General features: G+C 43.5%; 1 protein-coding gene across 1 annotated transcript; it reads left to right on the forward strand.

Annotated features, from left to right (window-relative positions):
• The first annotated feature begins 57,600 nt into the window (after positions 1-57,600).
• LOC147897882 (MADS-box transcription factor 23-like) lies at positions 57,601-120,535 on the forward strand. The gene is made up of 8 exons (XM_087380500.1): positions 57,601-57,723; positions 58,154-58,350; positions 110,188-110,266; positions 118,293-118,345; positions 118,630-118,729; positions 118,933-118,974; positions 120,003-120,130; positions 120,421-120,535. The coding sequence occupies exons 2-8, from the start codon at positions 58,169-58,171 to the stop codon at positions 120,515-120,517; spliced, it is 681 nt and encodes a 226-aa protein (XP_087236626.1). The 5' UTR covers positions 57,601-57,723; positions 58,154-58,168; the 3' UTR covers positions 120,518-120,535.
• The last annotated feature ends 23,644 nt before the right edge of the window (positions 120,536-144,179 follow it).

The following is a 144,179-nucleotide window of genomic DNA, read 5'->3' on the forward strand; positions in this document are numbered from 1 at the left end:
GAGGTGGACTCTGAAATCGAAGAAGAGTTCGCAAGTCGGCTTCTCAGGTACATCAAGACCTATCACAAAGTACCAGATCCAGCCATGAGGGCCACTATACACTTCTTTATAGACTTCTAATCAATTTCATATGGACAGAGGAGTGCCAACACTCCTATGAAAAATTGAAGAAATCCCTTGTCTCATCCCCAATCCTTAAGACACCCTAGTGGGATGTGATCTTTCATGTTCACATAGATGCATCGGCATTTGCTCTAGGATGTGTGCTGGCACAATCGGCAGAGAACAACTTGGATTATCCAATCACATTTGGTAGATATCAACTGAATGAAGCAGAGGTGAATTACACTACCACGGAACGTGAAGGATTGCCCATGGTGTATGCAGTGCGCAAGCTTCCTCATTATCTTTTGGCCAACAAATTTGTGTTTTTTGCGAACTATCAAGCCTTGCTTTATTTAGTAAACAAGCCATGCGCGATAGGATGCATCACGAGGTGGATGCTCTCCTGGAATTTGATTTCACTGTTGCAGTGCGAAAGGGTCACAACATGTTCTTGCAGACCATTCATCAGGAGTACCCAATGGAGAACCCCCCACAGGAGTCGATGATGATCTTCCTATTGCCCCTCTTTTTCAGTAGGACTTAGTTCTAGAATGGGCAAGGGAAATCAGTCATTTTCTCGCTAGCATGACTACCAGAAGATTGGCCAATCAACAAGGAAAAGGTGCACAAACTTCTAAAGGATGCCTCCCCACATCAGCCGGTCAACTTTATAAACAAGGAAAGGACGACATTTTGCAGAGGTGTGTCAGAGAAAACGAGTTCGTGGATGTGATTGAACAAGCTCATTTAGGAATTGTAGGAGGACATTTCATAGCCGAAACCACAGCATGCTAGGTGCTGCAGTCCGGACTTTGGTGGCCAATGCTTTTTATGGATGCCACCGAGTTTGTGAAGGGATGTGATGAGTGCCAAAGATCTATGATTCCACAATAGAAGGATCGCATGCCCTTGACAATGGTTATGGCAAATCAACCCTTTGAAAAATGGGGCATTGATTTTGTCGAACCTATCAGCCCTGTCGGCAAAATATACATAGCCACGCTATATCATTGTAGCGACAGACTACTGCACTAAATGGGCAGAGGGGAGGGCCTCAAGGAAAGCAGATGCTCGTTCCACATCGAAGTTTTTATATGAGCAAGTGTTTTCCAAATTTGGGTGTCCTTTAGTTATCGTTAGTAATCGTGGATCACATTTCATTAATGAAGTGATAGACACCTTACTAGCGGAAATCCTTGTGATACATCAAAAATCGACACCTTACTCTCTTAGGATTGTAGTTAGGGAAAGACTACTAGGAAATTCCCTTGCCTAACCCTTAATAGAGTTGGAGAAGTTAGATGAAGCGCATCTAAGGTCAGTACACAACATGATTATTGAAAAAATTTTATATCTATGAATCCACATACTTGTTCAAATTAGAATCTAGAGGGATGTCTGAAGGTACTAGGTAAAGCAATCACACGCTGGGGTTCACAGGCATTACCTATTGTCCCACATTTAAAAGGTTTTGTTCTTACATATCTTTTGTGTGGATGGATGCAGGTAAGTGGACCCTGACCTGGGAGCTTCAACTACCTGACAGATTCAACATTTACATTGGCTATACTTATACACAAACTTTGTAAACTCTATATGAAGAAGTTTATTCCAATTTATTCAGAGCTTTGAGTGCCGTGTCTTCAAAGGGGTCCTATTATTCAAACACACACACACCAAAACCCCGTTGACTCTTTGTCGGGTCAACCATGTGCCTCGTTGTCTCGTTGAACCTTTTTTGGTTGTGCAGGAAAGCTAGAATAAGTTTCAGGCACAACTTGGCATTTCCTCTTTCTGCTTCGAGATTGTAACATTTATGGCCCAACTCAACCTTTCATTAATCAACCAATTCTTGAGAGGTTACCAGGCATTGGACTGATGAGTGGCTGAGTTAACAATTATTCTAATAGCCAGGTTTGGCTCATCCTTTCATCAATCAACCAATTCCTAAAAGGATTACTGGGAAGTGTCTCTGTGAGTGCTTCATGTGGCATAACATACTCAAGTACCCTAGAGGTAAACTTGGGACTTGTTTTGAACATGTACTTGACATAGGTAAATAAAGTGTTAAGTTACCTTGTGTTATTGATATAATTATGACTAATTTCATTATGCATTACAATTGAAAACATTTATGACAAACCTTTTGGCAAACAATTATAAGAGGCTAATCATGTCACTAATCAACCAATTTTTTAGAGGATATTGGGAGTTGTCCCAACGAGTAGATCCGGTACTTTATAAACACTTGGAAACATTTATGGAACATCTTTGGATGCAAAAATTTATCCTTTGCTTTCTCCTTTCTGGTGAGGGGCATGACACCACATGTTGGGTGTCCTACCCCCATCATGTGGTGTCCCCTCAGGTGAGGGTGGGTACACACACACTTTATTCATTTGGCACTTCTCCCTTACACACATACATACACATACTCACTCTCACACACACTCTCACACACACATCACACACATGAACATCACACAAACACACACACATAGTCTCTCTCTCTCTCTCTCTCTCTCTCTCTCTCTCTCTCTCTCTCTCTTTGTGGACTTACTCTTTTTTATGCTTGTTGGACAAATTCTCTTTTTTTTTTGCTTGTCCCTTGTAACACACTCCCGCTATACATAAGTATGTAATTTGCTTACTTTAGTACTAGTTGGGATCCCTAATGTATAAAAACTAGCATTTCCACATTTAAACACATTGGGACCCCCTCTCCCTTCCCCCTTCTGGTTATGTCTTGACTTTATAATCCTAACACTCATTGCAGTAGCTACAAAAGCACTATGTCTACCACCCATATAAGTAGTTTTATACTTTGTAAAAATGGTTGTGATTCCTTACTTTGTATATCTTCCTATATCCAAGCAATAAGAGACCTAGAACCCCCTTTTTTTAGCCATATAGCTACCAAACCTACATTGTATTTCTCTATGCCTAATTCCACACGACCTACATACCTATAATTAGCTCATTGCTAGGTCATCGCCATGCTCCATCCTTCATACACTTACCACCAATCTTATCATCTCTCCTTAACATCTCCCACCACACAAATAATGCTCCTTTGCTGGCCTCAAAGATTCGGTTATTCATTTACCTGAAGCTCCCTTTTTTGGCTGGCGATGCTCCTCCATGTCATGTATTCTTCTTTTGGTGAAGAGCTCTCGGGAAAACCGACCTGCTACCTCTCCTTCAACACTCTTGCGCGACGGCCAACACCCATGTGCTGTTTCAAAGACAAGGATTGCCTTATCTGTTTTGCGTGCCTTATGATGGTTGGCTAGTGATCATGGCTTCCCACACCAATCTGTGCACTTCTATTGCCTTACTCTTGCTCCTTGTACACCAAGGCTCGTCGACCACGCTCTCTGCTCAGGTAGCATCCCTTGCCTGCATCCACCTCCTCTATGCTGGAAATCTTCTCAAGTTCTTGATGCGCCCCTCCCTTCCCACTTTGGTCATTTGGTTCTTTCTACAGTCTCTATACGATTATGGCCGCAGGTTCCTTCGTAACGTATCATCTTTTCATTCATGTTGGTGGCCCTTGGTTTTTCTTCTTTTCCACCTCTGTCGTGTGCCTTAGGATTGCATTGTCGTTCTTCTCTTCTTGTGCTCTCACGTATCGATGCATTTTTCAGACTTCTGTCTCGTTTGCCGTCTGTGCATTCTGCACTGGCTTGTTCCTCTTCCTTCTGTCAACCTCCCTCTTCTTTGGTTGTTTGTCTTTGTGTTATGCAGTCTGCGTGCTCCATTTTTGGTGGCGTGGTTGAGTTGTGCACTCTGCCTTTGTTTCGAGCTATCTGTTCTTGCTTGGCGACTGGTTGTGGTTAGTTTTGTGTGCTTCGGTCTGTGTTTGTTGACGTGAGTCTGGCTGTCTTCGTTACCTTACCTAAAAACTCCTCACATATGACTTCGATAGCTTTGTGGTGCCTCTTTGCCGTTGAAAACTGCATGGACAAATTTCGGGGTATATTGATGTATAGTGACGTTGATTTGGCGAGAATGATCAACTCTACTCCACATTACAGTGTTCAACTATATCACAAAACTTATTCTATGGCCTTTGGCATTTGTGGGGTAATATTGAGTGCATAGCCCCTTGCTTTCTACCTGCGTCAAGTTCGTTAGCTAGGTTGCATGATGATTTCCCGTACTTACTTTTCTTACTATCCTTACTTGCTACTCTCGTCTCGGCAATGGACTGAAAAACCTTACTCAAGCATTACTTTGTCTTTCTCTGGCATCAGATTCTCTGTTCTATTTGACTTGTATAGCCTCATTTATTGTTTCTAGTTGTACTTCTATTTCTGCACGACCTTAGTATAATCCCCCTTACTCTCTATCACCACAACCTTCTTCAATACAATGGCCTCCCAAGTAATCACAGACTACTATGTCTATAGGTCCTTCATCTGGACCAAAGCTATACTTATGTGGTGGCCAATGGTCGGAATCATAGCTACAGGACATCTAAGAACTCGTTATACATGTACTATTGGTGGTTGCATTGTGCATGACTAATTTTAAGTTTTAACTTATGTTTCTATGACCGCATTTGACACAAAAGTATTTTGCTCAGTCAGCTATGACGATATAGTCATGGGGCTTAGTACCTTATGCAATGTAAATCAATGATTTTTCTAACCCCCTTTTTTTCCAAAAGCCTCATGCACATGCTCCTTAATAATTTGTCTTATACTTATTAGCACTCAAAGCTTGTTATTGCTAACATTTACTTTTTGCTATTTAGGGCTTAACTTAAATATCTGAAGGTCTCTATAAGCAAACCCTTTACATTTTTTCTATATTTAACACTATCCTTTATTGTTTTATAGGAAGTTTTCTTTTTGTCTTTATTATACGAGTAATACAATCTCTTTCCTAAAGTAATGCTTTATCTATATGATCAATATTTGTGTAAGTTCGTCACTTGTACTCTGTATTTCCATTTGCATTTTATTGTAATTGGTGGACTAACCCCCTCCTTCTTGGTGATTAATTTGGTGTCATGATTTTTTGGTTGGGACTACCCCCCACTATATGTAGGGGAAAATTATTCTAACACAAAAGGGTGAGGTGTAACCCCCTCTTACATGGATGAGGACTACCCTCCATGATGTTGTCATTTTATATCTATGAATCCACATACTTGTTCAAATTAGAATATGGAGGGATGTCTGAAGATACTGGGTAAAGCAATAACACACTAGGGTTCACAGGCATTACCTATTGTCCCACATTTAAAAGGTTTTGTTCTTACATATCTTTTGTGTGGATGGATGCAGGTAAGTGGACCTTGACCTGGGAGCTTCAGCTACCTCATGGATTCAACATTTACATTGGCTATACTTATACGCAAACTTTGTAAACTCTATATGAAGAAGTTTGTTCCAATTTATTCAGAGCTTTAAGTGCCGTGTTTTCAAAAGGGTTTTATTATTCACACACACACACACACACACACACACACACACACACACACACACACACATATCTTCTCCAAGGCCACAATTACCTTATACACACACACACGTGGTCCTATGGAAGTTGAATGTGATTAATTTTTTTACTTTTTAAACTTGAGTGTAGATACATTTTTTATACACTTCTTAGCATGGCTAGGATGCAGAAGTATTACCTGGTATTACCATTGTACCATGGTATTGCTAGAGTAATCATTTATGCTTAATGTCTTGGTTCTAAGCCTTGGCTACATGGACCCTCCTACCAAGGATCTCTGCTTCAATGGCAAAGGCTATAAGCTACTCGGCCTATGCATTTTCACTTTCTAAAAATTGTTTTAGGAAAAGAATGGTCTCTATAGTATTGTAAGTATATATAAGAGCACCCATATTTAAATCACTTTTTATTTACTTTTTGCCATTAGGCACATTATCTCATATAGTTTCATTTCTTTTCTAATTTGAAAAATAGGCTCAAAATTACGTTGGATTCTCTTGGGTGCATACCTAGAAGGACTAGTATCCTACAAGTAAGGGATGGTTTGGGTGACTTATTCCACAATCCTCCTTCAAAGATTTAAAATAGGGAAGGCTAATAAGAGCTCATTTATGGTTCTCTTTTAAATCCCAAGCAAAAATATAGAAGGTAATGTTAGTAGTTGTTATTAAGATTATGAGAAATCATTTAACACCGTGGGGAAGTTAAGGTTACAAGTGTGAGTAACAAAGTGCGGTCAAGGCATGTGTGTGTGTGCCTTTGGGGGGGAAAAGGTGGTTATCGGGCTACCAAACAAGGTGTAGATGCCTTGTAATATAAGGGCTTACTTAGAGGGGTAAATTTAATACCGTGAAGGTGTGATTTCCATAAAAACATGCTATGGTATTGGTGGATGAGTGTGTGCTTTGTAATGGGTTTAATATTATAAGATAGCAATTGGAAAAAGTTTTCCCTATGAAGGGTTCCCAAGACAAAGAGAAAAATAGGGGTGAGTGTTTGTTGTCCCGACAGCGGTGGAGTAGGATTATTAGTGTGTGTAAATGTATTAATATGGTAGTGTGTGTGCGTGCACATTTGTGTGTGCGTGTGCATGTGCATGTGCGCACACATGCACGTGCGTGTGCATGTGCACATGTGTGCGTGTGTATGCGCTCATGCCCGAGGAGACACCACATGATGGGAACAGGGCACCCATCAGGTCCTGTCCAGCCCCTCACCAAAAGTAGTAAGTAGTGAGTAAATGTTTGTAAAATTAAGTGTTTCCAAGTGGTAGTTGCACTTACAATTTTAAAGTTGCAAACAAATGAATCTCGATAATAGTTGGAGTTACCATAACTATCTTTGAACAATCAGTCATGGAGCACTGCGATTGTGTAGTTATGACATTCCTAAGCATGATGAACCTATCGTTCATGTAATCCAAGACTAACGGGGTTTTGGTGTGTGTGTTTGAATAAAAATACCCCTTAAAAGCATGGGATCTGAAGCTAAAAGTAGATTGGAATAACTTCTTTCAAATTATGTTTAAAAATATTGAGTACAGGTAAGGTAAATGATAATGTCGAATCCGTTATGTAGCACCAGCTTCGAGGTCAAGGTCCCCTCACTTGCCACCATCCAAACAAAACTAGGTGTTAGAACATCATAGTTTTATTTAGGTAGATAGGTAATGCATGTTTACCTTGTTATCGGTTTACCAAAGAGCAAGCCAACTCTCTAGATTCAAAATCATAAGTTTTCAGTAAACTAAATGCACAATGTTTTGTGGTTAAGAAACAAGGGGGGTAATCCTCATCCCATGTTTAGGCCTATTCATGAGGGTGGTAGTCCACATCCCTTGTTAAGAAAACTCAAGTATTTATTTAAGTAGAGTTTTTTTATATTGTAAATCAATTCATGGGGTAGTCCATGACCATGTGTGAGTGTTACAAAAAATGGGGGGTTTTCCACATTCATTGGAGCAACATTTTTTAAAGATGAATGGCCAGGTAGTCCACACCCAAGGAAGAACATTTGTTCTTGCATCAGGGGGGTATTTCTCTCCCTAGGATTAATTCATTTATCACACATAGACCCAAGGGGGGTATTCCTCACCCTTGACTGGAAGCTCATCGATAAAAAATTATATTAAATTAAGCCCCCCTGGAGGAGAAGGGAGAGAGATTATAGATTATTTAGAGATTCGTATTTTCAAAACCTCAATTGTCAAATTCAAGAACAAGACTCCTAGTAGTGACTTCTAATTCACATTGATGATCTCCTCCCTAGCAGTGCTAAAGCAACTTGGAGCATGTGCATGTTAGATATGCTTAATGCCCCACCCTCATTAGGTACGACCAGTGGTCCATGGTGCTCAAATTTGAAAGGCCCCCATTATGAGGAGAAGCCATGTGTGAGCCTAGCCATTAGTTGGATCTTGACTTGCATGTTAGATGAGGTCTACCTTGTGATCGTTGATGGTAGATAGGTGACCTATGTGGGCCTAGCCTATGGGTTAGGTAGGGCAGGTAAGTTGGTAGCAACTCGCAGTACATTGCATCGAGTTGAGGATTGGGAGATTTATGAGGGGTCCATTTGGGGGTCACCCATGGCCGTGAGAGACAAAAGTAATATTCTCAAAATATTCCCTACTCGGCTAAGGGAATCTTCTCGTATATTTCCCTATCGTCTAGGTGGTGGTCAGTTCCTACCGACTACCACCCTCGTGGGCTATAAAAAGGTGACCCTCCCAGTCCATTATCTTCCAATCATCCAGTCAAAGATCTTCTAGTAAGATTGAGCCGTTCACCTTGTAACTACCTAGATTGCCATCTAAGCTCCACTGTGGGAGCACGCGGGTTGGTAGAACCATCATCTATACTACTTGGGTATTGAAAGAATTTTTTTTCTTCTTTGATTTGCTATGTATTGTATTCCTATTCAGATTCAGATCACTGCTCCATGTAATTTTACATGGTATCAAACCTCAGGAAGCTCTAAGGATCGAGGAGTAGAACCAATAAAGACACACTTTTGTGCTTTAGGGTCCAACTTTGTTCTCTTCTCATCTGAACATATGCAATGCATCCAAAAACTTTCATGTGTGAAATATCAGGCTTCTTGAACTTCTCTTTAGGGGTCACTCCATGCAATGCTGCAGTGGGGTTATGTTTATAATATAAACAGCAGTTGCTACTGCTTCAGCCCAAAAAAGATTGGGTACATTTGTCTCATTTATCATGGCACATGCTATTTTTGCAATGTGCATATTTTTCCTTTTTGCAACCACATTCTGTTGCGGGGTAGATTTGCATGAGTAATTTCTCTGAATTCCCTGCTTTCTTAGGTAATCGCTGAATTCATTTGAAAAATACTCCCCCCCTCCATCTAATCTCAGGCATTTTATATGCATCCCCTTGTCCTTCTCAACCATTGCTTTGAAGGAACAAAAGTTAGTGAACACTTTACTCTTCTGTTTCATAAAATAAACCCACACTTTCCTTGTGTGGTCATCAATAAAACTAACATAATAATTACATGCTCCAATAGATGGTGTTTTGGTAGTCCATACATCAGAATGAATCACCTCTAGGGGTCTCTTACTTATTTTTGCATTGTGTGAAAATGCTTGCCTTGCCTGTTTTCCCAATTGGCAAGCCTCACATACTTTATGCATGTTGTTTGCTTTAAACTTTGGCAATCCTACCACAATATTCTCGACCTGCATTGCTTTCAGCTATTGTATATTAATATGGACAATGCATTTATATCGGATATCAATGTCTACTACAACTCCCGTGCCATGTGAAAACATTGTAACACTTATTTTAGGCATCCCTGCATCCAACATAAACATTATGCCATTTTTGTTGCCTTTTGCAACCAATCATTCTTCATGTCTTCAACAAAACAACCATAAGAATTAAACCTTACTTTTAGAAACCAAATTCTTGTTTGGGACATGAAGTTCATCACCCAAGTACTTCATCTTGTCACCTTGCATGGATGATGGCACTTTCCCAATATGCGCAATAGGATGCGCAGTATCGTCCCCTGTCTCCACATAACCTGGTCTGTCCAGGTTTTTCATCTCTCTAAACCACTCAACATGGCTAGTCGTGGGGAGCCTCAAGTTGACATACCAAACATCATTGGAACTACCAACATCTTCCATAATCATAGAACTCATCATATGTTGCATAACAAATAAGGACTCATTTCTATCATCATCATGTCTACTAGATGATGCGTAGTTGCCTTGCTGTAGCTTTCTATTTTTTATGTCATTATGCCTTGTGTAGCAGTCTTTCAGCATATGACATATTTCCCACAGTAATAGCATTCTATGTTGCTATTTGTCTATTGATTCCTTTGCATTCTGCCTCGGCCTCTTTGGCTCCCCTTGCCTCTAGATTCACCTCCATAATTTTAACTATCTTGTGCTTTTTGTTGGCTCTGATTTCCATATCATCCACCAGATCGATCACTTCTACCTCTTTCTCTACCGCCACTACCTGCATCTGAGAAGAAGACAGTCTCTTTTGAACTTCTTGAGTTTGAACTACCTCCATTTCTTTGCTCCACTAATCAGGAGAGCAATCAATTCTTGAAAATCATGAAATTTCTCATGAACTCTGATAGATGTATGAAACTGGCCATAATCCTTCTCAAGGCCATTTAAGGTCAAGGACACTAGGTCCTCATCTTCCACTAGTGATCCAATAGAAGCAAGCGAATTTGCAAGCTTCGCGTATACTATCCAAGATCGACAGATAGCACTCGAAAAACCGCAGAGAGAAGCAGGTTAAAGAGATAAAAGCTCCTATGAAAGTCATGCAAAAGTGAAAGAAGTCAATTTGGCAGATGATGGACAAGACCCTCAACTAGTCTACATTGCCACTGACTTAAGAGAAAAAAATGTTGTAGAGTTGATAGCTCTCCAGGACTTCTTCACATGGAAGTATACAGACATGAAGGGAGTTCCCCCAAAAGTGGTCAATCACACCATACCCTTCATTGAGAATGTATGACATGCCCAGCAATGTCCTTATGCTTTCATGTGGTAGTCATTGATATTCAAGTTCCCCCTTTGCACATTATGCAACTCCTTCTTGAACTGCATCTTTTTCGCATGCGTATTCATGCTATACATTCTTGTCAACATATCCCATGCATCCTTAGGCATTGTAACATCATGAATATGCACAATCATAGAGTCTGAAATACTAACAGATAGCCAGTACATAACCTTTCTGGATTTCTCATGCTAGGTCTTAAATTCTTGCAATTGTTGCATAGTGGGGACTTCAGGAAGATTAGGTTCTTGTTCAGCCTTCCCATGAGGAAGTTTGTCATCCTAAATTTTCCTTCTTGGTAGTTGTTTTTGTCCAACTTTTCATTCACAATCTATGAAAGAGTATCAAATGCCATTTCTCAAGTTCTTGCAAAAAATGAACTACAACAAAACCACAGCTTCCACCTCACAAGGACAAATTGCACAATTTTTACAAACGCAGACTTCCACCATACAGAAGGGCAAAAAACATAGTTCTGCAACTGATAGTAGTATCCAACATCCTAGAAGTCACACTAAGTGACATTTTTGCATTAATAGGCATGCAACACAGGTCTTCACCTTCTAGTATCTCTGTGTCAAGGCATACACACAATCTTTTGCCATTGTTTCATGCGACATGACAAAATCTTGCATACACAATCCGAAATGGCCACTTCCTCTGAGTGCCAATAGAAATGTTGCAATGCAAAAATGGACCCCAAAATGGCTCCATATCGCAATTTTTTGTGACAAAAGCTGCTATGTAGTTGGTTTTGCTCATATTAATGCTCCCATGCTTCACACCAGATAATGCACCGTTCACTCATGGCTATGTATCTATATAGATATGCTCCCTAGAGTCCAAATGAAAGGAGGCACATATCCTCTTACCAGGGTATCGCGACCTCTACTTGTTGCTTGAGCTCCTCACCATGAACCAACCTCTAATACAATGTTAATAATGTGGGAGAGAGAGAAGAGTCTCACTTGCAGCTTGCTTCATCACACAAAAAAGAGGGGAGATACACAAGAGGTGGAGGCTGAAAGTATCTTCTCTTCTTACTTGACAAAAGCCACAACATGCACACATGTGCAAAAGATATGTGAACACTATGTATGTAGAAGTGTTCTACTAACCCTAACACACATGGTTCATAACTGAACCCAAACCACACATAAGCCGGCATGATAACTATGCCACTGACTCTAGTACACAAACATAGCTGTCATACAATTGTTATTCACTGGCGATGTACCAACCATATCTAGCACAACTATGCCAGTGCCATAAATGCATAACGGTCACCCGTGCATCTCGAGAGTACAAACATGTGTTGATCTTAATATCTCAACACAGCTCGTCTTAAGCACTACTGCTAGACTCCTCCTTATACGGCTTCATTATACCATTCTTCTCATCTGGAGCTTTCTTCCTACACTTGTTCTAAATGTGGCCGCCTTTGTGCAATAGGAGCACTTTATTTTCTTATTGTTCTTATCTTTTGAAGAAGATGGGCTACCAGAGTCCTTACCCTTACCCTCATTCCAACCTGTAGAAAAACTTGAATCTTCTCCATGCCTTGCCTTCTAGTGCATCTCCTCCTCTAGAAGCATGGCATAACATCCTCAAAAGTGAGTGGAGGTATTCTTACTTGCATATTCAATGACTTGACAAAGTTGTCATATTTTGAGGGAAGAATACAAATGCACCTACCTGTTAGATCTTCACTGGTGACTGTGATTCCATTTATAGACACTTGATCATGCAAGTTCTTCACCCTTGGATGAATAGCTCCACTGCTTCAAACTCAAACAGGTGCTCCGATGCAAGCTAGTTCTCAAGATTTTGGATCCTCAATTGATTGGTGGTCTCATATTGATTTTTCTAGGACCGTCCATGCCTTAGCCATTGTAGAGACATGCTGAATCAAAGTCACCATAGAATTGCTGACATTGGTAACAATGGAACACATCGTATCTCTTCTCGTCCATGCCAAGACCTTAAGCGCTATAGGATCTATCATCAATGTTGGATTAGTAGGATCCATTCTTTCCATTGGCATCGCTTGCAGCTCTAGCCGTCGTCTCCCATAGCCCATACAAGCTCAAGATAGCCTTCATATTAAACTTCTAGAGGGTGTAGTTGGTTTTTCTAGCTTTCCATCTTTGCCAAACGGTGGTGGTCGCACTCTTTCAGGTTGGCCATCTCTTCAAGTCTACTTGCAAATAGAAAAGAAGGTTTTCCACCCGTTTGGAGCTTGCACACGACTCCAGATTCTGCCTCTACAACAACAATTATCAATTAAACAACAATATTTATTTTGATTTTTTGGTTGAGGTATGTAGCTTGAGGCTCTTCAATGTGCATGTGAATGCTTTTGTGACGGATTGGATATGATGGTAAAGCATGATAATCCCAAGTTTTATAGAGTTGGGCCCTTATCTTTGCTTCCATAAAAAGCATCTTAGATCATTGCTTTCTTCAATTCTTTTCATAATTCCTTTTAGCAATTTTGTCTATATCTCCTCAAATGTTGTGTTATAGCTTAAGACTCACTTAAGAAAATAGTCATGGTATTGTAACTTATGTACTATAATTTTCCATTTCCAATAATGTCTTGCTAAGACTAAGTTCACATTTGCATGGTCTTGCGTGGATATGATGGTGGAGATGCAAAGGTTTCATGATGGAGGTTCCTGATAAAAAAGTGCATGTGCCCACCTATAAGGGAGTTGGATCCAATGGGACATGCCATAAGTTTATATACTGCCATCAAATGAGCATGCATGTCGAACCAAGGACTTCGGACCACATGCAAGATGGTGGGTCTCTATGCATGTTTCATACTGGCTGGTGCTAGAGTAGCCCCATTGCTAACCATGTGCCTGGCTTATCCTACACTTCACCATTAAACGGAATCCTTGTCAAGGGACTCCAAACTTGTATGACTCCACTTAGTAGCATATGCCTTCCACTCATTGGGTTTTGACCTAGGCCTTTTACAGAGTTGTGAAGAGTATGGCGCTGTAAAATTACATGGTGCAGCGGACAAAATATGAGCAAAAATAGGGTACACAACAAATCAGAGAATTAAAAAAATTCTTTCAATGCCCAAGTAGTACAAATGATGGCTTTGCCTACTGTGTGCTCCCATAATGGAGCTTAGATGGCGATCTAGACAGATACAAGGTGAAGGGATCGAACTTGCTGAAAGATCTCTGACTAGATGATTGGACGATAATGGACAAGGAGGATCACCTTTTTATAGCTCATGAGGCTGGTAGTCCACCACCTACTCGGTGGGAACCAACTAGTCGAGATGGGAATATACGAGAAGATTCCCTTAGTCGATGGGCAAGGAGATTGTTTTTTAAATATTCATTTTTTCTCCGACGGCCAAGGGCCGCTTTTGCGGCCCCTGGGACCCCCAATTGGGGCCCCTCATAAATCTCCCAATCCTCAACTTGATGCAATGTTCCTTGAGTTGTTACGAGCTTACCTACCCTACCTAACCCATAGGCTAGGCCCACACAAGTTACCTATCTACCATCAATGGTTACAAGATAGACCTCATTTGACATGAAAGTGAGGATCCAACTAATGGACGGGCTCACACATGGCTTCTCCTCATAATGGGGGGTCCAATGCCGAGTCTCTTGAGATGAGCTTGAAGTTGATCCTTCCCAAGTGTCTTGGTGAAGATGTCTACTCCATTTTATGTTGCATAGTAGACCAATTCCACTATCCCATCCTCGATCAAGTCGTGCACACAGTGATATTGAATCTCTATATGTTGGTGCACACATGGAACACTAGATTTTCGGCAATGGCCATGCAACTTTGGTTGTCACATCTTAGCACAATTTCCTCTTCCTCTTGCACGCCCATGTGCCATAAGATCCTCCTTAGTCACACTGCTTCACATGTAGCAAAAAAGTTGCCTTATACTCAGCCTCAGTAGAAGAAAATGTCACAGTTGGTTGTTTCTTGCTAGTCCAAGAGAAGATACCCGAACCCAAAGAGAAACTATATCCAAAATTCGATTTTTTGGAATCAACATCTCCAACCCAATCTAAGACATAATGTGCAACCAAAGAGGTTCCCAAACTGTAAGTGATGCCATAATCAAGAGTGCCCTTCAAGTACCCGAGCACTTGCATCCTTGCATTCCTATGACTCTGTTGGGGCTTGTTGGAGAACCTGCTCAAAATACCAACAACAAAACTGATATCTAGTCTAGTGTTGTACAAATAGATGAGACACCTCCCGATGTGGGCTGGTGGTGAGGTATCCTCCGTAGATAACCTGGCGTTAACCTCCAATGGTGTAACTATATCATTGCACTCAGTAATGCCAAATACCTTCAACGTCTCCCTTGCATATTTCTGATGAGAGATGATCTTCCCTGGCTCTTGCCAAATTTCAATCCCTAGACAATAGTGCATCAAGCCCAAGTTTGTCATTCCAAACTTAGTGCTCAAAGCCTCTCTAGTTTGCTCAACCATATTTTCATAGTCACTTGTAATAATGTCATCCACATATAGTACAATTACAACAATCTTTCCACCTTCCCTATACACATACAAGTTAGCATCTCAATAACATCTTTTGAAATTTAATTTTAGGAAAAATTTGTCCATCCGTTGGTACCATGCTCTTGGGTCCTGTCTCAGCCCATACAATGCCTTCTTTAGCTTGCATACCTTGTTCTCAAAATGGGGGGCCTCAAACCCAGGTGTCTACTGTTGGAACATGAAGCCAAAGTGAGTGTACTAGGTCCTAGTTTGTGTGTATTTGGTCTTGTGAGGCCTAGACATGCCACGTGTCACATTGAGATATATCACATAGACACTGTGACTTTCTAGAGTCTAGTGTCTCACTATATATATTTGTACTAGTCTTGTTACATCAATCAACATCAAGCACTCTTGGTCTACATGTGAGTGCTTTTGGTTATCATTGCTTTCCACTTATACTGTCATTTCATTCATGTTCCTTCATGTGGTATCAGAGCTAGCCATGCCTCTTCCCTCCTCCTTGCTTCCTCCATGAGGTAGAGGGCAGTCGGAAAGAGAAGTTGCCCTCTCTCCTCTTGGAGGGGCTCTCCTTTCCCTTGGTCCTCTTCATAGTTGCCCGTGTTGAGTGCTGCGTGGAGTGCTACTTCTCACGTACCTCTACATCAAAAGGTCGCCCCTTTTACTGCTGCAGATCTACCCGCCATTTTTGCCCCGATTTGCTGCCCTAAACTCATGCCATTTTAATGCTGCTCAAATCAAACTGCAGCCCATTTTTGTCTGGTCCAAATCTGCTACGTATTGTTGCAGGCCACTGCTCTTTGCCTTACTGATTGTCATGCTGTCCTTCACTAACAGGCCGCTCCCCTCTTTCAATTTCCTATTCGTGATGCTGGAGAAGCTGACCACGCAGTGCTAAACCGGCCCCATATCTTCTCCAACTGTTGCCCACGATTCTGCCCTGAATCCAGGCTGCCACATTACTGCAACGATGCCACCATCTGCCCCAACATTGTTGTCCTGCAGGCCGCTCCTGTTTAGGCCGCCACATCTATGTCCAGCTGCTGCCCGCATTTTTTTCTATTCAAGACATCGAGGAGCTGCCCACGACTTTCTGAATTGATGCTGCTCTATTCGTGAGTTGCTGTCATTTCTTATGCACTATTTGCTATGCGAAGGAGGTGAGGGTCTCTTCGTGGCAACAAGGTAATCAATTCTAAAGTCTTTCTCTACCAAGAATTCTTCAAACTCCAGATGAAGCATGAAGACTCTCTTCTTACCCATTTGAATCACATGGACTATGGGAAGCTTGGCCAGACCGAGGATCGTTGCTTCCAGAAGCTGGCCAAACAATGATCTAAAGACCATGCCAACTTGGTTGGAACTATAACCAGCAACAATGAAGATGAAGCAGACACCTCTACTTCGACTCATGCTCTCACTACTCACATCCGAGATCCCCCTCTTGATGAAGAGGTCTATGCACCAAATGATCTTGACTTTGCTTTCTAGGTACTCTGCCTTGGGATGTCCCCCCTAGAATGAATGCAAATAAATCATGCGTGTTGAGTCAATAAAGGTTCTCAGCCTTGGATAGTCCTCCTAAAATGATGTTATCCTCTTTTACCTTTTTTTTGTGTGGCTTCCTATCATCTTGTTATGAAGCCAGGGGGGGATGTACTGTGGGAGTCTTGTTATTGACATTGATGGATTTCTTTATCAGGCCTGGCCAAGTTCTAGGATATTGGTGCACTCTCGAGACCGTTTGTTGGGTCAGGTAGCCATGCTTCTCTTTGAGCCTCTAAGCTATTTGGGATGTACATATTAGTAGATTCATCATGTCATGTCCTGTTCTTGGCTCCATTCCAATGATCTCTCACCTTGCCTTCATGGGGGGGTGTTGGAACATGAAGCCAAAGTGAGTGTACTAGGTCCTAGTTTGTGCGTATTTGGTCTAGTGAGGCCTAGACATGCCATGTGTCACATTGGGATATATCCCATAGACACTGTGACTTTCTAGAGTCTAGTGTCTCACTATATATATTTGTACTTGTCTAGTCTTGTCACATCAATCAACATCAAGCACTCTTGTTCTACATGTGAGTACTGTTGGTTATCATTGCTTTTCACTTGTACTGTCATTTCATTTCCATTCTGTTCATGTGCCTTCATCTACGCCACATATACCTCCTCCTTGAGTTCACCATTCAAGAACACTGATTTGACATCCATTTGGTTGACTGCTCACTTTTGTGAGCAGTCAACCAAATGGATGTCAAATCAGTGTTCTTGAATGGTGAACTCAAGGAGGAGGTATATATGAGTAGAGATTCTGCAGTCCATGTCAAGAGTAGTGCTGCCCGAAGGTTCTCTCTAGTCTCGCAAAAGATAGTCCCTAGATTTATAAGCAACTCATTGGAAGAAGGCCTTGAACTTGAAGAGCTCAAAGAGGCAACAATGCACATGTAGGACTCTAGGGCCTGATGGTTTCCTGGTTGAGTTTTATTGGAGTTTTGGGAGGATATTGGTCACCATTTGCTAAGAGTGGCTCAAGAAGCTTTTCTGTCAGGCTCCCTCCATCCCACCAACATAAACTCTGGCACCATAAATCTCATCCATAAAGGGGGATTCAAGGAGAAAATCTCCCAGTGGAGACCTCTGACCATGTTGAACACCTCTTACAAGATCTTTGCCTAGGGATTCATACAAGGCATACACATACTAGAGTCTATCATAGCTATGTGGGAAGGATTGGACTAGGCTGAAATAAGCCAACAAGATATCGCATTTATTAAGATAGTCTTTGATAAAGTATATGATAGAGTTGAATGGGGGTTCATTGCAAGAGCCCTACAAGATGCAAGCTTTGGGGAACAATTCGTTCATATGGCCATGGTACTGCAAAAAGGATCCTCATCGAAGGTTGAGGTTAATGACAACTTATCTAAGAGCATTATTCTCTCAAGATCTATTAGGCAGGGACACCCTTTATCTCCACTCCTATTTGCTATTGCAACTGATGCCCTAGGATGGATAGTTCAAGACAAGGTGAATCAAAAGAAAATAACAAGGATATCTCTCTCCCCCAGATGAGGAGAAGTAGCTAATTACCATGGAGCAATTGTGTGGTTGAATTGCCTCCAAAGGCATCTTAGAGAAGTGTACTTGTGGCATGGTAAGATCAGGGAGGAATATGAAGCATGTGTTGTACAATTCTTAATGAAGTTTATGCACAAGTATTTTCAATTTTTTTCTCAAATCAATTTAAAGCAATTAAACTTTAAGAATGGGTATAATCCTTAAAGCCATTCTTTGTTAAAATTTTTAAAAGTAAACCATTAGGATGCAAATAAATAAATATTTAGGGTTTAGTATCTAAAGCAATATGATTGTGCACACCTTAGAGACTATGATTCAATCTACTTTCACATTCATACTCAACTAAAATTGGACACATTACAGCAGGTTTCAAATGCACATTGACATTTTGAAACATGTGTTGTTGATGTTACAAAGACGTGTTTTGTGAAAGTTTTGTGTAGTAGGTTCCCATTGAAAGTTGACATTTTGGAACACGTGTTATGGATGCTACAAAATCTATTTTTTGTGAACGTTTTGATTGAGAAGGATGAAAATTATATATATACATATATATATATATATATATATATATATACATGTATATATCCCGCTTCCCCTTACTTACACTAGAAGCAGAGTCAGGATTGCTCCTTTCACGTCCTTGCTCACTTCTAGTGATTCACAAACATGCCCAAATTCACCATTTTAAAATGTGCAATTTGTTACCTCATGACAAATAAGCCATTAACTCCATCATGCATAGTAGGGATTGTCTACTATGACATCTTTGATCATGCAAATGAAGCAACATGAAACCATTTTGAATCATATTGTTAATGCTAATATAGTCACAAATACACATCTACATTATTTCAACATGTGTGCACACATTAACAAAATTGGCATGACATGCACATTGATATATATGCATGTTAATACAAGATCACATAGGCACATAGACCCAAAAAAAACCTTGAAAAAAATGTCAATAATCCTAACAAATCACACACACGCATATTAAAGCTCATTAATATCTCACAAGTGTAGCTTGGCAACAGTGTTTGGGGACTTGTATATGTGGTTTGAAGTTCCATGTGTCAGTCACATTTCGACAGGGAGGACATTTTGGTGGGAGCCTCACATTTTAAAGTTTTAATCTTATCCAACATGAATTATCTACATATCCAAAACTTGGACCAAAACTTTTGCATTTGACCTTAATTGTTGCAAATTGCAACCAATTTTTCAAATATTTTTCTCATGGTATTGACTCTATGTAGTAAAAAAATGTTTCAATGCTGAAAAGTAAAGGATTCAATGACTAACACAAGGTATTGTGCTCAGTTTCACCTCAAAATATGAAAAGAAGATTTGTATTTTAGACATATAGAAGAAAAATCTAGTGCATGTGCATTGTTAATTTCTTTTATGTGTTAAAACTATTTGTAAATATCATTTGCCCACATGAATTATGCAAAATGGTGGATGCCTTTTTTAAAACCTCACCACCTTCTTGAACCTAGATATCCATTGCTTTGGAATAAAAAATCTTACAATAATATGGCTAAAATAAGAGAGAGTTCAAGTCAAGGGAGAAAAGACACTACGATCGATGGACAAAATAATTATCAAAACGGATATAGTAGAAACCTTTAGACTCATAACTATAAAATGTACATTATTTCTTAGGTTTTCAAAATGTCGCCAAAATGGTTTCCTTGGGTATTGGTGAAGCATGCCATCCATGACTTAAATATTGAGGTCTTAGAATATATATTTGCAAATGAATATTTAATTGCTAGCAAGATTCAATAAGAAGGCTCCTTTAATATTCAAAAGTGAACTTGACAAAACTATTCTAGAGCTTGAAAATAGATTAAAGGATAAGGAAATGTACAAAACAATACTCAAAATTTGAAGAAAAATAAAAGGTTTGCAATATTTGAAATTTGAAGATTGGTAGCGATGCATTCATATGACATATTATATCCACAAGGTTTGTATCGAGTGTTCAATATTAACTTTCCTTCATCAACATACATTTCATTTTTTAAGAGCAAGAGATCTTCAAAATTTTACATTTGTCAAATATATTTTCTTCAAAGGGATATAGAGAATGCGGATAGTGTCTACAAACCAACTACAAAAAGTATTATTGTATGCCATCAAGCCTACTTCTAGATATATTATTGAGTCCCTTAATGCTTAGTACTTAGTGATTGGAGCTTACACAAGTTCTTCAGGCATAAGTGCTTGTAATAAGGGGATATAAGTTTTGGGCAAAGAGATGACCCATCCTTATCTCACCATTGTGTATGGTCAAGTAGAGGATGGATGAAAAAGAGTTGGTATCATGAGGGTGATGTAAGATGAAGTTTTAAGTTTTTTCAATGGTAGCTATAACTACATCTAGACATGATCATTATGGAATGGATGAATGAAAGGAGAATGCATACCCTACAAAATGGCAGCCACGGTTGCCATTTGCATGCATTTTACTAAATCCAAACAACACTTCTCCAAAGTAGAACAAAATGCAACCATGAAAAAAAAACTTCTCTATGCGGCTGTCATTTTGCATGAACCCTTCTAAGTCCCTTGATCATTGTCTCTACACCTCCCCTCCTTGCATAAGGCATCAGATCGGGTATCAAGATGATGCCTCTCGACATGCATAGGAATGTATGTGAGCCAAATTTTAGGCCAATCGGCTTGCCATGCCTTGACAAAAATTGATGGAATCTCGATTGTCAGATGGAGTTCTATCACCGAAATGTCCATAGCCTCCAAGAAAGATGTTGAAGCTCTACTATCAATAGATTCATCCACAAAAATGCAAATACCAACTTAGCAACCCGAGCAAATTGTGATATTTCTAGACAATGAACTCGAGCAAAAGTTTAGGCTTGACTAGGATGAAGTAGAAGGATATCTAGGTGGAACATGGACTCTATATGAATATTATCAATCCTAGTAGAAAGTCATGGTGCAACAAGAGGCAAAGATGCCACATATGGAGCTACCTCCCTAAAGCTATGGGATTTGAATTCAAAAAAAGATGGTGGCATGGGCATTTGGAGCTATGGGATTTGAATTCAAATGGGCGTACCTCTCTAGCACGAGTGGAAGATTTCCGATAACTCCTCCCAAGTCCTCCCAACTCCTCCGGAAGCCAACATGCACTTGTTGATGCAAGTGAGATTGCCAACCGAGAATGCGAAGATGTCGGTGGAGATTGGAAAGATGTGCAGCTCCATTGCATTTTCCCCAAGAATTTGTGTCGCAGATTGGAACCACAGCTAGAGAGCTCGCCCTTCTCTCCTCATTGTGAGGTGGGTGTAGTTCTTGGACCAGTGAAGTCCGAGCTTGTTTGCCCAAATCTGGAGCTACTCACGCTCCCTCTCCTTATAGAAAGGCCCTCAGAAATGCATTCACCTTCCAAAGCACATTATCTATCATCTTTTGCTTCTTCTTCGAGCGGTTCCAAGGATCAAGGTGCGACATGGACTGTTTTAAAAACCTAAGAGCAGATCTGGTGGATAGTGCAATGATATTTGTCCCCAAGAAGAATTTCTCCACATTCGATAGCTCCCCACATTTCTAAGCTTTCTAACCTACAACATCATATATGCTTTCTCCCTCCACCTCTCCCCAATGTCTTGCCTCTGGCGAGCTTTTATCAAAGGACATGCAAGAGCAAGCCCACCCCTAACAATTATGTTTATGCACCAACAGCCCCTATTGTAGCTGATGGAAGGAGGGATTGTAAAACAAACAACGAAAGTGATTGATGGAAGGAGCAATTGCCTAATTTGTCAAAACCGGCTGTAGAGGAAACCTATCGGTCATTTCTCTTCACTCAAACTTTTGATCTTCTTTATGGATGTATTGGGATGACCTTCACTACATTGTGAATCTCCAATTTCCAGATGGCTCAACAAAGCTTTCATGCAATTAAGCATCCAATTATAATTGAACAAAACACCCTTCAGGACTAGGTCTCAGCATACAATGTATTCAATCTACACTGGTGGGTGGTCATGCCATTCTAGACTATGAGTCATAACTATGAAACAAAGTCCATATGTCTCTTGAGGCCTCATCTACAAAATCCTTGATATACAAGGAAGAATCTACTCTGCAATGTTGATGACCACTGATTAGGAGATTCCATATCTATAGCAACCAAAAGATAAAGATTAAATATGATAGGGGATAGGAATAAGGAGAAGGAGAGTGCTATGGGATGGGCTAAATATGAGATAGAGGGATGGGTGAAATAGGAACATTTCTACTTTTGGACAGGTTATCGATGCTAATAAGGGACACGTTATATTTGGTTTTTGATAAAACATAACGATCGTTGATGTTAATTGATGATTAGCGAATGATTAGCGACTGATGATAAAAGCATCAATATAACACTATAACCATCGCTATAGTTGTCACTATAACCGTCACTAAAAATGTTGCTAAAAACGTGGAAAACAACGTTGGAAAATGTCCAAAAATGTTAAAAATAGGGGCAAACTGTTGATAAAAACGTCAAAGCTGCTTCTAGAATGATAACATCGATATAAATGTCGAAAAATAGGACAAATTCATGCAATAAACATTGTGTGTGCTATTCCATAATCCATTGATTGGTATTGTTCTACATGTCTAAAAACCACACACTAGTGCGTCTGATATTTTATTTCTCAATCTGTAGATCATGCAAGTCATCCTCATGATAGGGTGTAAGCAGGTTTATGTTTCCTAAATAGCATGTCTATGGACATTGCTAGGTAGCATATACAAGGACAACAAAGTTTTCATCAATTAAATATTTAGTCAGTTACTCCCAATGACAATTATATTGAAGGTGGCATACAACTGAAGGCCACATTCAAATCTTTTCGGAAAGTGGGTCAGTTACTCTCACATCGCCCATGTCTTCTCGTGTAGTCCTCCCACTGTCTCCAACAAACACTTCAAAAGCAGCACATTCATTTCTTTCTTATGCAGAGAGGATGGGTGTATAGTGGATCTTACACTTGTTGAAAGCTGATTTACAGATTCATGAAAAGGCTGAGCTTGCACATGGTTACTCTTGATTGACGGATTTTAGAAAACAAAATGAGACAAAGATCTCAAAAATAGAAGAAAGGGGATGTCTTGATGTTCAAGCGGGATGACATAAAACATTTGTAGATTGGGAAAAGTATAGATATTTGAAAAGTAAAAAGGCTAGACTAACACGACAAATTGAAGCTAGCTAACAAATCTCTCATAAAGTGAGTGAGTACATTTTAGACTAAGTGGAGCTGGTCCACCCTCACTCCATCAAAGAGGCTCTTTGATTGGAAAGATGGAGCTATGCTAACCATCCAAATTAGTCACCAATTTACTCTTACGAATCAAATATTGTTTACCCCCAAGTGTTTGCAAGATATCATATCCAGTCAGGTATTTTGAAATGAATACATCCTTGTCTAAGGAGCTAAATATGTAGTTTTCTTTGTGCAACAGGACATAGAGTTGCCTCGCCCAGTCCTTGCGACGGCCAAAAAAGGGCCATGCTATAAGTGCCCAAGGGACTCGCATCAGTGCGGCACTTCTGATGTTGTACCATAGGAAGAGTAGCAATTGTAACCATAGAAACCAGGCACCATTGACGAACTTGCGGATATCCATAAGTTGATAACTGTAAGCAGCTGCGGGAGAGGCAGGGCTGTAATCAAGCGTGACTTGAGAGGGCAATTGCAATTGGGTCCAAGGCTAGCAAACAATCGGCAGTAAGATATAGATGGAGCAAAGATGCAGATACGTCCCTTTGATCGAGCTTTGAAAGTTAAGCACTCGAGAATTCTATCACGTGTAGTTGAAAAAGGCCATGATATGGAATTCTATCATGGACTATGCCATCACTAAGTTTGCTTTCCAAGTGCAGGAGCTTGACTTTCGGACATGTAAAGAATTTTTGGACACCCATAGTGTAAAAGCCACTCACACCCCTTTGAGTCAATGTCTAAGAGTAAAGGAATTTCAACTCAAGAAAAATGCCCAACCTAAAATTCTCAATGTCTAAGAGTCAAGGAGTTCAACCACCTCATCGAAGAAAAAAATACCCACCCTAACTTCTCAATCGCTTTATTAAGCATACCACCTTGAAGTCAATATAAATGGAGCAAAGATGCAGATACGTCCCTATGATGGAGCTTTGGAAGTGAAGCACGTGTAGTTGAAAAAGGCCATGATATGGAATCAGTGGTATCCCTTGGCGAACTTTGCTCAACCATTAATTTGTCTCTCTGTGAGGACAATGCTCGACTAGAAAGACATCACCTAGTTTGTGTGTGGTTAAGCTAACGCCGCGGAGTATTATTGCTTAACTTCTTAGACACGTAAAAGAATTAAAATTGCATATTATTGCTTGACTCCTTGGACACGTAAAAGAATTAAAATTGCATATTATTGCTTGACTCCTTGGACACGTAAAGAATTTTGGGCACCTTGCACATTGTAAAACCTACTCACACCCCTTTGGCTAAGAGTCAATGTCTAAGAGTAAGGAGTTTGAATCACCTCAACTATTGAAAACAAGGTGGCTTTTTAACAAACCACTAAGTCTGCATAGGGATGCAAAGTAGCAACATTGACAACAAGAGTGCACAAGTGCACGAAAGCACTCCCTCCTAATATAGAGCACTTTTGAAAAAGTGGTCTATTAAAAGACAATTTTAGCCTACTTTGAAGATGATAGGCAAAACCTCAATTAAATTTTTAAAAGAACTGAAATTCACAAAGGACCTAGCAATCGTCTACTATATCACTGCCTCTATGGAGGCAGTGCTAATAAAACAAAATCTTCCTATAACATATAAAAGGGAAAAACCATTGAGTAAATTTTGAGTGAAAAAAGCAAGTGAAGGTGAAGCACATATGGGAGTGGAAGATGGAGGAAGAGAGAGGATGAAGTAGCTTTAATAAATTTGACAATAAAAATTTCCAATAACTTGTAGAGAAGAAAGGAAAGGTATAAATTAGAAGGAGAGGGAAAGAGAAAAAAGTAAGTGAATGTGGATGGGAAAGAGGTGAAAGTGGGGATGGACCATTAAATAAGAGTGGGGACGTGAGGGGAAAGAGTTGAAAGGGGAAATGGACCATTAAATAGGAGTGGGGATGTGAGTGAAACCCTCCTCATACATTTATTGTGTCAACAAGCTACAAGACAAAAAAAGGATTAAAAAGTACTAAAGTAACTCTAACCTAACATTTAACTTAACATGGTCTAAGCCACTCTGTCATCTTGACTAAATACTCATGAAAGAGGGCTATGACCCATGATTAGCGAAAAACTTGTGCACCTTGTCATTAAGCTATCACGATTATTCAAGATGAAAAATCCAAACCAAATCTTGAATTTTGATGTACCGACAGAGGCCCCAAAGATGACAGAGTGAGGATGAGATAGCTTAGAGAGAGAGAAGGAGCAACTTCATGAGAGAGAGAGAGAGAGAGAGAGAGAGAGAGTGAGAGAAGAGGGGAGAAAGGACTTTGAGCAATGATTGCATCATATATTACATGCACTTACTCCTAAATTTAAAATGTGCAAAGATGAGCTACATGCAAATTTCAAAAAGTGGTCTAGTTACTCCTAGATCTTGAACATGCAAAGCTGAGTGGAGTTGTATGCGAATTTTGTAAAGTGATTTGGTGTGACAACTCCTCCTCAAGGGGTCCATCTAAAAATATGTTAATGTACCACATGAGTTCAATGGGAGGGGTTTTTTAATTTGAAATTTTAAGGAAAATTAATAGACTTACATTAACATGAAGGGTTTTTAAATCAATTTTGAAAATAAATCCAAAATTTATGAAGAAAAGAGGTAACTACAAACCGATTAAAAAAGAGGTTTTTTAAATACCCCTTGAACGCATGTGATACGTAGAGATTCTTAGTAGTGCACCCCCCAAGAACTACTCTTACCTAAATAAATTAAGGATTTGTTGGTATATTCGTAATACTTTCATTTAAACATCAAAAAACTTATACTAATAATATTCCTCTCGACCAATAGTACATACATTATTGACGTGTTTGGTTTATGGTTTCAATTAACTTAACCTCGGGTATGTGTGGGTGCTCTCTACTTGAGTGCTCGACTTCAGTGCTCAGATGCAAATGACCTTGATTAACCCCATAACCACGAACCTCGACAATAAACATAGAGAGATGGGGCCGAAGTGTCGAATGCAAGACACCTGTAAGAGGCCGGGGAAGACGTGCGATAGTCATAATGCAGAGATAGATAGATAGGATGCAATCAACACTGTATTGGAATAAGATGGAAAGTGTATACAACAATTGGGCTTGCAAGCACACCTCGAGTTTGAACCTAACACTCATGAGACACGCCAACTGCTTAACAAGTGCGAGAAGTTCTTAGAGACACTGTTAACCAAAAAAATGAACTCTTATAAATGTAATAAGTAAGTGTATGAATGCATGCGTGGCATTAGTTTCATAGAATAATACATGTCCATGGCCCCATGGTTGACGTGGCAAGGAGCTCCATGTGCCACCCTCCATGTAGACAAGCATCTTTTTAATTATGCACATAGGTTAAGGTGTGTGCATTATAATATGCATAAATGTGATGAGATGGAGGAGCATCTTGAATGGGTCATGCCTCCACCTCACCCACATTTAATGAGAGGGAAGCTAGTCAATGGCCCAATAATATAAATAATTTGGGAGGACAAGATTTATGTGTCACCCATGGGCCAAGGTACATAAAATATGAGGAGGAGAGGGATTGAGGTGGCAAAGCATCATTGTGCCAACCCATCCAAAATATAAAATAAGGGGGATCAAATCAAAGGGTCTAAGATATGGTTTGGAGCATAGGAAAAAAGAAGCCCAACTATTGTCGCTTACAATTCATGGTGCGGCCGACTATGGGCAAGGAAGAGGACAAACTTGGAAAAGTAGCATTATTATATTTGGGGGGTTACAACCTCACCTTGCCTATTTAAGAAGGCTCTTTTCTTTGTAATGGACACGCCTCATTTGTCACACCCATCATACCTCTTGTAGCAATGCTCCTCTCCACTCCCTTAGTCTGAGAGTACCATAAAATAGGAAGGAACAAGTCCATTCATATTGCGCATCCACCCAAACAGTCCCAAATTGACATGAATAAATTTGCAAGGACATGTGAAATACTAAACTTAAGATCCATGAAAAGTTGCATACCCATTTGACACTTGAAAATTTCATGATCCTCCACGAATGCAATTTTTTTGCACCTATGAACCACGCATTTTGAAAACTGCAGAATTTTGAATGTCCATCTACACAAACAATCGCCAATCAACATGGAACTTTGTGAGGACATGAAGGTTACTCACCGATATGATTTTTTATTGCACACCGCACCTTACATTGCTCCAGCAGGTGCTGTGGGCTCCCTCTCGTTTATACGTGATATTCCTGAGATGGCGTAGATTTATGGAATCTCCCTCTCTCCCTATCCTAAAGAGTGTCATTTGGGATGTGCGAAAGTTAAGCTATTGGGACATATGATATCACAGAATGGAATAGAGCCAGACCTAGAAAAGTTGAAAGCCCTCATTTTGTTACCTGCATCGTCAACATCCAGGCAACTGCAAACTTTTGTGCAAAAGTTGAAATATATGGCCAGGTTTATTCATTTGGTATCAGAGTTACTCTACCCTCTACAACAAATTATGAAGAAAGAGCCATTACAATGGGATGAGGAGTGTAAAGAGCTATTTGATAAGGTGAAGGAAGTACTGGGATGAATTTCTAGTGTAAAAGCCTCGGATTTTACTCAGATGTTTTATGTGAACCCTTCTTTTGGTCCAGATGTAGTGGGAGCGATTTCAATGCAAAAAGGAGAGGAGTCCAGGTATATGAGACCCATGTATTATGCAAGTAGAGTGAAGACAGAGGTAGAAAGGAAATACATAGAAGCTGAATTGGTTTTATCAAGCCTGGTATATGCATGTAGGAAGTTCAGGTCATATCTCCTGACTAAATCTTTTGTGATTTTGACAAATTACACTCTTCTCCCTCAGCTAGTTAATGGCACAACACTCTCCAAAGGTATGATGAGATGGTTGGTGGAGATACAAGAGTATCAATTCTATTTTTTAGTGGAAGATACATGTAGAGCGACACTTTGAGACCTTTTAACATATAAAGAGAGCCAAATTTTAGTAAAAGAAGTGGAGCAAAAGATTGGGAAGGAAGAACATGTTGCCATTCCAGGAGCTCACATCTTGGTCTTTGATGGCTTGTATAAGAAGAGTTTACATCTTGCCATAGCAGGGTATGAAATCCAAGATGTAGAGGGCAGGATGATTCAAAAAGATGGAGCACATATGAAGGCTGGAAGTAATAATGAAGCTAAACACACAGCATTATATGAAGGGCTGTAGGCTTCTCTAAAACTAAAAATTCAAAAACTGATCATTAAAGGAAATTCTCTGTTAGTTGTGAAGCAAGTCCTGGGCAGTTGGCAGGCAAAAAATCGGAGCTTGAAGGGATGTTTAGCCAAAGTTAGAAGGCTTTTGCATCGGTTTTTAGCATGGAATATTCAGCATGTATGGAGGGAACATAATCATGTGGCACATGAATTAGCTCAAGAAGTGATTGGCCAAGATCCAGTGATAGCAAAGATTGAAGACCAGTTGTAGAGGGGAAGAGCGTACTTGGCTCAATTAGTAGACTTCTTGCTTACTGGTCATTTACCTCAGGAACTCAAGAAGGGTCAGAAGTATCATTTCATAAGGAAGAGTAAGCAGTATGTCATGATTATAGATGAATTGTATATGCAAGGAGATGACCAAGTACTGAGAAAAGTTCCCTAGAAAGAGGAAATTTGTCACACTTTTTCATCGAATCAAGAAGGAGCTTGTGGAGGCCATTATGCTTTTACAGAAGATACTTTTGGAGGGTTATGTATGGACTTCTATAAAAAAAGATGTACAACACTGGTGCAAGTCCTATCATATGTGCCAGAGAATGGGAAGGAGGATTCTTAAGATGAAACCAAGAAACAAAATGCTGGTTTATGATATATTTGAAAGATGGGGCATAGATGCAATTGGACCGTTGCCCAGAGCTGCCAGAGGGAAGTGCTACATGCTTACTGTAGTGGACTATTTATCAAAATGGGCAGAAGTGAAAGTAGTGAAGAGGGTGGACAACAAAGAAGTTGCTAATTTTGTATATAAACATATATGCCACAGATTTGGTATTCCCCTGGAGTTATTATCAAACAATGGTTCGGGATTTAGAGGAGAGGTGATAGATCATTTGTACAGGAGGCTGAACATAAATCACAAATATGTCACGCCATAGCATCCTGAGTGTAATGGCTTGAATGAGAAATTCAACGGTGAGTTTAAGTTGTTGCTAACAAAATGACGGAGTCACACAAAGAACTGGGATCTGGAGATGAATCGAGTGTTGTGTGCTTACCGAGTTGTAGTGAAATCTGGTACTTAGTTTTCTCCATTCCATTTAGTGTATGGAAAAGAAGCAATCATGCCCTTGGATGTAGAAATACCAGCCCTAAAGCTTTTAGTTGAAAAAGGATGTGAGTCTGTGGACAGTTATAAAGAAAGGCTGTTAGCATTGTTGACAGTTCAATTAGATATAGCTTTAGCATTTGAGCACATGCCAAAGTGCAAACACGGAGACAAGAGCTGGAGAATGAAAAGGTTAAGGAGAAGGGAATTGAAGAAGGCAATCTTGTACTCGGATACAACAGCAAGTTGGATAGCACGTTTCATAATGCCTTCCAGAATAAATGGGAGGGTCCATATAAAGTTGAGAAAATATTTGATAATGGAACTTACCAATTGATAGATTTAGATGGGAAAAAACATAAGAAGAGGATCGATGGGATTCGATTGAAGGACTATTTTGCACAGTTGATCTTAGCATTGAAAGAGGAAGATCATGAAAACAATGATATATGTCAGGAGAATGTGGAGAATGCTGAGGAGAGAGATTTCGATATATGACCTTTGTTTGTACAGCTGCTGGACATGAATGTCATAGTAGATTAATGGGGTTGCTAAATATGTGTGAATAAGAAAAGAAACTAAAAAAAATGTATATCTTGTGCAAAACTATGAGAGGATCATTAATATGTAATTACTTTGAGCCAGTTTTGAGTTTTGGGTGAGATAAAATTCAATGCGAAGGAGAGAGAAAGTAGAGAGAGAAAACAAATAGTTTTGGGTACAATTTTTAAGGTTTTTCAGAGGGGAATTAAGGTACCCTGTGACATGGCTGTGACACGGATGGTGGGCTGTGACTGGACACCTGTGTGTTAGTAGGAGCTTCATTTAGAGTAGGTCGAAGGCATGAAGGCTAGTATGTGTCAGTTTTATACACTTTGTGGACATGTAGGATGCCACATGTCAGCCATAGGAAGGCCCAGGAAGGCTATGGAGTAAGTGCCCTATTTTGGATCCTATAGGAGCTCATTTGTGGGATGACTTGGAAATTGGAGAGCTAAGGAGAGCAGCTAAGGAGCTGTGGATGCAGAGAAGGCTAGTGGAGAAGCTTGCTACGGGATCCTGGCGGGCAGATTGTGAGCCGAGGTAGCTGAATTTGCTGAAAGAAGGCTACATGAAGCAAGTTTTGGCAAGTAACTACAATTACATCACAAAGAACAGCTGAGTTTTGAAGATTCTGTTAGATAAGAGAGTAGACCTCAAGGATCTACCGCAGTGGAAGAATCATGGTGCTATATGTGATCACACAATGGTGGGTGAGAACAATCAAGCTTCTTTACTGATGTGTATAACAACTGATCATACGAACAAGTAAATAGACCATGCACGAGACAAATATAGAAGCAACCATGAATGTATTTCCGTCGGGGGCCCAAAGCTGGACAGATACAATACCACAAAAGGTCCTCCTACTATGTGCTCGACACCTCTAGATCCCAAAGTTCGCGTGCTCCACAAGAGCGTCAGTAAACCCTCCGTCTAAAGATGTAGATCTGTCCAGCTTGCTGTCCTAAAATACAGCCCAGCTAGATGCTACTGGCAAGCTAAGTCTGCTGCCCAGACAACCCCCAAGTCACCTCCCTGCGTAGGCCCAGATGGTGTTGATGCTGCAGCTCCTTTATGCTCCCAGATCTGCTGCAGATCTGCTCCCAAAAGTGATGCCCAATCAGCTCCAAAGCCTGCTCCGAATCTGCCCCTGTATGCTCCAAAGGATGCTGCCAAAGGAGAGGCTGAGGACTGAAGCTGCATACCAAAATGACCCACAGGGATCCTCTATATATATGAGGGCTGGCTGGCCCAGGAGGAGGTCGGCCAGATCTCGCCGACCACCCCTAATTCTGGCCGACTGCCTTCAGCCCCCCTATAGGCCGTGTCCCAACTAGGCCGGTTGCCTCTTGCCCCCTATAGGCTAACTGCCTTCTGCCCCAACTGGCCGACTGCCATTTCCCCTGGCCGACTGGCCCTTTGCCATGGCCGACTGATTCTTGTGAGGTGCTGCCCTATTGGCAGTCCCCTCTTCCCTTTCTAGATCTGTTGCCCTCCATACAGTCAGGGACAAACCCTAACCCTAAGTCCACCTCCCCTATGCTCTCCTCATTTGGGGGCTTACAAATGGGGAGGTGACTTTTCCAACACCCCCTCTCACCGACACATCTCGTACCAATGCCGACTCGTCGATGAATATGCTCCATATGCTTCCATGATGAAGCTCTCTGAAGCCTTGTGGTGTCAAAATCCTTTCTTGGTCTTCCATCCAATGGCTCGTGCTCCGCCAGCTCTGGTATCCACCATCCTGGTACACAGGTCCATCCTTGGTAGCACCCGATGGCACCACCCCAATTAGTCACATACCCGTCTCTGGGCTGGAGCAACAACATCCTCCAAATGTCCCCCTCATAATAAGTGAACATCTCGAAGCCATCTAAGCAATGTGCTCTCAGGGTCTATTTCAACCCGTCCTCCTCCAGGGTACTCTTCAAGAATGCAGACCTCGCATCCATCCATGCCTGAGTGATAGCCTGCCACTCTGGTGTAGCCTTTGCCTCCACACACGATCTTATGAAACCAAGACTGTTACTCTCTAGGAAATCCACCTTATGAGAGTCCTACAAAGCCTTCAAATACCACACCGATAACCGCTTTGCTGAAATTGTTGGTGTCGCTGTTGGTGCTAGTGTCGCTTCTGGTTCGTCCCGCTCTTTCTCCATGTCCATGGATGGTCCATCCTCCTTCACCTCCGTGAAAGTCAACCTGGGTGGGGATATCTTGGGGTGTTCCTGGCTTTCCTCCTCGGACTGCGGCTCCGTATCCTCAAAGACCATGTTTTGACTGAGAAGTACCTATGGGAACTGAACCCCGTGCTGCTTGCCCTCCAAGCAAGCCCTGTAGACTGTGCCATTGTCTGCTATTGGTGAAAACCCATCCACTGTCCTGTGTTGCTTGCCCTCCAAGCAAGCCCTGCAAACTGTGCCGTCGTCTGCTATTGGTGAAAATCCATCCACCGTCCTATGTTGCTTGCCCTCTAAGCAAGCCCTGCAGACTCCATCAATTGGTGGAAATCCATCCACCATCTCGGACTCATGCATCTCTGTCATGGTGCCAGACTCATCATGCCAAACCCTCTCATGTCGCAACTCCAAGTGTCCTGATCTACATGTACTTGCCAAGTATCAAGTCGATACAAACCATTCTCTTCGACTCCTTGGGCCACCACCTGTGTCTTGTCTCCGTGGATGTGATAGTAACTATGCCACCGTCGAATAGTACTGCCATCTTGTGCTTGACCATCTGACTCATAGAAAAAAGATTTGTGCACAAATTAGGTACATAAAGAACTCTGAAAATTACTGCTGCTCCCTTGTGGTGGTGATAAATGGAATGCTGCCTACACCCGTCACTGGGCATGTTTGGCTGTCTCCCACTGTAACCTGTGATCCGGGATGAGTCGTAGTCATGGTCTGGAACCACTCTTTGTTGTTTGACATATGCTGTGAGGCTCCACCGTCCACATACCAGCCTTCCTTGTTCTCACTTTCTGCATGAGCAGAGCAATGCTCACTAAGCAAGAACAACTCTCCAGTAGTCAAGTTGGCTGAGTCGTTATCTGGCTCCTCCTTGCGCTCAGACTCCTCGTTGCGCTTGGACTCCTTCCGCCTTTGGTTTGCCTTTTTCTTTCGCGTAGTGACCGGCTCCCGTCTTCTCCCATGCATATTTGTCCTTATTTTTCAAGGCAGTTGTGCTGGTTTTGCTGGAACAGTCCAGTACTCAAATTTGTGGAATTTAGGCCATCGGCAAGATGCCTAAGTCAAATGCTTCTTCCTCCAAGCCTGCCGACGAGAAGGATAGTAAAGGTAAACTATTGGTACCCGTGGATCCAGAGGAGCTCGCTGCTTGGGAAGACAAGGACGCACAAGCCCTGGCTATGATCATTGGCACAACGGCAAATGCGGTCATCCGATACATCCAGATGGCAGACACGTCAGTGGAGGCATGGGCAACTCTGAAGGACCTTTATGAGTCTAACAACACGTCTCGTATCCTGACTCTCCAACACGAATTGTACAATTTGGAGATGAATGAAGGTGATGGGGTACATGACCACCTAACCAAGGTAAAGGTGGTGCGGGACAAGCTAGCGGCAGCGGGTCAGAAGGTTGACAGTTGTCAGTTGGCTTTGATGATGCTGCACAAGCTACCTAGGAGCTTCAAGAGCTTTGTGACAATGGTGACTGCAGGAGAAAGGGCTAGGCCTCTTACCTTTGAGGAGCTTGGACCCCTACTACTGCAGGAGGAGGCTCGGGAGAAGCTATTCACCGAGACAGATGACAAGGCTCTCTTCATGAAGAATAAGCCCAACAACGGTAAGTTCAGGGATTCCAAGAAGACCAAGGACACATAGACAAAGAAAAAGGAGCTTATATGCTACTACTGTGAGGGTCTTTTTGCAAAATTCAAATTCGTGGAAAATTGCAAATTGCCTGCCCCGCCCTTTTTGCAAAGTTCAAATTCATGGAAAATTGCAGACTGCCTGCCCCACCTGCTTCTTGCCTTGTCTACCCGGATCTCCTTACCAGGGCTCTAATACCATGTTAGAAAAGAGAGTAGACCTCAAGGATCTACCGAAGCAGAAGAATCATGGTGCTATATGTGATCACACAATGGTGGGTGAGAACAATCAAGCTTCTTTACTGATGTGTACAAAAACTGATCATACGAACAAGTAAATAGACCATGCACGAGACAAATATAGAAGCAACCATGAATGTATTTTCGTTGGCCCAAAGCTGGACAGATACAATACCACAAAAGGTCCTCCTACTATGTGCCCGGCACCTCTAGATCCCAAAGTTTGCGTGCTCCACAAGAGCGTTAGTAAACCCTCCGTCCAAAGATGTAGATCTATCCATCTTGCTGTCCTGAAATACAGCCCAACTAGATGCTACTGGCAAGCTAAGTCTGCTACCCAGACAACCCCCAAATCACCTCCCTGCTTAGGCCCAGATGGTGTTGATGCTGTAGCTCCTTTCTGCTCCCAGATCTGCTGCAGATATGCTCCCAAAAGTGATGCCCAATCAGCTCCAAAGCCTGCTCCGAATCTGCCCCTGTATGCTCCAAAGGATGCTGCCAAAGGAGAGGCTGAGGACTAAAGCTGCATAGCAAAATGACCCACAAGGGTCCTCTATATATAGGAGGGCTAGCTGGCCCAGGAGGAGGTCGGCCAGATCTCGCCGACCACCCCTAATTTTGGCCGACTGCCTTCAGCCTCCCCTACAGGCCGAGTGCCTCTGCTGGTAGTGTCTCAGACAGGAGATCTACTAGTGGTTTTATGTTTTCCCTTGGGAGTGCTGCCATCGGTTGGAGCAGCAAGAAGCAGCTGACAGTTGCGTTGTCGAGCATAGAGGCTGAGTACAGGGGTCCAACGATGGCTGCATGTGAGGTAGCTTGGTTACGGAAGCTACTTGGAGATATGGGACAATCAGTTCATGCAACAGTTGTCATGTAAAGAATGCAGGAGAGAGGGAGGAGACTCGATTGCAGCTTCTTCACAACATACACAAGAGAGGAGACACAAGATGTGGAGGCTGAAGCTTATCTTCACTTAGTTGAAAATAGCACACAACAACACTACAATAGAAGAGGGGTATACCCTATATGTCAAACCCTAGAATACGTGGTTCATATGTGAACCCAAACCAAAAACATACGTGGCAGTCTTCTACTCACCTGAGCATGTTTTGGATGGATAGGGCTTGAACGAGTGTATTAAAGCAAATTGGAAATTGTCCATTCATATTGCGCATCCACCCAAACAGTCCCAAATTGACATGAATAAATTTGCAAGGACATGTGAAATACTAAACTTAAGATCCATGAAAAGTTGCATACCCATTTGACACTTGAAAATTTCATGATCCTCCACGAATGCAATTTTTTTGCACCTATGAACCACGCATTTTGAAAACTGCAGAATTTTGAATGTCCATCTACACAAACAATCGCCAATCAACATGGAACTTTGTGAGGACATGAAGGTTACTCACCGATATGATTTTTTATTGCACACCGCACCTTGCATGTGCTAAATTGGGAATTTCTCATGCCCATCCACCCGAACAGACCCCGATGGACATGAAAATTTGCGAGGGCATGAAACTTTCTCAGATTAAGATCGATGCAAACTTGCATATCCATCTAACACTTGAACATTCCATGTTAGTCGATAGATGCAATTTTTTGCACCTATGCACCATGCATGTGATAAATTGGGGAATTTCCAATGCGCATCCACCAAAACGGTCCCAATTTGACATGAAACTTTGCAAGTACATGAAATACTCAACTTACGATCCATGCAAAGTTGCATACCCATTTGTTTGACACTTGAAAACTCCATGATCCTCCACGGATGCAATTTTTTTGCACCTATGAACCATGCATGTTGAAAACTGGGGAATTTTGAATGCCCATCTACACAAACAATCACCAATCAAGATGGAACTTTGTGAGGACATGAAGAATACTCACCGATATGATTTTTTATTGCACACCGCAACTTGCATGTGCAAAATTGGGAATTTCTCATGCCCATCCACTCGAATGGACCTTGATGGACATGAAAATGTGCCAGGGCATGAAACTTACTCAAATTAATATGGATGCAAAGTTTCATATCCATATAACACTTGAACATTCCATGTTAGTCCATACATGCAAATTTTTTGCACCTACGCACCACGCATAAGATAAACTGGGGAATTTTCAATGCGCATCCACCCAAACGACCCCAAATTGACATGAAATTTTGCAAGCACATGTGAAATACTTAACTTAAGATCCATACAAATTTTCATACCCATTTGACACTTGAAAATTCCATGATCCTCCACGGATAAAAAATTTTTGCACCTATGAACCACACGTTGAAAACTGGGGAATTTTGAATGCCCATCTACACAAACAATCGCCAATCAACAATGAACTTTGTGAGGACATGAAGAATACTCAACACAAATGGGGTTCTCTTTCACCTCCGCACCACACGTGCAATATTGGGGAATTTCCAATTGCCATCCACCCACATGGTCCCTAATCTACATGAAACTTTGCAAGGACATTAATCAATATCAAATTAAGACCCATGCGAAGTTTCATATCCATCAAACAATAGAACATGCCATATTGATCCACCGATATGATTTTTTATTGCACACCGCACCTTGCATGTGCAAAATTGGGAATTTATCATGCCCATACACCCGAACGGACCCTCATGGACATGAAAATTTGCAAGGGCATGAAACTTACTCAAATTAAGATCGATGCAAAGTCGCATATCCATTTGAAAATTCCATGATCCTCCATGGATGCAGTTTTTTTGCACATATGAACCACGCATGTTGAAAACTGGGGAATTTTGAATGCCCATCTACACAAACAATAGCCAATCAACATGGAACTTTGTGAGGACATGAAGAATGCTCACCGATATGATTTTTTATTGCACACCGCACCTTGTATGTGCAAAAATGGAAATTTCTCATTCCCATCCACCCGAACGGACCCTGATGGACATGAAAATTTGTGAGGGCATGAAACTTACTCAAATTAAGATCGATGAAAAGTTTCATATCCATCTAACACTTTGAACATTCCATGTTATTCCATAGATGCAAATTTTTTGCACCTACACACCATGCATGTGTTAAACTGGGGAATTTCCAACGTGCATCCACCTTTAAGGGTCCCATTTTGACATGAAACTTTGCAAGGACATGTGAAATACTCAACTTAAGATCCATGCAAAGTTCCATACCCATTTGACACTTGAAAATTCCATGATCCTCCACGAATGCACTTTTTTGCACCTATGAACCATGCATGTTGAAAACTGGGGAATTTTGAGTGCCCATCTACACAAATAATCATTAATCAACATGGAACTTTGTGAGGACATGAAGAATACGCACCGATATAATTAAATATTGCACACCACACCTTGCATGTGCAAAATTGGGAATTTCTCATGCTCACCCACGCAAACGGACCCTGATGGACATGAAAATTTGCAAGGGCATGAAACGTACTCAAATTAAGATCAATGCAAAGTTGCATATCCATCTAACACATGAACATTCCATGTTAGTCCATAGATGCAAATTTTTTGAACCTAGCACCACGCATGTGATAAACTGGGGAATTTCCAATGCGCATCCACCCAAACGGTCCCAAAATTACATGAAACTTTGCAAGGACATGTGAAATACTCAACTTAAGATCCATGCAAAGTTGCATACCCATTTGACACTTGAAAATTCCATGATCCTCTAGGGATGCCATTTTTTTGCACCTATGAACCATGCATGTTGAAAATTGGGGAATTTTGAATGCCCATCTACATAAACAATCACCAATCAACAAGGAACTTTGTGAGGACATGAATAATACTCAACACGGATGGGCTTATTTTGCACATTCGCACCACACATGCAATGCTAGGGAATTTTCAATTGCCATCCACCCACATGGTCCTTGATCTACATGAAACTTGGCAAGGACATGAATCATTATCAAATTAAGACCCATGCAAAGTTGCATATCCATCAAACAATAGAACGTGCCGTATTGATCCAGAGATATGATGTTTTATTGCACACCGCACTTTGCATGTGCAAAATTGGGAATTTCTCATGCCCATCCACCCGAACAGACCCTGATGGACATGAAAATTTGCGAGGGCATGAAACTTATTCAAATTAAGATCGATGCAAAGTTGCATATCCATCTAACACTTGAACATTCCATGTTAGTCAATAGATGGAAATTTTTTGCACCTACATACCACACATGTGATAAACTAGGGAATTTCCAATGTGTATCCACCCAAACAGTCCGAAATCGAAACAAAACTTTGCAAGGACATGTGAAATACTGAACTTAAGATCCATGCAAGGTTGCATACCCATTAGACACTTGAAAATTCCATGATCCTCCACAGATGCAATTTCTTTACACCTATGAACCACGCATGTTGAAAAATGGGGAATTTCAAATGCCCATCTACACAAACAATCACCAATCAACATGCAACTTTGTGAGGACATGAAGAATACTCATCGATATGATTTTTTATTGCACACTGCACCTTGCATGTACAAAATTGGGAATTTCTCATGCCCATCCACCCAAACAGACCCTCATGGACATGAAAATTTTTGAGGGCATGAAACTTACCAAATTGAGATTGATGAAAAGTTGCATATCCATCTAACACTTGAACATTTCATGTTAGTCCATAGATTCAAAATTTTTGCATGAAATACTCAACTTAAGATCCATGCAAAGTTTCATACCCATTTAACACTTGAAAATTCCATGATCCTCCACGAACGCAATTTTTTTGCACCTATGAGCCATGCATGTTGAAAATTGGGGAATTTTGAATGCCCATCTACACAAACAATCACCAATCAACATGGAACTTTGTGAGAACATGAAGAATACTCAACACGGATGGGGTTCCTTTGAAGCTCCGCACCGCACATGCAATACTCGGGTATTTCCAATTGCCATCCACCCACATGGTCCCCGATCTACATGCAACTTTGCAAGGACATGAATCATTATCAAATTAAGACCCATGCAAAGTTGCATATCCATGAAATAATAGAACATGCCATATTGATCCACCGATATGATTTTTTATTGCACACTGCACCTCGCATGTGCGAATTTGGAAATTTCTCATGCCCATCCACCCGAACGGACCCTCATGGACATGAAAATTTGCGAGGTCATGAACCTTACTCAAATTAAGACCGATGCAAAGTTGCATATCCATCTAACACTTGAACATTCCATGTTAGTCCATAGATGCAAATTTTTTGCACCTACGCACCACGCATGTGATAAATGGGGAGTTTCCAATGCTCATCCACCCAAATTGACATGAGAATTTGCAAGGACATGTGAAATACTCAACTTAAGATCCATGAAAAGTTGCATACCCATTTGACACTTGAAAAATCCATGATCCTCCATAGATGCAAATGTTTTGCACCTATGAACCATGCATGCTGAAATTTTGGGAATTTTGAATGCCCATCTCCACAAACAATCGCCAATCAACATGGAACTTTGTGAGGACATAAAGAATATTCAACACGTATGGGGTTCTTTTGCACCTCCACACCACCCATGCAATATTGGGGGAATTTTCAATTGCCATCCACCCACGTGGTCCCTGATCTACATGCAAACTTGCAAAGACATGAATCATTATCAAATTAGGACCCATGCAAAGTTGCATATCCATCAAACAATAGAACATGATGTATTGATCCACAAATATGATTTTTTATTGCACACTGCGCCTTACATGTGCAAAATTGGAAATTTCTCATGCCCATTCACCCGAATAGACCCTCATGGACATGAAAATTTTCGAAGGCATGAAACTTACTCAAATTAAGATCGATGCAAAGTTGCATATCCATCTAACACTTGAACAATGTTAGTCCATAGATTTTTTACACCTACGCACCACGCATGTGAGGAAGTGGGGATTTTCCAATGCGCATCCACCCAAACGGTCCCAAATTGACATGAAACTTTGTAAGGACATGTGAAATACTCAACTTAATATCCATGCAAAGTTGCATACCCATTTGACACTTGAAAATTCCATGATCCTCCAGGGATGCAGTTTTTTTGCACCTATGAACCACACATGTTGAAAACTGGGAAATTTTGAATGCCCATCTACACAAACAATCGCCAATAAACATGGAACTTTGTGAGGACATGAAGAATACTCGCCGATATGATTTTTTATTGCACATCGCACCTTGCATGTGTAAAATTGGGAATTTTTCATGCCCATCCACCCAAACAGGCCCTCATGAACATGAAAATTTGCAAGGGCATGAAACTTACTCAAATTAAGATCGATGCAAAGTTGCATATCCATCTAACACTTGAAGATTCCATGTTAGTACATAGATGCAAATTTTTTGCTCACTCATACGCACCATGCATGTGTTGAACTGGGGAATTTCCAATGTGCATCCACCCAAACGGTCCCAAATTGACATGAAACTTTAAAAGGACATGTGAAATACTCAACTTAAAATCCATGCAAAGTTGCAATACCCATTTGACACTTGAAAATTCCATGATCCTCCATGGATGCAAATTTTTTTGCACCTATGAACCACGCATGTTGAAAAATGGGGAATTTTGAATGCCCATCTACATAAACAATCGCCAATCAACATGGAACTTTGCGAGGACATGAAGAATACTCAACACGGATGGGGTTCTTTTGCACCTTCACACCACACGTGTAATACTAGGGAATTTCCAATTGCCATCCACCCACATGGTCCCCGATCTACATGCAACTTTGTAATGACATGAATCATTATCAAATCAAGCCCTATGCAAAGTTTCACATCCATCAAACAATAGAACATGCCGTATTGATCCACCGATATGATGTTTTAGTGCACACCGCACCTTGCATGTGCAAAATTGGGAATTTCTCATGCCCATCCACCCAAATGGACCCTGATGGGCATGAAAATTTGCGAGGGCATGAAACTTACTCAAATTAAGATCGATGAAAAGTTGCATATCCATCGAACACTTCAACATTCCATGTTAGTCCATGGATGCAATTTTTTTGCACCTATGCACTACGCATGTGATAAGGTGGGGAATTTCCAATGCGCATCCACCCAAACAATCCCAAATTGACATGAAACTTTGCAAGAACATGTGAAATACTCAACTTAAGATCCATTCAAAGTTGCATACGCATTTGACACTTGAAAATTCCATGATCCTCCACGGATGCAATTTTTTTGCACCTATATGTTGAAAATTGGGGAATTTTGAATGCCCATCTACACAAACAATCGCGAATCAACATGGAACTTTGTGAGGACATGAAGAATGCCCATCCAACCAAATGGTCCTAGATCAACATGAAAATTTTGTGAGGACATGAAAAATACTCAATACCTATGAAAAGTTGCATAGGCATCTGACAGTTGAATATTCAATATTGGTCCACTAATACAATCTTTAGTGCACATCGCACCGTGCATGTGCAAAATTGGGAATCTCCCATGCCTGTCCACCCAAACGGTCCGGGATCAACATGAAACTTTATGAGGACCTAAAAATTACTCAATTTAAGACCCATGCAAAGTTTCATCCCCATTTGACACTTCAACATTCCATGATGGTCCACGGATTGGATTTTTTTGCACCTACGCATCACACATGCAATATTGGGAAATTTCCTTGACCCATCCACCTAAACAGTCCCCAGCCAACATGAAACTTTCCAAGGACATGAATAATTCTAGACTTAAGACCCATGCAAAGCTGCATACCTATGCAAAACTGCATACCCATCCAACAATGGAGCATTCAATATTTATCCATTGATATGAATTTTATTACACACCACACCATGCATGTGCAAATCTCATGCCCATCAACCCAATCCAACAGCTAAACATTGTTGTGTAGTTTGCCTATCATGATTTGGAGGACCACCATAGTTAACCCCATTTTGACTAGAAGTGCCTTGATGAAACTACTAATTTGGGAAAGACATTGACTAAACTACCACACATGCAGGTTTTGCTAACCTTCTTCTTCGTGTTTTTCTTATTGGGCATAAGTGGCATAATATTGAGAGGGTGATTAGGCTACATCAATTACTATTTTGCCTTTACATGCACTTATGCTACGGCAAACCTTGAGATGGGATAAAGATTCATTTATATTTCATACAATATGCATGCATGTGAAATAATGTAAGGATGCTGTCATTTAAAAGAAATATTTTGTCAATTATGAAGAACATAAAAAAGGATTTTGAATATACAAAGAATACTTAGGGTATCATATATCCTTACACATGAATTTTAAAAGAAAAATTTATAGCACAAATTGTAGATACAAATAACAAGAGGGTTTATTTAAGACAAAATAAAACCGTTCCCATTGAAAGTAAATTCACATGGGCATCAAAATATCATATTTCTCCATATCTACAAACACATGTGACCACCTTCACATGCATTCCTTTATATAGTGCACACCATTTGAAACACATGAATATAACATATAATTAGAGACTTTATCTACAAAAGACAGCAAAAAAGCACATCAAATTGATGCCATTAAATCAAAAAATCGATAAAAATTCATATGCCAAATACATTTGACCATTCATTACAATGTACGTTGAAAGATGAAGAAATACTCATTGTTTAAGACATAATGCACAAGAAAGAAACCAATTTAAAATACAAAATACATTTTTTCATGATTGGTGGAGATGGAACACATAAAACAATTTTGTTTTCACATATATTTCAAGAACTAATGCAACACACATTTACCTCTAAATGGTTTCTTATGATGACAACACATCACCCATAACACTACTAATGGCTTATACATGTAGAGATGCCTATTAAATAATTTGAAGCACAACCCATTTAACTTAAAATATACCATTAAGTACTAGAGAAATAAAAAGTTTAAGAAAATAAGAACTAAATACCTTAATTAACTAGTGGTCATAATTACACCTTGTGGTTTTTAACAAAATATATTTAATTGGAAAAAGAATCCTAGATTTTGCAAATAAAATGCTAAGAAGAATAATATAGAACACAATACATACTTTGGGGATTTATAGGCACTATTTATGGTGGATATTTGCATCAAGTAGGACCTCTAAGAGAATCTTGTAAGAAAACAATAAACGTCTGTGCTCAACAGATAGCAGGATCTCGTATGCAAGAGAGACAAACTGATAGTATGGAGAATCAAAAAATGATTACTGTAAACTCGATATAATAGATGGCAGTGCCTCCCAGCCGTGTGCTCCTATCGAGGGAGCTTCGATGGCATGTTGGAAACAATGGAGGATAGAGGTTGTATGCTAAAGGCTCAGGGTCTTTGTAGCTTGTGTTTTTACTGGGCTTTCACGGGCTTCCTCTTATATAGCCACAATAGCGTGGTCAGTTAGGTCTAGTCGGGTGCCTGACCCACTCCGCCCAGAACGGCCACTTGGTGGTCGGTCAAGAACTAGGCTCTCGAGTACCCGTTAGGATGGTGGTACAGAATAGAGCAACTAACCTACGGTTACCGTTCGGCCCAAAGCCATCCGGGATCATTTGGGGCTCCAAACAGGCCCCACAACCCAAGAGTGGGCTGCCTCGGGAAATTCTCCATTTACCCTTAGTGCGGTCAGTCATGGGATGCCTTCCCGCACTTGCATGTAGCCTAGTTGGCAGTGTACCAACTCTATCTAAAGTTGTCCAGCCATCAGGCCACACATGGCCCCCATCTGGTGTCTAAATCAGGGCCTATTGGATGACCTAGCTACTCAGATGCCTTCTCCTCATATGAGGGGCTCACAAGTAGAGTTAGTTGGTTATCGCGTAGTTACATGAGAGTGAAGCATTGATATCTAACACCCCCTCTCAATGTCCACCTTGAAGTGAACTACTTTTTCGGCCCAACGCCAAGTCGATGAAGATGTCTCTCCAGCAAGTCTCTCCCAAGAGCCTTTGTGAAGATGTCCATAGCATTCTCTGTAGTCGAACAGTACACCAAGTCAACCTCTCCATCCATGATGAGCTCGCACACAATGTGATATTGAATCTCAATGTGTTTTGTGCGAGCGTGGAAAACAAGGTTCTTTGCAATTGCCATGCAACTTTGATTATCACACAACAACTACGTAGGGTTGCTCTGCGCTGCACCCATGTCTCCCAAAATCCTCCTCAACCATACTGCCTCAGAGGAAGCAAAGCACGTTGATTTGTACTCAGCCTCGGTAGAAGAAAGTGCAACCGTAGGCTGCTTCTTGCTGACCCATGAAACAACTCCAGATCCAAGTGAAATACAGTAACCTGACACTGACCTCCTACTGTCCATGTCTCCTGCCCAATCCAAGTCACAGAATCCAGTCAAGGTGTTGCCCTTGGTATAGGTGATGCCATATTCTAGCATGCCTTTGATGTATTTTAGCACCCGCATCCTTGCCCTCCAGTGGTTCTCTCAGGGCTTATTGGAAAACGTGCCTAGTACACTAATTGCAAAACTGATGTCCGATCGTGTGTTGCACAAGTAGATTAAGCTACCCACAAGCCTTATGTACTTCACTTCATCCACTAGTGGTGATGAGTCTTCAGTTGAAAGCTTCACATCAACCTCCATAGAAGTGCCAACTGACTTGCACTCAGCCATGCCAAATGCCTCCAGTATCTCTCCAGCATATACTTCTGCTGTGAGATGAAGATCTGATTTGGCTCTTGCCGAACCTCTATCCCCAAACAGAAATGCATCAGTCTGAGGTCTATCATTTCAAACTCTCTTCCCAGCATATGCTTCGTCTGTGAGATCTTCTCTTCATGGTTCCCCGTCATGACAAGGTCGTCCACATAAAGGACCACGATCATACACTTGCCTCCTTCTCTGTAGATATACAAGTTTGCATATGATGGACTCCTCCTGAACCCGTTTCTCAGAAAGTAGGCATCAATTCGTTGGTACCATGCCCGTGGGTCCTATTTCAGCCCATAAAATGCCTTCTTCAGTTTGCAGACTTTACCTTCTAAGCTAGGGATCACAAATCCTAGTGGTCCACGTAGACCTCCTCCTTGAGATCTCCGTTCAGAAAGGCGGATTTCACATCCATCTGAAACATGGGCCATCTTTCCTGTGCTACTAAGGCTAAAACATTGCGAATTGTGGTGAGTCTAGCTGTGGGAGTGAAGGTATCTTGATAATCAAAACCATGTACCTGTGCGAAACCCTTCACCACGAGCCGTGCCTTGTACTTATCCAACGTGCCGTCGGACTTGTACTTGGTCTTGTAAACCCACTTGGTGCCGATTACCTTGCACTTTAATGGTCGATCCACAAGGTCCCAAGTGTTGTTCTTCATTATGGAGCCATACTCCGACTGCATAGCCTCCATCCACCTATCGTCCTTCTCTACCTCTACAAGACATTTGGGTTTTTCGGCACAAATCTCTTCTACCATCACAAAATCGATTTTTAAAGATAGCCACAGCTGCATATCTATTTAGTCTTCCCCTGCCTCCAACACACAAATCAACCAGCAAGCATACTAAACCTATGAAAGAAAGGGACGAAGTTGTAGGTGAGAAATAAGAGGAAAGCTAGCCTGCGGAGCGTAGCGATCTTGTGAAGGACAAAGCAACACAATAGTAAGCAATAGCCTAGGCACAATCAGAGGATAGGTGACATGGAATAGAAATAAGAAGAGGCAAAATCAAAAACCTTTTTCGCATCGCCTACTCAGAGTTGGTCGCTTAGATTCCATACTCGTTGCTTCCTTCTTCTCGTTGCTTCCCACATAGCTGGATAAATAGTATCAATCACCACCCACGCTATAAAAAGAGATAATAGAGTGGGCCTAGGGGGATGTTACAAGCAGCCATCCAAGGAAGGAACTATTTGAAAAAAAAAAATGAGATGTTTCTTGCACAGCCAAAGCAAAACAAGGCAACCTCATATGAGAAAAAACGTAAAGCTAGCGAGGGGAGGCCTACAACCAAGAAGGAAGAGTAGGGGAACTGTAGCAAAGGGAGAGGAGACAAATGAAGGGGCATCCATGTATGAGAGCGGCCATTACAATAGGAAATGGCAAATTGGTGCTTCAAATGGCCTTTGCAACGCTAAAGAGGAGGGTGGCGGCCGGGTAAATACAACACTATTCTTGTATAAACTTCAGGCAATACAAGAATTGTTTCAAAAATATATATATTTTTTCGCATGGATACAGATCTGTGGGGTGTTCCACCCGAGATCTGTCAGCATCGGATTCCATTAAAAGCAGATGCTAAACCAATGAGACAACAACGCTATCGGATAAACCCGAATTATGCCAAGCAAGTCAAGGTAGAGCTAGACAAGCTCATTGAGGCAGGGTTCATATATGCGATTGATCACAGTGATTGGTTATTCCCAATCGTGGTGGTTCCAAAGAAAAATGGAAAACTCCGAGTTTGCGTAGACTATCAAAAATTAAATGCGCAAACAGTACTGGACCCATTCCCTATTCCATTCACAGATGGTATCCTCGATCAGGTGACATGCCACTGAATGTATAATTTGATCTCGGTAGCACCTGAGGACCAAACAAAAATGGCATTTATCACAGAGTGGGGTGCGTAAGCAATGAGAATAATGCCATTCGAGTTGAGGAATGCACCATCGACTTTCCAAAGATTCATGGTTGCAACATTCAGAGAATTTTTGATCGAGTTCATCGCAATATACCTTGATGATTTTTGTGTATTCTCATCGAAAAAGAACCACCTCGGTTATTTGGAGAAGGTTTTTGCTAAGCACAGGGAGGTAGGAATTTCATTGAATCTAGCAAAAAGCATGTTCTGCACCAAGGTGGGAATAATACTCGATCACATCATTTCAAGAGAAGGGATACAGTCAGAACCGAAAAAAATCGAGGCAATCCAAAAGATGCCCGATCCTCAAACGCTGACACAGTTGAGGTCGTTTATTGGCTTCATAAGCTACTACAGGAGGTTCATTCAAGATTTCGCCAAGATGGCTGCCGGGGTTATACGAAATGACCAAGAAGGATGTCAAGTTCGTGTGGATTGAGGAACTATCTCGGGCATTCCGAGCGTTGAAGGAATGTGCACAGGAAACACCGCAACCATGGTGGGATGTCATCTTCCACGTGCATGTGGACGCATCCGAGTATGCAATCGATATCATTTTAGCACAACCAGAAGGGAAGATGGACTATCCAGTCTACTATTCAAATCGGTTGATGACCCTAGCCGAGTCAAATTATAGCATGACCAAATGAGAAGCCTTGGGTATGGTGTACAGTATACTGAAATTCTGACACTACCTTTTAGAAAATCCATTCGTATTCTACGTGGATCATCAAGCACTATTGTATCTAATCAACAAAATGTTCAGTAATCCAAGGCAGATTGGTCCGATGGATGCTATTACCCCAGGAGTTCAACTTCCTAATAATTCATAAACCAGGGAAAACACACGTCAGAGCAGACTGCCTATCCAGATTACTGGATCCAGCTGAGGAAGAAGCCTTAAAAGCTAAAAACCGAGGAGTAGGAGTGATGCTGCAAGAGCATGATTGACCTTGAAGTTATGTTGTGACCATTGTCTCGTTTTAGCTCATGACCTATTGTATCTTTAAAAACTATTTGTTATGAAACTACAAGACCAAGAGGGAAGCATAAGGGGAGAGCCATGTGGGGAGATGTGGTGCTCAACCACTGCAAGTTTGGTACCCATCAGACAAGTGAACATACCAATGTCATCGGCCGATGCATATTTTTCCTTCATGTGCGTACCATATGTATGGAAAATAAAACATTTGGCCTTCCCAACCGAACATCCGGTGTCGCGTGGACATGCTACTTGGCATGATCATGGGAACCACTTGCCTTAAAGCCCCCGTCAAGTTTGGCACCCATCGGACAAGTGGATATACCAATGTCATCGGCCGATGGGTATTTTTCCTTGACATGCCACTTGGCAAGAACATGGGAACCACTTGCCTTAGGTCAGAGATGCCGAGGGCCTTCAGCTGGGGGAGAGATCACACATCAGGTGGGACGGCTGGATGCGGGGGCCAACCCGGTCCCTTCGAGTTTGGAGGGACACGTACAGACACTTGGAGACCGCTGCTCTAGCAGTCGCAGCTGGAGGTGCCCGTGGAGCTCAGGCGAGACGCACGGAGATAGACGGAGCGATTCTAGTTGATTGGTTGGTTCCACCCGAGATTCAGATCCTCATGCCTGGTGATGACCGTTGGCTGGGACAGTTCACCCCCCGTGGCATCCCATTGGTGGTTGCAGGTCGGATGGACGACACCTCTGTTTCCTTTTTCGCGGTTATGGGGGACGGCCGACTCAGGAGAGAGGATGTGCTCATCGACCCCCTACTCCCATGGCAGAGGGTTCGGGTCGTAGGCCTCGTGGGGAAGGTTTGGCGGACCGATCCCAGTATAGAGCAGGATCAGCTGCAATTATGGCGACTCTGGCTTTGGGAGGGGCGGGCCTTTTCAGAGCTTGATTGGGACCCAGGAGAGTGGAGATGGCCAGAGATTGTGACAGGTCAGGGGCCGACCTCTTTCTTCGCCTACAGCACGACATTGGGCAGGAGAGTTCTCGGGAGGATGCAGAGCCGCCCTCCCACCCAGCGGCCCAGTTGGTATGCTTAGGGTATCTCCAGGCTATTTTTGCAGGCCTTCTGGAAGGCCTTGTGGGAGAGCTGGCGGCCGCGGAAGATTTCCTACTTCCTTTGGCTTCTCGCCCACAAAGGTCTTCCAGTGGGGAGCTGGTTGTGGTAGGTAGGTCAAGATGGACGTTGTCAGATCTGCCATGAGGACGAGGAGTCACCAAAACACTGCCTGTGGAGCTGCACTCGTGCCCAGGAAGTGTGGAGGTGGACCTTCGGGATCCTTACTCGCGCAGCACCGGAGTTAGGTTTGATCACTTGGGGCGCGTTTTGCTGGTGCAGCACCGCACCTGGTTTTCATCACTTGTTCGAGGCATGTCCGTAGGACCCCACGTTCCTTATCACACAGGGGACGTGGGGGCCGCTCGAGAGCATTCCGCCGCACCTGGCAGAGGCTGGCACAGGATCTCAAGAGAGGCAGCCAGTCTGGGAGATTATTAGCAGCATCGCAGGATGGCACATTTGGACCTCGCGCTGCGCGCAGATCCTCGGTGGCACCTCCCTTTCGACTGCCCAGGTCATGACTGACATCTGGAGTGAGATTATACACACCCTCAGAGGCCAGTGGGACCAGATACAGGGAGACTCCCGAGCTGGCCGGGAGAAGCGGAGACGTTTCCTCCGTGATTGGGACACACAGGGCCTCTTCTTCGAGCATACTTCGTAGGGCCTTCAGTGGCGCTACTCACCACCTCTCTGGCTGTTCATTCACACTCGCCTGATCCCTCCGTGAGAGAGAGCTTTACTTTTTTTGTTACCTTTTTGGGCTGCGTCCGATTTGTGAATGCAGCCCCGTCAGTTGCAAAGCTGACCTCATGTATCTTGTTTTCGAAGTAATATAATCAGCACTGTTTTTTTGGCAAAATCCTTGGCCCTTCGAGGATTAGGCACTGTACGACTCCTTCAGCAGCCAGGTTGATGAAAACCTGGTAGCATTTTCTTCATCTTATCAGCGCAAACTTGAAAAGAAACTCCACAATCTGCTCAAGCACCACCCACTACACCACTCAGCTTCATCGATATGGATCAGTATCTCATGCAACGGAACCTTGAAAAAAGACGGGTGCTAATCTGGTCTTGACCATCGCAACGGAATATATATCTTCAAGTTGTTCTGGTAATGTACCAAACAGACATCTTTAAGCAGCTCTCACAATCTACGTCTTTTTCTCTTTCATTATTAGAGATAGGATAGATGTATTTTGTAAGAGAGACTGTCAGCAGAGCCCAGGGCATGCAACAATATATTGTGTAAGCCAAAATTGCCTAGTGTGTAAGCCAGAATTGTCTGTCCATAGAAATCACCTGAGTAGGCGACCATCACCGCCACAGCCTAGAAGATGACAACCAACAAATACACCAAAAGCCAAGATGGCTGGCTCTATTGGCCATGCAAGGTTCTATAATCACAACTAACCCTTTTACAGCCAAGCTCTGAATATTGGCTTATCCCTATCTACGCTCCATAGCGCTCAAGCCAAAAAGGGCCAGTACCGTCCGCCAGGCGTACCGTCCATGGAATGGGATAGCTTGAAAAACATTGACGAAGGAGTACTGGAACTAATCTGCCTCTCGTGCAACAAAAGTTAGGGCAATATACTCAGCTTCGTGGCGTCAAGAGCCACACTATCCTGGTGTCTGTTAGACCAACCAATGAAGCCTTTTGATAAGAAGAAAGAAGTAACTAAAACCCCTTCATACAGCAAAGAATTTGCTAAGAGCAAGGTAACTTAATATCGAAAGCCCTAGTGCAAAGCATTGTGTACATCAATGAACCAAGAAGTGTCCTGTAGATCTAAACTATGTAAGGAGCAATCAAATTCACCAACCCAGGCTCCATACGAGGGGGCAGATGTTGAGAAAGAGTAACTTCTTGTCCGTCACCAGGATCCTTCATATTGAAGGCTACCGAAGATGTCCTAAAAAGCAACAGATCATCGACATACATGAAATTAGAGGCCTCAGAACATACATGAGGGAAAAACTTTGTTCAAGCGTTCTGAGTGGTGATGAAACTGCATGGAAATATGCATTCACATTTCTCTCCATTAGTTCATAGAAGATGCTGCTCAGCCTTCATGATGATCCATAAACACGTTCTTGGGCTTTTTTTTTTCAGAAAATTTACCAAGCCCCGTTTACACTTAAAATAGCATCTGCCAAGTAGTTAGGGAAAACGAACCCAGTGCCATGCCTGAATCGACTGTATCTCTTCATGCATGGCAGCAAGCCATTTGTGTACTTTGGGAGAAGCTAGAGCCTGATGGTGAATTGAAGGTTGTGAGGTGAGAGGAAAATTGGGGATACGTGAATCAGAGTCATCCTCAAGTCAGACTCTTGAAATCAAGCCGGTTCACAAACAGGCTGAGCTACTGGAAGCTGCAGCAAGCAAGCAGCACATTCATCCTGCGAGCCCCTGAATGTGAAGTAGAAGGTCCATCTTCATGCACAAGCTCTTGAAACTGTGGTAGTATTTTGCTTATCCTTTCAATCATGCAGTCCATACCGCTTTGGCTTATTGGAGAATCCCATAAAAAAAGGCTTGGTGCCCAAAAACACTCCAAGTGTGTTCTAATGGTCACCGATTATTATGTAATTCGGCGTCTAGTTCATCTTTTTGACCACACTACAGCTTTCATATGCCATGCTCTTGACACACACTATTAAAGGCATTAAAACAAGAGGACACAATTTGTGTGCCCGACAGCACTGCCCCATTATCTATGATCTATAATGAATCGTGGAAGCTTGGAAATTATCTATGACCTATAATGAATGGTGGAAGCTTGGAAAATATATATGATCTAATAGGGGGACTATGAGGACTAGATAAAGTGGAGGAAGGTACATGGCTAACAAGTGTCACATAACCCGATTTCAAAGGGAAATTGGAACGATGCTATAGCCTGCCCCTTTTAGGGGCAGTGCTAACAACATTTTCCCCCACCATTGGAGTGGAGAGGAAGTATCAGGCCTTTATGTAGCTCTTTTCATGCCTTGAGTTTCTTAAAGACATCTAACTTACTCTTAATTGGATAAACAAAAGCTGAGCAAAAGCCTCTCAAGAACAGTATGTGTCCCTACCATTTGAGCGAAATTTTAAGCCTTGAGTTTGTCCATGACATTTGACTTATACTTGATTGGATGGATAGAAACCTCAAAATAGAAAATCATCGATGAAGGTGATGAAACATTTGGCCCCCCCTGGACCTTGCAAAGTCCTCGAGCATATGTTGAAATGGATTAGCTATAGCCTTTTGGTCTCGGATATAAAGAATAGGTCATGGACCTACTTGCCTCTAAAGTCTTTCATAGCTCACCCATGTATTCAAGAAGCAATTCTTGAGCCCTTTGCAATGCACGCATACATAAAAAGCTCATACAAATTTTCATTCCATTGAGCCATGGCAAGAAGGGCATAGACTTGGTCCAAAATCTTACGTGATTCTTTGCCAAAAAGTATAAGTATTTGTGGTTATCAAAGCCCCATCAAAGCTTTCTGGAGCCATGGCAACAAGGGCATAGGGCATCCCTTGATCCAAAATCGTACGTGATTCTTTGCCAAAAAGTATAAGTATGTGTGATTATAAAAGCTTATACCTAGATGAATCCAGGAACATTCCTAAACTCATCCTCTAAAAACACAACATAGTGCAGTTTCAATCTCACGAGAGTCACTCATAAGATTAAAAACCATAAACTCCATCACGTATAGCAGGGACTAGCTACTATGACATCCCCACTAACATCATCAGTGCTCAACAGTGAGTGTAGACCATAGTATAAAACTATGCTCTCACACATACAAATCCACACACCCACACATACTTGAGCATCCATTTATACAAAGTCTTCATACTGAGTTTCTGTCGGCACTCCGGAGGTGAAGGGCAAACTCAACCATGACGAAGGCTAGCACTAAAGGAGAAGGCTAATCAAAAAGTAGTCCAAATCTCTTCATTCAAGCTACAACTGCTTGTGAAGTCTAAACGATTTCATTTTAGTCTCTCCCAAACAAGCATCTAAATCTAAATCTAAATCTAGCTAATAGGGCAACGCACCATTTAAGATAGAAAGAATTATCGCAACATGAGCAGGCCGCAACTTGGACGAAAACTTCACAAGGTGAAATTTGCATGTCCGCTAATACGGCAGAAGCATATACCTAGATGAATCCAGGAACATTCCAGAAGCATATACCTAGATGATTGATATGAGATTTCTCTTCAAGTCGGGCATGGACATGTGTAGGACCTTTAAAAGAATGACAACTTAATGGTTCGTTGCAAACTCCCCCTCCCCGACCCTCTTAGCCTTGATCCCTATTGTTGGTGTTCATTGTAGTGGCCAGTCTACCTGTTTTTCTTTCCCATCCACGCTAGTCGACCTGCTTCATCTTCATACTCGAACATTGCTCTTGGTCCTCTTGATCATCGCCACTCTGAGCAGGCCGACCTGCTTCATCTTTAGATCTGGACATGGCTCAGATGGTCTATTTGGGTATTTAGTTTTGTGTTTGAAAGGAGTAGATCCCTTTACTTCATGCACTGTTCTTTGTTTCCTCCCTGCTTCCCTTACCCATCAACACTCTTCGAGAAGGGTGGAAAGTGTCTTCTTCCCTATTTTTTTAATTGGCCCCAACTGCGATATTGAAGGGCCTCCATCACTCCCATAAACAGGTTGGAAAGGGGTAGGTAGATTCTCTATTTGCAGGTGTTCGAGCTTCTTCTATAGCAGGTTGTAGGTGTTTTGGTTTTCTCGATAGGCTAGGGATTGATTGTTTCTTCCCACCTATGTTCGTTTTCTGGTTTCTTTGCGGAGTTTGTGGGATGGAGATGTGCTCAATCCACATTGACCACACAAAGCAAAGTTCATCAGAAAAAATTAAAGACATGCTAGAAGTTCTAAAACAAATCTCAAAAGATCTTTCTACATAAGAGAAGAACTAGAGAGGTGGACATACAAAACTAATTTTTCGTTCATGGCAAAAGTAATAAAAAATAACGAACCTTTATCTTTCAAAGAGGAAATTCAAGTACTTAAATGGTAGCATGCCATGGATGAGGATTACAATGCTTCCATCAAGAATAGACTTGCTCTTGATTAGATGCAAGTGGGTTTACACTTAAAACACTAAATCGAGATGGTCCATTGATAAGTACAAAGTTGGACTTGTTGCCAAAGGTTATGCATAAACATATTTCACAAGCTATGAGAAAGCTTTTGCACTAGTTGTAAAAAAGACAACTACCAGAATAATTATTGCTATGACATCACAATTTGATTAGCCAATATACTAGATGGATGTGAAAAATGCTTTCTAGCTCATCATTTTTGGATGAAGAGATCTATATGCAATAGCCAGAAGGTTATGTTTTCAAAGGTCAAGAGCAGAATGTCTACATATTGATCAAATCCTTGTATGGATTAAAGCAAGCACCAAGAGCATGGAATGCAAGGAGCTATAATCATTTTATCAATATGAGTTTTAAACCATCAAATTCAAATCCTTCCTTAGACATGAAGAAAACAATGTTATTATTATTTACATCGATGACTTTATTGCCATAGGATCCAATGGCAAGCTCATTTTCAAATGTCAAATTGCAGATCATATCTCAATTTGACATGGAGGACATAGGAGACCTCCATTATTGCTTGGTATAGAAAATAGGAAGAGATATTGCTTTATGAGTGTACATCCCTTATGGCATGATGTTGATCATGCATAAGGCATGTATACTCAAAAAGTTTTGAAATACTTTTGCATGCATGTACTCCCATGAAATCAAACATAAAGCTTTTAGCTTTTGAAACAAATCAACTGTCAACTAGACAACTCATTGGTACTTTGATTTATTTGTACCAAGCTCAACATCTCAAATTTAGTTCGTGCTCTAATTGGTATATGCAAAATCCTAGAAAGATTTAGATGCAATTAGAAGAGTTCGCAGGTATCTTCATGGTAGTACATGGGATTATAGACTCAGATATGACAAATCCACAAATTTAGAACCTTATGGTTTTACTAGTGTAAGTCAAGTTGTTTGTGTGAATGACAAAAGGCATACTAGTGGATTCTTCTTCTGTCTTGGCTCAACAGCCTGATCATGGAGAAGGAAAAATAGTCAAAATTAGCCTTATCATCTTATGAAACAGAATATAGAGGCTCTACCAATGCTGCAGTTTGGTTCAGAAGGTTATTGTCAACACTTGAGATTTATCACGTGATTCTACTACAATCTACTCTACACCATGAGTAAAATACTACCTACAACATAAGAGGGGATGGTGATAGTTAAGTTATACACGCTTTACATACTTTTCTTGCTATACTCTTTGCACTCTATGCACATTTTTAAATTATCCTTCTCTATCAACTTTGTTGCCACAATACGACTTTTTAATTTAAAAAACAAAACTAAAACATCTTTTGTAAAGCACCCTATGCTTATCCAATCCAATTTAAGAGGGGGCATTGGGAATCATGTAAATTGTATTATATCCTGATATCTAAGAGAGGACCTAAAAGGGTACATCATACAAACCCTAACCCTAACCCTAAGGGATAAATATGTATATATGTGTATTCTTCTTCATTTCAATATAGTACACAAGAAATCATCTTGTATGCACTCCACTATCTCTCACCCCCATCATTTTCAATAGGAAGCATCAACCTTATGGGTTGGCTTGTTCTCATCGTGAGCCTCAAACTATATTTCTATGCTTGGTTTATCAATGAAGTTCCTCCTTCTCTCGAGGTTGTCACCCCCAACCTTGTCACAAGACATGTTACATTATGAAAGCTGCATAGATTTAATCCATTTGTGTTTTTTGCTCCTTGGAAGAGATTGAAACTCATACGTCTTGAGGATGGTGGGGGGCCTTTAGCTACCAAAAGAACTATCTACCATTTCTTGCTATGTCTTTCAAAGTTTTGAATGTGCAGTTTTTTGTAGAACAAGTTGCTACTTCTTGCTACCACAACAAAGCTCATTTGCGCAATGGTTTGGATTTGCTCACTGTATTAGTGCCATGAGGAGCCGAGGGACCTTTTTTGTTTTCAAGCTTGTTGACGAATCTTGTAACAACTTTCTTTCTTACTGTAATAATTTGATTTATAATCTTCTACTTTCCATCAATGTGACTACACACTTCTTTTTGCATTAGCTTTTTGGGATCCCCACTAGACAATAATATTTCATGCTTCACCCTACTTTCATAATTACAAGATGCAATACATCCATCCATGCACCTCTTCCATATGTATGTATACGTGTCGCAATTTCGATTTTAAAAGCCCCCTCCATACTTGTACAGATCGTAATCATATTATATAAGTATTTTTAAAACCCCCTACTATCCGTAAATGGCTCGCAAGTGCCCAATGCCCGAAATTTATGATTCACTTGCAATAACAAGCATGCCAAGCATCTAGCTTTTAACCTGCAACATGACAAATTGCCAATACAATGGCTCCCCAACTCCTAAAAACTCATTTATGAGGAAGGCACCGATTGGAAAGCATCACAATGAAACCTAAGGTAGCTTTACAAGTTATACCCAAAGAGGGTCCTAAGGATGTTTGAGTAGTGAATATTAGTGGTAGCTTCAAATTAACAATTAAAAAATTTGCATGCTAAGGTCATGAAGTTGGGGAACATGCTAGGCTTTTTAACCTTAACAAACTGTATGGTCAAGTCAAAACTTCACGTAAACCACTCAAACGCTTTAAAGGTACTGCTTTCAAAATTCTTACAACAAGTTCAAATGCAATCTAGATCTTATCCAGAGCCACCCTCACTAAGCCAAACATTAACACTACTATATCCTTTACTTCAGAGGGTAAAAATTGTTAAGCAGTGTTATGAACCACTACCACTCTCAAAACTAGAGTCAAACCCACTCTTAAGTACCCTTGATTAAGGTGAAAACTTATATCCTAGATAGTAGGCTCCTAGAACAGTAGAAATCACGCCTTGTTTACAGATAGATCTTTACAAGGTTCCACCACTTTCAAAACCGTATTATGCTCTGAGCCCACCTTGCTCTAAGCCACCTTGACCAAGGGATAAGCCATCTATAAATGAGCTCATAAAATGTGGAACATATGGACTATAAGGGGTACAAGATCGTATGGACAAATCTAAATATCTGACTAAACAAATATTAGAATAGCTAATAATCTCTTACAAAACTAATCTCTTGACTCTTATTAGACCCTTGGGGCCTTCGGTCATGGGGTAAATATAGGAGAAGAGTGCATTCCCCTATTTTATGTACGTGCTCAGTAAGAGAAAACATCAAAGATCTCAATCCCACATCAAAGGTTCTCAAGACCTCGATGTCCTCTCCCGGAAGTCTTTCCTCTCATTTTTCAACTATCTCTATTCCATCAAGAAGTTATGTTTTTCGCTTGCATAAGTTCTTATGTTTTTCCCTAGGGTTAATATGGTGAGCAAGTTCCTAGCACCATTTCTCTACATTTGAACACCAAAACATACATGCTCACAATTGCAATGTTTGCCTAATTCCATGAAAAAGTATTAAGAGGGACTTTTAGGTTATGCCAACTGCAATCTTCGTCAATTTATGTAAAGCAGAGCTGCACACCGCAAAACGTGTGGGTGTGAGAGTGTGCTTGTGCTCTTGCTACTGCCTTTGAACTTCAGGTATGTTCCTTCCCACAGCTTTGCTTCTCCTTTTCCTACCAATCTCCTTCCTCCTATCATGCCTTAATTTCCCTTGAGCTCTTTTCTCTCGGCAGAGCGTTGCAGATCAGAATTGTTGACACTTTTCAATCTGGCCTGCATAATTGTTTGTAAGCTTAAAATCGAGAGGAGATTGCAAGTTGAAGCCTCCCCAACTCAAAATCGAGCACTGCTATCATAGATCATCATCGCCTTTTTGTTTTGCTGGCAGTTGGGAGGATATTTATTTCCTTCCTAGCTGATGCTTTGGGCACTCGGATCGCCTGACTGTGTGACAAAATGCACCGCTTCCCCTAAGGCCGTGTCGCGGATAGTTCTGACGTCATAGTGCAGAGAGTCCAAGCCGATGGCATGTTCAAGATCACCCCTAACAACTAACTTGTTATTTCAGGCTCGGACCGCGAAGATGGTACGACGCAAGATCAAAATTAGGCGAATAGAAAACGCCAGGAACAGGAGGGCCACTTTAAACAAACGGCGCCGTGGTTTTTTTAAAAAGGCCCATGACTTGTCGGTGTTGTGCGATGCGGAGGTTGGCGTCCTTCTGTTCTCGACGGAGGGTAAACTCCACCGATTTGCAAGCTCCAGGTATCACTGCTCTTTCTCTGAGTCTTACAAAGTTGATGTTTGTGATGTGACGCACAGTAGCAATGGTTGAGAAGGATTGTATCACTAGGATTTACGCAAATATCCCGCCATGTTCCCATGGAGGGTAGAGATTGCTATACTTAAGCTTTTTCAGCTCAATAATTCAGTTAGATGGCACCTATCTTCTATTTCTTGTGGCACGGAAGGTCGTACGAGATTGGTGACATGGGAAACACTATCCCAAATTCGCACGCCGTGTTCTCCTCAATGTTAGTGACTGCGTACATCTAGGCTTCTTAAAAGAGCTTCACAATTTGAGTGTTCCATTGTATATCCTTCAATTACATGAAATAGCACGTTACTAGACATTTACGCCACTAAGAGGAGATTTAAGCACCCATATGTCGAGTAGCTTAGGCTACATAGGGGGGCTATGAGAGACAAAAATCCAATGGCCTCTAAACAATGGCCTACTTACACTCACAATTGGTGCCCAAAAAATGGATGGGCTCGTGTGGATGTCAACCCGTATTAAGCTATGGACGTGGGTTTGAGTTTGCGCTCACTCATGGACGCCCACGTTTTCACGGATCTAATAATATTCACGCACCCAGTGGCTACATTAACTCATGCTTGAGGGCCGACACCAATGTGTAAACACCCTAAAGAGTGGCCTAGAACATAACACAACATTAATGGAGGAAATTTGTGCCCACCATTGTTAGTGTATATAAATCCCAATCTAGCGTTCATGATTCACATAGGTGTAGTGATATGATTTCTTTGTGGTCAAATCTTGCTTTCAAACCTAAGGAATCTACAAACCTTACACACACTTTTTTTTTTTGGTAATATCCAGTGCATATATTTATATGATCATAAATTTACATGATGGGAGGTCTCCGAAATGAAGAGTATCCCAAAGATCAGAAACATAAAAAGAAAAGCTCTATGCAAGAAGCATCCATATCACCCTCATGGAAGGCATCATATAAGGATTGCCGCAATGAGGCTCGGAAAGATTCATATGACTTGTGAATCTGCCGACCCAAGTATGCCAAATTATGCTCACTCCAGATTGTCCAAAGAGCCCAATATTGCACTTAAGAGAGAAATAGTGAGTATTGAGACAAAGACTTCATAAATCTTCCAAAGAGCCAGAAATGTTTCCCAAATCTGTGACTCGGGAAACGGATCGGAAGATAATCTGAAATTCTCCTGAGGAGGATCTTAGAACACGGGCAGTGCCAAAGCAAATGAATAACAGTCTCTGAAGGAGCCTGACATCTTAAACATGTGGATGGTGCAATGCGACGTTTAGCAAGTGTGACCCCCACTGACAATGTACCTGTCATACATCCCCAAAGAAAAAGTCTTTGTTTCAATGGCATTTTGAGATTGTTCCGCCACCATGAGAGGGGCTTCCTTATATGCCACAAAGAATTTAGCATATTGCTGAATCCATGGAGCAGGCTGAAGAAGCCTATAGGCTTTGATGGAGGTTAAGGCAGGAAGAGGAACATGATGAGTGCATGTAGCAGAGGGTTGCAATTGCCAATCCGTAAGCCTGTCTGTGTCAGCCACAAGAGGAACAGGTAGAAAAGGATGTAATAAATCAGCAATTTTCTTCCATATAGACCTATGATGCATTCCCAATGCATAGGAAGCAGTGGCCTGAGGAAAAGATAAGACATATCCATGATCATCTACCACATCATGTATGTATCTAATTCCCAATTTCATGAGATTGTATGCCCGAACAGGTTCCTGTAAAGTGAGCGGAATGTCAAAGATGGCACTCCAATGAATACTTTCTTTCCTCATTGAGTTTGTTCCCGAGTAATTATCAGGAGCCCATTTGACCTTAGAAAGTACTTGTTTCCAGTCAAGTATCAGAGCAGTAGAGAAAGGACAGCCAGGTATCTTCCCTACAAATCTGCCAATGACAATCTCCCAATGATCAGTAGTCCAATGACCATAAGCACAAGTCCTCATGTTGACACACATGGATGCTAGCATACAAGTCCATGGCTGTTGTTGGCGGAAAAAAGTATGCAGCATAGTTGCCTTCCTTGCAAGCACATGATATCTTATATTGAGGACATTAAGTCCACCATGCATCCTAGGAGAGCACACCATTTCCATCTTCATCAGTCTCAATGCTTTCACAGCAGTTTTGGTCCTCCATAACATCTCCATAGCTTGAGACATAAAGGCTGAAATATCCCTGGAGGACCAATGCAGCAAAGGCAAATAGAACTGGACATAGGATATTACAATGGACTGCACTATTCTGAGCCTGACATGAAGAGGCCAAGTAGAAATCTTCCAGTATTCCAGTTTATGTTGAAGTCTTTGGAAGATCCATTTTAGCTGCTGCTTCCTGGTGATATGCCATCCTATGGGATATCCCATATGCCTAACTACATCTTTGGAAAGCACCACCTGACCCGGTCAAAGAATAGAATGCCAATCACATTGTTTCAGGGGAAGTAATTTAGATTTGTCAAAATTGGCATGCAATCCCGCTGCCAAACCATACAATGAAAGAGTGGTCATAAGCATGTGAACTTCCGGGGAGAATTCTGTGGCATAAAGAAGGAATCATCAGCATATGCTTGTGCCAAAAAAGATGCAGCCCCAGGGATTTTAAGACCAGTCATCTGTCCTGTGTTACAAACCCTACACACACACACACACACACACACACACACATGGGGGGGGGAGAAAGAGAGAGAGAGAGAAGCGTTCAAATGTGAGTACTTTTATAGATAAAACGACTACGCAACAAGATAGATCAGTTAGACATGGTTTGTCACATGGTTGCTTGTCTTTTATGTCTTCATCATATATTTTGTCATGCAGCTACACAAACATGTTAATTTTTTTATCAGACTTGTTCTAGCTTAGCTTGATAGTCAAAGATCATTGCATATGTCTTAAGATCAATACCTCCATGATTCAAAAACCTATGTCATCAAGCTCATCGTTACATGCTCTAAACACCTCTAGCGTTCACATAAGATTGATTGCACATGTGGATTTCACAGGTCACAGGGAACAAAGAAAATCCATATGTATGATACGAATGTCAAAATTTTATACATGTGATCAACAAAGTCTTTTAATTCAAAAACTAAAGGGAAACAAAAAATAACTTTTAAAAAACTCTACAAATAATGTGCATGTGCACATGCATTTGTGAATGTGCTTGTCTATCTGTTTCATAAAGTACAAGTAAGGGGAGGTACATTGAAGGTTGTTTGGACTTGAAACCACGACCAAATAGAGAGTAGACAAGTATAGGACACAATTGAAGACAAGAGTATAGAGGTAAAGACAGCATCAACCAAGTTCAAATATGTACAATTATGCCATCAAGTATTTTGCAATGGGTATAAATACGACAAGTACACACTAATGCAAAAAAGATATGTAAGTTGTTGGAATCAAAAAGCAATGATGGCTCTCTAGTACACAAAGGTATGGAATTGCTTCAAATGGTTGGGCATGCTCGACAAAGGAGTATTATAGGGGAGACTTGAAAGGTGATTATGGAATTTTTTGAATGTTTTGTATTTTGAAAGATAATCTCACTTTTTTCAGGGAATCTCTCTCTCTCTCTCTCTCTCTCTCTCTCTCTCTCTCTCTGAGCAACCTGGCGCAGGGGCTTCCAGCCCTACTACTTGGAGATGATGTAGACCTCGCCCACGCCTCAAACACCCTTGCCACAGTGGTCATGGACGCAACCATCAGGTCTTTCCCCACGACTCGATCTGCACATGCCTCACTAGGGAATATGCCACAAAACCCTTGGTATGATGATGAGTGCAGAGAGATTAGAGCTCACCTCACACGTAAGCGAGCCCTTGGCCACTTGACATCACCCGAGGCACAACGGATCTCACAACGGTTGACATGCCGTAAGCAAGGAGCCTTCCTCACTCACAGAATGGACGAGGTGATCAATTCACTTCGAGGGGGGGATCCCACCATTGGCTAGGGGCTTCTATTGGAGGGGAAGCCGCCTATCCCCATCACAGACCAAGGAGTTTGGCACACTTAAGCATGCTCTCTTTATGATGTTCCGATGCAGGCACCACCTGATATGTCCACTATGTCCAGGCCCACCACTTGCCACTTGTTCAGTGCACAGAATGTGCGGGCTGCACTCAGTCGGCTTCATAACCGGAGAGCAAAGGACCATGAGGAGCTACGAACTAAGCATTTCGATCATGGACAGGAGGTTTTGGCTCTGTTCCTAGCGGCAGATGCTCAACCACGCCATATGTCAAGGCTTCCCACCCTCCTGGAGTACCACCACCATTTTACCAATACACAAGGCAGGTGATCCCATGGATATTGGAAACTATCGCACTCATGATTGGCCATACGATGGCCATGACCTATGGATCGGTACTGGAGAGGGCGATCAGCAACCATACAAAGGCACATGGGCAGCATGCTCTAGGGCAAGCAGGTTTCCGAAGACGGCACCACGTCTTCACCCTGAGGACTATCATTAAGGAGGTGAGGTCGAGCCGCCAAAAAGTCTACGCTTGTTTTGTAGACTTTCGAAAGGCCTTCGACACTGTCCCGCGATCTCGCATGATCAGGAGACTACAGGATATGCAGATTCCACAGGTTCTGATCTGGGGAGTGGTGAGCCTATACGAGTCCGTCAAAGGGAGAGTTCGTGCCCCAGGAGGGCTATCAGACTACGTTGAGAGCACGATCGGGGTAAAGCAAGGATGCCCTCTCTCACCGACTATCTTCGGGCTCTACATTGATGAGATCACATCTTTCATAGACCGCCTAGGAGGCGGGGGACCACTAGCTGACTTGATGATGCATATTCTACCATACACGGATGACATAGTCCTCCTGTCATCTTCGGCAAAGGGACTATACAGACATCTAGATGCCCTAGAGGTGTTCTGCAGAGAGAGAGACTTGATGGTTAACCTTGGAAGACCAAGGTCATGATCTTCAACACCTCTTACACAATGCTTCACCGACATAGTTTTACATACCAGAGTCAACCAGTGGAGATTGTGCAGTCCTACACATACTTGGGTGCAGTTTCATAGGGCTAGTTTTCACAATGACCCACGTAGCCAAAGCACGACTCACACAAGGGTATGGTGCTTTGGCCCGACTAGAGCGACAGTGCTTCGAGGCACACTTCCAGGATCCACCGACAAAGTGTTGGTTTTTCGACACTCTGGCGAGGCCGACTGCCATGTATGCGGCCCCTTTTTGGGGTGTGATCTTTCAGCTGCAGAATGGAGGAGATTTAAGCGGCTACTTATGATTATGGGCTCTAGGATGATTCGGAGTAAGCCCTCAGTTCCCCATCAGATAGTACAAGTAGAGTTCGCCATGACCCCTCTCCAAGTTGATGCCATCTTTCAAACAATGACATTCCTCCATAGAGTTTGGGACCTACCTCGCGAGAGACTTTCGAGACTGACACTAGTGTCTTCCATATGACTAGCAGATAGTGGGGTCAGTACAGCTTGGTATGCATGCATCACCGCATGGTTTGCCAATCATGGCATTCAAAGGGACCGACTTCCCCCGTTTTAGTATAGCATGGATGCACCGCCCAAGTTGATCCCACTGGATGAGATTAACCGCATCATACGGTTAGATCTCCTTCAGCTCCACACATCTCGCACTTGGGGGGGGGGGCCAGGAGTTCCCCAGCAAGACCCAACTCTACTATGACCATTTCCTAAGAGTATCGGAGGATGGGCTCATCATTAGACCTGAGTATCTCGAGGATAGAGGAGTCTCACAGGAGCTGAGGATTGCCATCAAACAGATGTGGGTCTCATCCCATTTGTTGAGGATCGAGGCAGGGAGAGCTGCAGGCATACCCTGAGAGCAGTAGACTTGCAAGTTGTGCACATTGGGGGCGGTCGAGACAGGAGCATTTTCTGTGTCTGTCCAGCCTACAATGAGATCCGAGGGCGCTACCATTGCCTTTTTCAGGAGGGGCACTGCTTTGGCCTACTCTCACAACTGATCCACTTCCAGGACTAGGTTTGTATTGGGCTCTACCTGATGGAGATGCGACGACATAGAGAGACGCTACGACATATCAGAGAGCAGCAAGATGGGACCACCGCACCATAGGGCACTGAGGTAGACTGAGCGTAGAGACAGGTCACGGATTTCTATGCATTTGACTCAACTTGAGGGCACTCTGGGGTAGAGGAGGAGAAGCTAGCCGACATGAGAGATGTATGGATCGATGGAGAGAGCTGACGCAGCACTGTTGGACGAGGGACATAGAGACCGTACACGATACGACAGACGACCACAGCACACGCGATCGAGGTTCGACCTATTTCAGCTCTCCTCAAGGGAGATCGATCAAGGCGAGGCATCACCCTTGACATAGCCCATTGGATGCAGAGATCAAGGAGACCACACCCTCCTAGACAGTCCGACAGAGGCAGATACGTGAGCTCTTTGCATCTCATCAGAGAGCCACCATGAAGCCTGGATACATGGAGCCGGTTCATGCACTTGTGACTCTAGCTCTGAGCACTTCATATTTTCATGCCACCCTCATGCTATTTTGCTACTTTTTTGCTATTTTGTACTAATATAGCATTTTAGTACTCAGCAAGGGCCTTAGCGAGCCCTTTGCCCCGTCCCACAGTGGTTTGTACGAGTTACTTGATTCTGTACTTTGTCCCATAGGCCTGCGAAGCCTCCTGCGGACGTTAATCTCTCTCTCTCTCTCTCTCTCTCTCTCTCTCTCTCCAGTGATCAACGTCTGATGAGCCGTTTCGACTCCGAGTTTGTACTCTAATCGAGTGAGAGGAGCATTTTGCATTCAGATGCCCTGTGTACTACGAGATAAGAGGTCGCTACTACTACCTTTTCAAAGATGGTCTTGGTTCTCTATCCAACTTCCTATCCTACCCAGATCAAAGATACCTAGAAGCCTTCATCCACGAGGTTGTCTGACATAGGGTGTGGTTGCTCAGAGCACATATAGGGAAAACCAGACCCCACTCAAAGCACGATCACTGAGTTTTTCCAACCGGACAGCACCATCCAGCACCACCCACGGAGACAGCGCCTTGAGGACCCAAGCCAACGCTTGAGACATGCTAGACCCGCAAGCACAAAGAGGGGCATATCACACTAGGGGACCTCCCTTCCCTATTCACCAAACCAAGGAACTATCCCACAAGAGTGAGGGTAGAACTCGTTCGTCGCAGCACTATAGCCAGGAGACCACAATGGGCCACACGTGTTGATAGTTGCCAATGACCTATCACAACTATATGCCACCACAGCACCCTAGTACATTGACGCCTCCCTCCCAGAGTTGATGCTCCTACGGTTCCCACTCCGAGAGCACAGAGAGCTCTCACTATGTACTGATGCTGTCATGATTTAGGACTTTGGGTTTCCTTTTGTACTCACCATGGGTGTTGATGCCTGCTTAGTGGCTTCATCCTCGGCTCATTCTATCAGTTTTTCTATTAGTCCCATTGACCCTCTTGAAGACTTTTAATAAAACTCTCTCTCTCTCTCTCTGTCACGTAGCCCAGGCTTGACTCACACGAGGACGGGGTGCTTTGGCCCGACTAGAGAGACAGTGCTTCCAAGCACACTTTCAGAATCCACCAACGAGGAGCTGGCTCTTCGACACACTAGTGCGACCGACGGCCATGTATGCAGCACCCTTCTGGGGATGTGACTTATTGAAGACCGAGTGGAGGAAATTCGAGCGGCTGCAGGTGACTATGGGGTCCAAGATGATTCGGAGTAAGCCCTCAATTCCACATGAGATAGTACAGGCAGAGTTCGCCATGGCTCCCCTACAGATTGATGCCGTCTTTCAGACAATGACTTTCATCCATAGAACTGAGACTTGCCTTGATGGAGATTACCGAGACTGGCCTTGGAGTCATCCAGACGACTAGCAGAGAGCAGAGGAGACACATGGTATGCACGGATATCCACATGGTTTACGAGGCACGATATCCAGATGGACAGGCTCCCCCCTTTTCAGTACAGCATGGACGCACCCCCTGAGTCAATCCCGCAAGAGAGATCAACCATATCATACAGTTAGATCTCCTTCAGCTCCATACGTCTCGGACTTGGGGGGAGACCAGGAGCTCCCCACCAAGTCCCAGTTCTATCGTGACCACTTCCTGAGAGTATAGGAGGAGGGATTTATCATCAGACCCCAGTATCTCGAGGACAAAGGAGTCTCTCATGCACTGAGGATTGCCATTGGACAGATCCGTGTCTCATCTCATGAGTTGAGGATCGAGACGGGGAGAGCAGCTAGCATACCCAGGGAGCAACGTGTTAGAAAATAGGAGGGAATGAATCACTCAATCCTCCACCCAAGATCTCTCCAACTCTCACACACTCAACTCAGATAGATGATCACAGATGCGACAAACACACACTCATAAATATAGACGGAGAGAGAGAGAGTATATACATCCACCGGATGGTGGGCAGAAAATGGCTCCAAGGGAGCAATACAAAACTCAGCAGGGTGCTGGAAAACAATGATGAACTCTCTCTCAGAAACTGCTCCAGATCTGAGTGCAGAACACGGCCTTGGAGAGGGGCTTTCAGTTTCGCACTGGATGCTGGAGTGAATGGAGAAGTGGGCCTTTTATAGGCACTGCCCAGGCCCCTTCAGATGACCGACCAGCAGGGTCGGTACCCTGTCTGGTGGCCGACCACATGGGCCGGGCCCTGGTTGGGCCGACTTGGCCTGCCACAGGCCCCTATATAAGGGTGCCCTGTGCAGCCAGTCTGCGCTGCTGCAGGAGCCCCCACATGAGGCCTAAAGCCCCTATATACCTGCTGTTGCAGACAGCGACCAGCCCATGTGCTGGTCGCCTATTTCTGCCATGCTGTCCTCCCTCTGTTTCTGGCCTGAGTCTCTCTCCCAGCCCTCCTACCTCTCACTGCCCCTTGTCCCCTCAAATCGGGGGCTCACAGGTGGGCACAGTGAGTTTCTAACACCCCCCCTCAATGTCACAACTGTGGGCCAATCCCCATACGTCTGATGAGGTGCTCCATCTGTTCTCGAGGGAGTGCCTTCTTGAAGAGGTCGGACAAGTTGTCGGCGGTCGGGCAGTACATGAGCTTGATCACGTCGTCGATGATGAGCTCTCGAACAAAGTGGTAATGAACTTCGATGTGCTTGGTCCGCGCATGGTACACTGGATTCTTGGCAATGGCTATGCAACTCTGATTGTCGCACATTAGCACTGTTGCGTCCTCTTGACACACGTCCATGTCCTCCAGAATCCACCTCAACCACAGTGTCTCACAAGCTGCTGTACACGCGGCTCTATACTCTGCCTCTGTAGATGCAAGGGCCACTGTGGGTTGCTTCTTACTTAGCCAAGAGCCCTAGTTCGATGCCTTTGGTATAGGTGATCCCATAGGTGCAAGTACCCTTTAGATACCTCAGCATCCGTAAACCTGCATCCCAATGACTCTTCCTGGGAGAAGCAGAGAACTGGCATAATAGCCCAACTGCATAACAAATATCAGGTCGAGTATTGGTAAGGTAAAGCAAACTTCCTACCAATTGTCGGATGGGGTCTTCCTAAGACGTTGGGACCGACGCAATCCGGAATTGCTACTCTCAGGTATATCGGTGACCCGAGAGTCTTCCAATGTTCTTAGGTACCATTGGGGCAACCTCTTCTGCTTCTCAGTGGGAGGAGGAACTGGAACTGCTTCTGGAACATCCTGCTCTTCCTCAGTACCTTGTGGAACATCAGCTTCCAATTTCGCCACCTCTTGGATGGTCAACCTGGGGCGGTGTGGGTTCGGGGGTTGAACTATCTCCTCCTTATTCTGAGGCTCCTCTTGGGGTTCAGGTTCCTTTTCCTCGAAGATGACATCCCGACTGATAAGGATCTGCTTCTTTAGTGGGTCGAAGAGTCGATAGGCCTTGGATTCTTCGCTATACCCAACAAAGATACATTGTCTGCTTGGGGAATCAAGCTTGGTCCTGTCTTCCTTGTGCACATGCACCCATGCGTTAGAACCAAAAATGCGAAGATGAGTGATAGAGGGCTTCTTACCATAAAATGCCTCATATGGAGTCTTGTCCTTGACGGCCTTTGTCTTGTCCTGTTGAGGATGTGTACTGCTGTATTTACAGCTTCACTCCAATAGGCTTTAGAAAGGTTCCTCCCTCGGAGCATAGCAAGCCCTGTCTCTGTCTCCGTGGTGGTTGTGTGCTTCCTCTCGGCCACCCCGTTCTGCTGAGATGTATGTGCTCTGGTGAGTTGTCGCTTGATCCCATGCTTGCGACAAAATGTGTTGAACTCATTTGAGGTGAATTCTCCCCCCCTGTCTGTACGGAACATCTTGACATTCTCCCCTATCTCCTTTTCAACTCTGGCCTTCTAGTCCTTGAACTTCTCGAAAGCCTGTGACTTTTTAGCCAAGCAATACACCCAGGTCATTCTACTGAAATCATCCACAAAGAGAAGTGAGTACCTGGATCCTGCCCACGATGCTGTAGACATTGGGCCACAAATATGTCGGCATGAACCAACTCAGTGGTTTGCTGGCCCGAAACGAGGCCTCTTGTGGGAACTTGTCCCTGTGCTGCTTGCCTTCTAGACAAGCCCTACAGACACCATCCTTGCTTGTAATGGGTGGAAGTCCATCCACCATCTTCGATTTTGACATTTCAGCCAAGGTTCCATAGCTGACGTGACCGAAGCGCTCATGCCAAAGTTTGGACTTTCCGTTGTCTTCATGAACCAACATTGCACTGAGGCGGTACAGTCCGTTTTCTTCAACTCCTTGGGCCACTATCTGTCCATTTGCTTTGGATGTCACAGTGACCTTGCCGTCCTCAAAGAGAACTGACATGTTGTTCTTGTCCATCTGACTTACAGACAGTAAGTTCTTGCAAAGGTTGGGTACATAAAGTACTCCAGAGATATCCTTCTCCTCACCCGCGGTCGTAATGAAAGGAATGCTACCAATGCCCTTCACAGGACATGTCCGGCTATCCCTGATAGAAACTTTGGGATCCGGGTGTGTACTTTCCATGGTTTTGAACCAAGTCTTTCTGTTAGACATGTGCTTTGAAGCACTGCTGTCAACATACCAACCCTCTTTTCCTTCACTGACTGCAATGGCTGAACAATGTTCACTGATTAAAAACAACTGTCCAGTTGTCACATTGGCAGAATCATTCTTAGGCTCTTCTTTGTTCCTGGCTTCTCTCTTCCGCTTCTGATCTGCCTTCTTCTTTCGGCATTCTTTGGCAGAGTGGCCAAGCTTTTCACAATAAAAGCACTTCATTTTCTTCTTTCGGTCAGCGTCCTCTGACTTCTTGAACTCCTTTGACTTGCCTTTTCCAGGCTTGTCTTTGGCCACTAATGCCTTCTTGTTGGTTTGCGTAAAGAGTTCCTCTCGAGCCTCCTCCTGAAGCAGGAGTGGGCCAAGCTCCTCAAAGGTGATTGGCTTAGTCCGTTGACCCGCAGTGACCGTAGTCACAAAACTTTTGAAACTCCGTGGCAACTTGTGGAGTGTGAGCAACGCCAATTGACTCGAGTCCACCTTCTGCCCAACCGTTGTGAGCTGGTCCCGCACGACTTTCACCTTGCACACTATCACCCTCATTCATATCAAGATTATAAAGTTGGTGCCGAAGAGTAATGATACGGGCTGTATTATCGGTTTCATACAGCTCCTTCAGTATGGCCCACGCCTCTGAAGACGTCTCTGCCAACTGAATCACGGCATCTGCTGTCGTGCCAATTAGCATTGCTAAGGCTTGAGCATCCCTCTCCTCCCATGCACTGAGTTCATCCGCATCTGCTTCAAATAGAACATCACCTCTTTTGTCCACAATGTCCTCCGGCTTTACCTTGGTCCCAATCACTATCTTCCACAGCTTCCGTGCCGCCAGATGGCTTCGGATCTTGACTTTCCAAATTGGATAGTTCGTCCCATCAAGCTTTCCAGCTTCACCAAAATTGGGAATGAATGAAGAAGGAAGATGACTGGAGGAGGAGGAAGAACGAGCAGTGGGTGTAGAGGCTTCTGAACGCTGATCCATCTCGGTGAATAGCAAACTGAAAAAACTGAAGCAAAAAAGATGTACTGACCTCCCGTGCTAGCCTGAGCTGAAAACGGAATCGCCTTTTTGCCAAGGGACTCCTTCCTTCAGAGAGTGCTTTGATGAAGAAGAGTTGAGAGCCTATGGCTCTGATACCATGTTAGAAAATAGGAGGGAATGAATCACTCAATCCTCCACCCAAGATCTCTCCAACTCTCACACACTCAACTCAGATAGATGATCACAGATGCAACAAACACACACTCAGAAATATAGACGGAGAGAGAGAGAGTATATTCATCCACCGGATGGTGGGCAGAAAATGGCTCCAAGGGAGCAATACAAAACTCAGCAGGGTGCTGGAAAACAATGATGAACTCTCTCTCAGAAACTGCTCCAGATCTGAGTGCAGAACACAGCCTTGGAGAGGGGCTTTCAGTTTCGCACTGGATGCTGGAGTGAATGGAGAAGTGGGCCTTTTATAGGCACTGCCCAGGCCCCTTCAGATGACCGACCAGCAGGGTCGGTACCCTGTCTGGTGGCCGACCACATGGGCCGGGCCCTGGTTGGGCCGACTTGGCCTGCCACAGGCCCCTATATAAGGGTGCCCTGTGCAGCCAGTCTGCGCTGCTGCAGGAGCCTCCACGTGAGGCCTAAAGCCCCTATATACCTGCTGTTGCAGACAGCGACCAGCTCGTGTGCTGGTCGCCTATTTCTGCCATGCTGTTCTCCCTCTGTTTCTGGCCTGAGTCTCTCTCCCAGCCCTCCTACCTCTCACTGCCCCTTGTCCCCTCAAATCGGGGGCTCACAGGTGGGCACAGTGAGTTTCTAACACAACGGCTATGTATGCTTTGCACACTAGGAGCGATTGAGATAGAGGAGCATTTCCTATGTGTCTGCCCAGCTTATTATGAGATCAAGGGATGATACCATTGCCTGTACCAGGAGGGGACTGGCTTCAGTCCACACTCACAATTGATGCACTTCTAGGATCAGGTCTGCATTGGGCTCTATCTACTTGAGATGCGCCAGCACAGGGAGACCTTACTACGACAGATTAGAGAGCAAGAGGAGGCGATCAGACCACAGGACAGAGAGGCTGACAGAGCACAGTGCCACATCATAGATTTCTATGCATTTGAGTCAGCTCCAGGACACATCAAGATGGTGGTGGAGGAGATAGCTGACATGCACGCAGCTTGGATTATTGAGAGAGGGATGCAGAGGCCACCTGCAGCACAGAGAGTGACCAGAGCACACTCCATTGAGGTCCGCCTTATCACAGCTTTCCTCAGGCGAGGCTGACCGAGACGAGGGGTTACTCGAACATAGCCCAACGAGTTTAGAGATTGAGGAGACCACGTCCCCCTCCGCCACCACAGCATGACACAGCTCCACAGACGCAGATCCGAGACATTTTCACCGCTCAGGCGAGCCACCACGGTGCCGGGCTTTGGCTTCTATGCCTGAGTCTCAGATCTCAGACAGTCTCCGAGTTATATATCTATCTTTGCTCGAGCTATTGAGCTCTGTAGAGTTATCAGGTGATCATCTTATCAGTTTAGCAAATTTTAGCAAATATCAGTTTAGCAATCTTAGCAATCAGCAAAGGCCTTAGTGCGCCCTTAGCTCTAGCTCACAACTGCTTGTATGAGATCATCCTTTTGGTGTACTGTGTACGTTGTCCCACAAGCCCGTGAGGTCTTTCGAGGACGTTAATACATCTCTCTCTCTCTCTCTCTCTCTCTCTCTCTCTCTCGCCGTGACCAGGAGACAACATAGGATCGCATCCACAGGGGGCCGGCAACACTCCATATCTGATTTTGTGCTATCGCTCCCTTGCACTTGACGAGGGGAAGGGACCACATTGACCTTCGAGCACATTTATGACGGCAGTTGAGGATGGTAATGCAATAGATGACTATGACTATGTAGAACACAGTTTTTTTGCTTTTGGATGGGTGTGGATGCTCGGTTAGTAGCTCCTAGATTTGCATCACGTTTTCTCATAGTCTCATAGACCCATCAGTCTTCCGAAGACTTTAATAAATAAACTCTCTCTCTCTTTGATCTCCTACAGTTACACACATTCCAAACTTGGTTGGCACCCAACAAGCTTCCAATGGAACTCAGCTTCTACAAGGGCCACTGTTTACAAATCATAGAGTAGGGCTTCATTGATCCTTCGAAATATACCTAGATCCATCTCCCACATTCGTTGAGGATATTGATTGAGCGTTCAGTGTCTCATCACACTTGAGAATGGACGGGCTGAGGGTATACCTCAAGAGACCTACATGTGTGGCATATTAACATATTCAATACCACCCCTTGGAGAGTCTCATAGGAATGAGTCAAGCTTTTCATTCAGATATTAGATCGAGTCGAAGAAGCATTTTGGTTTCTGGTGCCCTGTATACCATGAGATTCGAGGTCATAATCACTCCCTATTTAGAGATGGTTTCGAGCCTCTCTCTCGCTTCCTCTCTTGCCGACATCAAAGATGCCTTGCCACCTTCATCCATGAGATTATCAGACACTGAGAGCACTTGCTCAGGACACAGAGGAAGAGTCAAGTCACACAGATAGACTCTAACCAGGGCATGATCACGGAGTTTTTCTAGCCAGATCGTACTTACTAGCAGATCATGAGTAGTCGAAGAGGCCGAGATCCAGAGCTAGTGACACAACAGCACAAATTATGCTTGGGGATCTTTTCTCCATGTTCACTAGACGGGGGACACGACCGACTGAGGTTACAAGGGCTCTTGTCAATTGTAGGGCCGTTGCTAGGAGACCACAGCGGACCACACGCGCAGACCATTGTCAATGCCCTATCAAGGTTTCCTATCATCAAAACCTCGGTCATCGTTAGACTCCCCTTGATCTTCCACCCTAGCCACGGGTCTAGACTTGTATTTGATTTGATTCACTGTGGGTGATGGTGCCCAATTCGTGGCTCCGCCCTTTCAACTAATTATATCACGTTCTTTTAGTCTCAAAGACCCTTCACACTTTCAAAGACTTCTGATAGAATTTCCTCTCTCTCTCTCTCTCTCTCTCTCTCTCAAAATCAACATCTGATGAGTCATATGTGGTGCCTAACTTAGACTTTGACATAAAAAACCCCTCAAGCCCCCAAATATACTCGCATCCTGTGCAACATTTTTGCCACTTAATGTGATGATTAAAGTGAGTGAAAAAAGCAATTCCTAAGAACTTCGGATGAGACATAACACATGCCTAGATATATGATGATATCTTGGTGGAACCAAAAGGGGTAAACGAGCGGAGGATACTCATTCTTAAAGCGTTAAGACTTTGAGAAAGCAAAGGAAGAAACCTGTATTTTAGGTGTATGGGAAAGGACCATGCCACTAGGGACTACCCTAAGGACTAGTAATCATGAGAGAGTAAGAGTTTTTGAAGTATAAAAACTCGGCCCACATCATTTTATGTTTGAAGCGTCTGTAGGGTTACGCCCAACCCTTTTTCTATACCTATTTATCTATCTATATGTATTTGTATATGTGTATATGTGTCTGTGTGTGTGTGTGTGTGCGTGTGTGTGAGCATGTGCGTGTGCGTGTCTCTCACTTGTTTCAAAAAATAAAAGCAAATAAATAAATAAAAATTGCATGCAATGGGCTTTGCAGAGTTTCTCATTTATTTTGATATGTGCTCCTTGTTGGAACTATCGGAGTCCTAGTGTGTGTGGTCCTAGAGTCCTAGGAGTGTCCTACAATTATGTGAGTGTGAAGAGTCTTGAGGCCACTTGTGCCACCTCATGTGGTAGATGTGATTCCTCACCTATGTTATAGGATCTAGATTCTCTTGTGTGTGACCTCATCTATGAGGTGTCTGTAAGGGTTGCCAAGCCTATAAAAGAGGCTATGTACTTGCTGTGATAGTCAATCTATGAACATCAGTTTATGCCTCAACTCTTGTCTTCAATCATGTGATCAAGTCTCTCACCCTCTCCTCATTTCCATCAAATGGTATCAGAGCGGGTCTTCCCTGACTGAGCCTTACCTCTCGCAATGAAGCGTCCTGCCCATCCTTCACCACTCTTCCGCTTGCCCATCCGTCGTCGTCACTCTGCTGCGACAAACTGAGCTCCTTCCGCTGTGCCACTCTGCTCGTTCTGTGCTCGCCACTTTGCTCGTTCTCTGCTCGCCCCTCTGCTCGTCATCTGCTGCACCTCTCTACCCACGCAGCTGCTCCTGCTGCCCATGCTTCTCCTTTTGCCCACGCAGCTCGCCATTCTGCCCGAACACCTGCTGGTCCGACCTGCCGGATTCGAACCTGCTGCTCCCACGCTGCTTCTAGTTGCCCACGCAACTGGTTGCCCACGTAGCTAGACCTGCGACGGCGCCAACCATGGAGTTGACTTGGCGACTGACGATCTGAGGGCTGTGGCCATGGACTCGCACAACAGACCTGAGTTGTTGCTCTACGCTGCATCCTGAGTACTATCGTAACTCGTCATCTCTGGTTGAGCGCAACAACTCGTCACCTGCCCGACATATCCTTTGAAGCTGCATCGCTTATCTGCAGCTGCTCATCGCGTATCTCTTGGGCTGATCTAATGATGTTCCTCTTTCTTTTGGAACTACGCTGTTGATCTTCTTCGTTCGCCTCTCCACATGAGCTCCATTGACCAGCAAACAGTCCGTCTGAGATATTCTGCGTTTTTGAAGATTTTTGCCTCATTTTGGGTGAATTTGTTGGGGCTTTTATGGTCTGAAGCTCCCCCAGTGTTGCTAGAACACTATGCTCTAGGAACTTTTGAAAAGCCCCAATTTTCTGCAAACCCTAATTTTTGCAGCAAACCCTAACCCTAAAATTTAGGGCTTTTCTGTACTGTGTCTTCCTTTGGCATATTTGAAGCTTCTACCATGCAAAATTTGGGCCTTTTCTTGAAATCTAAGTAAACATTGCAAGGGATTTAGACACTGGCTGTAATAACAGCTAAGACCTTCCCACCAATGGATAGCATAAAAAACTCCTTGCTCATCGAGAAATTCTCAAGGAGCAATTTCCCAACTTGGCAGACAAAACTCCGGCTTCTTCTTATGCGAGAAGGGATATGGAATATCACCAATGGCAAGGAGCCAAAACCCCAAAGTGATGATGCTAGAATCAGTTGGTGGCAGAACCAAAATGATAAAGCAATGGCTATCATTGGCCTAGCTTTAGCTGACAACCTTATCCACCATGTGGATTTTGATAAGACAGCAAACGACGTTTGGGAAAAGTTAGAGAATTTGTTTGGAAATAAGATCAATAATTCCAAAGTATTTCTCAAACAAAAACTCTTCAAGCTCAAGATGAAGGAAACTGAAACCCTCAATGAACACTTGAGCAATCTTGGGTCAATTCTCCAACAATTATCTGCCATCCGAGCCATTGTTGAAGATGATGATCAAGTTGCTGTACTTCTCTCAAGTATTGAAGACATTTCCAAGTACAATGAGATCCTTGCTGTCCTAAGAGTCAGCCGCAATATGAGCTTTAAGGATATGGTAGCTCATCTCATTGATGAGGATTGTAGGCTTACAGAGAAAGCAGAATCTTCCTTCGAATCTGGCAAAGCATTCTTTCTCAAGAATAAGCCCAAGAAGAACGGAAAACCTCTTAAATGTAATTACTGTCAGAAACTTGGCCATCCAGAGGATCGTTGCTTCAAGAAAATGGCAAAGGTACAAGCCAAAGAACATGCCAATCTGGTTGCGGAGCAGAGCGAGGACGAAGACGATGAAGCTACACCTTCTGGACCTGAGGAACAAGCATGCACTGCTGCTATTTTTGGTCTATCCCTCCATGAGGTGATAGATGAAGAGTGGGCTTTCTAGAGTCGTGTGTGTGTTAGGTACTCTACCTTTGGTAGTCTCCCTAAAATGATGTAATAATTTGTCATTTTGTGTGCCTTGTCCTATAAAAGGCTCCACTTATTTCCATGTACCCAGTTAGGAGATAGGGGGGTTATTATGTCTTTCCTTTATCAGGCCTGGCCGAGTTCCAGGATGTTGGTGTACTCTTTAGACCTATGAGTTGGTCATGCATCCATGCTCAGATTTGAGTCTCTGATCACGTTGACACCTAAGCCATGAGAGTGCTTGGTTCAACCTCTGAATTATGCTCAGTTGTTAGCCTCTGAGATTGCTTGGGATGCACAGTCTGGATGATGTCATAGTTTCTCACCCTAGCTCCGAAGGGGGGTTTGTTGGAACTATCGGAGTCCTAGTGTGTGTGGTCCTAGAGTCCTAGGAGTGTCCTACAATTATGTGAGTGTGAAGAGTCTTGAGGCCACTTGTGCCACCTCATGTGGTAGATGTGATTCCTCACCTAGATTATAGGATCTAGATTCTCTTGTGTGTGACCTCATCTATGAGGTGTCTGTAAGGCTTGCCGAGCCTATAAAAGAGGCTATGTACTTGCTGTGATAATCAATCTATCAACATCAGTTTATGCCTCAACTCTTGTCTTCAATCATGTGATCAAGTCTCTCACCCTCTCCTCATTTCCATCACTCCTCCAAAGAGAAGATTTTTAGTTTGGAAGAGATTTTTAAACAAAAACTAGTTTCATTTGAATGCTACTTCTCTTGAAAGTTTAGCCACTTGTTGCCTCTCACATTATTATCACTTCTCTCACATTCAACTTTAGAATTCCTAGTATAGCTACGGGCATGATCTCAAGAATTTGCCTATCATCTCTTATTACATTGGAGAATGATTTACCAATGTATTTTTATAAAAATGAGTTACCAATTTTTTTAAATAAAGACTAACTTTTCTAGGCTATATAAATTTTAATTGCATAAATTGCTAATAGGTGATAGCCTAGTTTAGTAGATTTGAGGATGGGAGAGACAAGGCGATGCTTCAAATTGGTCACGGGTGGCTTCGAAATATAGATACGAGTTTCTTGTCTATGAAAGTTGGTTGCTTTTGATGTGCTTTCTTACACTTCCTGTTATATGTATCCTTAGATATGCGCCGGTCAACCAGATCATATGTGAGGACCTTCTACAGCTACACACATTTAGGACCTTTGGCACTGAGTGAGCTCCCATTAAAGCTCAGCTTCTATAAACATCACTGTTTACGGATTTCCAATGAGGGCTTTATTGACCCCCAGGATATACTTGGATTTATCTCCCTCAGTCATTAAGGATCTCTATTGGGCAGTTTCGGGTTTCATCACACCGACTCCCATATTGCGAGTGGGCGAGCTTAGAGAGAGACATATTTGCTTACGTGATACACATGAGATGCAATTAGAGGAGCATTTCATCTTCAGATGCCCTCGACATTACGAGATCCGAGGCCGCTACTATTGTCTCTTCAGAGATAGCTCCGGAATGCTCTCCCACCTTTCCTATCCGGATCAAAGATGCTTGGCTGCCTTCATTCATAAGACAGTTAAGCGGAGCGCACACGTGATCATACAGACCCTTGTTCCTCAAGTAGTCGACGAGACAGAGATCCCAATTCAATGACACGACATACCCAACAAAGGGAGGACACACCAGGCCGCACCCATAGATAGCCCCCAATACTCTATCTCTAATACTATACAACTGCAACCTCACCAACCCTTGGATCCACCACGACCTCTCTTCTAGAGCTCCAGTATCTGTTGTATCGGGCCAAACTATGGCACATGACTTGATGTGACCTGATGATGACGACGATGTAGATCATGTTGCTGTTATGACAAATGTCACACTAATGCTTTCTAGGACTATGTAGATTTTAGCATATAGCATGGGTGATGATGCTCATTTTAGTAGCTCCACCCCTCCAACTTGTTTATCAGGTTTCTAGTAGTCTCATAGACCCATCGGTCTTCCGAAGACCTTAATAAACCCTCTCTCTCTCTCTCTCTCTCTCTCTGGATTTCCACTAGATGGTAACTTAGTAGGATTGTGCCGATTCATAAGGGGAGAGATAGCAGGATGGCGAAGAATTATCGGACAATCATGGTGAGCAGTCTAATGGCAAAGCTATATAGCACTATTCTTGAGCAAAAAGTCGGCACATGGGCAGAAGAACAAGGAGTCAAGGCACCATCCCAAGCTGGGTTCCGTCCCAAGCACTCAACGGTTGATCATTTAGTTGCCATAAGAGCTGCAACTGAAGAAGCCAAGCATAAGAAAGAAACTGTCTACTGTTGTTTCGTACACTTCAAGAAAGCTTTCGACACAGTCCCACGTAAGAAATATGGGAAAGACTAGAAAAGCTCAAAGTCCCTCAAGAACTCAAAGAGGCCATGTATCAACTCTATGAGAAGGTTTTAGCAAAGCTAGCACAACCGCTAGTAGACGGATCATGATCCATGAGAAAAGCTGTAATAAAAGGTGACATAGGGGTTAAGCAAGGCTGCCCCCTCTCAACAACGCTTTTTGGTCTCTTTATCGATGATTTGGAGGGGTGGATGGGAATACACAGCAAGGAAGGTGTTCAGATTGCAGGATACACTTTACTAATGCTTATCTATGCAGACAATGTGGTATTCTTTGCAAGGAGCAAGGCGAATTAGGAGGCACATTTAGGTGTACTACGAGAATTTTGCAAATACTCAGAAAAGAAGGTCAACATAGATAAGACAAAGGTAATGGTGACTGGAACACATAATAGACAAGTAGATGTCACCTTGGAAGGGGAGCCCCTGGAAGCGGGAAGGAGGATTCTGCGGGGTTTAAAAGCCTTATATAGCTTCCCAAATAAATGCTGGAAGACTCATTTGTGGAATTGGGAGATGAGAAAGTTTCTATACAACATGCTTGTACAGACAGTAATACTCTATGGATGCCCAACTTGGGCATCTAGACTTTCTAGGATGTACTGGGAAAGGATAGAAACTCTACACAACGTTTCTTGATAGGGGAGTTAGGGGTAAAGGCACAGACACCTTACCCCATCCTACTAGCTGAAACAGGAATGATACCTGTCAATTTATAGCTTACCTCAACAAAGTTAAAAAGATGGATGCCAGTAGGATACCACACAAGGCGATGGAAGCTACACAAATTAAAGGGTGGTACAAAGAGGGAATGAAGTGGATGGAATCATGGGGTAAAACAGCTGCTGATATACCAGAAGATGCATGTGAAATCAGGGAAATAGTTACGCAGAAAATGACACAGAAGCTATGGCAAGACCCGGGGACAAAAATGCAGTTGCACAAACAAGAGATCAACTCAATGGACAGCTATGGAATGCAGATATTCCTCGGGGAAGACATCAATATTTAGAAGACATTTAATCTGCAAAATCAGACTAGGTGGAGAGGGGTAGGTGGGCAAGACCCAAGAACCCCAGAGAGGAAAGGACCTGTAAAATCTGCCCCACGGGAGAGGTAGAATATTAGCAGCATGTGCTCCTAAGATGTAGAGCCTACACTCACATCAGAGAAAGATATGAGGGCAGCAGAGACAATTTGAAAAATCTGTTGGTACAGCCAGCCAAGAAGCTAGGAAGCTACTTGAAAGGGGTATCGCAACATCGAAACAAGGTATTGGGTCTATAGCACACAAGATAGCCCAACAAGTACTCACTACATAAAGTTTGCTATATTTTCTTCCACTGGTTGTAAAGGATTATTATTACTTGATAGTGATCGCCAGTCCCATAGATCCTGAAGGGTCTCACAGTGGACTTTTCATTCACTAGTTGTAAGGGATCACTATTAGTTGATAGTGATCACCAGCCCCGCCAGCCCCATAGATCCTGAAGGGTCTCCAGTGGACGTCAATACAATCATATCATATCATCTCTCCATAATGAAACTTCATAATGGTCGAGCGAAGGATCATGAGGGGCTATGCACTGAGTTCATTGCATATGGGGTTAACCTCCTAGCCCCGATCTTAGCAAAGCTTTTTAATGAAGCTGTTTGTTTGGGGTTTCCACGCACCTAGACCATTAACACTATTTCACCCATCCACAAGGCAGGGGATCCCATGAGCCCGGAGAATTACAGAACCATTATGACTGGAAATGTCATGTCCAAGATTTATGCATCAGTGCTTGATTCTGAGGTTTGTCGATTTGCAGAGTGTCGAGAACTTAGAGCAACAGGACAGGCTGGATTCCGACGTGATCATGGAACTATGGATCACATTCTCACACTCAGTGTTATCATCGGGGAGGCGAAGGCACGGAAGCAAAGGGTTTACTGTTGCTTTATGGATTTCCGCAAAGCATTTACACGGTTCCAAGAGCCCGCCTCCTCCAGCGCCTACAGGATTTGGGTTATGACCAGGAGATCATTTGGGCTGTCGTGGCACTTTACGAGGGCAGAGTCCGGGTAGGTTATGGGTGGACAAACGAGATCATGAGCACTATTGGGGTCAAACAAGGGTGTCCTTTATCACCTACCCTGTTTGACCTCTACATTGACGAGCTCGAGACAATGATGCAGACACGAGGGGGGATGGATGCTCTCTTGCTAGCACGCTGATCCAGATATTGTTGTATGCAGATGACGTAGCACTTTTGTCTTCCTCAACAAAGGGGCCCTAGAGACACCTTGACACACTACAGTTTTTTGTGACTCTCATGATTTGAAGGTCAACCTTGGTAAAACCAAGGTTATGATCTTCAATACATCTCGAGTTGTCATGCACCATGAGCAGTTCACGTTTGATGGGTCACCTGTTGAGATAGTTTTGTCCTTCACGTATCTTGGGGTTGTCTTCTCCAGACCCATCTTCAATTTTAGACCCGCGATGCAAGCCCACCTGGGCAGGGGATACGCTTCATTGGCCAGACTAGAGAGGCAGTGCTTCCGCTCACACTTTCACGATCCACGGCCAAGGGGCTGCTTTTTGACTCCTTGGTCCGCCCAACGGGGATGTATGGCAGCCCTTGTTGGGGGCCAGACTTGTCGGATATAGAGTGGGCTGGTGTGGAGCGGCTACAGGTTCTCATGCTATCGCGGTAAGCCATCCGTTCCTCACCAAATCATTCAGGCTAAGTTTGGGTCATCCCCATTACAGGTAGATGCTGCATTTCAGGTCATCATGTATCTGTATCGAGTCGAGGAGTACGGGGATTACACTTCTAGGCGCAGCAAACTACCATGGCTAGCATTATCCACCTCTATGGCACTTTCAGTAGGAGGTGACTAGAGATGCTGGTATGCACGCACAGAGAGATGGTTTGAGCAACAAGGGCTCCACATGGATAGACTCCCTCCCTTCCAATACAGTATGGATGCCCGTTTTCTCCCCTCCTGTCAGACGAGGTCAACCAGGTAATCCGTGAGGATCTCTTATAGCTACACACATTTCGGACCTGAGCGAGCTTCCAGTGAGCTCAGCTTCTACAAAGATCACTGCTTGCATATTACAGAGGAGGGTTTCATTGACCCACCAGGATACACGCAAATCCACTTACCCCACTCACTGAGGATCTCTATTGGGCAGTTTCGGGTCTCTTCACATAGATTTCATATCGAGAGTGGCAGAGCAGAGGGCCTACCCAGGGAGAGGCGCATATGCACATTATGTGACTGACAAGAGGTTGAGACGGAAAAGAAATTCATCCTCACGTGTCATGTTTACTATGAGATCCAAGGACATTTCTACTGCCTCTTCAGAGATAGCTCTGGGGTTTTGTCCCGATTCCTCTCCTATCCACACCAGAGATGCTTGGCGGCCTTCATTCATGAGGTAGTCAAACATCGCGAGAGGCTACTTCGATAACGGAGACAGGAGCAAACTTCTTCCTAGGCAAATCTCTCTTAGAGCTCTATCACGGAGTTCTTCCTGCCAGATCACACGGACCCCCACGATACGAGGCCTCGACATAATCGTGACATAGAGCCCGTGACTCCACAGCTCAGACAGAGGGTTGATGTGCAGATTACAGTTGGGGATATCCCCTCTCTGCTCAAAGTCGGAGCCCAGCCGACAGGGGTTATTGTAGCCCTTGCTAGGCGTAGAGCTATGACCAAGAGACGTCACAGGGCCACACCTATGAGCAGCCGACATCACTCTATCGCCGATTTCATGCCTTCGTTGCCTCATCCAGCCTGATGTCTTGATGATGATGATGATGATGTTAATGATGATGATGATGATGATGATGATGAGATTCATATGTAGTCGACCACTATGTTGTACTTAGTACTATCATTTTGCATTTTTTTCACTCTGCATTGGTTTTGGATGCTCGTTTAGTAGCTCCACCCTCACAACTCGTTTGTACCAGGATTTTCACAGTCTCATAGACCCATCGGTCTTCCGAAGACTTTAATAATCTCTCTCTCTCTCTCTCTCTCTCTCTCTCTCTCTCTCGCTGCCTTTGTTCCCGACACTTTGCTCCTCCACACCCTCTCCTTACTAGGCTGACCTCCATAAGCTAGGCTAGGGGTTAGTCCCTATCCATGGACGCAAAAGCTGAGCTGTAGCCATAGACTGCCGCCTAAACCTATGTGCGACCTATTTTGTGCTACCGCCATAGCCAACCTTTGTTGGAACTTCAACCGAATGGGAAGCAAGGCCTGTTACTGGTGGCAGTTGATGGAAGCTTCAAGTATGGAGCAAGCCTGCTGACCTGTTCCGTGCAAATATGTAGCTACCTGCAGGAGTGTTAGGGGGCAACAATCAGTTGCATAGAGGAGTCAACAACAGGAGCAGCAACCAAACCTTTCCAACTCATGTTTGCATATCTCATGGAATCCCCTACCTTCACCTCACATATCACTAACTTCTCTGTCTCGCCACCACCACCAGGAGCTGATCACACCTATCTTCTATTTAGTATATCCATTCCCGACCACACGATGCACACCACAACACCGCCCACACACATTACATATCATGACATCCTCTACCCTAAGTACTATGCATGTCTTTCCACTCTACTCAAATCTTGAGGAGATCCTCAAAGATCAAGCCGCTCTGATCACCCGCTCCCTTCATGAGGCCGCCCTAGATACCTTTACTCACACCACCCGCTCCACTCGCCTGCCACCCTTGACTCAATACCTTGCAATAGGTTGGTATGATGAAAGTGTCAGGCTTTAGCTGTCAACTCAAATTCAAGACTAAGCATAGCCTTTCGAGTGAAGTAGAGATTATACACGAGTATCGTCACCTGGTCCATCAGAAGAAGCGAGCTTTCGTTTGCCAGAACAAGGAGTTAATAAAGATTCTATTTAGTAACAACTCTGATGACTTTTGACAGAAGTTTCTCGAGTTGCGATCCTCCTCTCCTCTCACGAACACCACACTCAAGCAATCTTATGTACGTGCATTATTGTATGACAACCTCACCATCTATCACCTGGCCTCTCACAATTTCCCCGTCCCACCTCTTGCACACTTTCACTCCTGGCATCAAACACATCAGCTTTGAAGCTCCATAATGGCCAAGCGAAGGATTATGAGGAGCTACGTATTGAATACATTGCATATGGAATAAGTACCATGGCCCTTATCATTTCGGGAATCAATAGATTCTTTATGAATACGAGCTTTCTCCAAGGTGGTATCTATTCATCCCTCTCCTTTGTCGTGGCCTCGAGCGAAGTTCTGAAAGCTTATTTAACAACCTGTTGCTGTGCTTGACCTCTTTCTCCCAGGATGCAAGTGCGTTTCAATTAATCTTGACCATTGGCCATTGTAGCGCACATTGTAATTTTTGAAGGTGGACACCCAAATTCTCTACTAAGACATTGTTCTTCAAACTCTTGCAGCACCCTTTTGCATTGAGATAGCTCATTTTATAGCATAGCCACCTATTCGTCAAGCCTTCGTCTCTTGCATAATTGCACGATACGCCGTTTGGTGCAACTCAAACAGAAACAAAAAGAGGCCCCGTTTCCGAAACAAACCTTGTTTTTGAAAAAAAAAAAAACTTGAGCAGGGTTTTAGCCGCGCCGTGCTTCATTTCACCTTTTAAATCGTCCGCTCCAGTCTCTTCACTCTCCTTCTCTCCTACTCTAGCCTCTCCACTACTACTATTATCATGGATGCTACTATGAGTGTGCTTTCATTTTTCTAACATTGATATGTGACATGTCACATGGTTCATGAATCTGAAATCTCGATAATAGTAGATACTATGGATGCTTTTTACTTATGCAGTTGCAAATTGTAATTCGTTTCACATTGTTGTAACTTGTTTTTTATTCATGAATGATAGATCATAGAATCGTAGACGTTGAAGCATCACGCATGATGCACAAGTCATGACTTAGTGCCAAATGCTAAGTAGCATAATTTGTCACTTTAAGCACTATATTGATAATGTATTATGTATAAAAAATTTACGTTTACACATAAATTGTACCATATTGCCGTTCCTTGTTCTGCCTTTTCAACTCAGAGCGAAAATTTTATCTGATGTTTCTATTTCCCCTATTTCAACTATGGTCTCTTGGACCTGCGCTCTTGAATGGCATCCTCTAGTCTCTTATCATTGCATTAGACATAAGTACATATAAGATGTGACAGCCCATTCCTCCCCCTAGGATGAACGACTCATGTCTGGACAATGATCTTAGTCTTCTCAAGGTTGACCCTCATGTCCTGACTATCACATAATGCATCTAAACTTGCTGAGTGCGCTTGCAAGAGACACCTGTGAGAGAGGTGCATGTGCGGAATCGTGAGAAGAGAGAGAGAGAGAGAGAAGAAGAAGAAGAAGAAGAAGAATATATTATCGTCCTCTGAAGACCAAAACCAGCCTATGGGACCTGAGCAATACAATATCACAAGTACATGAAAGCTCCTCCCGAAGATGGGAGGGTGGAAAGAGAAACCACCTTCTAGGATTCAGGTGGATTCCTATGCTTGAAGAGCTTATACACAAATGTTCCTAAAGCTGAAGGTGACCCTTTATGCAGCAAATCAGCCAGTTTGTTATGTCCCTCAAGGAGGTGATTGAACTCTTCCCTAATGAGAGAGAGAGAGAGAGAGAATAGGCAATAGCAACTGTCTATTGATCTGGGAATCAACCACACCCAAGGGAGCTGGTCAGAGAGAGGGACAATGCTCAAAGGAGAGGCCCTGTGTGAGACTAAATGAGTAGAGAAAGGGGGAGCCATTTGTAGGCCCTCCACCTAGCCTAGTCACCAATGGACTGACCAGCAGGTTGGCCCTGACCCGACCAGCCAAGTTGGCTAATGTCACCATCATGTAAATATCCTAAGTCAAAGTATAGTTGACCATTTATTTGATCATAATTAAAGAGTTTTCATATGTATTAATTATGGTCAAAGAGTTCTTTTAATGGTCAGAGAATTGACTACGGTCAAAGATACTTGACTCTGGTCAAGTAAACCTGACATCGGTCGAGGAGACTTGGTTTATTACCAAGAGGGTTAACTGCGGTTAACCAGAGAACCACAGAGCTAACTACGATCAGAGAGTGTTGACTTCGGTCAACGAGACTTGGCATACGCCAAGAGGGTTAACTACGGTTAACCAAGATGTGCCAACTTCGGTTGGAGAGTTGTGCCAACTTCGGTAAGGCGCCTTGACCCTTGGTTAAAGCCCTTAATTATGATCAAGAGCATTGACTTTGGTCAACCAGAGAATAAATATATATTTTTATATTTGTTATGTGTGCACATGTGTTCAGTGGGGATGCCCACCGTGACTAGAATTAGTCCACAGTGTGTTATTTTGCATGCAAAGCGCTAACAATTAATGGGTGCCATGGTGGTGCGCTTTAATTAATTGTTGCAGGTACTAGGAAGAGTTATTTTTCCTAAGCGCTACGGGAGCCTAACAAGAGTCTAGGAGGCAGTTCACGTGACCAAGTGCTTCGAAGACTCCAGAATTGCCCTTAGTGGCATGTAATTAGGAAAGTAATGTAAAATTTGACAAGTGGCTTGTTGCCAAGAAAGAGAGCCTAAGAGCTCATGTATATTCATTCACGTTTAGATTTTTGTAAGAGCAGCTTTACGCTGAACTTTGTATTCAGTTTTCTCTCAAGTCATAAAATACCTTCGGGGGGGTCCAGCCCGACGATTGTCCTGGGCCCTAGTGTATCTCTTGAGAGAGGGAGAAAGGGAGAGAAGAGAGTGTCTTTGCTGTCCTTTACGAGTAAGATTTCATAGAGAAATCAGAGCGAGAGGTTTCAGTTTCATAGAAAAGAGAGTGTCTTTGCTGTCCTTTACGAGTAAGATTTCATAGAGAAATCAGAGCGAGAGGTTTCAGTTTCATTGGTATCAGAGCTTAGGATCATGGCTTTCTCAAGCAGTGACGACCCCACAGTCCTCGTATGTGACAAAAGAAAGCCTTTTATGCTGGAATTTAGATTCCTATACTTAAGCAGAAGCAAGAACCAGAGATGACAGCGCCACATTTGTGAGCATAAGGAGTCATTAATTGCGCTTGTCTGGACAATAATGCTGAAAGGAAGTCAGGTGTTGTGAAGGTGCAAATACGCCTTCAATAGAGATTTGTGCGTCTGACGGAAACTAGGACGATGGAGATCTCATCGTATAGCGACATGCCTCTCATTTTACTTCACGTGACGCTTACCTTCGCGTGACGCTCACAACGCTGAACGACTAAAAAGATCTGCAGGAGAATTTCCACATCAGGAAGACAAGCACGTCAGGGGAGTTTACGTAGCATAGAGGTTTTGTGAAGGCAAATTCTGCGCTGACGACTCCAAAGAAGCGTTCTCACACGGGCATTGACGATTAGCAAGCGCGGGGGTGTCGACTGGTGAACGACAAGAGAGGATCTGCCATGGCGTTCGTCGTGAAAAAGATGCGAGCAAGGTGTTTCATCACCATTTTGTGACGCTGACAGAAGTCCGTGACGACCTTGGATTTTGCCAGAATTTTTCTTACCTTAGGCTGCGCTGACGTGGCGCCTACCAGGCAGCAGATGATGTGGCAATATGGCGCATGCAGGTGGCTGACGTGGCCCTGACCTGGCCACCTGACACATGGCAGTGTATGCTTGCGTGACACGTGGCAGTCCACGTAGGCAAGACACGTGGCAAGTGCTGATGTGGCAGGCCTGACAGACAGCTGACATGGCATTGACTTGTGGCAGCCAGCTGGACTGCTGAGGTGGCAAACCAGTGGCTAGACTAACTCTGGCTAGTTAACCCTGGTTAGAGTTTCAGTTAGTTGGTCTAACCAAACTAGACTGGTTAGTCAAACCAGGTTTGACCAACTAACCTTGGCTGTAGTTAACCAGACCATAGTTGGTTAACTAGACTACAGTCGGTTGAATTCAGTTGGGAGCCAACCAAACCAGACCAGAACTAGTCTGGTTAGAGTAACCAGCCGGTTACTTCATCTAGTTACTGTTCCCAAAAAAAAAAAAAAAGAAAGTTACAGAGACTGTTTCTGCTAGCAGTTTTCACCTATCTGAGAGAGTATTTACTGTCAGAAAAAGCAGAAATCAGAGAAAAATCAGAGATTTGCACAAGTAAAAGGATGCATGCCTTTGTACTCAGGAAAAGGGAATCAGATGCATACTCAGTGCTTTTTGCAGTAGCCAGAAAAGGGGCAATATAGTTGTTGATGCCTTGGCAACTTTGTGGGTATATGCCTTGAGTTGACAACCCAGTACTGGCATAGATTGTGAATGCAAGACACCTCTTGTTGAGGTAGTTTTTCTCTTTGAAAAGCAAAGGTTGCATGCATTAGTTGCACACACAGTGTGTGTGAGAAATTTGCAGATCTCACACGAGTTGTAAGAAAATGGCTCAATCACCTATCCAGAGGGATTCACAAGATAGGGATGCACATCCAAGACAGAGAAGTGTGCAGCAAACTCAGCAAGAATTTGAGGAGATGATACGCACTCGTATGCAAGAGATGGAAAATCTCAGAAAGGATTCAAGAGCTCAGCATTTGTTTCAAACAAAAAATATGCCTAATGCAGCTTATGATGTGTCAATGCCAGAGGCACACTCTCGTGTACAGCCAGAGAGAGAGATCTCATAGGGGATGGCCTCATAGCAGGAAGAGATCGAGGCATCATCACCAATCTCCTAGTCCTTCACCGTCTACGTCGAGCTCGACTTCTGTATCTTCTTCTTTATCAGATAAACCATCTAGGAAAAGAAGGAAACACAAGAAGTCTAGGAAGAGAAAGTCTTCTAGAGAGACCAAGGAATTCAAAGAGGGAGGTAAATCTGTCAAGTTTATGACCTATAATGGACAATATGGTCATACAGACAAAGCATTGCAGTTCGTCATGCAGTTTGATGCTGAATTCAGTACATAAAAGTTTTCAGAATCCTCCAAGTTAAGAATGGTCAGTTTGCACTTGATAGCAACAGCTAGTGCATGGTGGAGTGCACAGATCACAGATGGGTCAGCCCCAAAGAAGTGGAAGGACTTCAAGAAAGCCTTCTACCAGCAGTTTATGCCTAAACAGTTTAGAGATCATATTTTTCAAGATTGGGACAGTTTGCATATGGATGTAGGAGATACAGTGGATGTGTACAACCAAAAGTTTTGGGATGCCTAGAGCAGGTCTCATTCCAAGAATTCAGGCAGTAGTAAATGCTTTGGGGGCAAAGAACATTCAAGACCTTATGCATTCAGCTTCAGTAGTTAGTCTTGTGCCGTTACAAGATCCATCCACAGTACTATCCTTGCATGCAGGACGTGCTGAAAGAAAGAAAACTGATTTTTCAAAATCAGAAAAGAAAGAGTATCCTAAGGTTGAAAAGAAAGGGTTTCAGCCTCAGAAGCCGAGGGGTACTCAATTTTCAAAGTCATATAAGTGAAGAACACAGTTTATCCCTGAACAAATTGAAACTTTCAGGAAAGAGGGTAAATGCTTCAGGTGCAGCAAAGAGGGGCATGTGGCTGCCCAATGCCCAGAAAAGCCTTCAACTTCGAAGGGAAAAGAGGCAGAGAAGCCACGGGGACCGCAAAAGCCAATGGCAGGAGGAAGTCCTGACATACTAGGTCATGTTTCAAACCCAGAAGAACGAGAATTGCTGCTATCATGGGGCAAAGTCAGAGACTAGCAAGCGCTGATTTTATTTGATCCAGGGGCTATTGATAATTTCATATCATAGGACCTAGCCCTGAGGCTGGGAATAAAGACGGAGGAATTGGGCAGGGCTCGGATGCCGATCAGATGTTCTGTGGAAACCCTGTGCCAGTCACTCCCTTGATAGGGAAGCTCCGTCTTCATGTACAGAGTTATGTGGATCAGGAAGACTTCTTCATTTCTCCACTGAAACATCATGATGTAGTCTTGGGTATGCCTTGGTTTCATCGCAAGGCAGTGAAGTTGACCCTTCCTGAAAGAGTGCTGGAGTTTGTACATAGGGGCAAAGTACATCGTGTGGTTGCTAGGAATAGAGGGGAAACTATTCCCATTGTATCAAATAGTTCTGTAGGAAAAGAAATAAAGTCTGCAGTTTCAGCTTACATGATTTTTGTAAAAGAGAGAGATGTGGAAATGCATGCTGAAACAAGTGAGGCAGATCAGAATAAATTTCAGTTTATTGAAAATTTTAAAGATTGCTTTTCTGACGCTTTGCCAGGGGAGCTACCCCCTGAGAGACCTGAGGATCATGGCATAGAACTCATGCCCCCATACAGAGTTAGTGCAACTCAGCGAGAAGAGATTATGACTCAGGTGTAGGACTTGTTGTCCAAGGGGTTGATTCAGCCCAATTCTTCTCCTTTTTGTTCCCCTGTACTGCTACCGCGCACTGAACAAAATGACCATCAAAAATAGATTCCCTATTCCGCGCATTGATGATGTGCTGGATCAGTTAAATGGAGCTTCAGTTTTCAGCAGGATAGACTTAAAGAGTGGCTATCACCAAGTGAGGATACAGCCTCAGGATGTGCACGAGACATCGTTACACACTACCTTTGGGTTGTATGAGTATCTGGTGATGCCTTTTGGATTGACAAATGCCCCAACTACTTTCAATAGGATGATGGATCGTATCTTCCAACCCTACAGACAGTTCGTTGGTACTTTCTTCGATGACATAATTGTCTTTTCTAAGTCCGAAGAAGAGCACAAGGAACATCTTGCTATAGTGTTTCAAGAGCTGAGAAATCATCAGCTCTATGCAAACAGCAAGAAAAGTGAATTCTTTTGGGAAGAAATCCATTACTTGGGGCATATAATATCCAAAGATGGGATACGGATGGATCCGGCAAAGATTTGTGCCCTTCACAAATGGCCAGAGCTGAAAACTGTGCATGAAGTTCGAAGTTTCCTAGGCCTGTGTTCTTACTATAGAAGATTTATCAGGCATTTTGCGGATATAGCCGCTCCACTCCACGATCTTACTAAGAAAAATACAGCTTTTAGATGCGGAATTCCTCAAAAGACAGCCTTCACCACACTCAAGGAGAGGCTGACTACAGAGCCAATCTTAATCGTTCCAGATTTGTATCAGCCATTTGATGTGGATTGTGATGCTTGTGGGGAATGTGTTGGGGCTGCATTGCATCAGAATGGTCATGTGGTGGCATATGAGAGCAGGAGACTCCGGGATGCAGAGAGATATCTGGGAATCTATGAGAAAGAGTTATTGGTTGTAATCCATGCCATCCATACATTGAAGCATTATCTTTTGGGTGCAGATTTTACTGATTAAACAGATCACCAAAGTCTGAGATATTTTCTAACTCAGACAAAACTTTCCAAGAAGCATGTGAAATGGGCAAATATGCTGTCAATGTATCATTTTCAGATTGTCCATACCCCAGGAATTTGGAACAGAGTGGTAGATGCCTTGTCCCGAAGACCCCAGGTCAATAATGTGACTATTGCTTATCATCAAGACCTGGAAGGCATGAGGGAGCAATATGCTAATGATGCAACTTTGGCAAGATTTTAAAGCAAATGCAAGAGGGGCAGTCCACCAGCCACTATTCCCTAAAAGATGGGTATTTAATGAAAGATGACTGCCTATGCATCACCCAGGAGATGAGGAAAAAGATTTTGGAGGAATGCCATGCACCTCCCTATGCTGGACATAGAGGAATTACCGCAACAACTTTAGCACTAGAGAGGTATTTCTTTTGGCCAGGGATGCGTAAAGATATACATCAGTTTGTTACTGAATGCCTTACATGTCAGAAAGTGAAGTATGACAGACGGAAGGCACCTGGCCTACTTATGCCTCTTCCTGTGCCTCAGGCACCGTGGGAAAGTATTACAATCGACTTCATTGCTGATTTGCCAAGATCATGTTGGAATGGTCACCTCCCCATCTGTAAGCCCCCAAATGAGGAGAGCGTGGGGGAGGGAGACCTTGGGAAGGATGTGCCCCAAAAGAAGAGAGGAGGGTACCTGGCTGATCTGCAGGAGCATAAGGCGGAGCAGAGGACAGCAGTAGGGACCCAAGAGAAGAGGCCATGAGCTCACGGATGACGTCAGCAACAGTACGGAACAGTACGGAGCTGAGGCGCACACGTGTGGGCAGATCAGGGAGCCAAGAAATAGCGCAGCATAGTGGGGGTCTATGGGCAGGTATACAGCCTGCAGCAGGGTATCGAGCACCCAGCAATCCAGTAGGCAGAAAGGAGCAGGAGGAAGCCACCCTCTGGGCCTTTATCCAGGAGGTGAGAGGGTGCTTGAAGGGCTGCAGACTTAGCCAGGAAGGGCTGGACCTTGGCTGTCTTCTAGGGCAGAAGGTTGCTGAGATCATCACCACTTGCAGCAGCAAACAGCCAGCACATAGGAGCAGCAAAGGAGCTTCCCTTGGGCCTATGTTCAGGAGGTGAAGGGAGCACAAGGAGCTGCAGACTAAGAGCTGGGAGAGCTGCCCACCTAGGCTGGTGCAAAGACAGCAAGGTGGAAGGGATCTGGACGGAAAGTCTACAGAAGCTTGAGGTGGAGCACGCGGACTCGAGTCTAGAGATAACTGGCTGATAGGAGAAGGACCTTGTGGTAAGATCAGAGGACCACACCATTGGTGGGACTCTGGATCTATATCTTTTGTATTGTGTCCATAGTTTTGGACGGAAATATATTTTGGTGGTTTCTCTATCTGGCTGGTTCATTGTCTATTGATGAGTCTGCACATCTAATCTATGTGACGCACATTAAGTAAAGAAGTTTGTGATTCCACACCCCACACGCACACTGTGTGAGCTCCTGGGTATTACTATCAGTCTTTTGCTGTGCATACCCTCTGTTGGGTCATTTCTAACAGATCAAAGTCAGGGAATGATGGGATTTGGACTATCATTGATAGATTCAGCAAGCAAGCTCATTTCATTCCGGTTCGCAAAACCATAAAGGCAGATCATATGGCTAAGCTTTTCATGGCACAGATCTTTAAGAACCATGGTATGCCTAAGTCCATTGTCAGTGATCGAGATCCCAGAATGACCAGTCTATTCTGGAGAGCTTTACTTGATAATATGGGGACAAATCTGAATTTTTCTTCTTCTTTCCATCCCCAGACAGATGGTCAAAGTGAAGTAGCAAATTCTACAGCATTGGATATGCTGAAATGCTACGTGGGTGACCAAGGTTCAGACTGGGAAAAGTACCTACCATTGGTCGAGTTTGCTTACAATAATACAGTACACAGCTCTACAGCGAAAGCCTTCTTTGAGGTCATTTATGGGAAGGTGATTCTGCCACCTATCCTGAGGACCAAGGATGAAATATTTGCAGCTGATCAGTTTGTGAGAGACCTTCAGATAGCTTATAGCCAAGTCCGGACAGCAATTGAAGGTCTCAAGAGAAACATAAAAGACCTGCAGATAAGCATAGGAGACAGTTAGATCTCAAGAAGTTTGAGAAAGCTAGGCTCCGCAAGTTTAAAGGCAAACAGAAAGTGTATGCAAAATTATCTTCTAGATACTATGGCCCTTTCAGCGTTACAAAAAGAATAAATGAGGTTGCATAGAGGTTGGCATTACTAGAGCATTGGAGGATTCACAATGCATTTCATGTGAGTCTTCTAAAGAAATTCCAGGGGCCAAAGCCTACAGAGCTAGTATCAAAGGATCCACCAGAAGTGGATGAACTGGAGGAGGTCCTTCAGCCAGAGCAGATTGTGTACCATACTGTACGCAAAGGCCCTCAAGGCAAAGATTTTTACAGGTATCTTGTAAAATTCAAGAATTATACGGCATTAGATGCCAAGTGGATGGATGAAGACAATTGTCCAATCATCCACAGCTTTTGGATGTTTACAAGGAAGCTTTTCAGTTGAGGTCAACTGAAAAGAAGCCGAGGGGATGTCACCATCATGTAAATATCCTAAGTCAAAGTACAGTTGACCATTTATTTGATCATAATTAAAGAGTTTTCATATGTATTAATTATGGTCAAAGAGTTCTTTTAATGGTCAGAGAATTGACTACGGTCAAAGATACTTGACTCTGGTCAAGTAAACTTGACTGCGGTCGGGGAGACTTGGTTTTTTACCAAGAGGGTTAACTGCGATTAACCAGAGAGCCACAGAGCTAACTACGGTAAGAGAGTGTTGACTTCGATCAACGAGACTTGGCATACGCCAAGAGGGTTAACTACGGTTAACCAAGATGTGCCAACTTCGGTTGGAGAGTTGTGTCAACTTTGGTTGGAGAGACTTGACTATAATTAAAAGTCGCCTCGACCCTTGGTCAAAGCCCTTAATTATGATCAAGAGCGTTGACTTCGGTTAACCAGAGAATAAATATATATTTTTATATTTGTTATGTGTGCACATGTGTTCAGTGGGAATGCCCACCGTGACTAGAATTAGTCCACAGTGTGTTATTTTGCATGCAAAGCGCTAGCAATTAATGGGTGCCATGGTGGTGCGCTTTAATTAATTGTTGCAGGTACTAGGAAGAGTTATTTTTCCTAAGCACTACGGAAGCCTAACAAGAGTCTAGGAGGCGGTTCGCGTGACCAAGTGCTTCGAAGACTCCAGAATTGCCCTTAGTGGCATGTAATTAGAAAAGTAATGTAAAATTTGACAAGTGGCTTGTTGCCAAGAAAGAGAGCCTAAGAGCTCATGTATATTCATTCACGTTTGGATTTTTGTAAGAGCAGCTTTACGCTGAACTTTGTATTCAGTTTTCTCTCAAGTAATAAAATACCTTTGGGGGGGGGGGGTCAAGCCCGACGATTGTCTCGGGTCCTAGTGTATCTATTGAGAGAGGGAGAGAGGGAGAGAAAAGAGAGTGTCTTTGCTGTCCTTTACGAGTAAGATTTCATAGAGAAATCAGAGCGAGAGGTTTCAGTTTCATGCTAACCAGACCCAACCAGGGTTGGGTTAGGTCAGGTTGACCCGACCATTCAAGTCGGGTTGACTTGCCTTGGTTGGGGCCCAATTTGGGCTCCCAACTCAGCCCTACCAGCCTGCTAAACCGGCCTAACCATGCCTCTACCTAACCTAGCCTCTCCGAGCGAGCACAACCAGATAGAAGCCCCCTCTCACTATGAGATGCCATACTTTAACACCCCCTCTATAGCTCTTGGTGAACACAATGATCTAAAGAAGCAAGCCGATGAAGATGCAACCATGGACCCTCTAGCAGCACACCTACTGGATTCACCTCAGAGAGAGCACCACAGAGCCTGGATCCTCGAACAGCTCGTGAGTAGTGATTTTTCATGCTAGCCTACACTGAGTTCCCAATGGACAATTGATATCCTTCTATGAACACATCACGTCCAAAAACCTCGAACAACAAACTTTGGTACATACCGTGTCCATAGTCTCTACGACATCAAGCAACGAAACGCAAGCATATCTGGTCCATAGCTCCACAGCCTTGCTTTGCCAGCCAGACTTTCAATGATAGGGCCCGCATTCTCGTCCACACGCCCCTCTCTAGTTGTGACCCATGGCAAGAGACTCTCTTACTGTTAGAAGGCTAGTGCTATCTGGCAATCCTTGGCAACCATTGCTGCCTTGGAGCCACCTGACTGGAAAAATGAGTCCGACTTCTAGTCTTGACCCTTAGATTTCCTTTGGAGCGACAATCTCTGGCCAAACACCCTTTCTTCTCGTATTTGTAGCACTTGCTCTGCATTTTTTGGTGCCCTGTTGAAAGTGCTTCACCTCCTCCTAAGGTGATCCATAGCTTGCCTTGAGACAAGAGACCTGACTCCACTTCAAGAAGAAGGGATCATAGATCATCAAAGTCAAGCTGACTCATCGTGACCTAGCACCGTAGAGCTCAGGAAACCATGTCATACTCAGTAAGTCGTGTGCAGTCGCAACCTCTACTATTTTGGAAGTTCCCGAGGTGTTGTTGGAAGTTCCTGCTGAGGAGACCTCCTTTGTGATCGTCCGAACCAATGCTGAATGTGCCTTTGAGTCCCGCTCCTCCCAATCCCAGAGCTCCTCTTAGAATTCGTCCTCTCTGGCTGCATCCCCATGAATAGCGTTCTTTGGTCATCCAGGCTTCCTTTCGTAGCCTTGAACTATCTCCCAAAGGCCTTTCTGTATAAAGCAGACCTTTAGGTTCATGGAACTATTCTGTCCTTACACTGCTCTGCTGATCCTTTTAAAAACAGTCCACAGAGCAGAGGAAAAGAGAGAGAAGGCGAGATGGGGGAGAGGAAGAAAGAGACAGACTGCCTTGCTACCGTCTCAAATTGAATGCTGTCCCCTCCAAATGCACCTCAACAAGCGGCCTTGCCGCCATGAACACGCTGAGAGCAGGTCGATGCAAACAGAATGCCAACCTTTGCTGCAAATCGCCTCCATGCTGTTGCAATCGCTGTTGGCAGGCTTCTATCACCGATCAGCACGTTTGTGCCCATGACCTGCATAGCAACGCCCTCCAAATTGCGCCAACTCAGCCCTCTTTATAGGTCCATCATCAGCGATGGCGAATGATACCATGTGAGAGTTGTGCACGTGCGGAAGCGCAAGGGGGGAGAGAGAGAGAGAGAGAGAGAGAGAGAGAGAGAGAGAGAGAGATGAAATAGGCAATAGCACCTGTGTATTAATGGGGGAATACAACCAGGCTAGTCAAAAAGTGGGAGAATACTCCAAGGAGAGACCCCTATGTGAGGCAAAATGAGTGGAGAAAGGGGAGGGGGAAGTATTCAGCGTGTTGAGGATGGTGTAAATTGCACCATCTACATAGGGCATTGCGGGCAAACCCTAACCCTAACCCTAACCCTAAGGGGTTCACATGTATATCTTCATGTTTATGTTCAATACAACTTAGTGTACAGGTAGCTATATCGTGTGCACTCCTCTCTCTCCTCTCTCCCTTCTGCTATCATGGCATCAGAGCCGATGGTGCTCCCACTCCCTTCATGAGTGTCAAGCCCTCCTTCTATGAGGCAAAGAGTTTTCCGTTGTTAGAGAGTGAGCAAGCCCTTGCTTTCGTCAAGGCGTCAAGCTACAAGCCCTCCATTGAGCATTCAAGCTTCAAAGGTTGAGAGAGAGATTTCCATCCATCATTTGAATTCTTTGAGAGTGTTACGTGAGGCTTGAGCCTTCCATTGAGAGAAGTTTTGCATTGAGGAAGAGACGGATTTCTATTCATGCATTAGGTTGAGAGATTTTAGTTGAGAGTTTGTTCCTTGTGAGAGAAAAAATGATTCAAGTGGTTTCTGTGCCAACTCCTCAGAGAGAGACCTTGAGAGATTCTCCATTCTACGACTTCTATTCTTGGAAGGACGGACCACTAAAGCCAACGTAAGGCTTCATCACAGCTAAGGTTCACAAGCAAAGACTCTCCATCAAGTTCTACATAGACTTGGCTCTCCGAGCTCGACTCAGGCGACTAAATTAAGCTTTCAGCCGGTCTGCAACCATCAAGACGAAGGCTTCTCTGGCAGCTCTCAACACGACCGCCCACAGCCAAATCACCCAACAAGGTGGCCTCTACTCCTCTGGTGACTAAGCGCCCTTGACTCCATCCTCTACAGCATCACCTAAGCTCCCTACAACGACAAGTCTTCAGCCACCGAGCCTCCAACAGACAGCTGAAACGCATGCAAACGGCTCCACGCCAATAACACATACGAGCGACGACCCCAAGCTTCAACGTGAAGGCAACCATCTCCAACGACTCTCATCTCCAACCAAGGCTGCAACAAAGGCTCCCTCCATCTACGACGACCAACTCTAAGGTTCAACGGCCACCACAAGTAGTGCACATCAACAACAACTCAAGCTTCTCCACAACGCCAACCGACCAGCACCTCAAAACGATCATTGATGACTACGGGAAGCACGTCCAACGAACTCTAGGCTGCTCCCACGAAACTAGCACGATGATACGACAGTCTACCTCCTAAGCAGCCTCCACACTAGCCGCTTAGCGCCGACGGCCGACTAGCAACGAAGCGTCCCTAAAAAAAAACGACTCCAAAGAGCTCCACTCAACCGCACCTCCAGCCTCGCCCAACAGCAACGACCAAGCTCCTCCGGTGACTCTTCAATGAGCCGGCCACCTCGCAACATCAATTTCCACAACAACCAACGCAGTAGCCAGCCCACAGTAGTTGCCGTCTACTGCAACACAAGTCTACCTGATTTAACAAAACGGCATCCGGACGAAATCCGCTCCAAAACGAAATCTTTCCAAGATTCCAACGAATCTTTTAAGATTCCGGATGTGACATGGTAGATTGGTCACCACACAGGAGGTAAGGCCACCTATCTACCACGCGGCAGATGTGATATGTCGACTTTTGCCACGTCATCATTGGCCATGTGTCTACCACACTAGCAGATGCCACATCAACCTACCATGTCATCATGACATGTGGCAGTGCACTACCAGTTGCCACCTAGGCAGTGCCTTCTAAGCTCGCAGTGCACCTAGCATGTGAGCCACAGTGCTACCATCATCATTTTTGCCCTCTCTTGTGATCAAAGTTTGGCCTATACTTAGAGGGACCGTATCTTTTAATCTAGAGGGAATTTCGCAACACTCTAAAAAGCAAAATTGCTGGCCACATTGTGCTCCACGCACTGAGCACCTCAGATCTGACATCTAAGATTTCCATAGGTCAGCATCATTTTAAACTCATCATCGAACCACTTTCTAATCCACTGCAGCGTATCCAGTACATAAAATGAACGAACTAAAACTCATTTTGCTGCATTTGACGCTTTGACGCGTAGTCTAGTTATAGACTAGCTCAGCCTTAGAGGAGATCCAACTTCACCAAGCCAAGCAAGCCATTGCTGCATTACCCGATTAGTTCCGAACGGCATCAATCCCATCAGATCTATCATCGGTGTACACATTCATACATCTGACACCAGTTCAATTCCTTTAATATTCGGCAATTCATCACGCAGTGTGACACTTGGCAGTGATCTTCCTCGGATTTAAGATTGTTGCATTCATCTTGCATACACATACCACCCATGTACAGTCACATTTGTTGACTATTTTTGGCATTCGTTCCTGCACACATACATAAGTCTTGTACAGCCTCTTGGCTACACCCGACACTCAGTTGTCATCGATTCCTTACAGGCTTGATCCTTGGCGCACAGTTGTTCTGACATGACTTGGTTTTGACTTGGTGTTCTCATGGGTAGACACTCTCCTCGGTACACAGGTAAGCTTCTCAGACAGAGCACTAGACTGCCTCCAGCATGGAGTTATTCACATCACGCAGTTGATAATACACCAGTCATGACTCCAGACGAGATCCGTGAGTGGACAGAGAACCTTCTTCGACCATTTATTGCCACAGGGTATGTACCGGTTTATGACACCAATTCGAGCCTTATTGGTCTTGAGAGATCATACACAAATTCTCCACATGATATCATGGATCAGCCCGCAGTTTCTATTCATGCGCATTCCTTGGTAAGCCCCCTCTGCACGAGGCACATTCAGCAATAAGCCCTCAGCAGGAGGCAAATTTGACGATAAGTCCTCAGCACGAGGCAGTGTCATCTACATCATCACAGACTGATTCTTATAATGCACAACCATCACTTTCATGCATGAATCCGACTCCATCTACTGGCACACCAGATGCAGATACGCAGCAGGAGTTCAGTTACGATCATGCGGTTTTTCAGCACGTAAGTCCTTAGTGCGAGGCACTCACATCTCTAGCCGTATGCGGAGATATATGCCACAGTGCATTCAGCTCATCAAGTGATTCCATTCGAGTATCCATCACTGATGCTTTCACCTCTGACATGGAGCATACCATGGACACGGTTCCTACCAGCAGTTCAGATCAGCAAATCAGTCTTTAGGACATTTTAGCATCGGCTCAGTCATGCCGCATTGCACCACCCTTGGACCCAGTGATCACCACCTCTTTTGATCAGCAGATCATTCCTTGGCACAAGGATACCTATGCATCAGTACGGTCCTGCCCCAGTACAATGAACATCATCAGGTTCAGCCATAGCGCAACCTACAGAGACTCAATGTTTCAGCATGCACTTATGGCTGTAGTATACAATCCATACTTGATGCAGATTAGTGGTTGGATCCACGACTTCAGATCAGTCCCTTCATCAACATTCGGCACCTCATATGCCTCAGGGACATCTTGTGCATTTTCAGTTGTATTTCAGGCTTCTAGGCCTTTTCACTATCAAGTCCTTCTTGACAAGCCTATGACAGATGCTACATCCCATGCCGATGGATGTTTAGCTATGCACACATAAGACAACCTTCAGCTCATGACAGTTGAGCATACAGGTTCGACAAGTTGCCATACCTTGTTATTTGTACGGGCCTCTTCTTCAGCAAAGCAGTGTATCACACGTGCACCTTCGGCCCCAGCTTTTATGCAGCCCCTAGATCACTCTGTGCACACTGACTATGCGGTCTTCTTCGACCCCGCCTCATTCGACAGAGATTATAGCTCTACTGCAGCATACCTCACACATTGTTGTCAGTTCTTTTGGGTTGGTGACACCCTCGTATGTCACAACCTACCAGATTCTTTCTCCATAGCTACATCGACTAGCCTCACATCCGAATGCCTTTTCTTCAGAGCAGCTGCACAATCCACGACGACTCATGACATGTTCAGCACCCAGCCATACATGCAATCATTCACGCAGTCATCTTTTGATCGACCAGTCTTCGATCCAGGTGGGAATCTTACTTTTTGGCTTTCCTTCCTCGTCCCTTCGGTCTATCTTCTAGGCTTGGTTCCCAAAGGCAAATGATGACCCACAACTTAAGAGGGAGAAGTCCACATTATGTACAGGATCGTAAGTTGTACTCATTGTACATGCTTTTGCTTCGTACTCACTGTGCTCATATACGCACATACTACTCTGATTTCTTTCAGTTTTCTTTTCCAATTTTGAATGCTATCATATGTACCAAACGAAACACAAAAAGGTCTTGTACATGCACCCTCTACTTACCCAGTGCAATTTAAGAAAGGGTGTTGAGGATGGTGTAAATTGCACCATCTACATAGGGCATTAGGGACAAAGCCTAACCCTAATCCTAAGGGGTTCACATGTATATCTTCATGTTCATGTTCAATACAACTTAGTGTACAGGTAGCTATATCGTGTGCACTCCTCTCTCTCTCCCTCTCTCACTTCCATTATCACAACCTTGTCGGCCAGTATGGTTGCCAAGTGGATCAACCAGCACAACCCGACCAACTAGGTCATCTAGCTCGACCCAACCAAGGCTAGGTTAGGTCAGGTTGAACTGACCAGTCAGGACAGGTAACCTACCTTGGTTGGAGCCCAATATGGGCTCCCAACTCAGCCCTACCAGCCTGCTGAACTAGCCTAACCTAGCCTCTCCAAGCGAGCACACCCACATAGAAGCCCTCAGACTTTAACAACACCATGTTGTCTCTATGGGAGAGTACACATATGCATGTCCGTATTATGAAGTAGACCCTCATCAATGGACAGACGAAGAACCCACCATCTAAGTGATGAAACCTATGTATGATGTTTCGGGGACCAACTCTGTCGATCGGCTAAGGATATAAGAGATATCACAGCCAAAAGTGGCTCTAGCTCTGGTGAGGGTAGGAAGGAAATCAATAATAGACTGTTCTTGGTGCTTACCCTAATTAGTCTGCCTAGGCCCTTTCTCCTCCTGTACGTAACTCGTCGTCTAAGAGTCACTCCAATAGTCTATCTTCCCAAGTCGAATAGTAAAGAGGAGATATCTACGCTCCTCATTTTAGATGAACTCTAGGATAGATGGATAACCACGTCATACTCTCTGAGTCCCGGTTGTGTTGCGTCGCCTTCTACCTTTGGCTCAAGTCACTAGAATGGAAGAAGTCTGTTATCACCCTCTAGCTGGACTCCGATGGGCCCTCTTAGTCTCGGCTCTGCAATTGAAGGAGCCAGTCTCTACATTGCTAGGCCTCGAGGAGGAAAGTCACCACGCATCGCTGATCAAGATGGACCAAGAAATCTCTAAGTGATCCAAATCTGCACCTAAATAGCCATCCATGAGTGCCATAGTATACAGGGCATCTGAATGCAAAGTACTTCTCTGTCTCAACCTCCTGCATGTCGAATAGAGTGCAGATCCGTCTCTCGTGTGGTGTGCCCCCTACTCATCCTATCTCAATACATAGCTAGTGAAAAGATACTCAGAGCTGCCCCATCGAGATCCTTGAGGCATGCGGGAGTGGATCCAAATATAGCCAAGGGGATTAATAAAACCCTCTTCCAAGATCTACAAGTAGTAATCTTTATAGAAGCTGAGTTTTATTGAAAGGTCGTAGGGTGCTAGGCAGGTCATGTACATGTAGAGCTATCGGAGGTCTTATTGAATAACTAGGGGGTGGGGGAGAGTTTATTAACGTCTATGAAAGACCAAAGGATCTATGAGAGTGAAAAAAACCCATATAAAATGAAAGCTAAGGGTGGGGCCACTATACGGGCACCCATACCCGAGGCTAATGTCTGTGAGACGAGAAATAGATCCATCGAGCTGTCATTGCACGAGAGGAAAAACCCAAAAGGGCAAACAACGAGGGGAGCCCCTGGTCATCTATCAATCAGTCAGCTATCCATCCAAGTGACTAGAGTCTAGACCTATGTAAGTTGTATTTGGGACCAACTCTATGGGACTACTAAGGAAAGACAAGAGGAGCTTTTCTGACAATGGCTCTGAATCTGGTGAGGGCTGGCATCGAGGAAGAAAATCAATGATGGATCTCTACTCTTGCTCATTCTGTTCAGGTGCCTCCCTTCTCCTCTGTAGTCTCTGTGAAGTAGCCCATCGTCTGCTGACAAGTGCTATCGTCACTCTAGTGCTCTGTCTCCCCACATTGAAAAGAGAGAATATGCCTACAGCCCTCACCCCACATTGAAAAGAGAGAATATGCATGCAATCCTCAGATAGGCGTCCACACGCGGTCAAGTATTGTCTAGTCATGCACTACGACTCTTTGCTACGTTTGGTTCCCCATTGTCCCTGGCTAGGATCCGCGAGGGAAAAACCCGTGATCGTGCTCTGACTAGACTCTCCAGTCCCTTGCATGCTCTCCTCTGTGCTCGTATGAGATGATCCCTATGCCTCTGGGCCTCAAGAAGGAAACTAGCCGCACGCCATTGATTAGGATGTGCTAAGACCTCGCTACTGAATAGACAATGATGTCATCCACAAATCTTATAGTACACAAGGCATCTGAAAGCAAACTAGTCTTCTGTTTCAATCTCCAACATACCACATATTGTATAGATCTCTCTCTGTAGTCTGTGTAAAGATACACGAAACTGACCAATCAAGAGAGAGAAAGAAACAAAGAAAGTTTATTAAAGTAGAGATAATGAGCTAAATGGGTGGAGCCTCGAAGGATACATCTACACGTGAGACAAATACAACATAAACATAAATACAAGTACAAAATGGTTGAGCCCATGGAGAGGACAAGAACTATGGTGAGGCATCTCCGTCGTAGTGCCTTATATCTTGCCTGAGGATATGAGCCAATGTGGTGGCTGAGAATGGATAAGAGGGCCTTAGCAAAGAGCGGCTCTAGTGTATGGCATTGGAACAACATGAAACACATGCATAAAACCCATTATAGACTGCTGGCATCCGTTAGTATGCATGGTTCGTTGTCCTAGTCGTGACTCTACGTTGGACAAGTGCCACTGTCACACTTGTCAATCGCACCTCTGGTCTGGTAAACATGGAGGGAAGATCGCCAAGTCTAATCTGTGCGTCGACATGCTGACAAGTCTTCGCCTCAGGTCTCAGCGACGCAGTCTCACTGGGGCTTGCTGATCCATGCCATTCAATTGGAAAAATCATTGATCCCACGTTGAGTGGGGTCTAACTAAGACCTTCATCTCGAGCATGTGGCCTGATTAGTTGGTCTTTGGGTCATACGGCCTCACGAATGAAAATCGCCAAACATCGCTAATCCAAGTGTGATAGAAGGCTGGAGAAGGATCTAAATCCATTCCTGAAAAGACAATGGTAACGACGCCAGATCTCATAGTAAATAGGGCATCTGAAAGCATTGTAGGTCACATAGAGTGCAAATGTGGCTCTCTCTAGGCATACCCTCAACCCGCCCACTCACAATGCGTAGTCGATGTGATGAAACAGAGAACTGCCCGATCGATATCCTCAAAGAGCGTAAGAGGGAGCCCTGTATACTAGCCTGGCAGGTCGTGAAGCCCTCCTCTGATGTCCACAAGCTATTGAAGCCGAACTTCACAAGAAGCTCGATAGAGGCTAATCAAGTCTTGAATGTGTGTAGTTGTATGAGATCCTCAAGGATAGCCCGATTAGCCTTGTGGTGGAACAGAGGGGGGCTCAAGGCTATGCTGAAAGAAGGGTAATTTGTTCTAGTCATGATAAGAGTCATGGAGCCTGTCATGTAGCGTGTTGAGAGATTGAACCATTTAGATAGCTATGAGTCATTATAATCAAAGTGGCACCGCATGTTGAGAGACTGAAACTTGCAGACCATTTAGATAGGTATGAGTCATTGTAATCACAGTGACACCACATGTGGTGACCCTTCAAAACAATCACTTGCATGCCGTTAGTGATACATATTAAGTGTTCATGTGCACATGAAAGAGAGTGAATGTATCTTGACAATCATGTGATCTACAATCCCTAGATTGGGTGCAAGAAGAGAGATGCATGGAATGCTCTAGTTTCAAGAGTTCTCCTTTGTATCACAAGAAAGCTTTCACCTTCATCTCAATGAGAAGCAATGGAATTCATCCACAATATGGTGTCCTTGCCTGTCTTTTTGCAATGTCTCGTAAATGTTATTAATAATTTATGCTCGTCGTTTGATGTTTCATTGTTCAATCATTTCGTATTCGCGAAGTGGGACCTCAAATTGCAAGTTTTGATGCTTTCACACATGATTCATTGGGATCTCGGATTGCAAGTTATGATGCTTGCACACATGATTCAAGGAATGAGATGTTCTCCACATGATATTATAATTACAGAGTTAGCAACAAGACCTCTACTCACAATTGTCTCATTTCTACATCATCTCATGCCTCGATCAAATCATGGCAAGGCTAGTATAGATAGAGAGAGACTACCATGAAGAGCTCTCTCATCTTCCATGCAACTTGTACCCAATGGGGATGAGAAGTGTTGGTACATCCAAGCCGCAAGCTGATTTACCTATGAAGGCATGTCTATCGGTCACCTCTCCCCATTCTACAACTCTTTGGATGCTCTCTTCCTATGTTTAACACACGAGAGATTCATCAAGTCATCAGAGACAACAAGTGGCTTGTACACCCACATCTCTGGCACAGCCCCATGTCATCAAAGTGGTTCTCTCTATAGAGAGCATTTCCTTGGCATGACTGATTATGCCTTCATCAAGGCACCACGATACCTGCATTGTAACACCGATTCTAGATCTAGGCAAGGCAAGAGGTTGAGGCCACATGACACCATCAAGACCTAAGGTTGTGTAATTTATGAGACATGCAAGAGATGGAGACAAAAGAGGATGTGCTGATGAGAGATCCAAGGTGGTATCATTGTCTTTTCAGCCGGGAATTTCTGGACGTGAATCTGATTTTATTGCTTGGACTAACGATGCATTGCACTTTCTGTGTCAAAGGTCACCAACATGCAAGGGAAGCGTGATAAAAATAGAGTGCATAATGCCAAATTCTAGGAGGTATTTCAATTGTCTCCCTTCTTACTTCTTGCATACAAATCTGCAATCAAATGTGCGAGCAATAGAATATGAATTCAAGAAATTACTTAGGTTAGAGAGTTAGTCCTGTTGAGAACCTCACACGGGTTTGAAAGTATTGGAGGAGAGCATAGGACATGGTACCAATGTAGGAATGGGGGGATGAGAATCTGCTGTTATGCCACATGACCAGATCTAGGTGGAGAGGGATGTCCCCAAGGCAAGCAAGCATGTGGGCAGCACTATAGGCAAGCAAACATGTGGGCAGCCACATGTTTGCTTGCCACATGGGCTGCTGGTGGCAGGAGCTTTGGGCAAACCTGTGAACAGCATACAGACTGAACGAGAGCAGGTACGGACAGTACAGCATGGCCAGTCTAAAGGGCCTAAATCCCTATGAATAAGCCCATTTGTGGGCACAAGTAGTAGTTCCGTTTGGAGGCATTCCTCACTCATTGAGCATCACCATCTATAGCCAGTAGAAGAGCATGTGTGAAGGAAGGTGCTGCCTAAGGAACTTGCACACCAGATGGTCACTGAATCCCACTGAGGAGCATGCAACCTGAGGAGTGCAAAGACAGAAGTAGGAGCCTTGTGCTCGCCATAGAGCATCAAGGGCAGCAGATTGCTGCATTTTGGGATCTCTGGTGGAGCTTTCTGTAAGGAATGTAAATTATCAATTTTCCATTTCCATTATGTCAAGAAACCAGCCAAGGGTCCAAAACAGAAAGAATGTCCCATGATGTGCATTGAAAAAATCAATCCCTATGATGGACAACATAAGAGACCACATGCAGGATTTCAGATTCTTAAAAATTTTCACAGCGATGCATTAGATGTCCTAAAGAGTTGTCAAGTCTAGATGGAGGATTACCAAGAAATTGTGAAGAGTAGCCAAGTGAGGATGCATGAATTGGTAGGAGAGGGGCAGCGAGAGAGAAATGACCACAATCTTGTTCAGGAAAATATGCAATAGACCTTGAAAAACCAAAGTACAACAATCTCCTCCACAAATCTACAATCAGCACAAGACAATTTGGGAGTCCTATCAGCCCAAAGAAAATGTTGAGGGCAAAAGGCCAGCTGATGTCCTTTTCAAAAATAAGGTGGTGGAAAACATACAACTATAGGGATTTCAGTTATTTCCCTAATGATGATAATAGAAACGTTGCATCTACATCTAGACTTAAACATTAAGTTCCTTAAGATTCTCCTTACTAGAGAGCTTTTGCCTATAGCGGCAGTACGAGAAAGTTACAGTTCTTGGATCGACTTATGTTTTTGGGACAATTTTATGTTAAGCTTTTTGAAAGATATAATGTTAAAGGTTCTTGTTTTAACTTCTATAGACTTTAGAAAACTTCTCTTATATTACGAAATCAACATTTCTTGAATTGAAGTATTGTTAGAGAACTTTCTAATGGCCTTAAAAGCGCTCCCATCTTAAGAAAAGAGCTCATGATCACCAGATTTACTTCTCTTGAGCTTAACAAGACAGATTTAAGTTCTATATTGATGTCACCTCAAGTTATGAGTGCTCTTCCTCATTGGGTTAGAGGAGTTTGAAATCATTGTGTTATTGCTTGGAAATACGTGAAAACATTAGGACAGAAGGCCTTGCGTGGACATCGGTAGAAACGTTATAGAGCATGAAAATTAGCCATTCTTAGTAGCCCCTATTCTTGTACGAAGAGAGAATTTGTTGCTTTTGCTTACAATTCTTCAGGACTTTTTGTCATTGCTGATACTTCAGTCCTTCCTACTACTCAAAGACACCAATAATGCTTCTGCACCCCATCGCTTTGTGACTCCCATCCAACCCAACACTAGAATTTAACTCTTGCCAGTTTTGGTAACTTCGAATTTGCTTCCCATAACAGACGTGGGAGTCTCTTCTTAGGCAATCGGTGACCTTAACCAAGTATTGTGACATTTTCTCCATCGTGTGAAGAGCTCCAATGGGGTGCTTCCAGTCTCTACGAGTAGGATGGAATACGGAAAAATAGTGTCTTCCACTCCCGGGAAGCTGGTTATAAAATGCTTCTTCCAAGATGACTTGGATAAGCTCCCACCCCAGACCTCTACCCCCTAAAGCACCACGGACATAACCAATGCATCAAAGAGATACTTTTCCAAATTCCAGCTCCGTATCTTAGCCTGCCTACAAGTATTCTCAAAGGCATAGTAGCTTTTCCAGCCAGCTTGAATCCTTTTGTCCACACATCTATGCCATCGATGGTTTGAAGGATTCTACAACTTGAAGGTCCTCCCCACGATAATTGGTACGAGGCTGTGTTCGCTTTAGAGTTTTCACCAAGATAATCTTTGTTTTGTCTGTGTTTACTTGCATCAATTTTTAAGCATCTTCTTGTGCTTTTGGTGTTATGACAATGCCATCAATACGAGAATGACTCATGCATGAATTTGAGGTCCCACTTGCCCCTCTTGGGCTGTATATCTTGTAACCAATTCCTCCAGCTTCTCAATGCAAAGCCCAAAGGATGTGGTGAGCTTGGGAAACCTTGCTTTACTCTAATATTGCTGTAAAAAGGTCTCAGATAAGTGCCCTCTCATCCTGACACAACACCGAACCTGCTCATAAAGTTTTATGATTGCTTGCATGTAGTCTTTGGGTACTCACATGTTTTGCATTCTCTGCCAGAGTCAAAGCCTTGGGACTGTGTCAAAGGCAAGATAGGCCTTCATCTTGTAGTTGGCTTTTCCTCCATAAGTAACCATGTGATCAATGTGCTAAATGTGTGCCTAAAACCTGCCTTAGGGTTGTCTTTGAGTACATTTCTCCTCACATGCTGACTTTTTCCTCTCTAATAGTTCCACCATAGTGGAGCTCACCATTATCGTGTAGTCAATTTTCTGTCCAGTGAGGGTGAAATCCTTCTTGGAGTGCTTGATTAAACATGTGGCATTACCAAATTTCAGCCTCCTCCCCAACCCACTTGAGTGATTCGGCTTGGAGCATTTGTAAGTCGAGGGTTTTACTATTTGCCATTTTTTTGCGCCCTTGTTTTATATCCTCTAACTGGACAGACGTTCTATGGGTAGCCTTTTCTTCCAGTGGCATTCTCTCTACACTCATTTGCTCATAAAGGCCTTTAGGCGTGAGTGAGCATTGGTCCATGCTAATGTCCTCCATGTTGTCAGTTTCTTGCATCTTATTTCTTTTCCAAAAGCCCTTCCGACTCATATTGTTAGAACATTTATCTACATAAGAAATCACAAGCTTTTATTGGAATTTACGCAAACGTGTTTCATAGATTCATCAAGCTAAATGTGAACTTTGAAACTCCTTTCTCTTAGACACGAATTCTTGGAAGAAGATTGAGATTTCATGCAATTTTTAAGGAAAGTTCCCTTAGAAAAGCAGTAGGAAAGATTGAGTATCTACAGTAACATGTCCAAAGTATTTTTAACCAAGATACCAAACACTTTATAAAAAAGAACAAGGGCCACTAAGGATGACTGATTTTCTATGCCTTTTAAGGTTTCTACTGATGTTTAAATAGTTGAAGAAGGTTTGTTTTGAAAAACAAAAGCAAAAGACTTTAATTAAGACGAAAAAACTAACTAAAGTTAAAGATTTAATTAAATACTAATTAAGATTGAAGCAAAAAACTTTACTCACTAGAAAGCTAAGTAAAACTCGAAACTTAATGAATACTAATTAAATATTAGGATAATTAACCTCAGTCATCAAAATTCAATCGTGATTCTGACGCCTACCATAAACCATCAAAAGATGTGATTTCCAATCAAGCAAAATGATAAACCATTATGTATTTTTCTGATGGTTAGCAACAAAAGAAGCTGAGCCTTTCTTTTTTAGTCGAAAAATAACACTTCCATTCGGGCCTGCCTATAATCATCGGAAATCAGAAAAAGTTCTTCTACGTACTATGAAAAATATGGACGTTAGATAGAGGGTAAAAGGTGTTCTACAATAGTGCCACTCAAGCTTATGCACTCACTATAGCACACACAAAAAATCGTTTCAGGTCTTCAATAAACGTAGAACTTTTGGTTGTTTCTTTTTCCCGACAGGGAAAAGAAAAAAGGGGGAAAGGGGGCGAAAGGCTATAAACAATCTAGGTGTTTGACCTTGCATGAAACATCGGTGGTCTGTGATCTACGTTTTCTTCTCTTTTAGAACAAGAGCCATTAAAGATTTGTATTGCAGTATTTCTTGTTCTACCTCTTTGTTCTTTGATTCATTGTCTGTACTTGTGCTTAGGAGTGTGAGTGTATTGCACGCACCTGTTAATACAAAACAAAGTACGGTAGAGCCAAACAGTCGACCTAGACAATGAGGAGAGAGTGTTTTTGCCAGCCCATGCAGCCTGAAACTCAATCAAGAGTGTTGGAGAATGGCATTAGTATTACCCCTTGTGAATAGAATAATAAAATTACCACAAAAAAAGAGGATTTTTTGGTTCGCATACACTTCTGCCTTGCTCTTCAAAGGATGGTCGTCAAGAATATTAATCTGATAAATGCAAGCTTGGAAACATTTCACTTTTAAAACCTAAAGATGTGTGATGTGTGATAGTCCTGAATTGGGGGAAAGAGGGGGGCTCGACTTTAGAAAATGTTCGTACCAAGTTGGTGTTCATTTCGAGAAAAATTTTGCTTTCACCTGAAAGCCTAGCAGGTATGCGCTGTTAGTTCTGACAGGCAGGAACGTTTGGTTTCTTGTGAACAGCGTGCCAAAGATCGTGGAGAGATACTGTCGCTATCACGAGGGATGCAAGCCATCAAACGCAGCGAGCGATGAGCTCGAGGTTAGTGTTTTCAGATTTTTTTACTGTAAGCATGAACAAAGATGAAACAAAAGTATAGAAAGGTCTTACAATGCATTGTCCGTGGAGTGTGAATCAACAACAAAGAGACGGGGTTAGGTTATCAAGAACACATTTTGACGGTGGCTTCCATGTTGAAAATGGGGAGAGGGTGAGAGACACTCAATCACATGATTGGAGACGAGCTGAGGCACGAACTGATGCTGATAGATTGTGTAATCATAGCAAGTACATAGCCTCATTTATAGGCTGGGCAAGCCTTATCTTCCCACACAGACACCTCATAGATGAGGTCACACACAAGAGAATCTAGATCCTATAATCTAGGGGAGGAATCACACCTACCACATGAGGTGGTACAAGTGGCCTCAAGACTCTTCACACTCACACAACTGTAGGACACTCCTAGGACTCTAGGACCACACACACACACTAGGACTCCGATTCCAACAAACCCCCCTTCGGAGCTAGGGTGAGAAACGATGACATCATCCAGATTGTGCATCCCAGGCAATCTCAAAGGCTAACAGCTGAGCATAATTCAGAGGTTGAACCAAGCACTCTCATGGCTTAGGTGTCAACGTGATCAGAGACTCAAATCTGAGCATGGATGCATGACCAACTCATAGGTCTAGGGAGTACACCAACATCCTGGAACTCGGCTAGGCCTGATAAAGGAAAGACATAACAACCCCCCTGTCTCCTAACTAGGTACATGGAAATAAGTGGAGCCTTTTATAGGACAAGGCATACAAAATGACAAATTATTACATCATTTTAGGGGGACTACCCAAGGCAGAGTACCTTACACACATGACTCTAGAAAGCCCACTCTTCATCTATCACCTCATGGAGGGATGGACCAGAAACAGCAGCAGTGCAGGCTTGTTCCTGAGGTCCAAAAGGTGTAGCTTCATCGTCTTCGTCCTCGCTCTGTTCCGCAACCAGATTGGCATGTTCTTTGGTTTGTACCTTTGCCATCTTCTTGAAGCAACGATCCTCTGGATGGCCAAGCTTCTGACAGTAATTACATTTAAGAGGTTTTCCTTTCTTCTTGGGCGTATTCTTGAGAAAGAATGCTTTGCCAGATTCAAAGGAAGATTTTGCTTTCTTTGTAAGCCTACGGTCCTCATCAATGAGATGAGCTACCATATCCTTAAAGCTCATATTGCGGCTGACTCTTAGGACAGCAAGGATCTCATTGTACTTGGAAATGTCTTCAATACTTGAGAGAAGTACAGCAACTTGATCATCATCTTCAACAATGGCTCGGATGGCAGATAATTGTTGGAGAATTGACCCAAGATTGCTCAAGTGTTCATTGAGGGTTTCAGTTTCCTTCATCTTGAGCTTGAAGAGTTTTTGTTTGAGAAATACTTTGGAATTATTGATCTTATTTCCAAACAAATTCTCTAATTTTTCCCAAACGTCATTTGCAGTCTTATCAAAATCCACATGGTGGATAAGGTTGTCAGCTAAAGCTAGGCCAATGATAGCCATTGCTTTATCATTTTGGTTCTCCCACCAACTGATTCTAGCATAATCACTTTGGGGTTTTGGCTCCTTGCCATTGGTGATATTCCATATGCCTTCTCGCATAAGAAGAAGCCGGAATTTCGTCTGCCAAGTTGGGAAATTGCTCCCTGAGAATTTCTCGATGAACGAGGAGTTTTTTATGCTATCCATTGGTGGGAAGGTCTTAGCTGTTATCACAGCCAGTGTCTAAATCCCTTACAATGTTTACTCAAATTTTGCAAAAAAGGCCCAAATTTTACATGGTAGAAGCTTCAATTATGCCAAAGGAAGACACAGGACAGAAAAGCCCTAAATTTTTGGGTTAGGGTTGCTGCAAAATTGGGGTTTGCATAAAATTGGGGCTTTTCAAAATTTCCTAGAGCATAGTGTTCTAGCAATACTAGGGAAGCTTCAGATCATAAAATGGAGCAGAAATGCTAGGCTTCAAGGTCGGTCTGAATCCCCTCCAAATGTGGCGGCGATTTTGGAGCTGGAATCCCAAGAATGGTGGCTCATTTCAGATGCAGGTCGTCTGTCGCCGGTATATGCGAGACGCCGCCAACATCATCGCAACGACACCTTCGCAGGAGTTATCGCAGGTCAGGGGCAGGAGGAGGAGAGTGAGGAGCGGCAAGAGCAATGGGCAGAATTCTTGGCCGAGATGCGTGAGCAGACCGCGAGAGAGGCATGAGCAGATTGCGAGGGATGCGTGAGCAGATTGCGAGGGAGGCGTGAGCAGATTGCGAGGGAGGAGAGAGATAGCAAGCAGAGGAGTTAGCGGAGGAGATAGTGGGCAAGAGGTAACATCAGCGCGCGGACAAGAGAGGTAGCAAACAGTGGAGATAGCAATTTGATGAATGACGTAGATGACGAGCCGTGAGCTCTGACAACAAGTGGTGCAAATCCGGTTCAACAATGGCCGATGAGCTTTAGCAACTCGTGAAACATCTTAACAGCTCCCAATAGCCAGTCACAGTAGCAAAAACAGAAAGTCTTTGTTGGCAAAGGTAGAGCTACTCAATCGGAGAGGAATGCCATCAGGCAGGAGCTTCAAGGTGGCTCTGATACCAACTGTTGAAAATGGGGAGAGGGTGAGAGACACTCAATCACATGATTGGAGACAAGAGCTGAGGCATGAACTGATGTTGATAGATTGTGTAATCATAGCAAGTACATAGCCTCATTTATAGGCTGGGAAAGCCTTATCTTCCCACACAGACACCTCATAGATGAGGTCACACACAAGAGAGTCTAGATCCTATAATCTAGGGAAGGAATCACACCTACCATATGAGGTGGCACAAGTGGCCTCAAGACTCTTCACACTCACACAACTGTAGGACACTCCTAGGACTCTAGGACCACACACACACACTAGGACTCCGATTCCAACATTCCAATGAAGCTTGGGTTTCTACATCAGCTCAAAAGTCTCTCTTGTTGGGCCCTTCAAGGGTCTTAGGAAAGGGTGGTGTTTTTGGGCTTGGTTTGGGAAAATGGGGATCTCTTTGGTATTGGTCAAGTTTGACTAGTTAGTGGAATCCCTAGGTTTGGTCGAGGGTTAGTTGGATCGTTAGTGGTGTTTTCGCTTTTCCTATATAGCAACTTTCCTATCCAGGAACTTCCTTACAGGAGTTTTTCCTATACAACAACTTCCCTCTAGAGGAACTTTCTAGTAGCAAGTTTCCCACATAACCTTTCGTCATTCTTGCATTTAACAGAAGTAGTAGTGATGCAACAGTAGCTCAAATCAAAGATCAGAAGGAAAGGAAGCCCGATCGAGGGAACTGAGGCACAGATTTGGAAGGTGCTTCTTCAAAAGGGTGAGAGAAACGAAGGGAAAGCCGGAAATTAAACAACTAGTTTCGAAAGAGACTTATAGTCAAGATATTCCTTTTGAACGCTCGTCTATCTAAATCTCCTCAATTCGGGTTGGCAGTAAATGAAGGTGATGAGAAACAAAGAACGCCCGTGCACCTATGTGCAAGGAGAGGAATGACATGGACTCTAGAATTTTAGCCATTCCATCGCTTTGAATTTGGTGTTCAAATATAAACGACATTCTCCACATTAAAGCTAAGGCTACGACTGAATCATAGGTCTCTACAGTAATAATCCATGTGGCTCAAAGCAACAAAATATGTATATTCAGAGGCTCGTAGCCATTGATCAACGGCAGAAGCATCTTCGAGAGCAAGGCACATTTTCCTCTAGCTGCTTCCTGAAGTAGTTTGCAACCTAGTTGATTTGTGACCACAAGTTTGCAAGCATCAATTGGGTTCTTCATTTGTGTGCAACTCCAAGGCAATGTTTCACACTCTTTTCTCTACCAATCAATCCACAATAAAATTTTGAAATTCCGTTATGTGTTTGAGTAGTTCGTGCAAATAGATTTGGGTTGGCAATCATTTCTTCCGATTAAGAGAGAGAACTATAGATTGTAGGAATAGATGTAGCTTGATTATTTATGCACGCTTGTAATCATGGATGATGTTCTATAGCCATTGATTGCATGGTGTTTGGCAAGATGGGTCGAGAGAGTTTGGAGCATTGTCAAAGTTGTGAGGAGAAGTTAGTAGCATTGAAGAAAACTTTGATCAACAATGTACTGTTGTTCCTAATCAGGTGGTGGACTAAAGACTTGGGAAAACACTTTTTTTCAATAGTGTTAAGTAGAACGATGTTGCCTGGAAGGTTGTGCCACAGAGGACAAAAAATGATGATGTATTATAATGATGGGTTTGTACCTATATCACATGTGCTATGTTACGATCCACTAAGATTCAGTCTGTGTTGTCGTCACACCGATTTGTCCCATCCTCCCCATGGCCCGTCTCTTAGCGGTAGGGTGCTTGCCTACCAGACGAAATCCTATTGCTTGCAGCAAAGGCCTACGGCGGGTGCCCCTCGATAGGGCTACAAAGGATGGATGAGAGTTTTTTTATATAAAGAAGAAGAGTGCATAGTGCATGTGGTGCCTCCTAGGGCAAGGGGGCTGCTACTGAGGCCTAACTTTTTGGCACTAATCCATGGCGACATGCCAAATGGTAGGTTATTTTCACTTTCTTCTTTCATAGTTCATTGGGGGATGCTCCAATGCCCATGACACTTTTTGTGTATGGGTCATTGGGATGGTCATCATTAATCTACATATGATGGGACATACGTACACGACGACTAGGAATACGGAGAACTCTAGAAGTGACCTAAGTCCGAGTGTTAATAGGCCTTATGGACATATGACAATACACATTAGCGTTCGAAATCCTCTTTTATCAGTAGAAGGAAGAGTGTACATTGTATAATCTTCCCTTGTAGCAGAAGGAAGAGTGTACATTTTGTATAGCCAATAGGGTGTCTCTTTCCTCCCTCTTCATTGTGTGTGTAGAGTGTGCTCACTTTATCATTGTATCAAAGTATGTGTCTAAGGTATTAGAGCGTATGGTTCCATCCTAGTAGGTGAGAGTGATTGAGAAGACACATTGCGTCATCAGCCTCTCTTTACTTTAGTTTCCTTCTTTGGAATGTGCGAGGGTGAAGGTTAAGGATCTCGTTTTTGTGTCAACACTCTATTTTCGGCTCTTAGATACACTAACTATGTGTTAATCCCACTCTACCCTGACTATGTGTTAGTTTCTCATGTGGGTTCTTCAATTTTTTTAGGTTGAGTGTGTAGCGCAGGTGATGAAGTCTCAGTGTGAGGGACTGGATTGTGTGTCCTAGAAATGTTTTCCCCTCCCCTTGTCTATTCTAGTTTTGATTTTCTAATGTGACAAGTCGAAGTAGGTATATGAGCTTCTTGGTGTTGTGGAGGGGACGTTGAGTTTGATAAGGTTCTCTTTGTTTTTTTTCATTTTGGAGTTCTTCAAGAGCTTGTGTGCATGTGTTCTCTGGAGAAGTCCTCGACTTGAGGAAGCTACTACTAAAGGACCTAAAGTCTAAGAGAAAGCTCAAATGGAAGCAAAATAGCTCATAAAATAGGTTGAACAACTTGTAGAAAGCTAGACTTAGATTAGGAGGAGCAAAAGGTCAAAGCTATAGGTCATTGAAGAACCTTAATGTAGGTGACATACTTTGGAATTGTGAAACGAAAGCAACATCTTTGCGGATGGTGGAATCTGACCAGATGTTTGGATGGTGGAATCAAGTACATCACAGCATGTGGTGTAGAAAAGACTGGTGGTTCAAGACACTTGATCCAATGAAGGGAGCTCCATATTTCCATTTAGAAGAAAATCATCCATTTCCAATCAAAGGGATAAGTGACATACCGATTTAGCTTTCAAATGGTGAGATCAACCAGGATGTCTCCCATCGAAGGGATTGAGGACATAACAATTTAGCTTTTGAATAGGGAGTTAACATTCATTTGTGATTGGCTTTGTGTGCTAGGACTTGCCATGATTCGCTATAAATTTTGGAATCTGTTGATTAGAACATTTGAGTTCTCTTCAATGACAAGTTGCTATCAAGAAGGAGCCATTAGACATGGGTTGAGAGTATTGACTCTTGATTACAGAGGTGTGGACATCTTCATGTTACATCCGTAAGATTATAACATGGTCAATGACTCCCATCAAAGGGGCGGATTTGTGTTGAAGGTGCCTTTATGGGAAATAGAATAGAGATTCTTTTTCCAAGGGTAGATCAAGAGGATTGGAATTGGTGCACAGTGATATTGCAGGGTACATGACCAATACTATTACAGGGTACATGACCATCAGTCAATGGTAGCAAATACTATTACATTTGTTTATGACTACACTAGAAAAGTATTTATCTCCTTCATGAAGAAAAGGACTAAACTTCTTGAAAGCTTTAAAGAGTTCAAGCCTATGGCACAAATTTGGATTGATTATCAAATCAAATGCCTTAAATTTGATCATGGGGGAGAATATGTATCTAAAGTATATACTTGGTTTTGGAAATAGTAGGAAATACACAAGAATTTCCCTTGCCAAAGACACAATAGCAAAATGGAGTAGCAAAAGTAAAGAGCACACCCTTGTTGAATGTGTATAGAGCATGATTCAAATGATGGACATGCTTGACAAGCATTAGATAGAAGCAGTTTGCATAGTAGGTTATTTGTTTTCTTGTGTGTGTGTGTGTGTGTGTGTGTGAGAGAGAGAGAGAGAGAGAGAGAGAGAGAGAGAGAGAGAGAGAGAGATTATTAATGCCTATGAAGACTTAAAAATCCCCAAATACAATGAAAGGTAAGGGGTGGCACCACTAAGCAGGCACCTAAGTCCAAGGTTAATGTTTGATACAAGACCCCAAAGCTAAGGAAAAAGATGGGGATCCTTGGCTGTTGGCCACCTGATCAACTATCCATTTGAGTGACAGGACCCCAAAGCTAAGGACAAAGAGGGAGATGCTTGGATGTTGACCACCTGATCAACTATCCATTTGAGTGATAGGATCTATGTATGTTGTCTATGAGACCAACTCCACCAGGCAACTAAGGATAGATGGTGAGCATTGAGAGGCTCTAGATCTAGAGAGGATAGTTTCATCAAGTAAGGAAAAAAATAATCAAATGTTGCTAGTGCTTAACACATCTAGTCTGCTCAAGTCCCTCCCTCCTCCTCAATAATATTTAGGAGGTAGCCCCTCATCCAACAAGTGCTATTTTCACTCTAGTGGTTTGTCTCTTGACATCAAATAGTAGAGAGGAGAGGTCTGTGATCCCGATGTGAGATTCCACTTGAGGTTGGGTCTGCTGAGTCGTGCTCATTGGGTCTCTACTATGTCTCATCCGTTCTTGCCCCTGGGTTCGATCACCAGAGAAAATTTTTGTTATCATCCTCTTGCCTGCCTCTTGCGAGGCTCTGATGGTCCGTCTTATGGTCTCTTCTATGCTCACAAGAGCCGATCTCTATGTCACTTTGGTTGAAGAGGAAATATGGGCACGTGTCATTGATCAAGGTTGTGCCAAGAAATCTTCGAGTGGGTTGAAATTTCTCTTCAATAGATATTGGTGCCATTCAAGGTTGCACTAGGCATCTCATAGTAACACACACACACACCCCCGTAGTACAAGCACATGGATGAGTGAATGTGTGATGTGCATGATGACTTAACTTTGTACATTCGTTAAAATTGCATGCAAGTGAGAGTTGGACGAGGGGGTTTATGGGTCTCTACATGTGCATGTGTTCGTGCGTGTTTTGCATGAGGCACCAAAGTGTAAGTGAAAGAGGTTCGGTTTAAGTATGTGCAAGCATGCGTTAGGACATTTAGTTTCCATTTTTGTAATTGTATCTAATGATGGGGTGCATGCATGGTTGCATGATTGTGTGATATATGTATGCTTATATGTGCACAGTCATGCATACTCATGCATGTACAAGGGCTTGTGTGAGTGCATGTGTGCCATGGGGATGCACATGGTATTTTGGTTTCATTTATTTTAAGAGTACTTTGTAGCTTATAGATATGTTCTTAGTTTAAAGAAGCATTGGTGCGCTTGTCTTATTTCATGTTGCAAAAGGCTGAGGTCAACAACATGAAGAAGAGAATCCAGGAGCTACAACTAAAACAAAGGTATGGGTGAAACTGTAATGTCTCTACGAAAAATTCTGGACTATCTTTGGTTATGGGTATTTTTGTTTCATTAGGATAAATTTGTCTCCTATTTACAATTTTGTTTCTTTAGGATAATTTTCAGCTCTCTTTATTGACTTAATACTCTTTGGAGTGAGAATATGCATTAATTGTATTTCATGTTCAGAGATTTATTCTTACGATCTTAATGCTTGTGCTTCAAATTAGCTTTTAAGCAAGCAGTCTTTTTGCTAAGGTGTGATGCTTACCAAACCTTTTTCTAGGCATCTTTGTGGTGAGAATCTTGATGGTCTACTATTGCATGAGCTAGTGAATTTAGAAGGAGAGATTCAAGTGGGCTTGACTAACACAAGGGAAAATCTTGTAAGCTTCATATTCATATTCAAGAAATTATGCATCTGTCATCGAAAATGCTTATTTTATTATGGTCTTGGTTGTAATTTTACACAATGATAAAAGTTGTATAGGAAAACATTATAGTGTGCTACAAAACATGTATTGGTTCTTAGTTTTTTGAGCTAAAAAGTATTTAAATTGAGGGGATTGTTATGTTGGTGGTTGTATAGTGTGGACAACAATCCCAGCGACTTTGTTATCTAAGTGATAAGGTATTCTCTTTACTTCTCAAATTACCCTTATAAACTTTTTCATACAATACATTGAACTCTCAAAATGTTTACTTTTTAGAATTGAATGGCTTTTGAAAAGGTTATAACAATGTGTGAAGATAAGTTGCACATATTAAATGCTACATTTGGGAAACTTATTTTTCATATAAGGTATTCTCTTTACTTCTCAAATTACCCTTATAAACTTTTTCATACAATACATTGAACTCTCAAAATGATTACTTTTTAGAATTGAATGGCTTTTGAAAAGGTTATAACAATGTGTGAAGATAAGTTGCACATATTAAATACTACATTTGGGAAACTGATTTTGATAAGAATTTCTATTTTTGAAAAATTAAAAGTTGTCTTCACAAGTATGCATAGTTTGGAAATGAGGATGTGGACTATTTTTGTTATTTGCAGTCTTCAGTACACATCGTGTTCATTTTGCTACTTTTGGAATCCTACATAAAATGGATGAGTCTAGTGTGGGTTATTGACACAGACCATCTGAAAGCATATGTCTATACAATGGTTTGCACCCCAATTAATGTTATTGGTGGTTGAGATGTTAAGGCTAGCATTCCTTGTTACAAATAATAGAGCTAATGGGTTATGAAGGTTATAACCTATTATGAGGAGTACATCGGAATTTTGTTTTATTTTAAGGATCAATTTGGCTTGATTTATATTCATTTAGATTTTATTTATACAAAAGCTTTAGATTTTTAAGGCTACATAGCAAAGACAAAGTTTAGTCATACTGCTCTTGAAGGATTTGTAAGGAAAAATATTGGGAAATTTTTTGTAGATGCCTATTATAATAAATTTCTACTACTAAATAAAAAAAAATTGCTACTAGTTAATGTTGTAATTTATGTAGCTACTCTAAGTTGTACTTACAAACACTTAGAAGGGAAATCTAGTAGTAATAATTTGTTTAATGTGGCTATTCCTAGAATTCTAGCCATTTTTATTTCATGGAAAATATGATGACTTCAATTTTAGTGTACTTGTGTGTTTAGGTTGAACATGTACAAGAGACTTCATTGGAAACCTCTTCTATCCTCTCTGGAATAATCATGGAGTGCCAAAGCCAACTAAACAATATGCATCCCTTGAAACCATGGTGTGGCAAAGAAGTGCAAGAAAGGTGCTCTATGTGCAAAATATGCACCCCATGTTTTCTATGAAAATTTTGTATTTAGCCCAATAGTACATAATCTTTGCAAGTCCACAAATCTGCAAAATTAATAGTGTTACTAACATTAATAGTATTACTTAAAATATGTTTAATGTCTTTCATTTCCCCCCTCCTCCTTGATGAGTCTATTCTAGTTCACAAAATGCATAGTCCTAGAAAAGATATCAATATGGAAATGCAAGATTTCTTTGAAATTCCATATTTGTCTTCTAGTCTTAATATATGTTTGAAATGTACAGGGTGAACTCATGTGAGGGAGATAGTCAATCTTGCACGATAGAGAGACCCATCATGCTTCAAGATCTCAACGAGTTGCCAGGTGAATATTCTACTTGATTTGAAAGAATATATGAATCCCTATTCCATTAGAGATAGGTTGGCGACCTTGTTTACTTCTTATAATTAACTAGGTCATGGCCACTATAGATTATATTTTGATCAAAGATGTAATGTATCCACATGTCTATTATTATATATAAAGATTATAATGGAGCTAAGGTTACCATATGTGCTTTTCCCTATATAGTTGAAATATCCCTTAATTTATGTTCTTTCTTAGAAATGCTTGATGTGTAGTACTTGAAATTTTGCCCTTGGCAATTCTTCATCCATTGAAGGTTTCTTTTGGAATGAATTACAATTCATATATATTTGATGTCATCAGTATTGGATTTCATTACACTTTATATTGGAATGCATTTCTTCATTCACTAAGGTTTTTTGGGAATGCATTACAACTCATATATATTTGATGTCATAAGTAGTATTGGAATGCATTACGATTTATGTAGAATCTCAAAGTCAAGTAGAGCTTTCATTGCACAAAATGTTTAAGGTTAACTTCAACTTCCATTTAACTAGGAGATTTTTAAGCTATAGTACGATTGCATATTGATGTTACAATTTTTAAAATTTCCCATGCATCACTTGAATTGATGATATGTACATATTTTCCCTATTGATTATATTGTGAATAAACTACTCGTGTCTCTAATATTATGAGGTAAAATATTACAAATTAAATCTAGCTACGTCAATGCAAAATATTGCAAATTAAAAATATAAGATTAGGATAGGTCATTGTATTGATGTTAATAAGAACAAAGGTTATACTTTCCTAAAATTCAGAAGTAAACATGGAGACTTTGTTGGAAATGGTGTGTGCCCTAATACCAAAAAATTCTTATCATGTAAACATTAGTTTTGGGAGGGGGGAAGGGCGGAGGGGGGGGGAGGGTGTGTGTGGAGCACAATTAGGTTGAGTTATGGCTGTGGTACTTTGGAATGAATAAGGGGGGCACCTAGAGTGCCTCTCTCTCTCTCTCTCTCTCTCTCTCTCTCTCTCTCTCTCTCTCTCTCTCTCTCATAATATGAAATTTATTAGGCATCTAGCTAATTCAATGCTAGATATTCCAAATCAAGTCCACAATACTAGGAGAGGTGATGATATTGATGTTGATGCAAGAAATAGCTTACAAATCATCTAAAACTTATAGATTAACTTGGTGAACTTGTCTTGTTGGTTTCCTTGCTTTTCTAATTGGTTGTTTTTTTCCATGCTACTCTGTAGTAATGCATCTTGTAGTTGCTAGGTCCACGCCTAGCTTTGCTAGTTGCTAATGCGTAGTTGCTTATCTTGATTATTTGCTTATTTGTTTCTTCATTTGTTCGCTATTTGCTAGCCTATGGTATTGCTTGGCTTATGCACTAGCATGCATCGAGTCTACTTGTGTACTATTGTGTTGCTAGTCTATTGCTCTATTGGCACATATTGTCTTATGCTTTAGTTTTGTTGCTTTCTAAGCTCAGCATCCATTGTTGTAGAGTTTCTTGTGCATTTAGCATTTGGTCACTTCCCTAGAATTCTAGAAAGAATACAAGCAACAATGGTAAATTTGACATACAAGGTTTTGAAAAGAAAAACATGAATAGAAAGCTAGCTATTGAAGTTTTGTTGATATAGCATACTTGTTGATGTAGAATCCTCCTTTATGAATCATGGACCTTAACGTATCTCTTAGAAATACTCACATCTCTAAAAAGCCATTGACAATGAAATCACACTCATTCTATCATACTAAAAGGATGCTCACAAATCTCTCCTAAACATACAAGCCTTTAAAATGTAATAACTTGGGCTTTAGGTATCTAATTTGGGAGATTTTGAAGCTATTCAAAGAAAATCTGTACTCTACACAAATGCAATGTCCGTTAGAAGACGAGATAGATCTAATTACCATGATAAAATATAAAGAGGAACAGGAGAAGAGTGGAGACGAGGGGGAGAGGGAATAGCTAGAGGGCACACCACAAATGACTAACTATACACTAGAGGGACACTTTATTAGTTGTTAAGGATCAATATATCTTTAGGGTTAGAGTTAATGCTGATACACATTATAACACATGCTTTTGAGATGGATCTTTAACATTGTGTATTGCATCAACCATCATGTTGTTGCATAATATTCATTCATAATATCTAGGACTCAGAAATCTCATCTAGGTAAGCCAATAAGATAGATCTTGCTTGGAGGTCTAGCTATATGGACACCATGATGAGCTAACTTCATCCACCTGCCCAACCTTAGAGTGACAAAAATATCTAATGGAGAAATTTGCCTTACATTAAGGGCTTGCATCTTTTTGCAGGATTGTGTAACTTGGAAAGTGACAAAGAAATTGGTTTTGATAGAGGCTACCTGCTAGAGGAGTGTGTGTGAGAAGCGAGTTTTTCGAGCAAGTTTTGGAGCGAGTTTTTTTGGCAACCCACTATTTCTTATTCCACCTATTCCAATTAGTCCTCTCTCTCTCTCTCTCTCTCTCTCTCTCTCTCTCTCTCTCTCTCTCTCTCTGTGACATCTCTCTCAACTATTCAAGGTTGAGTCCACCTGTGTCCAACACTTGGATCGTGGGATATGCCTTTGAGGCATCTTGGGATTGTTCCTACCATATTAAAATTGCTCTCTCTCTCTCTCTCTCTCTCTCTTTCTCTCTGAGTCCCTCCCAACCCTGTGTGTATGTGAAACTCTGTGTGTGTGTGTGTGTGTGTGTGTGTGTGTGTGTGTGTGTGGCATCTCTCTCAACTATTCAAGGTTGAGTCCACCTGGGTTCGACACTTGGATTATGGGATATGCCTTTGAGGCATCTTGGGATTGCTCCTACCTCATTAAAGCTGCTCTCTCTCTCTCTCTCTCTCTCTCTCTCCCTCCCTCCCTCCCTCTCTCTCTCTCTCTCTCTCTCTCTCTCTCTCTCTCTCTCTTTGTGTGTGTGTGTGCGAGTGCATATAACTCTCTTACCCCCCCCTCTCTCTCTCTCTCTCGTCTTTAGCAATTGTACACAGCATGTGCTTTGTAAACTTAAAGGCCTTGCATTCTATTTTTGCATGATGGGTTTTGCAATCATTCGCTAATTAACAATGATGGTTTAGAGTTTGTGCTCCAGTTTTGTGTAAGAAGAAGAAACCTTTAAGAACAAACAATGCATTCAAGTCCATGCTAATCACACATTTTTTTGGTGAATCGAACCCAACATTACAAAGGACACAATACTCCAAATTTCTCCACGATATTGGTGTATGATACATAATTGCGCCTGCAATTATGTTCCAATGAAAAAAGTAAATAAATAGTTCTGCTACATATTTGGTGTTCTGGGAAATGTTTTCCTGTTGTCGAAAATGACTTGCAAATTGTCATCTAAAAGCATGGGTTGGTGTATGAATATGTTTGCATTGGCATTCATCCGAAACACGCGAAGGTGCTCAAAATACAAACGTTTGCATGCAAGGAATGCCTTCCCCTCCGTTAATCAATCCATGAAATCCCCACAACTATGTGTTGGGTTCTTGGCAACGTTGACATTATAACTTTCCCCCATCACTCTAGAGTTTTCAGTCTCTATCTTGAAAACTTCATGTTTCAAGGCTCTCAATACTGTGTGGTCCTTATCTGTTGCTTCTAGAGCAAGGAAGGAATTGATCCTTGTAGGTTCAGCTTCCGAGACCTAGAGCAAGGGAGGAATTGATCCTTGTAGGTTCAGCTTTCGAGACTCTCGGTTGATATCTTGGTTGCAGATGCATTCGAATGACACTCTATTGACACCTTGTGTAGAACAAATCCTCTCGTTTATTGACCCTCTATTGACGCCTTGTGTAGAACAAATCCTCTCGTCTCTAAGGAGTTTATCTCATTCTTAGTGAGATTTGTTCCATGAGCTACTAGCCATACTTGAGGGACTCTAGCCGGGGAATTTTTGATCGAGGAGCATGTATTCTCGGTATGGTCCACGTGGTCATTGCAGAACCACATGTATTTCCTTCGCGAGCCCGCTTGATTGCTTGGTTGCCCTTGCGAGGTGGACCACTCAATCATCCCCCAAAAGGATGGAGCTGGCACTCCTACTGCTGTGTTCTTGATATTTTTCTTGCACTTCCCCTATCGTGCCCCTAGCCATCCTTGACATTGCACTCTGCTGCGTGGTGGAATCCTTCTAATTTTCCATACGGTATTGTAAACTTCAGTCTCCACCACCTTCTCCAGAGATGTATTGACCGTCATGGGCTCCATTTCCACTTGTTCCGATGTGCTTTCAAAGCTGAGTTGTCTTGCTTCTTTCTTATAAGGCTGGTTTGTTGCCACAAATTCTGGCCTGTGAGTGGCATTTTCCTCCTCTGTTGTCACCTTATTGATGCTTTTACGCTTACGAGCCACTACTATGTTTTCGCCCTTAAATTCAGGCTCTTGATGCATAGGAGTGCCACTTATGAAACCACCATCCTCGACGTTGCTGTAGGGGTTGGGCTTTTCCCTTGCTGAGCTCGCCTCGCAAGGTTCTCTGCGCCAGGGTTGGCACCATGGTACTTTCCTCCAATGAATGTGTATCTCTTGGTGCTTTGCAAAAATGCATTGGCCCAGTCACTGACACACGCATCATATAGATTCAACGTCCCCTTGAATCCTTCAGTAGCCAGCCAACTTGCATGTACAGGCTCAGCAAGATTTGTCATGGGCACGTGCGATATGTCCTCCTCGTCCTATCAAAAGTGAAGTACAGTTAGTGGTTCGTTTGCAAAATTTGGTGGGAAAATAAAATTTTTTATTTGTGAATGGATACTCACACCAACAAAGTGCTTTCACCAACGCGGATATCGAACATGCCACTAGCTCAGCCAACAATCCATCACAGGGATGTTCGAATCGAAAACCTTCCCTGTGGCCCACCAAGCTCGAATGTACCTTTGTTGTGTGGTTGCATCCTCCTCTGTCGATGCACACCTCCATAATCGGCACAGGCATTTGTGCTCATCTTGGAAGCTCCTATGCACGCACTGGGAGGTGTGTATTTGTATGCTTTGCTCCCAATGGAAAAGGCAAAACCTTTCCCAGCCATGCATCACGTTCTTTGGTCTAGACTCCATTATTGAAGACTATTCGTACTGCCCTCCAGTTCGCGCCAGCCTCGTCTGCCATGAAGCCTTTAAAGTACGTAGTGGGGTGCCCACACTTCTCCATGACATCATTTAGCTTCAACCAGAAAAGGATCTGAGCCTTAGTGTCCTCTTTCATCTCACACATGGCAATAGTCAACTCTTGGACGCTGCATCATACAACTAAAGTTAGGCATAAGCATCATCCTTTCGGTGTGCTGGATGGAATGTAGGAATACTAGCCTTTGCCTTACCTCGGATCATGTAAGTGAGTAGCCATCGTTGTCCACCCGCATACGTGCCGTACATGGTCAAAACATATTCAACTATTTCATAGATCTCCACCACTAGTACGGCGCATGTGGTTCACCAAGTCTATCCTCGAAGCAGGCCCTGTTGTCGACATCTTGAAGATAAAGCATCTACTTTCATCATCGATTGCTTGACCGGGGAAGAGGATCCCATGGAAAAATATGTAAGCACATCTTTGCTTCAGCTTCAGGAGCTTGGATTCCATGCCTTCATCACTTTCAGCGTGAGCACCACGTACCATCCATTAATCGACCTGCCGGAGCAAAGGCGGTTTGTACACTTTAGTTCCCCCACACACCTACTGCGATAAACTTTGCCAAGAAATGTCATTGTCGACATTGGTTTCATCCAGCAATGGCCATCATACTTTTGCTCCATGCCGTCCATTGCACTTGCTCTATGCGGCATGGGTGGCAGTTCGAACGCAACGTTCCCGTTGTACATTGTCGGAACTTCCATCAACTTCTCCAATGTGGTTGAATTGTGCAACAGTTAATGAAGTAGTCGATGATGTCCCCTAGAAGGGCTGATGTACAACGACATGCTAATGACTGCTTGAGGACCCTCCATTGCGGCTATTGTATCATTGTCATCATTGATCAGTACCATGCCATGGCCTCCTAATGGTTGTTCAACATGGGTTGAACTCGGCCTCGAGCTCAGGCTTCTTGGGCTAGCCGTGAGATCTATTATGGGCGTAGCTTGTGCAATGGCTGCCTTCCCTCGCGCTTGGAATGATGGGTCCAACTCGCATGGTATTTGCCTTAAATTGGCTGGGCTTTGGGTGAGATCTATTGTGGGTGGAGCGTGGCCAGGTGCATCTCTCCTCTCTCCAGCACATAGTCACGCAACAACTCCGTGTTCAGCATGTACAACTGCCCCAATCCACCCGCTTGAATGGCTTCCACTTGCGTAGTCTGCAGGTGGCCACTTACATGTGTGATGGCCATCACACGAATGCCCTTGCCTATCATGGGGTCATCCTCACTTAGCACAACGGTTCCGCCATTTACATATCATACCATTGGCTTCGACGAGAGGGAGTTCAAATAGACCGCACTTCGTTGAGGTTGCTAGACCCTGCACCAGTTGGGCCGGCCATTTCAAGAGGGATGAGAGAGAGAGAGAGAGAGAGAGAGAGAGAGAGAGAGAGAGAGAGAGAGAGAGAGAGAGAGAGGTGTAAGATAGGGGGGAGACAGAGATGGACAAAGAGCTAGGGTATAGAGGAGGAGTTGAGAGAGAACGAGAGCTTGAGAGAGATGGGGGGGGGGGGGGGGGGGGTAGGGGGTCTTTATATAGTTGATGTCTGACAAATAGCATTCAATGAGTATTTAATGCAAGAACATGTGTAAGGGTGAAGATGCCATTTTTTTGTAATTTGTTTGTTGTCAAATATTTAAAAAAACTGCTATACCCCCCACCTCCACCCCAAAAAACAAAAAAAGCTTTTAAAACCCCCCAAAAAATGAGCATCTTGGCTCTTGGCATAGCAATCGCAATTATGCAACAATTAGAAAGTGTAGGTGATTCGTGTGAAAGGTAAGCAAGCCTATAGAAAAACATGACAACTAGTAAAAATTATATAGAATTTTTGCCAAACAGTAAAATAGCCATAAGTTTTTCGTAGCAAATCTGATTTCCAAACTTTTTGAAGGAAAATTGACAGCATAACTAGATCTACACACAAATTTCAAGCAACGTTGGCCAAATTCGGAGTGGAAGGCCCTCAAAAAGGGCCATCTTTGCTAGGGGGTAAAAAATGTAGTGCAAAATTTTTCATTTTTGGACTTTTTTGAATTTTTTTTCTTAAGATGAAAATAACCAAAAAAATGGATATAATTATTTTTTTAAAAAAAAGTTCTGGCGCCCTCCTCTGGGCACCAACTTCACCCTTTTTTTGGAGATTTTTTTAAAAAGGGGCCATGTTTGGCGCCCAGAGGAGGGCTCATGCCCCTTTTAAAAAAACAAGCTTTAAAAAAAAACATGCTTTTGGGAAAAGCTTACCCCCCCCCCCGCCTAGCCATATATCCCCCCCCCAATGATACTCACTTTGTGAGTGAGCTATCAAGGTGCCCCTCTCTCTCTCTCTCTCACACACACACACACACACACACTCTCTCTCTTTCTCCCATCTCTCTCTCTCTCTCTCTCTCTCTCTCTCTCTCCCACACACACACACACACACACACACACACACACTCCCATCTCTCTCTCTCTCTCTCTCTCTCTCTCTCTCTCTCTCTCTCTCTCTCTCTCTCTCTCTCTGCCTCAGAAAGGCCTCTATCTTTCCCCCCCTTTCTTTCTTTTTTTTGTCTTGTAATGAGGGTTTTTGTGCCATGAATGTAGGTCTTGCAAATCCTAACTTTGTATCGTATCCTCAATCCGCATCCTAGCAAGAATGGCATCACCCGTATTCAAGCGAGATGACATCGTCATCTTGTATGATGAAAAATACGATCCCGTGGCTCAAGCGTGCATTTGTCAGACACATGAGTTAGAAGGCATTCAATCCGGTGATGGTGTCATCATTTTGTGCAATTATGATAAGGCCCCATTGAAAGGAATCAACAAGGATGGGGTTGAAGTGGGCCTCAAAGAGAATGCATTACTCGTGTGGCACGTTAAACAAGTGGTTAGCTCTTCTATCATGTCCTTCTTCCTTTGCATTAGCTTAGAGTGGGCTTTGTTGGATTTTCTTGAACCTATTTTACCAATTTCTGTGAATAGACTTGATGATATAGCCCAGCTCGATGATGAGGACGACATGCCTCTAATGGAGGTGCAACTTCTACGAGAGGAAGACTACATGGTCCCAAGGGTGCTACTTCAACGCAAGGGGGAGGTAGACGAAGAAGGACAATTTGGCTCGATCCCTTGGACATGCAAACTCGTATCGGTGCATCATCGATGGGAGGCATGTCCTTGGAACTCCACGGAGCCTTGGCGGCATCTGCTGGGGCTATCGCCGGCACTTCTAAGTGGATTCCAAAGGAAAGAGGAAACTTGTGATGTGAGAGAGTTCAATCGAAGAAGAGGAGGAGGAGGAAAATGAGGATAGTTCCTCCAGCGAGCGTAGCAAAAGTGTGAGCACACCCTCTTCCCGGGGGCAATGCGGCAAAGGCAAAGGTCGACGTGCACCAAAGCGATTGGCCAGAGAGGAGTCTAAGGACGATGACGAGGAGGGTGTCCTTGGAGAGGAGACAGCACTGAGTGCCTCCTGTGGCGACAAGACAATTGTGTGGGAGTGCATCGAGGACCAGCTCTACAATCATTCACTGTGAGTAGTTCGGTCTTTTGAAGGTCTATAATCTCAAGGCATGGAGTGAGAACAAATGTTTGGGCTAAATAAAAACATTTCCTTTATACGTGAAAAAAAATATCCCCCTGCCCCCGGTCCCTTGTGTTGATTGCTCCCAATGCCCACTATCTACCAGATCACATCTTGCACCCAAGAGATGCAGGAAACATTCTTCTTAAGTGGGTACTTGGTTGCCGGGTTTGGGTGTCTTCATCATGTCCACCGCCGCCACACCAAAGATGCAAAAGAGAGACGTGGATGAGGATGTGAAAAGGGAGTGGAACGTGCACTGGCTCCGGAAGCACAAAAAATTTGAGGAAGAAATTAGAAACACAGAGTGGGCATTCTTGTCCAATTCCTTATTTTACATTTGGGGTGGGAACCATCGCCACATAGGGTGGATGACTGAGATAAGGACATGTAAGTATTGTATTCCATTGATTTGGGTGATTCAACATTAGTAGCCACGTTTCATTTGTTTTCAACTCATGAATTCTTTTTTTTCTTTTGAGTGCCAACCTTTCCTAATGACAAGCGTCGGCATATATGCGTCCAATGCCATTTAGTGGAGGTGCCCTCTAAAGATGAAGGAGAGTTGTTGTTTGCGTTATCAAGGATGAACAAGTGAGTTCAATGATTCCTAATGAATGCACAGTGTCTTTAGTTGCCTTGCCCTCTCTGAAGGATCGTTTAATATGTTGCTTTCAACTCCAGGCTAGCACAGAAGGGGGTTGTCACCACCACTTTTTCGGATCTCATTTGCGAGGCTAGAGTGTTGGGTGTTGTATTAGATGTGGCAATCCATTGAAGATTGTCAACTGAGCAGAAAGAGTGGCTAGACGGCCACAGGAAGAAGGCAGCTACAAAAGTGCATTGGTACAAAAACCCTCTTTCAATCTCATCGCACAGGTGATGTGGAAGGTAAGGATCAATAATGGGACACTTTTCCCTTTCCTTCTCTAGTTTTCGTAATATGCTTAATGATCAAGGAAATGAATGCATCTGTAGGACACGTATGACAAACACTTGCATCTAGTCATGCACAACTACAACAAGTTATCGAATGCTGGCTTTTGAAAGAAATGGATCGAAGCGTACTACAGTGTGAATGACAAGCTCTTGAAGCATATGCATCGACTCTTGAAGTTGGTTGACCCTACACTAGGGGCAAGATGGTACAAGTAAGTGAATTGTGGGGATTACATATGGAATGATAATGATTAGATGACAAGCTTGCGTACGAAGTGATTGTTTATTGAAACCACTTTTGGTTTGCAGGACCGTCACCACTTTGGATTGGGGGATGAAGCCCCTCGGGGTGATCAACAAGGAGAGGCTATGGAAGCTCTGGTAAGCGATGACAAGGGATGTGTGTCATGATGGGCATTCCTGAGCGTATGTTTCAGCACACCCTAAACCCATGATGAATAGGCTACTTTGTGTTTGAATCGTGTTGTCATTGCTCAATTGATGAACACTTGTTTTTGGCACTTTTTTGCATATAGAAGTGTGGTTTTTAGGACCTGGCTGAGACGGGAGACACTGTGGTCCAAAATGCATGAAGCTGGACTCCACATTTTACGGTGCTGGAGATATTTCTACTCAATTGAGTGCGATAAGAATAAGTTCTTTAAGCACACGTAGGAAACCAAGCGCAAACACAGGGAGTGCCTCTTCATGCACATCCACAAAAATTCCAAGCTCGGTACTACCTTGACAGCCAAGGAAGGTGCAAAGCTCGCAAGTTGGAGGCATGTGTATCGGTATGCTTTGATGACACACATTTTTTTGTGAGATGTATTTGTTTTCATAGTGGAGAGACTAACCTGGCGGGATCGATCTTTTGGATGTGCCAGTTTCATGTCTGCAAAAGTGGCAAACCGGGCCGTGAGCCAATTGTCGGGTGAGTGCGAGACTTGGGCCACGATAAATGATCCAGACGCATCAATGTACGAGGGGTTCCAGTTGGATCAAAAGTGGCCAGAGGAAGTGTACAAGAAGTGCTCGATATTCTTGGATTACCCTGAAGGGGAGCACCCACGAGAGGAAAAGAAATGTACATGACGTACAACAAACTAAGGGGGCCCAAAGAAATACAGAAGCCTGCAATGACGGTATGTACAAACTCAAGTGTCTCCCAAAAGATTTCTCTTCTAGGTTATTTTATGTACTTACAAAGGACTCTATGCTATAGAAAAGTGAAGCAAGTAAGGTGGGGGCGCCCACATCTACTAGAGTGGGCAAGAAAGCAGTTGAAGGAATGAGAGGAAAAAAAAGAAGATCGGGAGGCCAAATAAACCCGATGGACTTGGACAGTCCCGCACCTAAAGGTACGAGACAAGATTGTGAAGTCGCATGGACGTTGTTTTTTATTTTTTTAGAGGGCCTCAAATAATTGGCAATGTATTAGCTTCTGCAAAAACGGAGCCACTGGCTGCACAAGTTGGAAGCACCCGAACAGGAGCTACATGGGGAAAAGCTCAATGTGGAGATCAAGGTGAGGAGGAGCTTCATGTGGTAGAATTCATAGACGCAGCAAGGCAGGCACTTGACGAATTATCGACACAAAGTAGTCAAGTGGGACTGCTACCAGTTGGCCCTCAATCCACCAGTGCAGGTGGGGGTACAACTCTGTCCACACATCCAACCCAAACACGCAAGTAGCATGCTCCTTTGTTTTTTAATTATTGTCCTAAACAACATTCTAAAACATTTAGCTGCTACAGCCACAATTGATGTGGCCACAACTGCAAACATACAAGCATCAGGTGGACACAAAGAGAACAAGGAGGACCTGCCAAGAGAGCACGAACAATCCACTTGTAATTAGGGTCTAGAAGCAACAAGATCCATGCAAATCAATAATTCATTGTTGAGGCACTTGTAACTATGAGTTTCTTGAACACAGCTAGGGCGGAGGAGGTCCAAGAGAGGCATCTTGATGTTGCATGTGAGATGTTTGCACGCATGGAGACATCCACCGAGATCATTCCACCGAAATGGGCAATCCTTTCTAGGCAGGAAGTTTGCTATGGAATGAGCGAGATTATGAGAACTTCAACTGGTTGTTAGAGTCTCTGGAGGAGGTGAACCACAAGAATTGTTCAGAGGTAGATGTTTAGAGCACAGATAGCTCATGCAAAATCATGGTGGTTCACCTCCCTGATGCACCACCGATATTTGGACTAGGGGATGCCATTCAATTGTGGAACGGTTTTGGACAGAATGCTTGCAATGCATTCAATCTTGCAGATCGAGTGCTTGGAGAAAATGGTGTCCTTATATTCATAGGGACAATGAAAGTATTGGAGGCCCTTCTCATAAAGATCGGGGAGGATAGGCATTTGTATGAAGAAACATGACACCAAAAGTGGATGTTTTTTGCTCGCAGGTGGTGCACTCAGAAACCACAATATGTGTGCAGGGAAAGAGAGAGGTACGTGCTATGATCATGAAAGGGTTTTTCAAGACATGGTCAGATGATGCATATGTTACACATTATGATTTGTTCATGTATGTGTTATATGTTGTTGTGGGTCTCGGCAGTGACTCACGTGACGTGGGGATATTGAAGATATGCCGATAAAGCCTCCACTCTTAGCTACTCCTCGTGCAAGTGTCACTTGAGCGTCCCTCCAGATTGTTGCAATGTGTCTAGAACAGGGGAAGAGGAAGAGGGGAGAGGAGAGGGAAGAAGGGAAGGAGAGGGAGAAGGGATGAGGAAGAAGAAGAGAAGAGGAGATTGAAGGGGGATGGACTGGCAAACATAAGGGCACTACAATGGAAACAAGAGAACACCCAAAACACTCTCTTGGAAGAGAAGAGGGAGCCTATATTCAAACTTGTGCAAACAACAATGAAGACCAAAGTCAACACTTTGGCCTTTTATAAAAGTCACCTTTTGAAGGGAGGGCCAACCCTTTTCCTTTTTAGCACTCTCCTTTTCTTTACAACCAAAGGCTCTTGGGCCCATAGGGTGCCAAGGCATATTACTATTCTTTCCATCTCTCCCTACTGGCGGAAATAGCACTTGTGTTAACTATATTAAAGCGCTTGCGACAATCCTAGAATTAGGAGGTGGTCCTAACCAGTTCCCAAATAACGCTTGTGTTAGCCTCACGCCTCCTAGGCTTAGGTGATTTGGGGCTCAAACTCCCTGAGCGCCCTCATGCCTTAAACCATTTGTGGTTCAAATCCCACGCTTGAGGCTCAAAACCTGGAGTGGGGAGGCTTAACTTCCACGACACACTCCACGGCAACCCTGCACGTTGCCTAGAATCCTTTGCTTCGGAATATTTGGGGATCAAACTCCCTGAGAGCTATACTCTTTCATAGCTATTTTCGTTGTGGCGTGGCTATTTTCATGGACGTAGACCTGAAATGTGCACGCTGCTTGCAATCTTTGGTCTTGGTGTTATCTGGAACATACAAACTATGCCTGGAATCCTTGGACTTTGGGTATTTGGGGATCAAACTCCTTGAGTTTGAGCTATATTCCTTCCGTGTGCACATTGCTTGCTATCACTGGCTTGTCCGTTGACATAGATCATGCGGCCTGATCACCTCTAATCACTAAGCATTCGACGGCGACTGTACTCTGTGGATGTTAACATGCCCCCTTTCCTATTGCTGATCCGTCCAACCACGCTAGAGGAGGTTGGTGGTGGACGACTGTCTGTAGGATAGTGTAGCGGTCCACTTGTTGTGAAGTGAGGCGAGTGAGGTTACTTCCACAAATGGGTGGTGTGCATATCCTCATACGTGCAGATGTGATGTCCGTGGAGATTGCAGACACGGAGGTAGAGTCAGAGGTCTTGGAATTGTGTCGGACCGACGTCGAGATTGAAGATAATCTAGTTGTTCAGATTGTGGATGCGGTCATCGTTCACGTGGTGCTGACCGTGTGTGTGTGTGGTGTGTTCAATCGGGACTAGTGGGCTACGGATGTGTCGAGTGAGATGCCTACCATATTGACTCCTTGGACTCAATGATTATGATGAATGCAGTGTAGACGGATGCCGTACTATGGCATAATGTGTAAGGAGCCATGTAGAGTAAGTGTCCAGCTTGTTTTTTACCTTGGATGCCAAGGGCACATTTGCGCTGAACTTTGTTTTTGCGGAGTGGTCCATCTTCTTGGGAGAAGCGAGTTATCTTGAGTCTACCCGTGGGGCCGACCCTTGCTTTCATGAGTAGGATAGTACCATCGGAGGGGGTACGTTCGCCATTACCTTTGAGTGTTCGTCCCTAGAGGGAGGTTCTTGTGTAACTCTTCGTGGGGGAGGGATCGGTTCCTGCGGGGTCCCTCGACTGGTTGTGGCGATACTTGTGTTGAGTCAGACCATCCATGGCACTAGTGCGTACCTTGGGGATGGCCTGCTTCATTCGGTTCGTCAGCAGGCTCTTGTGGTGTTGTATCTTGGGGAGATACAGGTTCTTGTGGTGCTGCCTTCAACACCTTCAGAGTTTGCATCGTCGACTTTTGGACCCACGCAACTTTCTTGCCTTGGCCGCCCAAGCGATTGGTGTTGATCGAGCTGTTGGCGGTGTGTGGCGGTGGATGAGGTGGGGCATGAGGTGGCTTTCTTCTTGTAACGGATGGGTTCGGAAGAGGCTTCCTTGGGGCAACTAGAGCGTTCGTTGATGCTTTAACATTCTCTGGGAGTTGGGTCCGATCGAAGTGACATTGGGCACAGAGGATAGCATCTTGTACTTGCAGCTCATGAATTTCTTGGGCGGAGGATGGTGGCGTTGGTCGAGCAGGAAATGGCATTGGTTTACCATTGTGGCTAGCTTTCTTCCCCTTTCTAGCTGGAATCTTAGGTGGGGTGCTAGTGAGGGATGGGGCTTCCGGTCTGCCCTCCTATGTAGCTTCATTATCGTGGATTGACGAGGGTGGAACTGAAGAGGGGGGACTTGGTCCACACAGTGGAACTACCATCGTTTGGCCACCATTGGTGAGCAAAGCAGTCCGACCGCGCCAGTTGATTTGACAATTTATGGTGTAGCACCAAGTTCTTCCTATTCTTCAGTTGCTTCTGTGGGGAGAACATAAAGTTGTATATCCACTGCTTAGCGAACAACCATTAGGCTTAAATTCACAAAACCCAAAGTTTGTAGGAGTTGGCCATTTATAGCTCTTATTGAAGTGACACTGAGGGTTAGGGGTACTTGTAGCTTTTCCCATACCTCTCGGCAGAGGAAGTTGTGGTTAGCTCATCCATTAGTTGCACCTTTTCAATCGTTGCCTTAAGTAGTGTTATTTGCCTACGCTGTCAGAGCTTAGCATTACGGATTCTGGATTCCTCGATGGCTTGACGTTTCATCCTGGCCACCTCAACCTTGAGCTCTTTTTCTCTATGCACGGCTTTAAGGGTGGAGAGAGTGAGTGGTCTGTAGTATCTTTTTAATTTTCTCCCATTAAGGTAGCCATCCATTTCTGTCCCATCAAGGGTGGCTATTTGGCACGACCCCTGGGGAGTGATCTCAACTATGTGGTAAGAACCCATACCTCGGTACTTAAGCTTGTGTTTAGTATTACGGACGTTGTATAGGAGCACCAAATCTCCTTCTACTAGGTCCTTGTTCTTGAGGTTGTGGTTGAACCACTTTTTACATCACACCTTTTTTACCCGGAGAGAGTAGGTTGCATGCAACCTTGTCTCTTCTAACTTTTTGAGGTTGACTAGCCATTTTGCTAGCTCATTTTCTGTGAGTCTTTCCTTCACAGCAAGACGGAGGCTAGGCACTACATACTCCATTGGCATTACTGCCTCCACCCCGAAGGCTAACTTGAAGGGGGTACAATGTGTGGCCACTTTGTAGGTCCTGTAGGCCCATAACGCTACTATGAGCTTATGCTGCCCAGTCAGTACGACTGGCTTCTACCATACAAGTGATGATCTTATAGCATGTTTTGTTGGAGCTCTCAGTCAAGCCATTTGTGCTAGGGTAGCATGGCGTTGACTTCCTATGTATGATCATAAACTCACTAGTCAGGATTGCTATCGTTTCATTAAGGAAGTGAGTTCCTTAGTCGCTGACTAACTCCAACGGAGATCCGAACTGCGTAATGACTTGTTCATATAAGAATTTGGCGGTGGATCTCACATCAACCTTCACAGTGGCTCTTCCTTCTACCCACTTGGTGAAGTAGTCGATGGCCAGGATAATGTATTTGGCCTCGGTCCCCCTAGCTATTGGGCTTATGGGACCAATGAAATCGATGCCCCATTTTTCAAACGGTTGGTCGGCCAGGATTCTTGTCAGGGGCATCATGTCTACCTTGTGTGGGATTTGGATACACTGGTAGGGGTCGCATCGTTTGATGAATTCGACCACGTCTCTAAAGAGTGTCAGCCACTAGAGACCAGCTTGCAGCACTTTATGTGCTGTAACATCAACAGCAAAATGACCTCCTGCAATTCTCTTCAAGCACATCGATGTATTCGTGTTTGCACACGCATCTTCACAGTATGCCATCCTTGCCCATGTGCTATAGTTGGCTTGCTATCAGCTGATATGGTGCTACATCCTTAATGAGTTTGCGGGCTCTATCCTTTTTAAGGGCCTTGCCTAGGGGTAAAATTCATTGGCCAAGTAGTGGCCGATTTTAACGGCCCATTTGGGAATGATGTCGAGGAAGAAGAGAGAAGCGTCGGGGAGATCATCTTCCACTCCCATTGGGGCCTCACCGTTTGGGATCCTTGATAGGTGGTTGGCGAGGATGTGGGCTTTGCCTTTATGTACAACAACTGTGAAGCCTCACCGTTCGGGATCCTCGATAGGTGGTTGGCCAAGATGTGGGCTTTGCCTTTACGTACAACAACTGTGAAGTTGAATTCTAGTAGGATCAGCATCCACCTGATGATGCATCCCGTCATGCAGGGTTTATTGACCAAGTATAGCAATGCTTGATGGGGTCCACGAAGAAGACAAACTTGTTAGCCAACAATTGTTAGCCAACAAGTAGTGCCTGAACTACTTTACAGCATAGACCATGGCGAGACCTTCCCTCTTGGTCCGATGGCAAAGTTAGAGGCATCAATATGGACATGGAATATTAAATTCCAGTCGGGTGGCCTCAACACTGGTGCGGTGGCTAGAGCTAGTTTAAGGGTTTCAAAACATGTTTGGCGTTCCTCGGTCCACTCAAAGGATACTAGCAGTTTGTATAATGGGCGGGCTATGTTCGCATAGAACAAGATGAATCTCCGATAATAGCCCATGTGGCCAGTAAATCATTGGACTCCCTTGGCATTGGTGGGGGGTGGTAACTCCAAGATGAGTTTGATTTTATTATGGTCTGTAGAGATTCCATTCTGGGATAGTATGTGGCCCAGGCACTTAAGGGGGTTGAGGGATATGCAGTATAAGCGGCATTTCTCGAGGATGAGCCTGAGGTACTTCAGGTGGTCATCCCACTTCGATTTTATGCAGATGTCATCCAAGAAGACTTCCACAAAGTCCCTTAGATACTCCTTGAATACCGTAATCATCATCTGTTGGAAGGTAGTAGGGGCATGGGTTAATATGAATATCATCACCTTGGCTACCCATTCGGTTGCGAAGGCGGTCTTATGTCAATCTTGTGTGGCGATCAACACTTGGTTGTAACCTAAAAATCCATCTAGGAAGCTATATGCTTCCTTTCCGGCTATGCTTTCTAGAACATGTTCCATGAATGGCAAGGGGTAGTGGTCACATCTCGTGGTAGCATTAACCTTTTTCAAATCCATGCATACTCTAATTTTTCCATTTTTCTTTAGGACTGTCACGATGGGTGATACCCAGTCAGTATGCTCAATCTCATAGATGAATCCTACATCTATGAGTTTATGGATTTCTTCCCTCACTATGAGTGCATATTTAGGATTCATAGGTAGGGGCATTGTCGTACCGGCATGGCGTCATTTGGCATGGGGATTGTGTGCTGCACTACTGCGGCAAGCACCCCTTTCATGTCAGTGTACTTCCAGGCCATGTAGTCCTTGTACTCCTGTAGGAGAGCTATTAAGGCGTTCTCCTTGTTAGGGGTGAGGTCATTGGCGATGAATACGGGTTGTGGCTCCTGCCGTTCCAGGGCTAGGTTTACCTCCTTGATTGAGACCGGCCCATCATACCCTTGAGAACAACCATCCTCCTGAGACCTTTTGGCCTATTGGTATAAGATCTTACGATCCTGAATCGTATATGCCTTATAGTGGGCTGGTACCTGCCGTAGGTCCTCTTTATCTTCAGTTTCCTCCTCTTTCTCTGCCGGAGCAGTGGTCCTTTTGGCCTTAGCCTTGCCTTTGGATACACGGGAGGACCTGAAGGGGGATCTTCCATTGCGCTTATAGAGCTGATGGGGGTGGTTACCCTACTTGCCCTGTTTTCCTAGTTGGAGGAGAACTTGTGGTGAGCAGTCATGGCACCTACTTAGGACAGCCAGTGAAGATCTGATTTTACCCTCACAGTTCCATTGCTTACCTCTCAGGGTTTGAGCATGTTAAACATTCTTAGGGGAACCACCAAGGTCAGACCCTCGAGCTCTAGAGTGGTGATCTGAAACCCTACTCTTTCTGGGACATCTATATTGGCTAAGATGTGCATCCAGTTCTGCGAGAATTCTGGCTTGGGGAGAGGTGTATACTAGAAGTCGTCAGACTCCTTCTCATCCTCTTCCTTGTCATAGGGTAGGAATAGCTTTACGGAGGTGGTTCAGGTGGTGGTGTTGGACTCTGCGGCAAAAAGGTGTCCTGACAATGGGTGGGCCTTGTAGGTGTGTAGGTCCACTCTCGTGGTTTGCTCCTCATGCCGCAAGTAGATGTTATCATTACACCAGTCATGCACGAGTTTGGACATTCGCAAGAAGGGACTGCCTAGGATAGCTTCATATCCTGGCTATTGAGTGAAGTCCATGACCATGAACCTGACGGGGTACGTGAATCCAAATACCTTAATGCTTATGCCAGTTAGTACTCTCAGGGGTTCGGCATTTCCCCCATTGGCGGCTAACTTTACTACTAGATGAGTCTACTCGAGTGTGGGTTTTCCCCATTTCACCCAGCATTCCTTGGTGCAGACACTCACTCCTGCTCCCCCATCCAGGATGGCTTGCACCTTCTGATTTTGACAGACTATGGGGATAGAGGCGTTCGTGTCATCACCCTCGAAGTACTGGCCTAGCTTGTTGATGGGAACTTTAGGTAGGTTCTACCTCTTTTCTAGCATCGATTAGTTGTGGCAGGGGTTGGAGGTAAGAATGGTCTGTTCATTCAATTGGATAGATCATGCCATAGGATGGGATTTTCTCTTAGTAAGGAAGCGATTGGCATTTTCACCTTTATCGATAGGAAGGAAGCTAACCCGGTGTTGTCGCAGGGCTCTGGTGAAGCTTCTTCCTCCATGGACAATGTGTCCTTGAAGCTGTACAAGTCTCCTTTCTCCTGGAAGTTATGCAACACTGGGTGTTCTTGAAACATATTCTGCATTAGATCCGGAGCTTCTGACTACTCAAAGCTTAGGTGTTCCTCTTCCTCCACCCTTTCCTCCACCTTGAGCGATTTTGCCCCTCGGTGGCCCATTAGGTGGGCTGAATGAATAGTATCTGACCCCCTACTAGCCTTTAGTCAATGCTCGAACTTCTCTTGGCAATCTTGTACCAAGTTCTGGGCATCCTTTATGTATTGCTTTTCTAAGACCGGGGGTTGAGATGGGTCTCCTTATAGGAGGGTGAGGGTGTTAGGCCTTGGGCCTACACTAGTTTGTTCACCTCTCGGATCAGGGGCATCTCATGGTCACCCTAGGTGGAAGACTATTAGGAAGCAGAGGAGGTGGAAAGAGTAGCTATCTCCTCATCAGAACCGTCCTGGATGAGCGGAGCCGTCACCTACTTGAATGGCCTTCTTGAATCGGGTTAGAGGATGTGGGGGAATCTTGAGGCCGGGCAACGGGGATCTATTACCCTTCCTTTTGAGCTTCCTCATTGCTTTGCCTAATGCCTTGGCTTGCATCCTCGTAATGACTTGTAGTGGCACTATGGCCATGTTTGATGCTAAGTAGATTGAGGCTGGTGCTCTTTGGCAGGATGATTGGGGTGGTTGGTCTCCTCATGGGACAGTCCTAGAATAGATGCTTGACTCCACATCCCACACATAAGGGGGTGGGGTTGGTCATGGTTGGGGCAGTGGGGGTATGATCCATATATGGTCCTTCAAGAAGTGTGGACCTTGGCATTTGAAACAGGACACCAGAGGGTTTGAAGTACCTCGGTAGGGGCATTAACTTTCTCTATGGGGACCTTGGCAGGTGTAACATTGGAGCGGGGGTCTCCAAGCAATTGAGTCACGGTACCACTTCCCTCCTCGTAGGGGTAGTAATCGTGAGGTCTGTGATCAAGAGCCATCTCCTCCTAGTAGTTGGGCGATTCTTCTACCAACACTTGATTGACTAGGGCTATACGAGGTAGCAAGGGCTGCGGACCCAATATGGGTGGTGGTAGCAGAGCTGGTTGAGTCTTGTACTGGCTAGAGCTAGCCACGGGGCCACCTTGAGAGATCTGGGGGTTAGGTGGGGCCATTAGGGCTAATGGGGGTCTCATTTGATACATGGGTTGGGTAAGGGACCTTAGAAATTGACATTGGGAGGTATCATGATTTCCTCACCTATGGCAGTGTGCACAGAGTGCCGCCCTTTCCCTTAGGTGCGGGCACTCATTGGAGGGGTGGTTGCCATTAATACCCCACACCAGACATTGTCTCTTCGTGGAAATAAGTGGGGGTTGCTCGGCACCTCCTTGGAGGTTCTGTCCTCCATCACTACTGGCCTAGCTGATCCAACAGATTGGAGGCCAGCTCGCTCATATCCAAGCCTTTGGGTTCGTTAGCCTCCTTCTTGATCGACTCTACACTCGAGGACCTAACCGATGGAGCTATTTCTAAGGGAGTCGGGGCTTTATCCGTATTCACCTTGTCCATCATGTTGTCACATATACAGATGGCCACCTTGTTGCATAGATCAAAGGAGGTAGGGTTCACCACCATGAGGTGGTCGTGCAGCTTTGAGTCTGCCAATCCGATAAGGAAGCGAGGCAACAGTCGTTTGTTGCTCATCTGCTTATATGGTTCATAGCGGGGATTGAGGTGCTTGATCCTGGAAATGTAATCCCTCAGGGATTCCTTATCATTCTATTTTACACCATACAATTGGTTGATCAGGCTCCATTTATGACCACTTGGGGCGAACCGCACAATAAAAGCCTTTCTCAATGTCTCCCAGTTGATCTTTTCTTCTGGGGTGAGAGCCCTATACCATTGGCCTACTTTGCCATCCAAGTTGAGGCCAAACGCATTGGCCTTCTCTAGGTCTCCGGAAGTACCAAAGGCTTCACAAATCTGTTCAAACCGCTCCATGCGGGAGACCGGGTCTCCTTTTCCTAGGAACTTGGTCATTAGCTTGGAGATGGCTATGGGATGGCTCCTCGAGGGATTCGTAATCCCTGCAGGAAACATTGGGGCGGGTGGAAGTGGTGTTGCCCCCCTTCCTAGGGCATTCACCAAGATAGGCATTGCCTCATCAGTCAACACCGTTTGAGCGGCTAGCGGAGGTGGTGTTGCTGTGGGCCTGACGGGGTGCATGGCTGGCCTTAAGCCTAGCCTAGGTGGTGGTACCCATGTAGTTGCTCGTACTGGCATTGGAATGGAGGTGCCAAGGCATGCATTCATTGGTGCAACCGGTATAGACGGGAAGGGACGGACTCCCGAATGAGGTGGGTCCTGGGGCATGAAAACATTAGTTCCATGCAGCGGGTGGTAGGGTGGAAACTGTGGTGCCCCATAGTTGACGAAGGCTGGTGGCACCGGGCTATTAGAGGTTCATAAGGCACTCCACCTTGGAGGTTCCTAGTATCCCCTCGGCTGGGGTCTTGCCTTCGGAATTCCCTCATCCATGGATCTTCATCATCCATGTCGGGGACCTACTAACGAGATAGAGTTTCTTGTCGGGGACCTACTAACGAGTGGAGGCTCAGGATTCGAGCTTCCGGATTCCCAGCTACGATGGAGGGTGGGCTGAGCATAGCTCGAAGCACTTTCTTCCGGCATGGGATCCTTTGGCAAAATCCTTCCGGACCTCAAGTGCATGTGGGATGCCTCTGGCTAAACACACTCAGGCTAAACTGAGGTTTTGGATTTTTTTTAATTCGTTGGCTACCCCAGAGGTATCGCAACGATCAGTGGGATAGCTCTATAGCGACGGTCGGAGGGATTTTGTATCACACAAGGCGGTGGAATATGGGTTTAGCGACGAGCGATGACGTAAGTGTATAGTGACGACGGTGAAGTAAGAGTGACCACGGGTAGTAGGATAGACGTATCATGACAATCGGCCCCTATGGGCATAGGGACACAGTTAAGACAACAGGTGGTGGGCTAGGGAATCAGTGGGACATTACCAATGCTCCAGTCAGTGGTATAGTTATTGCGATGGCATGGGGATCAAAATGGTGATGATCAAAGGGATACGACTATGGCAATGGGTGTGGGGGTGAGTCCATTGCGCCGACGCGACGAAGTAGCAGGATAGCAACGATCAGCGGGATGGCCCTAAAGCCACAGGTCAATGGCTATCAAGTCGATGGGATAGTAACTCTGACACATTAAATTGGGGCGGTGGGTTAGGCCATGGTCAGAAGTTAGGTCGGCGGGATAGCTCTATGGCACCGACTCAGCGGGATAGGAAAACACAGTGTCGCCGACTGATTTTTGATGATTCTTGAAGACTTGGAAGTTTCTCTTCGTGTTTTTTGGTGATGGGGGGATGCTAAACTACCTAATCTACCTACTCAATGAAAAAAACTTGCAAAAAAACACTTTTTGGAAGCCAAAATGCAAAATCCAATGAAGGGTGAGTTCTAAGGCACAAAACAACTTCAAGATTTGGCAAGAATCCTCATTTTTGTTGTTTTTTGAGTGTTTGGACCTCACACACTCCTCAGAAATCACACCCACTATGTTCCTATCGACTTGAAACACTAAAAAGCATCAAAGACAAGCTTCAAATGCTCCCAAATGGCTTTCCAACAAGAAAAAATAGTTTTCCATGCTCACTCTCACTTCCTCTCGTTTCTCCTACAACTCCACTAACAAGCTCCAAGTTAAGCTTGAATAGCTGGACCACTACGCAATCCTACAGATAGTACTCGCAACGGACCTCCTCCAACACGGCTGACCCAAGGACGGATCAACAACAAGAAAGGGGGCATGTTAACATCCACAAAGTACACTCACTGAATGCAAGGTAATCGATGATTAGAGGTGATTAGGCCGCATGATCTACTCCAACGGACAAGATCAAGGAGTTTGATCCCCAAATACCCAAAGTCCAAGGATTCCAGGCACAGGTTGTATGTTCCAGCTAATACCCAAGACCAAAGATTGCAGGCAATGTGCACATTTCAAAGTCGTTTGATTAACAAATCAAATCATCATCAATCGTTTAAATAAGGTTGCATTGCCAATTAATTACATTAAGATTTCTTTCGAGAATTCCCATCATGCAATATCCCTTTTTTGTTTGGAAAAGCAGTACATATGGCAGATCAAAAGAACAAATTCCTGAGCCTAAAGTGCTTGATTTTATGCACTAATGGCACCTAGGAACACTCAAGAAACTATGAAAAGATGATGCTTGCACGCGCGCGCGCACACACACTTCCCCTTGGGGACATTTGTTTCTTTTGGGGTGTGTGCCTTGAGTTGGGAACTGACATAAGGTTTGATTAGGATGATATATCAACTGGAAATCCAAGCTGGGTGGTTGATAATCAATTTTGCATATATAGGTTTTAATGATACACGGTTTGCTTACCCTTGAGAATGGTAGTTGAATTTAGGGATGAAGAGTAGTTGGCCTTATTGATAGAAAGGAATAATATACTAAGATCATTGTTGAGATGGATATTGGTTGGCCCTTACTGA

The sequence above is a fragment of the Dipteris shenzhenensis genome, chromosome 10 (assembly GCF_047967505.1).
Source record: "Dipteris shenzhenensis isolate YYH24624 ecotype China chromosome 10, Dip_SZ_1.0, whole genome shotgun sequence".
Taxonomy (NCBI): Eukaryota; Viridiplantae; Streptophyta; class Polypodiopsida; order Gleicheniales; family Dipteridaceae; genus Dipteris; species Dipteris shenzhenensis.

What these genes read in the sequence shown, in the direction of transcription:
- LOC147897882 (XM_087380500.1), top strand. Translation starts at nt 58,169, where the DNA reads ATGGTACGACGCAAGATCAAAATTAGGCGAATAGAAAACGCCAGGAAC. An exon ending in CACCGATTTGCAAGCTCCAG is followed by an intron (nt 58,351 to 110,187) that starts GTATCACTGCTC and finishes TCTTGTGAACAG; the next exon opens with CGTGCCAAAGATCGTGGAGA. An exon ending in GGCAAAGAAGTGCAAGAAAG is followed by an intron (nt 120,131 to 120,420) that starts GTGCTCTATGTG and finishes TGAAATGTACAG; the next exon opens with GGTGAACTCATGTGAGGGAG.